Source organism: Ambystoma mexicanum, chromosome 10 (genome assembly GCF_040938575.1).
Source record: "Ambystoma mexicanum isolate Mex_15411 chromosome 10, UKY_AmexF1_1, whole genome shotgun sequence".
Classification (NCBI taxonomy): Eukaryota; Metazoa; Chordata; class Amphibia; order Caudata; family Ambystomatidae; genus Ambystoma; species Ambystoma mexicanum.
Window position 1 is genome coordinate 982,750,838 of NC_090932.1, and position 144,179 is coordinate 982,895,016.

Here is a 144,179-nt window from a genome sequence, read left to right on the forward strand (position 1 = left end):
CCCCTCTCTACTTGTCATTGGCCCATTTCTTCCCTCTCCCATGATTGGGGGAAGGAAATGGATTGTCATCATGATGAGGTCTGTTTATGGGTCAGAGGATCCTCGCCTGGTCAGTTTGCCCACAAATCTATATTTGATTCAAATACATATTTCCCAGATACACAATTTGTTGAAATTACATGTACACATTATATATTCCTTATGGTCCATGCTGGTCCGCCTCTGATCTTCCTGGGGGCTTGCACGAACATTTTGCGCTTTTTTACTGGTTTACCAATATCGGACATTTACCAAGAATTACACACATGTGCGCAAGGAGTATGGACATTAACTGATGAAGTGTCAGATTTTTAACATGCAGACATTTGGAGTAAGACCCTATTTTCTGCTAGCAACCCGCCAGAATACACCACAGGGTCCTAACACCTCTTAAAACGTGCACAGAAAAATCACAAGAATAATGATATTACTTATATAATTCTGACAAGTCCGTACTATGAATTATCCATCTTTTTTAAAATTATGCTCTGGCCCAGATGGGTGTGGTTTAGGTTCCAAAGCACATGGGGGAAGCTTATGTCTGCCCCCACCTCCAGCTCGGGTGGCTCCCAGAAGGACTTCTCCTCCCACTTCTCTCAAGAGGAAGCCACTTTAGGCCCCCCCAATATAACATTTACCTGAGTCCAGGACAAGGCTTTGTTCAACCTCCTGCAAGTGCCCCTCCCCTAATCTAATCAGAGAGGTGTCGACTCCTTTTGGTGGGGAAGCAGGATGCAGCTAGGCCTGGGAAGAGTGGCTGAGCAGGTTTCTCCTGTCGGGGTAGTTGTCAGGCAGAATTCAGCTAAATGTCACTTTAGTTCCCAGTTTAAATCAAACTTACAATTTTTACATATACATTAAATAATTACTTACTTCAAGTCAATTCAGAATATAGTTTTACATTGTGTCCACCTCTTAGCAAGTCTTTCCTTGGCCTGGTTTGGGTTCCTCTGTTCAGTTTTACACAAAAGTCTGGTGTTTTAAAACGCCAGCTTTCTGATAGTGGTGAGTACCGGTATTGCATCCATTTTTGGGATCTGTCTTGAATTACTGCATTTCAATAGAGTGGTCTTTTGCTTGATAGTATAGGACCCTTGCTTAACATTGTTGGGAACATGAGAAAAGGACTCATTTGGTCCCCGAACTGCTGGGTTAGGACTCATAGCACACAGAGTGCCAAGAAAACTGGGATCCTAGTGTTTTATGCCATTGAACTGTTTGGAGCATGTTTCAAGAATCGTTCAGCACATTTGAACCAGCAGGATCCTCTGTTGCTGCTTTATGCTCTCTCCAGATCCTCACACTGCACCAATAAGTGTGGTGTGGAGCTACTGAAACACTAAGAACTGCAAATAAGGTACTATTCTCTGCTAATTGCCTCCTTGTTCCATTTTTTAGTCCAAGAAACTGGTTAGGTGATATGTAACCCTTTTTGCTCGCAAGTACATATCCCTTTTCAAGATCAGTGTTGTTTTTGTTTGCCTTTCACCCCTAATTCATAACCGAGAGTGCTGTATCTACTCACTTTGCTTGTTCTGTTTTCTTTTCTCAGGGGTGGGTTTTGTGTAGTGTTTCTTAGTTAGTTATTATTGTACATGGTGTGTTTATTTAAAGTATATTTACTTTTTATAGCACCTTGTTTGAAAATTCCTTTATTTTGGACTGGTATACTTTGCTGTTTGGTTTGGTACTGACACACATTCACCCGCCTCTTTAGAGTATATCCTTTATTTTTCCCATGTTACCATAAAAGGCATATTCCTTGTTTTACCTTCATGATTGTGCTTGATCTTGGTTTGTAGAAGTGTGAAGGCTGTGAAGAGGGATATATGAGTGTGGCCTTCGGTTCACTGGTCCTGCCCTCAACTCTACAGCACTGAAATGAAGGGTATACATCGTTCCTGACCCCTGCCTCCCCATCGCCAATGTCTCACAGAAAAGCTATTCACTCAGACAGCCATTTAGATCCTATCCTGATGACATTGTTGCAGAAATAGGTTTGCAGCCGATGGAGCAAGTAGACTGACTAAAACTATGCCAGAGCTGATGACATCACGACTGAGACTATGACATAGATATTAGACATGAAGCATCTATGCATTCCTGCCTGAAGCTACGCATACACTTGGATTAAACAATCCTCAGACCCAAAGAACATGCTAATGACCCACTTAGATAGAGGACGGACACACTGTTGCTATGCTCTAACCGCAAGTCACAAAAAAAATATATAAACTGCTTTCTGACACTGAATGCGTAGAGGAGCAGACAAGTATGTCACTGATAGACTGAGCCCCCTCACCTCTGTCATATTTGAACAACAGTAGAAGAGCCCTATGTGTGATACCAGGTATTGTCCCAATGCTGCACCGAGGGTATGAGAGACACTAGGCACTCAGACAACCGTATCAAATGTGCCCTCAGACTGAGATGGTAGGAGGATGTCAGCAAACACCATTGGACATAGAAGAGCTGTAAGTGCAAATTGAGCGTGCAGAGTGATGTCATGAAGGAAAGACACAAGGACGCACTGAAACGATATCCAAATACTTAAAGAATGAAGATGTAACAAGAGAAACATATGAATTGAATGTGAATAAATTATAGACACCAAAGAAATAAAAGAGAAGAGATTAAGTGAATGTACATACGCAGAGACGCAAGGTAATTGAGACATACAGAACATTCCTGCAGAAGAAAGCATAACGTGACTAAAGCAGCCATGTGAAAAAGATGGATGGCCTACTCATGTTGCAAACAATCAAGCTACCTCAGAGACAGACCAGGACTGCAGAGTCAGGATATGCTGGAAAACAGTTTCATGTGAGGAACAAAGAGAAGTTTATTGGCCAGGGATCAAGGATGCCACATGAAGGACTAATTGCAAGTCCAAAGGGACTCAAGAGGATAAACCATGTATATAAGACATGTTTTTCTTAGCTTACGCAGAAGCGAAAACATTTGCAAGTGCCAAGTATTCGAACATCAAGGATGTAAAAAGCATATGCAAGGTGGAGTGATCAAGTCTCCAGAGGTCAAAAGGAGTAATAGCAAGAAGCATAATTAAATCAAATAGCAGTAAATAAAAGGTTGAAATTGATAAAATCATGGTCTCCTCACACGTGACTCAGAAGTTGAAAACAAGGGCCATTCATTAAGCCCCATACGAGGATAATGGTGCACCTATGCTCCCTGAATAGTCGAGAGCAGAAAACAGGCTGCAAGGTAAACTATAAAGAAGAAGCCTTGGATTGGGCATGCCCGATGAGAGATGATGCACTGATTGGGCAAATGGGTAGTAGTCTGCCGTTATTCTCTACACCCGGGTTTTGTTTTAATTACATACTGCTCACGAGCAAACAGTCCAAGGATGGGAGAGCATTCCAACCAATCATAGAGGTCTATGTAGCAACAAGCTATATAGTGATGCATAGGCCAATCTGCTGCTGTTATTCTGCTATAATCTGTATTATACATATGTAAAGGTATTTCAAGACATGCCTACCAGATAAGAAGGCAGCCAATTGTATCACTAACACCTAAATAAAGTATAGGTACATATGTTCCCCTAACCAATACCTCCCTTCAATAGGTTTTTAAGTTTGCCACAAAGGATTATTATTATTATTAGCAAAGCTTTTAAAGCACACTATCAGCCAAGGGTATCCTGGTGCTGGACAACACACATAAGCCATAACCATGCTCATAGATGATGTACATCAAGGTATAAAACCTTTGTGTAATGAAAATTGAAGTGTGAGTGTGTGGACTACAATTAGTTGGTACCAGATTTCCCTAATTTATTGAGCTGATAATAAAGTCGTGATTTGCCATATTCTTTGAATCTGTCTGGTTATTTGGGTCTGAGATCATTATTGGTAATTTCCTCAGTCACGTGAGATGCTTCACAGTGCTATTGAACATTTGGTAACAGTGTGTATGGTTACAGGTCCATTCACCTAGGCCCAGATCTAGACTTTCGGACAATCAATGTCTTCCACCATTAGCCAGAAAATCATGGAGCTTCCTCTGGAGAGTGACGCGCAAAAACACATGTAGAAAGAATTGGTTGACAGGTGCCCCCTTGGAGAAATTCCTGTCCAATCCCTGCAGGTGCCACACGGACTGAAAGCAAACTGGTCAATTGGAGAAGAGTCAATGCCGGACTGGAGCTGGGCGACGGATGTAAGTATAAAGCATTGAAAGTGGTAAATAAAGGGGAGGGGCTATAGTATAAGTATATATATATATATATATATATATATATATATATATATATATATATATATATATATATATATATATATGAAAAAAGTTTGTTAATGGGACATTATGGTTAAGTTGCACTAATAAAAACATTTGAAATTCACTGAAAAAACGTTTAGAACCCGGGGTGCTAAAAAAGAGGAGGGGAGTCCCAGTGTAGGAAGAAAAATCCTTTTCCAAGATGGCCACGATGGAAAAGGAAGGCGAGGGTTCCATACAGGGCCTTCTTCGCTTTCCATGGCAGCCTGCAGAAGGCAAAAAGAGAACCCTATGACCGTATTACCACTAGCACATTTTTCTTCCCTTTCAGATCTATCCTAATTTTGAATAACTTTGCCACAAAGCCAGTCCCAGGTAGACATGGCCACTTTAATCCTATGTTTTGTCCCTTGCGGTCATGGCCAGTAGCCAGATTGGCCAGATCATGACCTTATTCCATGACCCAGACAATCTGGCCACTGCCCATGGCCACAGGCTACCCCTCAGTCACTAAAGGTATACCGCTGTTTTTTGTAGCTACATTATGGCACTTGTCAAATAATAAAACACTGGCACATTTGCAAAACCATGCTTGTAGGTCCTTTCTAATGCTCCTTACGCAAGTTTGCTGGAAATCCACCCATGTTTTATTATTTCAAAGGTGTCAAATATATGCACATACAATCGTCATATAACCTTGCCCCGACTTGACAAAATCCATTTAGACTTTACGAAAACATCTATATCTAAATCTATAATCTTTTTGCAAACCTTTGTGTAGGTTTGTCAAATAGCACCACATTTATAAGCCTTTAAAATATTTTGGGACCCCTCCTCTAATTTTGCTCCTTCTTGACAGAATCTCACCAAACTTTGTAAATACATGTATATCTTGATCTATTATCAGTTTGCCAAATGAAGTGTAGATTCATCAAATGGCACCTCATTTATAAGCCTTTACATTATTTTGGGACCCCCCTCAAATTTTGCCCCCTCATGACAGAATCCCACCAAACTCTGCATACTCACTCAGAATCAGCTCAGAAATATACATGCAAGATATCATGCAGTTACATTAAGTGGTGCCAAAGTTATAAGCCATCCAAGAACTGCATTTCACCAACCCTGTAATGCTGAGGTGTCCGCAAACTTTTCAGGACTGTTCGTGGACTTTTGCGACAATAAACTCAATTTGTTTTGCGTCTTGCAGCCATATCCCATCCCACCCTCATCACCCCTCACCTCCCCAGAGATTATTTGATAAGTTTGACAAATGCAATGTTGTTTTTTTTAATAGGTTTTTACTGTGATGTCCGTGGACAGTGGCGAAATCTGCAAATCCAAGATGGCGGGCGTTTCCAAAAATCGAACGCACTTCACGCTTTTCACCATCCAATCAGCTAACATGTTGTTTGTCCGCGGACATGATACAAGTCGATTAACCAATCGGTGTCCTGTCCGCGGAGTGAACAGGGAAGTGTGTCTGCAGTGTGGATATAGATACTAATTTTTTCTGACCTACTTTTTGGTTGTTTTAAAAAAAAAACTACTGGACGGATGTTCACCAAATTTACAAAAGTACACTTTTGGACCAAGCCGCTGCACCCGCCACAAATTTGGTGATAATCCGTCCAGCGGTTTGGGCTGTAGGCATGAGCAAAGTATTTTCCCTATTCAGTCTATGGGAAAAAAATACATTTTGGGACCCCCCCTATAACTTTTCCCTCCCTGGAACCAAACCTCACCAAACTTTGCTAACAAATTAAGAGTGGGCCATATACTTGTTTTTGCAAAGTTTAGTGTGGATTCGTCCAGGGAGAGCGAAGTTATAAACCGACCAAAAACCGTGGCCGTGTAATATATATATACATATATATATATACAGTGACCAGACCCCCTCCCCATTAGTCCATCCCAGCATCCTTTGCCAGCACTTGTTCCCAGGCTCCCTTTCCGGGACTATCACAACTTTGTCCTTCCTGTCCACTGCAGTCCCCCCTCTTTCCGCTGGCACTTGCCACCTTGACCTGACCAGCACTTGCCCACCCCCACACTTGGAAGTACCCCACTCCTGCACTTCTCCATCTACCACCCACTCTCTTGCACTTATCAACTTGTCATGCACTTGCATGGTAGGATTGTCACAAGGCCAATATAACCGTTTTCCTTTCTTTGTTGCTGTATTCCTATGATTTCCCATGTCCCCCATGTTCCCCCATTTTGTCTTGTGGCGCAAAGAAACATCTGTGTATAGGCGCCATAACAAAGCCCAATAAATATATAAATAAAATATACACGTAACAGGATTTGTGTTCAAAGAGATAGATACCTCGATTTTGGGTTCCAGGGACCAAAGAATATGCATTACATTGTTAAGTAGAGTATATGGTAGGGATCCCTGAGGCAAGGGCCAATAAGAACAATGCGTATTACGCTCTAAAAAAAGGTCAATAGTGAGATGAGATACATTTACTAGATGTACTAAAGTAAGGCATATGCAGAAAATTAAAAGTGCACATGTGCATGGGGTTATAAATATGTCAGTGTGAAACTTTTATTGTGTTTAGATTAAGAAATATAATATGATAGTAAAATATTAAGGTGATCATTAAATTTTTAAATTAAGAGATTGAGGTCAATCAGGAGGATACACATCAAAGGAGAATAATATATACATTGTTTGGAGATTCTTAAAGTGTTGATAATAATATAACGAGAGAGCAAGAATTGATAGAAAGTGTACCTGAAGGAATAAAAGAGTATATTATTGTACATATTTTTAAAAGTGGTTAAAATATTGATCTTTTCTGGTAATGAGCAGTGATTGATGGTGCTTGCTGAAGTCAAATGGTGTGGTGTATGTGATGAACTTAATAAGAGAATAAACAATCTGGTAAGTGCAGGACATTAACAGAATATACACCTAAGATTAGACAGTATCACACGGAGTGGGTGATGGGAATGACTAATAAAACACGTATTTGATGGCCTCAAGAAGGCTCATTGTCAAAACAGTATTGTGACACATGGCAACGTATTTGTGTGCTACACACGCAGGGAAGACGTTACAAAAAAGATTAGTCATTTTAAAATTATGGAAGATGGATTCAAATGAGAAAGAAGACCCCTGAGAAGGAGTGAATGCTTAATCAGTATAAAGAGGAGGACGTAATGCCTTCAACTCCTCTCACTCTTCCTAGAAATGATAGCACAACGGAAGATAACCTTTAAAAGAATTGAAGCCAGTAGCGATGTATGTTCATCCAACATACGCACCTGCCGCTTATAAAAGCGAAGACAGTATGGAACAGAGTAAGATTAAGGATTGGAAAATATATCAGCATGCAATGAATGTAAAGAGTGTGATGAATGAAGATGTAGTCATATAGAAATAGAGGAGGAAGCTAGGAGACAAACAGAAGGAAAGGGCAAAGTCAAGGAAGGAACCATAGTGCAAAACAAGTGGATTGGAGGACAGATATTACTTAAGTTAGACGGAAAGGGCATTGATGGTGTTAGAGAGAGGGAAGAAAGAGAAGAAAAGGAAGAGAAAGAAAAGGCACAGGAAAGAACATGCAAAGAAGAGAAGGAGAAAGAGATGATACAAATGGAAGAACAAAGAAGATATGAGGAACAAAATAAAGAATAGACAATAGGAAACGCAGTGAATTAGAAGTCCAGAGAATGAAACAACGTAGGTTGCAAGGAAGGTGAGAGGAAGTAGAGAATAGGGAGATGAGGAGAAAGGGTGAGGAAATGAGAGGAAGTAGGGAACAAAGGGATGACAAAATAGAGTATTTTGTTACCAGATGGATGGTGCCAGTCGAAGCACAGGAACAATGGTAAGAAGAGAGAGGGTCACAACAGCTCCGAAGGCGAGCTGCAAGGAATACTGACATTACAGACATGGGCTAACGAGCAAGAGGCAGAAAATATGGAGGGAAAGGATCAGGAATATATACAGGAAAATAAGGCTTGATGATGGATAAAAAGTTAGAGGGGATGGTGAAGGCCCTTTACTAGATTGAGCAGGAAGTAGACTGAGTAATGCAATGGCAGACGAGCATAGGGTATTGTTGTTAAATGGGTTGGATCTTGATGATGAGGATAGGGTCGATAGCCAACCAAGCTGGGGTATAATGATGTCAGACGAAGAAAGACAACAAAACAAGAAGGCACCGAGAACAGGGGCATGTGATTTTTCAATAGATCCAAGCATAGAAAAAGGAGTACAATAATCAGATTTAGAAGACACTAAATAAAAAGCACTGGAACCGACACCATATTTTGAACGACTAGCAGCATGATCGTGCAGTAAAGGGGATACCTCCCCGACATATGTGAGCCGATTAAGGTAGCTGCAAGGCCAAAAACAGAGAGGGGAAACTAGCCCCACCTGGAAAACAAGAACTGCAGGTGGGAATGATTATGGGCGAGGGCATACACAATTTCCATTATTCGAGAAAGGGGGAGGAAGACTACAGTATATTCCATTGTCAAAGATGGAAAATGAAAACATAAAGTGTAAATTGCCTAGTTTGACTGCAAGTGCAGGAAAATGGATTTATGAATTAGAATGAATGACAGAAGGAATGACATTAGCATTCGGTGACGTTAAAGGTCTACTAGCGGCCATTCCAGGGGAAAGAGCTGGCAACATTTGGAGATGAGCAGGGTATGGGCCTTTAGCGGCACAAATCACGACAAATGACGGTGCACCATTCAATAACTGTAGAGCAGATGTATGGAGGGGGCTTAGATAACAATACCCAGATACATCAGACATAGGTGCAATTATGACAAAGAAAATGGAGGAGAATGAAGACCCTGTTGCCTTTATTCAAGAGATTCAAGAGTGCTGGAGCCTTGAGATGAGAGAACATTTGGACAAAACAGTGGTATTATTTTACCACATTTTGTGTTAAGGACTGCCCGAGCCAGTGCAGACAGATGAACAAACATGTGGGAATGGAAGTAAAGCCATGGCCATAAATACAGTGGACTATTGTATATCAGTGTTGATTGTTGCAAGAGAAGAACAAGAAAAAGGCTGAGGGTAGAAATCAAAAGGAAGCAAATTGAGATCCAAAATGTTTTCAAAGTTTGCTATAGAAGGAGCAGTATTGACAACTGGTGAAAGTCTGGTAACACAAGGGGTGCAGCAGTGCATTCAGGCAATGTAGGCCATTCTGCAGATCAAGATGGATACAACCTGTGGCCATGAGGCAGAGGGAACACACCTAGAAGAGGACTAGGGAGATTTCAGAACTCCCATGGAGGAGGAGGCTTTAATGGAGTACAGCCACAGCAATGTTGGAATTGTAGGAGAATGGGGCATGTAGCCCAACCATGTAGAAGTAGAGAGGGTGTGCAGCAGAACTGGCAGGCCTCAAGATGGAGGATGGGCAATGTTCCACAGTATAATGCAGAACCACAGGAGTATTATGCCCAAGATCACACACAGAATCAGATGCAGGCGCTGCAAATACAGCAAGCACAGCAAAATCTACCACAAGTGTAGATGCTACAGGGGTATCTGCAGCAAGCACCTATACATGCACAACAAGTACAGACTCAGCAAGCAGCAGCACCACAATCAAATCCAAATGCAGGGGCTCCACAAGCATCCACACCCAGGATAGGGAGTGTTACCGTGGTAGGAAGGAATCCTTTCATGGGTAATGGGATGAATTTATATCCAAATTAGGACAGCCCACAGAATGATCTGATGTTTTCAATACTATTTTTGACACTGGAAGCCCAAGAGGAACCAAGGGTCAGGGTACCGATAGGATGCAGGACATTTTACTTTCTTGTAGACACTGGAGTGACTTGTTCCTGTGTTCGAGCGTATAAATACCCAATGTCTGGCATTGCCATGAATGCGCAGAGATTTTCCGGGGCAATGAGTTTACTTCCTTTTACCACTGAGTTATAGATTTCTATAGGAGAACAGAATGTATCTATGCCATTATTATCCTCTCGACAGACACCGGTTAATATATTGGGACGAGATTTGATGACAAAACTAAACATGACGATGGGCCTCATTACAAGTTTGCAGGTAGCAATGCCGTTAATAAGGGCATGGCTACCCCCAAACCCTGGTCCTGGTCCCGCAAAAGGGGACTTACCGGGCCATTGCGACCTTGGAGGGCCCGGTAAATCCCTTTTGCGGGACCCGGACCCGGTATGTCCCCATTCCCATTTGAGCCCACAAAGGGATCAATGGGAATGGGGAGGATGGTTGCTGCCATCCAGTACTGCTCGCGGGTGCCGCTCTGCACGCCTGGTCTGACAAGGAATTCCAGAGCGGCACCCGCAAGCATACTTGGAATGTTGCAGAGAGGTAACAACGGCACCGGTAGCACTACCGGCTACGTTGATGCCTTTCCGCAACACTTGCAAAGAGGCCCAATTTCTTTTACTGACAAAGGAATTGTGTGCTCCACTCCAGGAATACATTCTGGAGTGTAAGAGAGCTTATATTAGCATTTGCAAAGCATAAAGCATTACAAAGGGTTCCTCTAGATACGGAAGCATTTTTGTAAGGAGTAACTATTTTGTTGTCATGGCTCCCGTGATTAGTAGGCAACTTATCGGGAATACATGATGATTTTTGTTTAAACCAGAAATACCTATGGATAATGAAGACAGACAGATACTTCCTTTGTGATTGGGAACAGCAGTAGTCAGAGAAGAAAGGGTGGTTGTCCACGGGACAGACAATGAGGGAAGAGGATGGAGGACAATGATAGCCTTTGGTGAAGGATATTGACTGACAGATTTGACAGATGAATATTCAGACAATCAATTGGTATTTGTCATTAGTCTCACTTATTGGATCAAAATAGAGAACAGAGACATCCCACAGGAAATGGCATTAGTGAGACAGAAACCGTCATACTTTCAGGAAGACTTTCAAGAAGACTTAGAGCAAGTTTCAAGCATCTTGTGGACTAGTAGTGCTTATGACGTAGGTCTGCTACAAGGAGTAGGGACATTCAAAATTAAGTTCAAACCTTGAGCTATTTTGCAACAAGCAAAATAGTTTCCCATGTCCAGAGAAGCTGATGAGGGTATATTTGAAACCATTTCCACTTTAAAGCAGCAGGGAATATTTGTGCCATCAGACTCTCCATGTAATACTGCTGGGTAACCTGTGAAGAAATCAAAGGAGGTTCATGGAGATTTATTCAGGATATCAACCCTCTTAATAATATTGTCAAAGCAGAATGTCCTCTTGTTCCAAATCTAGGCACAATATTGTGCAGCATTCCATTCACAGCGAAATAATTTACATTAATAGATTTAAAAAAACATTTACTTCTATATTCCTCTTTATGAGGACTTAGAGGATTTTACTACATTTTCATATAGAAATATGTGTCTCGAACACATTTGTTTGCCACAGGGGTACTGTGAGGCCCCTTCAATTTTTAATAGGGTTCTTCAAAAGGACCAAGGCAATGTACAGCTTGAGAGTGCAATAATCAATTACGTGGATGATATATTAGTGCAGCGAGATACAAGAAAGATGCAGAGAAGACTCAGTTCAATTTATGATAATACTAGCAGCGAAAGGATATAAGATAGACAAGGAAAAACTACAATATTGTCAGGTAAAGGGTCTATATATAGGACAGTTCATCTCTTGAGATGGGAGAAAAGTGACACCCGAAAGAGCAGAGGCAATTCAAAAAACTCCTCAAACAGCGACTGTGTGAGGAATGCAACAATTTCTAGGACGATGTAACCACTGCAGGGCCTGGGTCTAAGATTGCAGTGCATATATCAGACCACTTTTAAAGGGACTTAAGGAAGCACAGGTGGTCAAGAAAAATAAAATATTATAGACTGAAGAAATTACTGGGGGATTTTAAGAATTAAAAAGAGCAATTTGCACAGCTCCTTTGTTTGGAATTCTAGATTACATGTTAGAGTGGTATTTTTTTTCACACTAATATGGGGTAGTGTTGTCAGCATTCCTGACACAGAAAATTACTTTAGGACATGGACATAAACCATTAGCATATTACAGTGGGGTTTTAGACCTAGTAATGCAAGGAAATAGCAAATGCAAACAAGATTTAGCTGCTGCAACTTTCCAATTGAAAAAGCTGCAAGTATGACAATGGTGTGCTCAATGATGTTATTTGTCGAGCACTCCTTATTTGCTATTCTAGAGAAGCCTTAACGCACATTGACTACACAAAGAGCATTAGGATATGAGGCATTATTTAAAATCCAGCAATTAAAATTGTTAAATGCAGAGCAGTGAATGCATTGATTTTTCAATCAGAATTGGTAGAGAAGGAGGACTACATGCATGATTGTACAATATATTTAGAATTTAATGATGATATTCCCCATGTTAGAGAAAATGCTCTTGCAGGGGAGAGTTCTATTTATTGATAGTTCTTTGAAAATTGACCAAAGAACTGGTGAAAGGCATACTGGGATAGCAGTAGTGAAATTAAACAGTGAGGGTGAATTTGAGTTAGTGACAAGTGTAAGTTTGCCTTTGCTGTGTATGCCACAAGCTACAGAATTAGTGGTGCTTATCCCCGCACTCCAGAGATATGAAGGATGACGAAGTGACAGTGTACTCTGACTCTGCATATGTGACATCAAACGTACACGCATGATTGTCACTTTGTAAAAGGAGGGGTTTTCTCCACACAGGCTGCCCACCCATGCAACATGCAATGCTATTGGATAATCTTATTAAAGTGCTAAAGCTTCCATTGGCTATCGCCATTGTGAAGTGTGCAGCCATACTAAAAGGGCTGATTTAATTTCTTACAGTAACAAAGCCACAGAAGTAGAAGACAAAAGGGCAGCATATTTCCCAAACATTTCTGATTTTGATGTAGAAACTGTTAAACAATTGTCAGGACTGTGCATGATAATGATGGAAGGGTTTCATATGTTAACCATTGTACAATTAATTGAGCTGCACGGTAGAGCACCACAGGAAGAGCAGGATCTTTGGAAAAATTGCGATGTTCTTTATCCCTCACTGAGGCTTTATGGGGACAAGATAGTACTGGAAACACAGTTGTGCCTCTCGCATTATTGATGGTGGTACTGGAACAGCTTCATTACCCAGTGTACACATCAAGAGAGAGTATTGCTGCTACAATCACAGAAGACTGGTTCCCACCAAATTTAATAGAACACGTGGCACTGTTTACTGTGAACTGCATTCTGTGTCAGAACTTTACGCAGGACACACTTTAAGAACAGTGAGAGGAGCAATCTCATGGTCTAATGGTCCTTTTCAGCATCTACATGTAGATTATGGATGAGGCAGGTCCATGTACACACCCCGATGAAACATGCACTGCCAACATTCTCCTGTGTGAGGTATTTCCAAGATGGGGCATGTGCAAGGTTTTGCGGTCTCACAATGGACCGCATTTTGTGATTGGACTATTGAAGCAGGTCACTCTTTTATTTTGCATAAAGCATAAGTTCTCTTCTGCCTATCAGCCATAGGTGAATGAGATTTGTGAACGTTTAAACGCACTCCTCCAAGAGATGATAGCTAAAATCAAAATTACCGTAAAGAAGGGGTGGTTACATTGCGTACCCCTTGCTTTGTTCGCACTGAGAAACCACCCTGGTTCAGATTACCATCTGATTCCTCATGAGGCAGTGACTTGACGTCACATGCAAATTCCCCTTGCTTCTTCCACTAGAAGAGAAACTGATGCCCATAGTGTAGCGAAGGCTTTGGGTGATGCGATATAAAATATAAATACATATCTTCATAATTTGGCCCATTTAAAGATTAGCATGTGCTATCAGCACATGAAGGAGATGTGAGAGAGAACATCAAATGAAAGCTGTTATGTATGCTTTCTCATCCCCATGCCATGAACGCAGCCAGAACATTAATTGCAATATAAGTACCTGCACATGGTGTGAAGTACATCAGCCATCCAGCAGCATGCAGCACCAGAGGACAATACGAAGAAAGATGGGCAACCCTACGATGGCGATCAAGGAGATAATTTCCATATGAAGATGCATATGTGAAAACACAAAAGATGGAAAAAGAGAAAGGCTGGACGAGCAAGATGATTATAGATTCATTGATGACTGGAGAACAAGTAAAGGTTGTTGAAATTAAGAGGCTGGAATTTTCAAACATACAGGAAACACCAGGAGTACCAAGCTGTGAGAGACTACAGCTATTTGTATATGGACGAGTTGCACCAGTACAGGATGGGAAGATGGAATGTTATCTTGTACCGCACACTTATTGAAGAAGAAATATGTAAGCAAAGTGCAAATAGTAAATTACGTATGCTTAAAGTCATGGGCCAAGTATTCTAAGCAACTAACATGGGTTGACAATGAAGCAGAACCGGTGTCCATAATATCTTTACAGAATGTGACAATGTAATTCAGAAATAAAGCCCTGATCTTAGTTGGAAAGAATAAAGGCTGCAAGCAGATGCTAGAAGTACCAGGAGTGAATGGTGCAACTGCTGGGTTAATGGATAACTATTCAGCCTGTGGATCCAGTGCCTATGTGCAGCTGCCAAAGGATTGGGAAGGAATATGTTCTGTTGCGATCATACATGTTCCTGCATTAGTTATTCCCCAAAGTGACCTCCATATGGAAGACTTTCTGAAGATGCATATACACCAGAGAAAGAAGAGCTTGCTCAACCACCATTGGCTGAAGAGGGAGAACTATTTCTCAGCAAAATCAATAACAGTTTATGATGATAATCCAGCGGAGCCTAAATTGTTCAGCAAGACGGCAGTGATATTGACAGCCATATTCATGCCAGCATTAGAGAATGCAGTAAACATCAAGTGGCTGCAGATCACTAGGTGGGAGTTGTTACAAGTGATCAACATAACAATAAAATGATTTAATGCAATCAAAGAAGAACTAAGGGCCATTAGGCTTATGACCCTCCAGAACAGGTATGTCCTGGACCTAATTACAGCAATGGAATGAGGCATATGTGCCAATATCGGGCCTTCTTGCTGTAAATTGTACCTGCCCATGATATTGAAAATGGAACTCCGACAGAGGCGATAGCTATGCTGCAACCCTACATACAGAAATGGAGGAGGAAGTTGATGAGACAGAGGAGGATGACTGTTTTTCATCTCTGTTTTCCTGGATTCCATCTTGGCTGGTGAATCCCTTTAAAATACTAGTATTGGTATTGCTAGGATTCTGTCTTGTAAGGATTATTATAGGAAACTGTAAGAAGACTGCAAAGAAAGCCATTGGGATGAAGATAATACTTCAAGTGAAGGGTGATCACATACCACAGGCTGAAGACACCACTCGTGAGAATATAAAGATGAGTTTGTTGGCAAACTCACGGATGAAGTTCTACTTCCCAAAATATCATAAGAACTATATTGGGTATTCTGTCAACGAACTGGAGAGTACAGTCAAATGGCTTGGAGTGTGAATGAACATATAAACAATGCAGGTGACCTGAGGGGGGTGACAAAGATATGGACCCTGAATAAATCAAGGTGAGGAGAAAAGGTGAAGAAGATTGAAGAGGAGCGGGTGGTTGAGGGCTGGGCCGGGGGGGGGGGATGCAGAGGAACAGATGAGTAAGTCACTGATAGGCTCCACACCCTCATCTCTGTCATATTGGAATGACTGTGGAAGAGCCCTATGTGTGACACTAGGTAGTGTCCCCATGCTGCACCAAATATATGACAAACGCTATGCACTCAGACAACCGTATCAAATGTACCCTCACACTGAGATGGTAAGAGGATGTCAACATACACCATTGGACATAGAAGAGCTGTTAGTGCAAATTGACAGCTGCATAGTGACATCATGAAGGAAAAACATGAGGAGCACTGAAAATATATGCAAATACTTAAAGAATCAAGATGTAACTGAAGTAACAAAATAAACATGTAAATCAAATACGAAGAAATCATAGACACCAAAGAAATATGTGAGAGTACATACTCAGAAACGCAAGGTAGCTGAGAAATATAGAAGCTTGCTGCAAAAGAAAACATAACATGACTGAAGCTCCTCCAGAAGTTTCAGAAGCTCCTCAAGACTCTCCTATGTTTCTTCCTTCCACAGTCTTCCAGTATTCTGGTCAAGGCATAGGGGCTGGTGCTGCATGCTAAATCCTGCATTGCGGAGCGATTACTGTGGAAGTGCAGCCCTCCTTACTTAAATGAGTTGATGCTATCGGTGGACAAAGGAGACAGGCAGGAGAAGGGGGAGGGAGGGAGGGTGCCATCAGCCACTGCAGGTATGTCCTGGTCTCTATTCATGGGGCTGAAACCTAATGATGATAGGATGAATAATAAAAGTAAAGAGTAAGCCCCAAGGGTAAGCACCACTGGCATTTGGTGGATTAAGCATGCTTGGTGTGATGCTCAGTTGTCTAATGGAAGAGTGATAAGCCCTAGTGTGCAGGCAGTGTGGGAATCGCATGCTACACATCCATTGTGAAGTACAGACTGTGTAGTGTTGTGCATGGAATCTAGTCCCAAATACAGCCAGATGGGGTCAGATGAGGAACTAGGAGAGAGTGATGATGAAGTAGGGACGAGGCTGCATCGCCCCTCCGGGAGGTAGAACCAGAGCAGGTGTAACAGTGGGGCGAAGAGGAGGAAATAGAAAGGGGAAAGCTAGAGCCTGAAGTGCGCATCAAGTGCTCCAAAGGCAGACCGCATAGGGCAGACAGAGTTACTCCAAAGGCGCAGAGCTTGAGAGTGTTGCCTGGATGAAAATGAACTAGCATGATAGGAGCATTTACAGTCACAAAGTATTTAGGTAAGTATGATAATGGTGTAGGACTGACATAAATTTTGTTGGAAAAGGGTGGCAGGTGACCACAATATAAACTGTGGCAAAAGATGTACAGGGAAAATTTGAGATGTAAATTATCATCATTGACTGCAGGAGCGGGGAAATGGATTCATGAATTGGAAAGGTTGACAGCAGGAACAACACTAGCAGTGGGCGACGTGAAGACCTACTTTCAGCTATTCTTGGGGAGATAGCTCATGATGTTTGGAAACAGAACACAGCACATGACGGAACACCATTTAATAACTGTAGGGCGGCGTATGGCAGGCCTTGAGAGGACAGTACCCAGACACATCTGATATAAGTAGAATTATGGCACGCAAAATGCATGAGGACGAAGACCCACTTCAATACATTCAGGAGATACAAGAATGTTGATGACTTTAGACCCCGTGAACTGGGGGACAAAACTGTGGAATTTTTTTATCACATATTAAGGCAAGGGCTACCAAAGCAAGTGCAGAAGCAATAGAAAACATTGGTGGGCATGGAGGAGAAGCCATGGTCACAAATTGATTTGACTACAGTACACTATTGCCAACTCATGCAAGAGAATGCAAGAAAGAAGCTCAAGGAGAGGAAACAAGAAGAAACACAATTAGTTCCAAAAATGTTGTCCTAGTATTCAATTGAAGGGGAGATGTTGACAAGCGGAGAGGGAGTGGTTACTCAGAACACACAATAATAGCAGCAGATGGCAGGGGGAAGTTTTTCAGGAAAGGAGACAACACATATTGGCTGTGGTGAAGAGGAGGTGTGATCAGGGGAAGTGGAGTGGGACACCCAACATAGCAGGGAGGATAGGGGTTTAACAGAGGGGAGAACAGACCTATGAGACTCCCACCACAATGTTGGACATGCGGAAAGATGGACTCATATCCTGAGCATGCAGGAGTAGAGGGGGAATGCCACAGAATGGCGGAGCGACACCACTGCTTCCTTACAATACTGAGCAACCTGCCTAATATGCCCAGGATCATATGCAAATGCAGACATATGAGCCAAAAAATGGAGCCAGCACAACCCACCTCAGCCCAGTCACAACAGCCCACAACATATACACTGCAGGCACGGGTGTACACACAGCCAACGCAAGCAGAGTCACAAGCACCTGCACAGCAGAATATTGTGGCCACAAGACACACAGACTCTATAATACAGACTCTGACACCGAGACTAGGGGGAGCAACTGTAGTGAGAAGGAACCCTTTCACAGGCATGGGGAGGAGTTTAAAGACACAATTGGACAGCCCACTGAGTGACTTGATGTGTTCAATTCTATCTGTTACACCCGACCCGAATGAGGAACCACATGTAGGGGTGACAATAGATGACAAAAAGTTCTCTTTTCTCAAAAATACAGGGGTGACTTGGTCTTGTATTGGGGCGGGGGAGTTATCCCATGTCTGGCCCTGCCATGAATGGTCAAGGTTTTTATAGGGCTACAGATTTGGTTCCCTTTAATGGCAAATTGCCAATTTCCATTGGAAAAAATGACCTTAGTGTGTCACTGTTACACTCCCGCCAGATGCAAATTAACATAAGGGGAAGGGACATGGTGAGTAAACTTAACATGACCATTTCATTTAGTGAATAAGGAATAGTATGTTCTACCCCAGGAATTCATCATATGAATGCGCAAGAATGTGTTCATGTATTCTGCGGCAAGTCTGTACAGAGGGTGAGGGGTGGGTGCCCCTTGATCCCAGGTTATTACAGTATGGGGTGGAAGTGCTGCTAGCATGGCTTCCCAGGATACAGGGCAAGCTACTCTGCATGCCAAACAAGGTCTTAGTCAGACTGGATATCCCTATAGACAAGGAAGAGGGACATGTGTTACCACTAGAATTGGAAACAGTTATAGTGAGGGATGAGAGAATAGTGGTCCACAGGACTGATGATACAGGAAGTGTGTGAACAGCAGTGGTAGCAGTAGGAGAAGGACTCAGACTGACTGACTTGACAGATGAAGTATTGTTTTGCGATGAATATTTAGAGACCGAAACCGTGATTTTTATGAGCATTGCTAACTGGGTGAGGATTCATTACAGGGAAGTCCCACAGAGTATTGCCCTGATGAAAAAGGTGCCACCACCATTTCAAAGGAAGACCTAGCACAGGTCCTAAATATGTTATGGCCAACAGCTCATATGATGTTGTCCTACTGATAGGAGTAGGAGCAGTCAAAATAAAATTGAAGCCAGGGGCAGTTCTACCGAGGGTGAAGCAATACTCTCTTTCTAGGGAGGCAGCCAATGGCATTATTGAGACAATTTCTGTGTTAGTGCAGAAGAGAACCTTAGTGCCATCCAAATCTCATTGCAACACAGCTGTGTACCCATTCTAGAAGGTGCCAGGTGAATCATGGCATTTTATTCAGAATTTTCATCCCTTAAATAATATTGTAGAAGCAGAGTTTCCTTTAGTTTGCAACCCAGCGACAATATCATGCAGCGTTCTACCAGAAGCCATGCATTTCACAGTGATAGATTTGAAGAATGCTTTCTTTTCTATCCCCCTTCACAAACAATAATACAATTTGACCTCATTTCAATATAGAAATCAGAACATACAAGGAAGCGACAGGGGTACTGCAAATCACTTTCCATATTCAATTTGGTCCTGCAAATTGACCTGGGGTATATACATTTAGATAGCAGAGTGATTCAATACGTGGACAACATCTTAATATGTAGCATGTCAGAGGAGCAGTGCTGAAAGGACTCAGTACAGTTGACAGTTTTGGCAGAAATGGGTTACAAAGTGGACAGAGCAAAACTGCAGGACTGCCAGAGAGAATACTCATACAATGGACAGCTAATATCCCAAGAGGGTAGGAATGTGACTCCTGACAGAGCAGAGGCGATTATCAGAACACCACCAATGACGGTGAGGGAGTTGCAGCAATTTTTAGGTCTTTGTAATTATTGTAGGGCCCTGGTGTGTGACTACAGTACATACACAAGACCTCTTCTAAATGGGCTTAACGAAGGAAACTCAGAGGTAAACTAACACGGACAGGTGAAATGACCAAAGCCTTTGGTAAAACAAAAGGGATAATATGCACAGCCCCAGTTGTGGGAATTCCAGATTATAGTGCAGAGTTTATTTGTTTTCACACATGAATGGTTTAGTGGTGACAGCAGTGCTAACACAGAAGACTACCTTAGGACACACACCCATAGCTTACTACAGTGGGCATATAGACCCATTGATGTTGAGCCATTATCCTTGTGAACAAGCATTGGCTGCTGCTGTCTGTTCAATTGAGAAAGGGGCAAGTATCGCAATGGGCTGCAGTACCAGTCTTTATGTGGAGCATGCCCTTTTAGCCATTCCAGAAAAGTCCAAGCGTACACTGACCACACAGAGAACATCTGGATACAAAGTAATTATCTTCAACCCAGGAGTAAAGGTAGTGAGGTGTAAAATTGTAAACCCAGCAACATTTATAGGAGAATCAGTAGAAGAAGGAGACTGTACCCAACACACAGAACATTATGCCAACATTCCAAAAGCAAGAGAAACACCATTGGGGTTGGGAAGGTACCTTTCCTTGACGGGTCCCCAACAATTGACCAGATGCCAGGAGAAAGACATACTAGGATGGCAGTCCTGAAATTAGCACAGAATGGGACTTTTGAAGAAGTGGCAAGTGCAAGGCTACCCACTCATTTCTCAGCTCAAGCAGCAGAATTGGTGGCACTTATAATATCGCTAGAATCACTTGAGGACAAGCTGATTACTCTGCATACGTGATGTCAATAGAACATGCAGGATTGTAACGTTGGAAGAGGAGGGTCTTTCGACGTGCTGACAGAACACACCCCTATTAGATAGACTCATAGACTCAGTTTCCATCAACTGTTCCAAAGCAATCAGTTTATTTTTTAGAGATACATGAGTTTGATACTCCACCCAACAGGTGCACCGGAGCGCTCTGCATGATATTTCAAGAAGGATATAGTTCACTGCCCATTACCCAGATAAAAGAGCTTCAGGGGTGAGCACCAGCAGATGAAAAGGAATTATGGTTGAGAAGGGGGTATTGAATACCCCCAACAGATGCAATGTGTTGACAAGAAAGCACAGGCAAGCTGGTTATTCCCCTTACATTATTGAAAATCACCCTTACACAGCTTCACTACCTGACACACCTTAACAAGGATGTCCTTGCAGCACATATTGTGAAAGAATGGCTTTGTCCCAATTTGGCAGAGCATATTGCTGCCTTTATGAGTATTTGCATTACATGCCAGAAATTCACTGCAGGATACAGGTTGCGTGTAGGGAGAGGAGCAATACCGTGCCCTAATGGGCCCTTAGAACAGCTCCATATAGATTATGTGGATATGATTCAAAATTGTAATTGCTACAGGTATATGCATGTAGTGGTATGCCCATATTCTCGGCTGATCGAAGCTGGCCCATGTTCACACCCCATGCCCTCTATGTGGCAAAAGTCCTCATCTGAGAGGTGTTCCCATAGTGAGGGGTGTTTGAGGTCATGCAGTCTGACAATGGACCTCATTTTGTAAACAAAGTATTTGAGCACACCACAGCTCTGCTGTGGATAAAGCTTACATTTTCCTTCGCCAATCTCCCGCAAGTGAATTGGATTTGTGAATGCATCAATGGTTTGCTCAATGAGAAAATTGCAAAAGTGAAAATGACACTGAAAAATGGATAGCTCTATTGCCTACCAATAGATTTGTTCACATTGCACAATCAGCCTGCTTCCTACCACCATTTAACCCCTCATGAGGTGGTGACAGGACGACACATGCCCCTTTAACTTACTCCTCCCACTTGAGCACTGATGGATACCCATAATTCTGCTACTGTTCTTGGTAATGAAATGTACCCATATCTCACTTCAAGGATGGCTGGTGCTTATTTTATGACTCAACAGCTAAAAGTGCGGCAAGGGATGTCGAAGAAGGATGATGAAGATAATGCATACATAGAGCCACATGAACTGCTTAAACATCCCCTCCTTTACCCGGGGGACTGAGTTTTATTGAAGAACTTTACTAGAGTGTGGCAAAAGCCACGTTTTCAGGGACCCGTTATGGTATAACAAGAAACAGATAGAGCTGGGAGAATTAAAGCCCTGCCGTGGTGAGACCTCCTTGACCCAGCACGTAGACAATGTACCGCAAGAAGAAAAAGAGCCATCATTCTACACTTCCATGACCAAAACTAGGACTGTATGAACTCCTAGTGATCCAAGACAGATGATACCAGAACATTTTGTTTATGCTTTCCTCCTTTACGTTGCATCCAGTTACCCAGTTCTGACAAAGAGTAACATGCCTATTATTGCCTTGGTTACTAATCCCTAGACTCGGTTCATTTTCAAAAAGCTTTTTATTGCAGCATTAGCACAATATTAGCACAGCAGGAAATCACTGCCCTATGATGGTAAATTCAAAGGTTATGAGTTTTGGTCAGGGTCTATGTTGAGTTTGTGGACAACGCCAAGAGTGTGCGCACATACAGAATATTGCAACAAGAGTAATTGTGTTGACATTTGTTGCATTCTGTTGTCTTTACCTCTTTACCCTCCTTGCCTTACAAAGGCTATATTGTATTATGCACACAGTGTACCATATGATAACACAACCCCTATTCCCAGAGTAACTGAAGCTATACCCGAGCGAATGGCCAGCACTGCCCGAGAAGTCAAGAGGTTTAAGCGAAGTGTGTACACAGATTTTGAACATGTAAATGCATACTTAGCATATTGGCCTTTGTCACCATTAAAATCTGGTACCAGTCCATGACCAAGGTGGGGAGAGAGACATCAAAGGAGAACTCTTTTGTGTGCTCTTTCATCCCCTGTGCCATGAGTGCTTCCAGGACATTCATAGTAACAGAAGCTCCAGCAGCCAGGGTACAGTGCCTTGTGCAGTTAGCACTCTGTACCACCAGGGCAATTTCAAGGAAGATGAACCACAGCGTGATGGATGTCACAGAAGACGTTCCCGTATATGGACAGTTACATCAAAGCTCAAGCAATGATGGACGATTATTGAAGCACAGATAAATTGATTCAGTATATATTGGATGGCCCATCAAAGGGGAAGCTAGGATAGTAACACAAAAGGACCTGTTGGTGTATGGACAAGTGTTCACAGAGGAAGAATGGCTGGAAGGGAAGATGGTGTGCAAAGAACAGGAACTCTTGATGGTTGTTTCAATAGAAGTGGTACAGAAGGGGAATGACGACTGCTTCAAGGAATGGGAAGCAAGTGCCAAGCTGCTCACATGGATAGAGAATAAAACAGGTCCATGTTAAAAATACCACTTGAGAAAGCTTCCATGTGTTTCCAGAATTATGTTTTGATGAAGGTTGGGGCGAACAAAGGATGCAAACGAATATCGAAGATTCAGGGTATGAAAGCAAGAACTGCAGTAATAATGGACCAATGTTCGGCCTGTAGTTTGGCCTGTAGTTCTAGAGCTATTTGACCTACGGTGTTGACTAACAAGTGAAGTACGAAGATCACCTGGGCAGAGTGTCGATAGTGTGGATTTCAAAGCCGTACATCAACAGGGAAAATGTCCAAGAAATGATGGTTGATTTCTCAACCAGAGGGGGGATTGAAGAGGGAGATATGAACGTGGCCCTCATTGCACTGGAACTGCCCTCATCTCGATGTCACAGAAATGAAAGGTGTACATCGCTCCTGGCCCCTTCCTCCCCATCTCCAATGTATCACAAATGTGAAAAACACTATTCACTCAGACAGCCATTTAGATACTATCCTGATGGCCCTGTTGCAGGAATAATTTTCCATCCAATGGCGTAAGTAGTCTGATTGAAACCATGCCAGAGCTGATGACTTCATGACTGAGACCATGACGTAAGCTGACACTTAGATTAAACTATCCTTAGACATTAAGAACATACTTATGACCCACTTAGATAGAGGATGGATACATTTTTGTTATGCAGTGACTGCAAGTCAAACAAGAATACATATAAACTGCTTGCCAATGCTGAATGCAACTAACACGAGTAGCCATGTAAATCAAGATGTAGGCCACAGCTGCATTGAAATGAGTGGAAGCCATTAAGAAAGGCTTGAGGATACAGAGATAGAAGCCTGGTATGCTAATTTTGCAGAGAAGCGCAAACCAGCTCTCTGTGCAGCCAGTGTGCACATTCTTGTCAAAGACACCAGGGGAGATAAGACACCTGTGGGTGAGGAGGCTAAAAATCCCCATAAACGGGAGAAGGAAAATTAAGTCTATGGTCCTCAGCACACATGATCTGAAGCTGGGAGACACAGCCTATTCATTTGAGCCATGCAGAGACCACTGTTCCTATCCAACTGAAAACAGGCGATACAAAGTAATACCAGGATGAAAGACAAATGTTCTGTGTCAAGGCCAAGAGGATTGGAGATGGTAACTTTGTTGGGTACAGAAATCACCTTCGGGGCCATTCTCACCACCATGAATCATTACTCATGGCTTATACATTTCCAAAGCACCAAGGCTGAGAAGCCCCTCACTGACCAATCCCCACCCACCTTTCATGCTAGTCCACACTTTGTTGCAAGACCCAATAGTGTTGCGCAGACCTGACATGCCTGCAGTTGCAACATTTAGGAGGTGGTTGCAGGAGGAGTCACCAGATACTGTTAGCCAATGAGAGTTTTAACCCTATATGTAAGCCATATGTAGCCTACCATACTAACCAATGCCATCCCATTTTAGGTTTTACAATGCATCATCTGTTTGTGATGACACTTCACATCAAAACTCCATGACAAGCATGTAATCAGCGAGAGAGTATTATAAATCATGCAATGCCCATATCCTGATCCCTCTGTCAAATACTTTCAATAAAACACTGAGTTTTTGTCACATTATTTGACTCTTCCATTTGTGGGTGCAGGGACATTCCCCTGAACCTATTTCACTTGCTTTTATTTTGGGAAATTAACAGACCCTGCCATACTTCAGAAGAGTGGGCGTTTTAGACTCTACTCATCCTTGTACTCCTGTAGGGCAGAAGCCAGTTTGTAATACCAACATCCATTTGAAAAAGCACAATCAAACTGTTGTGAATAGGCTGTACTTTTAGGGACCATTTTAGGATAGAGAAGGGTAAGCCAAGTGAGGCCTGGACCTGGCATGGCCAAGTGGATGGCTTAACGCTGTCTTAAGTTTCAACTCACTGCCTACGCAAGACACGAGCTGAGCCCACCTGTTAGGAAAACCAGTATTTTTGTTCTGTTAAACCTTGGCATGGGCTGTCCCAATCACGCCACTACATCATGACCACTGATAGAATGCAAGAAAATCCTGTATGAACACTGTCAATGAAATCACTATCCTGAACCAGGGGAGTGATGTAGCACCCCAATTGGGCAATTTCCAGGCTATATGAGCGGGTATGTCTCAGAAATCTCATAAAGAGACTGGAAATTAGCCAATAAAGTGGGGTGTGTGGGACTACATGTGCCGACTATAGACAAGAGCACTCAGCCCGATGCTCCCTCTCATTATGGGAGCACCATAGTAAGCCCTGCTGGCAGCACCCTTGGAAGCCCCACCACCAGCACTCCTCCCCTCCTTGCCCTGGCCGTATCTGACAGTTGCTTCGTAGGTACTCCTAATTTTCATTCTGCCCCCTTCTTTACCTCAAACATGGGTGGCTCCTGGTACACATGACCCAGGTGCATGACTCCACTCCCAGCCACTGCACTCAGTCTTCACCGGGCCGCCACAGCTATGGCTTTGGCTCTGAATACTGTTATTCCATTTCTGTTCCATTTTGAACTCGGAAGACGTGACCAAGTCCAGTTTACCTAGCCCAGTCCCTCCATCATTCTGAGGAACGTTTTTACATGGTCACTGGGGAACCAGTCAGCTCCCAGGAAGCACAACAGGCAGATTGCCTTCCTCTCATTTAGATAACCTCCAAAACACAGACTCTATTAGCTTGAAAGATGTCTCTCCTTCCCGCAAGTCATATTGGGACTTATGGATCCTTAAACCTTGATAAACAACCTTGCTGAACAGGGCCTCCATCTGCTTCTTCGGTTCCAATAACTCCTCATATGTATCTTGGGCAGGGTCTATAAAGCTTAATTAAGCCCTCCCTTCTTAAAACAAAGCAGAGGCAGCCAGGGTCCTCCTCCATCCTTGTGCTACCTCACATATACATCATGGGTCAGACTCATAGGCCTTTGACACTGTTTTTGGGAGAAGAGCTGATCACTTTACTCAACCCTTCCTTTCACTGTCTGGAACTTGAAACCTTTCTGAACTATTTTCCCCTTCTGAAATGTCCCCCCTCTGGAACTTCTCCCTCCCCGTATCGTCAATCCCCTTCCCATTCCAGCGACCTCTTTTCCCCCGCAACCTACATGTAAGGCCCTGAATGTGTCCCCTATCAACAGATCTCTGCTGATTGCCAACTAGGATTTTGCTTTAGAAATACCAGCATTGATGTGCCCGCTACAGACATGGATCCTAGACACCGTAAGGAATCATTTGAGTGCCCATTCTCCAGTTGCAACGCCCCTAGTATAATAATAGTTAAGATAAGATGCATGCTTAGTGGTAAGAACCATGACAGGAAAATGTTGGGCGCATTTGTTTGGAAAAGCCTCAGACAACTCGCGGTAGCGACCACATTTGTTCCAATGGAATCACACAAACACCCATTTTTTTTTATTGTCAAGTTCATTTTGATATCTTTAACTTTGTCAGACATATTCTTTTTGTTGTAATTCACATTTTCTTAACATCATGCATAATAGCAATCTGAAGACCTATGTCAAACACTGACTGTAAGCAGGTGACCGTATAGCACAGTTTAATTTCATATCTCTCAACTCAACTGTGTTTGGCAGTTGTCACCTGCCTTCGTCTCAGTTCAAACTCGTGGCAAGCCCCATATAAACCATAGTCTTTAGTAATCTTCAATGGGCTCTTACCCACCAAAAGCATCTGATGTGTCCTGCTTGGTAGTGTCAATAGGGCGAGGTGTGCTAATTTTTTGTGGGAAAGGGAAAGGCTTCAGCATGCAAATATAGCAGCTCTGCTTTTGCGTGCTGCTCGGGCATTTCTATCCCGATTCCCTTGAGTGGGGGCTCGTTAGAAAGGGGAAACTCTCCCCTTTCCACTGTGCACTGACTCAAGGAGATTGGATCATTCATTCCTCGACCTGCAGTCACCACTGGATCACAGGGGAATTGATTTTGCGGGTGTGGATGGCCCCCCCAAGCTAAACAGACCCCCACCCCCACCAAAAAAAAAAAAACATGGCACAATATTTTGACTTCTTTGGGGGCAGATGGGTGCTGTGCTGTGCCTGTGGCCAACCCCCCCCCCCAGAAATCTCCACAGGGAGGGGCATATTCTTGCTGCTTCCCTGGGGGAAATTGAGGGTCTGGCCCCATTTTGCCAGCCCAGCAAAGCAGCAAGTACCACTAGGCCAACAGGGATATGATCTTGGAAGAGAGCCCCCCCACCAGGCCAATCCGCTCCCCCCCTTCACCTACAAAACATTCCAACAAGATGGCATAATGTTGTTTTACCTTCTTTGTGGGCAAATTAGTGCTGTTTTGCACCCATATGCCCCCAAGGAAGGCAAAGCATCATAAGGACATTTTGCCAGAGGCACACATGGGGGCATCAGTGGCCTGGTCCTATGACTGTTGGGGCAGCCCCCTCAGGAATCCTCCCATCGAGGGCAAGATCCTTTCTATTTCCCATGGCGGGGTAATTGAGGGTCTGGTTCCATGTTGCAAACCCAGGGTAGCAGTAATGAGCACTAAGCCACCAGGGAAAAGATGCTGAGGCTCCCTGGGACCACTGCTGGGCTTGGGAACAATCAACCCACATGGGAGACAAGCACCCAAGGCTAGGAGACTAGGGGCAGCTCCCCAAGCTGTCTTGGAGCTCTGGCCGTGCTGTTTTACAGTTTTTCCCTTCAAGGGGGTGTGGGGAACCCACCAGGTCATCCATGACCGCCGCTGGGCTGGGGGCAGTCGACCCAGGTGTGAGGCAGAAGCACATGGCTGGGGCCAGCACCCCTGGCCGTCATAGAGCACTGGCAGGGCTGCATTACAGCTTTTCCCTCTGGGGAGGGATAGCAAACATGAAAGGGCTCATTGGGACCGCTGCTGTCCTTTGAGATGTTAGACCCACATGGGAGATAGGTGCCCAAGCCCGGCTGCAGCACCTACGGCTGTCCTGGAGCTCTGACTATGACACGTTACATCTTTCCCCTCGCTGCAGGGATTGGAACCCTGCCAGGTTGTCCCATGACCGCTGCTCGGCTTTGGGCCAGTCGATCCATGCGCACGCAGATGCCCTTTCCAGGGGCAGTGCTCCCTGCCGTCCTAGAGCTCTGGCCAGGCTGCATTACAGCTTTTACCTCTGGGGATTGATGTGGACCCTGCCAGGGCTCCCTGTGACTGCCACAGAGATGGAGGGTGGTCAACCCATGTGCAAGGCAGATACCCAAGGCCAGGGCAGCACCCCAGTCATCTTAGAGCTCTGGCTGTGCTGCATTACAGCTTTTCCCTCAGGGAAGAGATGGGGGCCCTTGATTGGACTGCTGCTGGGCATGGGAACATGCAACCCACATGGGAGACAGGTGCCCAAGTCCAGGGGCAGTACCCGCAGCTATCCTGGAGCTCTTACAATGCTGTGTTATAGCTTTTTATCCAGGGACTGACAGAGACCTTGCTGGGTCATCTGATAACAGCTGCTGGGGTCGGGGGCAGTCTACCCAAAGGCGAGGCAGATGCCCAAGGCTAGTGGCCGCACTGCCATCCGTCCAAGAGCTCTGGCTGGCCTGTGTTACAGCTTTTTCCTCTGGTGAGGAATGGGGATGCTGTCAGGGCTCCCTGGGACTGTTGCTGGCCTTGGGGAGGGTTGACCCACATGAGAGTTAGACATCCAAGGCCAGCGGCAGCACCCCTGGTTGTCCTAGAGCTCTGTGGCTGGGTTACATTACACTTTACCCCTATGGGGAGGGATGGGGACCATCGCAGGGCTCCCTGGGACCACCGTTAGGCAGTGAGAAGCGTGATCCACATGGGAGACAGGCACACAAGGTTGGAGGCAGTACCCTCAGCTGTCCTGGAGCTCTGGTCATGCTGTGTTACAGCTTTTCTCTCCAGGGAGGGACGGGGACCCTGCCGGGTCATCCAATGACCATGTCTGTGGTTGGGGGCAATCTACCCATGTGCGAGGCAGACGCCCAAGGCCAGGGCCAGCACACACGAGCATCCTAGACCATTACAGCTTTTCCCTCCAGGGAAAAATGGTGACCCCTACCGGTTCTCCCTGGGACTGCCGCTGGACTTGTAGTTGGTCGACCCACATGGGTGAGAGGCAACCAAGGTCAGAGACATCACACCCGACCATATTGGAGATCTGGCCTGGCTGCGTTACAGGTTTTCTATTCAGGAAGGGAGGGGCACCCTGCCTGGGCTACCTGGGACTGTCACTGAAATTGGTGATGGTCAACCCACATGGGAAACAGGCACCCAATGCCAGGGATATCACCCCTAGCTATCCTAGAGTTGTGGCTGGGCTGCGCACCAGATCTTCCTTTTGGGGAGGGATGGGGCCCCTGCCGGGACTCCTTGGGATGCGATGGCCACTGTACTTGTGGATGGTCGACCCACATTGGAGACAGGCACCCAAGGCCAGGGCAGCTCCCATCGCCGTCCTGGAGCTCTGGCTGGGCTGTGTTACAGCTTTTCCCTCTGGGGTGGGATGGGGACCCTGCCGGGGCTCCCTGGAACCGCTGCTGTACTTGTGAATGGTCAACCCACATTGGAAACAGGTGCCCAAGGACAGGGGCAGCACACTCAGCCACCCTGGAGCTCTGGCTGGGCTGCATCACAGCTTTTCCCTCCGGGGAGGGATGGTGACCCTGCCAGTGATCCCTTGGACTGCCGCTGGACCTGCGGTTGGTCGACCCACATGGGAGACATGTGCCCAAGGTCAGGGATATCACCCCTGACCATCCTGGAGATCTGGTCTGGCTGCATTAAAGGTTTTCAATTCAGGGAGGGAGGGGCACCATGACTGGGCTCCCTGGGACTGTCGCTGAACTTGGTCATGGTCAACCCACAGGGGAAACAGGCACCCAATGCCAGGGACATCCCAGCTAGCTGTCCTAGATTTGTGACTGGGCTGCATTACAACTGTTCCCTTCGGGGAGTGATGGGGACCCTGCCTGGATTCCTTGGGACAGCCACTTTAATTGTGGATGGTTGACCCACATTGGAGACAGGCACCCCCGGCCATCCAGGAAATCTGGCTGGGCTGCGTTACAGCTTATCCCTCTGTGGTGGGATGGGGACCCTTCAAGCTTGCTGGGACCACTGCTGTGCTTGTGGATGGTCAACCCACATGGGAGACAGGTACCCAAGGCTGGGGATAGCACACCTAGCCACCCTGGAGCTCTGGCTGGGCTGCATTACAGCTTTTCCTTCTGGGGAGGGTTGAGGACCCTGCCAGGTGCTCCCTGGGAACATTTCTGCATTTTTTATGGTCAACCCACATTGGAGACAGACGCCCAAGGCCGGGGACATTACCCCTGACTATCCTTGAGCTCTAGCTGTGCTGTGTTACAGTTTTTCCCTCCAGGGAGGAATGGTGACGCTGCCCTGGATCCCTTGGACAGCTGCTGGACTTGGATTCAGTCGACCTACATGGGAGACAGGCACTCAAGGCTGGGGGCAGCACACACGGCATTCCTCGATCTCTTGCCATGCCGTGTTACAGCTTGTCCCTCAAGGGAGGGATGGGGATCCTTCCATGGATCCCTGAGACTGCCGTTGGACTTGGAGACGGTTGACCCACATTGGAGAAAGGCAGTCAAGGTGGGGGGCAGCACCCCAGACGTTCTGGAGCTCTGGCTGGGTTGCATTAATGCTTTTCCCTCCAGGGTGGGATGGGGACTCTGCCGGGGCACCCAGGGATCCCTGTTTTTCTTGGTGGCTGTGACACCCCAGACCCAAATGTGTGTGTTGTCCTCAAGGCCAAATCCAGTCTTCCCTAGGGCGTGCAGTATACCAATGAGTTAGTCTTTTCTGTTTGTACCCAGGTCAGTGCACCCACACATGAGGGGGCATTTTCATCAGTACACCTGTTGCAACATGGGAAGGAAGGGCATGTGTTGTAGCAAGCATAATTCAGTGTTTTCCTGGTGGCAAATATCTCACAATTTAGTTTTGTCCCTCAACATTTTTGACTTTTCTGGGGATTCTGAGTAATAAATTGTAGCGCGACACACGCACGTGATGCTTCTTTGAATTCCCACATGTGTCTTCTTTTCAGAAATGCATGGCGTTCAATGTTTTCCCTTGTGGCTGTGACAACCCTACCCCAAATCTGTGGTTTGTGCAGAAGGCCAAAAACACTATAAATATCATCTCCCCTGGGTGTTTGTTACACCAGGTGCTTAGCCTCTACCTTTGCGTCCTGGTCAGAGCACCAACACATGTGAGGTACCAGTTTTATTGGGGCACCAGTAGGAAAGTGGGACGGTAAGACATGTGCTGTAACACACATGTTTCTGTGGTTTCCTGGTGGCAGATTACTCCAAATTGTGTTTTTTATCCTATATTTTGGACTTTTCTGGGCTTTATGGGTAATAAATTGTGGCGCAGCACATGCAAGTAAGACCTCTTAGGATTTCCACGGGGTCTTCTTTTCCGAAATGCATGGAGTTCATTGTTTTCCTTGGTGACTGCAACACCGCAGGCCCAAATCTGTGGCATGTGCAGAAGTCCAAAAACACTTTAGATATCGTTTCTCCAGGGCGTTCAGTGTACAAGTGGTTTCGCCTTTTCCTGTTGCGACAAGGTTAATGCACCCAAACATTTGAGGTACCGTTTTCATCCGGACATCTGTGGGAACGTAGGAAGGTAGGACATTTGTTGTTGCATGCGTGCTTTGGTGGTTTCCTGGTCGCAAATGTCTCAAAATTGAGCTTTTTTCCCTACATTTTGGAATTTGCAAGTCAATTTGGATAATAAATGTTAGCGTGACAGATTCAAGTGAGACCTCTTTTGATTCCCACAGGTGTCTTCTTTTCAGAAATGCAGGGGGCTCCCGTTTTCCCTGGTGGCTGCAACACGCCAGCCCCATATCTGTTGGTTGTCCAGAAGGCCACAAACTCTATAAATATCATCTCCCCAGGACGTTCGGTATACCAGTGGTTTAGCCTTTTCCCTTTTGCGCCTAGGTCAGTGCACTCACACTTGTGAGGTACCATTTGAATTAGGACACCTGTTGGGAACATGGGAAGGTAGGACATGTTTTGTTGCACGCGTGTTTCAGTGGTTTCCTGGTAGTGAATGTCCAAATTGGTGCTTTTGTTCCCTACATTTTGGATTTTGCATGGCATTCTGGGTGATAAATTGGAGTGTGACTCACACTATTGAGACCTCTTTGAATTCCCACGGATGTCTTCTTTTCAGAAATGCATGGGGTTCCTGGTTTTCCTTCGTGGCTGCAAAATGCCTGCCCTAAATCTGTGAGTTGTCCAGAAGGCCAAAAACACTATAAAAAATCGTGTCCCCAGGGCGTTCGGTCTACAAGCGGTTTAGCCTTTTCCCTTTGCGCCTAGTTTAGTGCACCTACACCTGTGAGGTACCATTTAAATTGGGATAGCTGTGGAAATGTGGGAAGGTAGGACATGTGTTGTTCCACGTCTGTTTCAGTGCGTTCCTGATGGCTCATCTCAAAATTGTGGTTTTTTCCCCTACATTTTGGAGTTTGCTGGGCATTCTGGGTAATAAATTGTGGCGCGACACATGCAAGTGAGACCTTGTTGGATTCCTCCGAGTGTCTTCTTTTCGGAAATGCATGGGTTTCCCTGTTTTCCTTTGTGGCTGTGATACACGAGGCCCAAAACTGTTGGTTGTCCAGAAGGCCAAATACAGTTTTCCCCAGGGTGTTTGTTGTATCAGTTGTTTAGCCTTTTCCCTTTGTCCCCAGGTCAGTGCATCCACTCATGTGAGATACCGTTTTCATCGGAAAACTTGTGGGAAGGTAGGACACGTGTTGCACGTGTGTCTCTGTGTTTTCCTGGTTGCAAATGTCTCAAAATTGTGTTTTTTCCCCTACATTTTGGACTTTGCTGGGCATTCTGGATGATAAATTGTAGCACGACACAGGCACATGAGACCTTTTTGGATTCCTGCAGGTATCTTCTTTTCAGAAATGTGTGAGGTTCCCTGTTTTCCTTGGTGGCAGCAACGCTGCAGGCCCAAATCTATGGCTTGTCCAGAAGGCCAAAAACATAATAAATATCATCTCTCCACGGCGTTTGGTATACCAGTGGTTTAGCCTTTTCCCTTTGTGTCCTGGTCAGGGCACCCACACATGTGAGTTACTGTTTTTATTGGTACACCTGTGGCAAAACGGGATGGTAGGACATGTGTTGTTGCACACATGTTTCTGTGGTTTCATTGTGGCAAGTGACACTTATTTGGATTCCTATGAGTGTCTTCTGTACAGAAATGCATGGGTTTCCCTGTTTTCCCTGGTGGCTGTGAAACGTCAGGCCCAAATCTGTGGGTTGTCCAGAAGGCCAAATACAGTGTTTGGGATACTTGTGGGCATGTGGGAAGGTAGAACATGTGTTGTTACATGTGTGTTTCGGTGTTATCCTGGCAGCAAATGTCTCAATTTTCGTTTTTCACTACAATTTGTAATTTGCTGGGCATTCTGGGTAATACATTGTAGCACAAAATACGCAAGTGAGACCTCTTTGGATTCCCACATGTGTCTTCTTTTCAGAAATGCATGGGTTTGCCTGTTTTTCTTGGTGGCTCTGACACACCAGGCCCAAATCTGTGAGTTGTCCAGACGGCCAACTCTAGTCTTTCCCAGGGCGTTCAGTGTATCAGAGGTTTAGCCTTTTCCCATTGCACCCAGGTCAGTGCACCAACAGATGTGAAATACCAAACTATGGGCCTCATTACGACCCAGGCGGTAAGGGGTTTACGGCAGCGTAAACAGCGCCGACCCTTACCGCCTGAGTACGAGGTCCCTTAGCGCCATGGAGCTTTTAACACCTGCTTTTAGCAGGTGTTAAAATCCATGGCGCTAAGGGACCATGGAGTTAATTACGCCACCGTAATTTACGGTGGCGTAATTAACGCCTTCCCCACTCCCATTATGCCCTATGGGGCAAAAATGGGAATGGGGAAGGGTAAATGGGGATTGGGGACTTACCGCCCCGCCAAGGTCGGAATGGGGCGGTAAGTCCGCCAACCACCATGGCGTAAACGTAGTTTACGCCATGGTGGTAAAGTCACGGCCCAGGCGGTAACTTACCGCCTGGGTCGTAATGAGGCCCTATGTGTGTAAAAAGGCCTAAGATTCCTGGTTGCTTGACCTGTTATGGGTGGAATGTTTGGTCTGACAACTTCGCCTAGACTAGATAACCATCATCTATGGAAGCCAAAGACTTGGTTTAAGCAAAACAGGACAGAATAAGTTGAAAGAGTTATTAAGTTGACCCAGAGGAAAGATAACTTTGTTTTAAACATTGAAAGATAGAAGCCAAGCAGTGGCGGCAAGTTGAAATCTTGGGGAAGAGAATCCTGAGACTTGCTGAATGTTGATATTCTCTTGAGGATGTAATCCTCAAGCCCCTTTTCTGAGAAACTGTGCTGCTTTGAGTTTGGGGAATGAAACCCTTAGTATATGTGGAACTGTCCTGTTTTAAACTTGGAGAAGGGAACCCCAAGGTTTTGTGGAACTGTTTTTGAACTTGACAATGGTAATCCAGAGACTTTTGTGGAACTTCTTGAACTTTGAAAGGAAAGCTGAAATGGAAGCTAAGAGCAGGCAGAGGCTCAGCACTCGTGTTTTATTACCATAACTTTTGTTATTGACATCCCAACACATTGTTGGTTAGCTTTAGTTGTGAGAGCAAGGATAGGCTTTGGACACAGACAGACTTTTAATTTAAACTTTCAGACTCAAACATTCCTTAGTTTTGTTCAGGTAGGGAAATCCCACCTTAGTGTAGGGCAATTTAGGAAGTCAACCATCTTGACATTTGAGTTAATAAATTCTTTTAATGTTAGCTTTGAATGTGCTCTTTGTGTGTCTTACTTGATATAGAAAAACACACACACTCGCTGTGGACTTTCCTATGGGGGGGGGCTCCATTCGATGGAATAGGAAATGTTTCCCCCCCAGATTGCTGTCCCCGGTGTAGTGGGGCACCACATTCTGCCCTAGTACCATCGCATTCTCCTGTGTCTGGGGTGGTGCCGATGGCAACCCTTGGTAAAGTTCTATTCTCTCTGCTTGCCCCGCTGATGCGTGTGACTGCACCTGTGGGAGCTGTTTTTGTCCCGGTTGCATTTGACCTTGCGTGGGCACTGCCTGCTGGGGCTGAAACTTCTGCGTATAGCGACCTTGCTGCGGAACCATTTGGTATGCATGTGCCTGTGTTTGCTGACAAAGGGGCACATGGGTGTGAAGTGGCCCATGTTCATGCATATTAAACACAGGCCAATGAACATGTATCCTAATCCCCCTTACCCTTCTCCTCCACCTTGTTTCGGGTCTCCTCTTCTCATTTGGAAATATCCCCTCCTGGGTACATCCCATCATGTGGCCTGCCCCCCTGTTGCTGCACCCCCCATTGTGGGGCATACAGCAGCAGCACCCGTTCTCCTTGTTGGTGCATGTTTCCCACTGGGAACCCTCCCTGTTGAGAGGCAGCCACTGCGGCAGTGTCAGGCTCGATCAGCTCCTAAGTCTTAGCTGTCTGGATACATGTTCCTCAACACCTACCACAGGTGAGCCCGGCAGTTATTGAACAGCGCCCCGTTGTGTGTGCTCATACTCAACCACATCCCTTTACATCCCACCTGTTCCCATATCATGCCCCTTGTTAACCTATTAATGCTGAGAATATACTTTTCATATCCCCTATGGCTAGCGTTACTCCTGCAGTCTCTTTTTTGTGTGCGTATATCCATTTACTAGCTGTTGCCTAAGATAGGGCAAACTACATGTTAGGTTATCTCTGTCCATTGTGTGCCATGGAATGTTGTGTGCATCCCCAGCCCCCTTATGTAGCAATGAAATCTGTGTCACCCATGGCCTGAGTCCAGCCCCCCTTGTCGCCTGCACCACTAATATTTGGCCTACTCCTTATGATTGCGGACGACACTTGACCATTCCTTTCTCGGTTCTTCCTCTCCTCCTATGCTTTGGCCTCTTTCCCCTCTCTGGTTCAGGTGTCCATTGCTATCCTCCCAGTCGCTCACTTTCTACTTCTCTTCTTGCTCCTCTGACAAGATACTGTCCTTGTCCGATATTCCTGTATCACTGCCTTCTCCGTCCTGTGCTGATTTGTCCATTTTAAATTGTATCCTCCCCAAAGTCTACCCTTTTTCGTCCCCCATTGCTCCCCCCTTTATATTCCTCCAGACCTCCTTCTTGATCAATGTCTCTGCTTCATTAAACAGTGCATCCACCTGTTGTTGGGTGCTTTTTTGCTATATCCACTAGATACTTCCTCTTCTCCCTGTCCTGTAGCTCCCTCCTTTGCGCCTCACTTTTTTTCTTCTTCACATGCCCATCCTCCTCTTTGTCTGCAGACTCATGCTGTGGGTTAGTATATCCTGCCAAAGGTCTCAACACTGGGTATAGGCCATATAGTGGGGGTGGGAACTGGGTTTGTCCCTCACTTCTTCTTTTTTAACCTCTCCCCCTGCCTGTTCCTCCTGTTTCTCCTCATATAACTTCCAGTGTCCCATAATACCAGGCTACTTTTCAACTTTGAGCCTTTGTATGAAGTTAATAAAAAGAAAATATGTTGTATTATTCTGCTATCAAATGGCCCCTCACCTTGCAATGCATAAAACACTGTCCTGCAGTTTCCTGAACTGAATTAAAACTATATTTTAATATGTTATCACAATATTAAGTTAGTTTTTCACACATGTAGCCAAGAGGGCTGCCGGGGGAAGGCATTGTACACCCTCTCCCCTGCCCACTTATGTTGTTTCCTAATAAACCCCTCCCTTTTTTTGCTCCCCCCTATATTCCCCCTTTATCTTCTTTATTCCTTAAGGTTGCACCCAACCCCCTCATTCACTTCTCAAATTCACATGCCCACCATTTTTCTACTTATATGCTCTCTCGTTTTGGCCCTCTCCACAGGCCCACCCACTGACTCTGGGTTAGTACACCACCAGCCCTCTCCAGGGCTCACCTTTACCTATATTAGTATAGGCAGATGTCAGACCTCTCTCCCTCTTCTCTATGTCGACGTCCACGTTTAGAAATGCCAAGCGTGGAATCATACAGCAGGTGCCAAGCCACAAGATGAACAAACAAAGCAATCACTCCTTACTCCTGAAACGTGAAACACTACTTCAACAAGTTCAAGAATCACGCAATGCCCTACCCTTCCCACTGATGCAACTATACAATCGCCTGCACTACACACAACTCCCGCCTAACGTGGTGCGTCCCTTGCTATGCATCCTCCCCGCTCTAATGCAGGTGCGCCCACTCATGCACTTTCACCCCCTATGGGGCAGAGTGCACTAAAGTTACAATGGCCGATCATCCTCCCAACTTAAGGATACATCCTAAACACCATAAAATGATCCCTCCTCCCTCGTGGGCATGCAACCATGGTATAGCGCGTTCGTGCACGGGTACACTCACGTATTCTAGGGATCCTCGAGCCCTCTCGGCCCCAAGCCATCCTCATGGGCTCGCTCCTCCTCCTGAGCACGGGCGACACTTGGGACCAGGCACACCTTTGCAAACTAGGCACCTGCAGGGCCTCCTCGGTGCTTGACGTAGAACTCATCTGTGGTTGCCAGACTCGCACCTCCCAGGAGGGTGGCCGGAATACCTGCTGTTGGCCTAGGGAACTGAAGATCTCACTGGGGCTTCCAAAATGTTTTGTCGTCCTCTGTAAGCTCAAAACCAGCAATATACCAAAAGTAGTTCAAAAGGAGCGTACACCAGGCATGAAATATTGTTGTTTATTACAGCTGGAAAAGCACAAATGAAACAGCACAGTAGTACAGAACTAGATGATGAGAGCCAACAACAACACCCACTGCAGCTGGAAATTTTTTGTACAGCAAATAATATGTTAGCATTGTAAGAAACAGTTAAACTTCAAGTTCCAAGTTGTTGTGTGTCAGACAAAGCTGATGGATGGGGTTACGTCAATCCCCAATAGCCAGACATAGGATAGTAAGCAAAGATTGGAGCAAACATTCCCCCTGTGTACTGGGACCGTCACCTCCCCTTTGGCACAACATTTCTTCCCCCTCCACCCCAATCGTCAGTTGTTACTACAGACTACATAATCGTGCTGACCTCCGGGAATTTACTCAATTACCATTGGTCTGCATGCATTTAGAAAAACCACGAGACATCCAGAGCTTGTGGGAAAGGAGGCATTCACATAGCATCTGACCAGTAAGGTGCTTCCCGGACATCAACAAAAACACAAAATACTTTTGCTATTCAGGGACACCAAAACGCACCTTCCCATTGCCCCATTTGCATATCATCCCTTGCCCCACATATTTTTTGCGAGGACCATCTGTCAAGGGTCAGTTTGAAACCACTGTTCTTGCCTAGACGGCACTTTCCCAGACATGTTTCTGTGTGCCTAATTTCTCCTCGGTCCTGTCAAGCGCCTGAAGGCCTGGCATGCCAACCTTGTGTGTGTCAACTGGTTCTGTTCCACTCACTGCCCGTCTCTTGGGAACAGTCTGTTGGTGTGTCTCTTCCCCAACCCCTCTGTCATGAAAGATCTTCACCCTTTTCTTGGTGACCTGCCATGCAAGGTCTGTCTGGCCCCTCCCCAAGCAGTCTACTCACCTGTTGTTTTCACCTGTTTCGGTAAATGCAGTGAAACCCTATTCAATTCTCGTGAGCACATGTCTTGTGTGTGCTCCCCAGGTCCCCGCTTGAGCACCTCCACCCCTCTATAGTCCCCTAGCGACACAGTGAACTGGGTCTACCAGCTATTTAAGATGAGTAGCAATACCCTGAAGATGATGGGGATGCAGATTTTATTCATAAATCAATAATCAAAATGACTTGGGTAGTTTGGCAAAAGGGGAATCAGTTTTATTAACAAGTATATAAAATGGGGAGTACAACGAACATCAGCAGTTGTACGATCCTCTTACTCTAAACATCTTAGTAGAAACTGAGGTTATATTGCATAAAATCGTCATCATTGACGTTGACCTATGTCACTACCTACGTGGCAAACTACAAAAACCTATCAATGGGATTGATTGGTTCTACGTGAATGTCTAAGCATGAGTTCCATATCAGTATAGAACCATGAAGGAAAGTGATAGGGTACTTAACATCAGGTGGGGTAACTAAGCCCTCCCTAAACATGGATATTATGAACGTCACTAAATACACAACGTTCAATTGGTTATACAAATTATAGGACCCTTGGTTACATGGTCCTCTACAATTGGTTGGCTTCTAACCTTCATCAGTACTTTCCCATCCATGTTTAGCAGCACGCAGACTTAAAATTCGGGTGCTAGTGGGCTCATTACGAAACTAGCTTCTCACCAATTATTATATCAATCCATCATCACCACAACAGTCCAGTGTCAATTAGTGCTTTGAAGTTTGGCCTTGGGTTTGTTCTTTTCTCTGAGAATTTTAAGGGAGTGTGGACACAGCCGGCCTTCGTGCGTAGGTGTGACCACTTCAGTCGTCCATTTTCTTCTTACCATGCGACTGGACATCATGAAATCAATTTGTTTGTGTATTTAATATTCTTTTTTAATAGTCCTCTGACTTATTTTGTTTTGCTCAAGCTTCCTGGACAGGAGCCTCTTGTTCCTTCACACACTTTGTATCCAATGTCAGCCAAGTCCTCTTTAATAAGACTTTTGGCATCCTAGCTCATCCACCTCCTTCTTCTGGGATTCATTTGTAATTAAAATTGCTTTTGCCTGTAACACACTGGAGTGAGGCCTTGTTTGCCCATGTTCATGTTCAGTACTGCTTTATAATGTAAAAGTGGAAACATCCATCTTTTCTTTGTCCATATGCATCTATAGAGGTATATATGTATATATATTTTGCCGCTCCCACGGTCTATCTATTATAGGCTTAGAGGTAGCTTCACGATCACTTTGCTGCTTGTGTTTCAATTGCATCTGTACACGTGTACAATGTCTTAATATCTTCATCTCTTTTAATGATATAAGTTCTTCACCTTGAACCCAATATGTCACTTATCCTTGTACCCCTCTTGATGCCTTATAGAATATCTGCATTCTCTAATCCCTGCATCTCTTCTGTTTGTGTCATCTCTTTCTCCGTGCCGTCACCATTCATCCTTGCCTTTCAGTTTCTCTGCTTCTTCAGTAATCTCATTCAGATGACCATCATATTGTCTTGCATGCAGGTATGGTTTCCTCAATGGGTATTTTACCTCCCAAACTCTCTTAGGTATTGGTACTCTCATGGGTACTGCGCAGAGTCCACGCTCTGCTCTTTGTTGGTTCAGCTGTTCCGCATACGTCACATACTTTGGTTCCCATTCTGTAGGTAATATGGGTGGGGCAGTTGGAGGGGGAGTACTTGGCTCCTCCTCTACAACACGCTGTGTGTGTGCCCAAGGCACTTAGTGCACAGTCATCAATGATGCCCAATCCCCTACCTGGGGTGCCATCTCCCTCTCCCATTATTCCCGCAACTGGCGATGTGCCCGCCTGGGCAGCGCTGCATCAGAACTTTCATTGAAGTTGTATAGTTGTAAGAGCTATCAGTTAGATATAGAAACTGGGAGCTCTCTGGGGTTATGTGATTGAGCTGCTTAAGTCCCCATTTCACCTCTGATTACCAAGACATTCCACAGACACCTTGCCTGCACTTAGGTAATTACTGGGTGCTGAACACAAAGACACAGCAAGGCTTCCAGTCCAGCCCTGGCTGTGCATGCAGACCTACTCCCTATTCAGCGTCCAAATGCATTTCAGGGGACTTGACAACCTCATCCACCAGCCTGCTTTGCTGTGCCACTTGCAGGGCTCATTTGTAAAGAAGTTCCGAGGCAGGAAGTCAGCTTTGCCATCATGGTCTCAAAGAGTGATGGTATGAGCTCAGAAGTGCCCTGTGGCGGAGGTTCCCACATAATCCCTGAATTCACCAGTGGGCTCAAATAACTATTACTCACTAGAACCCATAACAGGGGGCAGGTATTTGTTTTTTTGCTTGCTTTCACAATTTCACACATGTTGGGATTAATATATCAAGTACGGAGTTTTCTCACTGGTACAAGTAAACATGACTTTAGACCGGGTATGACACTGATAACATGATTATTGTGTTATGTACAGTGGTTTGTCTCTCTCCTCGTCACATGTTCAATGGTAACATGGGTCCTTTTTCTGTCCTCATTCCTTAACCGATCCTTGGCACGGCTGGCAGAGGCAGCAGTGAGTGTGCAATGCATCACGCAAAGGATAGGAGTAACAATTCGGTGATGCAGTGGTATACACTGGGCAAAGCATCACAAGGTGCAACACATCTTCCAGAATATTTTAATCATGTTTGCCCCCAGCAGTGATATTTTCACCATTATCTTGGCTATGAATTACACCTTTGCAAAGCAACAGGTGGAACCTACGTTTCGTTATGAAGTCATGAGAATACATTCTCGTTACCTACGATGAATAAACTTCCAAACATAAAGGTATTTTGAGCAATTCATGTTGCTTCTCTAAAGGCTTCTGGATCTTCTCTAAGGGAACTATATTAATTAAAATAATGAGTATTGAGTATGTGTTTTGACCTCAGATAGATTTTTCCAGGATTCAGACTCCAACCCCAACACCTGATGTGGGGTTTGGAATACTTTAACCACTCCATTCGATGTGCTTCTTCATCACTCTTGACCACATTCTCTTTCCGACTTTTTGTCAACGGGTTTGCCTAACTGAGCTCCACAATCGAAGTGGCTTCAGTTTAATATAATCTATTATGTACATTAATCCTAATGTAGCCTCAGCAGAACCTATTGTTGCCGCTTGGGGAACCCATTGTCATCTCTTTAGAAAGCCATTTTAATTATGCCCAAAAGATTCCACTTTGCCACTACCCCATACACCAGCTCTGTATGCTACTGTTTCCCCAGTTTTTGCATTAATTAATTTATTTATTTATTTATGTATGTGATCATTTATATAGTGCACAAAACCCAGAGGCATCTAGGCGCTTTATTGTGCATTGATACCCCTTTAGCATAGCTTTCACAGGGAAACTGTCAGCCCTGGTTGTGAAATGAACATAAGAAACATTAATTTGTTTCATCTGACTAGATACTTTGGTGATCTGATTAGCCCAGCAAAACATGCTTGGAAAGCTAATGCTAAGAAAGACACGAGAATCAACCCATTCCAACTTTTATTTTTTACATAGCAGCTTCCAAGCGGAGTGTTTTCTTATCTTATGTTTAAATGATGTACACTGCATCAAATCACCACCACAGCAGTATTGTGGCATACCTGGTCCTAATGAAAGGGAGGATTGATTTAGATACAAATTGCGAAGAGAGACGGGATAGAAAGAGGAGCTAAGAGGGGGGGGCAGCATTGGGAGAATGTCGAAAGGGGAGACTGGGCAAGCGAACCAAGCAATTCAAGGGTGGTGGGTGAGAGAAAAGCAGAATGCAAGCAACTATGGCAGGAAGTGAGATGCCGTGTGGGAGAAAGGGAAGGGGGGGTGTAAAGAATAGGAAGACAAGCGAGCTCAGAGAGAAAGAAAGCGGCCAGTCTCCCCAGTCTCCCTTGATGTTTCCCTGGATAAAGAGACGCTCCTGTGCCCGAGCTCTGAAGAGTAAATGTTTGCATACGGGCCTCGTCCTCCTCCCTTAAACCAACTGGCCTCCTTTCTTTGCAGCGGTAATTGCCTTCTATTATAGACAATTACTTCTTCAGTAATTAATGGCCCTCCCCGGCTACTAGAGGAGAAATCCGCCCTTTGCGGCTCACGGCACAATAATGACTTGAGAAGAACAGGGCTTCCATTCAGCCTGCTGGTGAGAGGGTTGGAGGAGGAGGGGTCCTCGAGTGCTTGTGGAGCGCATAGGGGAGGTCCTTAAGAACAAAGTGTGAGGTCAGAGGTGAAGAGTCAGTAAGCGCACGAAAACAAACCCACAGAAACTCCATAGTGCGCGGTGACCAGCTGTGTGTGTCCAGGAGATGGAGCCAGCTACCTTGACCACGGCTGTGTGAACCCTTTGCGGTCTCATAACTCGGACTCTTTTTATCACATATCCCGACTGGTTCAGTCTCACCTAGAATTATCTCTGTTTTAGCCCCCATCCTTCCTACGTGTCCCCTTCGTGGCTGTATAGATATCACCTCCTAACTAACTGTCTAATCTTTTTGGGTGTCTAGCTCTATTCCATCCAGTGTGGGAAGTGAAAAAAAAGGAACTAGTGGTACTTGTTATGGGCTCCAGCAGTGGCAGGGCCCGGAGACAATCAGGAGGCTTAAAACACACGGAGTCCATCGGTGGTGACCAACTGGTGCACGGGAAGCCACGCACCCTTTAAATTAGAGGCATCACTTGGTGTGCCATGTGTGCCGAACACGGAACACTGCAAGAGCCCAGGAGGGGCTTAATTTACAACACTACTCTGGCTGCATCCAAAAGGCAGAGAGTGGGATTGCAAGACAGATCTGGGAGCATGGCGGAGTGAGGGGGTTGGGTGGGGGTTGGGATACAGGGTGGGGCAGGTCGTGTCTTGACTATTGTTTTGCAATGTCCAATGGATAATGTATATTTTTAGGAGCATTTTCATTAAAGTTACGAAATTCATATATTCCTATACAGCATCACTGTTTGTAACATTTTTGTAAAACAAGGAAAAAACATATCCAAAATATGTGTACGACATGTTTAAGTGCCACTTAGTGTATGGAAGTTTAATATCTTGACAGTACATGCATGCTTGCTAACGAGACTCATTACAATCTGTAGGTGCTTATCCAGTCTTAATTTCTTCAACGCATTATGGGACTTGCAGTCCAAGTTTTATAATGGAAAAAGTGCAACTACAAATCCCAGAATGCAAAGGAGAAAAACAAGACTTAAGCACCTACATATTGCAATGGATCATGTTGGCAGGTATGCATGTGCTGCCAAAATATTAAACTTCCACACACCAACTGCCACTTGCTAATGTCCTACAAATCCTTTCCATCTGCTTTTCTTTTACAAAAAAATTGCACTCGGTGCTGCTATAAATTCACACCTGTATTTTTTTACTTTCATGAAAATGCTCCTAAAAAAACATTTGTAAAGGGTCAGCATTTTCCATTTTTCATTCCATATAAATGTCGCATTTTCCAACCTCACTCATTACATCCCTTACACTGTCACCATTCTCCACCTGCTCACACATATATGTATTACACAAAAGTATCTAAATATCACACTTCACCTTACATATAAAGTACTCTTCTTTGACATCCTCTTCTATAAGACACCAAACACTGCTGCAATAACAATCCACAATTGCATTACCACTAGGCCACAGTTTCATATTCTTTAAAAACACTGCAACACATTACAAATACACTGCACCACAAATAAAACACTTCCTCTATTAAAATCAGCAGCACAAAAATAACCTAGATATGCACCTTTTTCTCACACCCTTCTTTGCCCTGTTCCTTCTAATGTTCCTTCTAATATGTCAAACAGCACTACTTTTACTAACATTGTTTTTAACAACATAGTTAACACACTTTCGCACACCACACATAACACAACTTTATTAACTCTTATTCCCAACAACTCCTCCTACCTTTATAAATAACAACCTTGCTTACTAAAAGTACTTTGCCATTACCACACATACCCACTAACTTTCTTTTATGATTACAGGAAAGAAGAAGTTTGCCAAAGACAGCTAGCGAAAAAATAACTTGTCGACTTAAACAAAGTTAGACACGCCTTACAATATCTGAAAGAAAACAATGAACACTACAAAGATATAAACATAGAGGAAAACATTAGAAAAAACACCCATATAATTCAGGATTCATCAGCAACTGGCCAATTTGAACGTGTAGATCCTGTTACTGCAGCCAATATTTTAGATCAGTAGATAATCTACCCACTACAGTCCAAAGACACCATTGAAGATGCATTAGAAATGTATCAAATGCGTCAAGCCAAACGATCCCCAAAGAGCATATGGGAAGAAAATGTAGAAGCACGTTCTTTCCCTCTACTCTTTTCTATAGGAAAAGCAGGAAGATATGATGAAACATCCACACAAGTAAGTGCATCAGAATAACCCTCATTACGAATGTATTCTGATGACCCCAGATTCAGACAAAATCTAGAATACATTTTCCACCTCCTGTTCGAAATCAAACTAGCAACTCTATGTTATGGAGTTGTACACACATTGAACGCATTTCCGCTACTCAACTGCTTCAAAAGATAAAAGACAAAGATGAAGTTTGGCAGTCAAGTATCACAAATCTCTTGGCAAACATGCGTGGTACAAAAGAATACTGGTTCTGACATCACGCTGATTTACATTGTATGCTATGGAACTTAGGCCCACCCACTTTTTTGTTACTTTAAGTTGTGCAGAGTACAGCATGGGATGATGTACACAACTTATTATGCACTGCAAACCAAAATAAAGATGGAATAGATATAAAACACCAGGAGAACTATGTTCTCTTGACCCTGTCATTGTATCAAGGTGCTTTCACCATCACTTCATTTCCATGCTGCACTTGATCTGTAATAAAACTACCCCTCCACTCGGAGAAGTGCAACTTATTTTGGGGAGAAAAGAATATCAATCTAGAGGATCACCACACATCCGAATGCTTTTGTGGATAAAGGATGCTCCCAATTTTGGCCATGACAGTGAATCCACTGTTTTACAGTTTATTGAAAAGAACATTACCTGTGTCATCCCTTCAGAAAGCCACACATAGTGACCTACCTACCCAAATCATATGCTTCCAAAAACATAAGTGTGGCAAATACTGCTAACATAAATATAAAATACAAAGGTAAATATAATACCCAATGTCACTTTGGCTTCCCTAGACCAGTTTACAAGAAGGGACAAGTAAATAGCTTGATGTCTTCTGTTACACACAGTGTGAAAGGCAAATCCCCTTAAAACACATACACCATTAACAACACCCAAGTACATCAATTATTACAGTGCAATCATTGCCCTCTTGTGGAATGCAAATATAGACATACAATACATTGCAGACAATTCCACTGCAGTTGCAAGATATGTCAGAGCTTATCTCATCAAAGCTGAGAAAACAGAGCTTAAAGACCTCTGGGATGACATATCATCTGCCAAAACACTGCCACAAAAACTATACAGTTTTGGTACAAACATGCTCTCCCATAGAGAATGTTGGTGCAATTAAGCTTCAGATTATTTAACAGGTACAGCCTTCTGTGTCAAATCTGAACACATTGTCTGGCTAAACCTTGGTCCCACTTCATCCAGAAAAAGAGTACTAAAATCCTACGAAGAGATAGAAACAATAGCCACAAATGATCCCAACACCTAGGGCATTATAAAACACAATGTAATTGACACATACCACCCAAACAGAAGTACTGTTTTGGAAAACATATTCTGTTTGACACAGCCCAAAACCACTCCTAGAAAAACAATGTCACACCAGATGAGACAAGTGGCAAATATTCAGTATCAACTTGTGAATGAAGCCTAGTGAAACCTACCAAACCCAGCCTAATAGTTCATATAACATTACCATTTAAATCTCTGAAACATAGAGAAGTTTATTACATGGCCCTACTGCAACTTTTTAAACCTTCGAGACAAGAAGAAGAATGATTAGGTAACTATGACTCATTTGAATTTGCATTCAAAGCAATTGAAAGCAATATAACAAATGTCAATTTCAAACATTACAAAGAAATGTTAGCCAATGAACACCAACAAGGGGAAGAAATTGAAGGTCAACTAGATAACGACACTCAACCTTCCCTTACAGGAAGCCAAGAACCACTCGAAGAACCACTCATTCTAAATGAAGCAGAAATATCCATGACTGAGGTAGAAAACACTATGTATCAATCTAAACAATCTGAAGAAGACTTGTCAGTGCTGAAATCACAGCTAAATGACGAACAGCTCACCGTTTTCTGGAAGTAACTGAAGAAATTGAACATGGTTTTAAAAAATTAAAATTAAAAAAAATAATAAACCTCCTCTGTATGTAAGTGGTGAAGCTGGTTATGGGAAACATTTCTTAATGAAAATAATCAGAACATTTCTGCAAAACTTAACAAACAACAACATTTCGGCTGTTGTAATAGTCCCCACAGGTTTAGCTATTAGCAGGTGTAACAGTAGAATGCCAAAACAAATTAAAATACTACAACTTATTAGCAGAAAGCTGCTAGTGAAGTACGCAGACATCTGAAACAAATGAAAGTGCTCCTGATAGATGAAGTAAGCATGGTGCCCAACATCATGTTGGCTTTAATTCACTTCAGAATACAAGAAGTCCTAAAAACCAATGACAAAGAACTGTTTGGATAAAAACATGTTATTGTTTTCTGAGACCCCCTACAGTTAACACCAGTAAAAGCTCAACCTATTTTCAAAACATAAGCACACAAACAATACAATAACACACTTGGCTGCATTGGAAATGTTAATCCCTGACAACATTTTCACTACAGAGAACTAGCTCAAAACATGCTTCAGTCTGCAGACCTCACCTATGCTAACATTTTGAAAAGCATTAGAACTGGTCTGCGTAACAAAGATGCAAAATCCATCTTAAATAGTAGAACATTCCATTAACTTTATAGGAGAAATACATGTGCTCTTGATGTCTTGGAACAATGAACTCAACAAAATATAAAACACATGTCTTTAATGCCAACCCTTGCAAGCTGTAGTCAATTCAATGAGACAATGTTAAAAAAAGAAATGCAACTCATACTGCATATCAGCTCCACAGACAAACTAGAAGTACACAGCGTGACACTCCCTATGTGTCAACAAGCAACAGCACACGTAAAAAGCTTAGAAACATGTATCTCAAACACAGTAGGATTAGAAAAAGTATTAACTCTGTGTCTAAACTGCAGAGTAATTCTAAACAATAACCCTCACATAGAACAAGGTTTAGTCAATGCAGCAATTGGTACAGTTATTGGCTTCCAAACATATCCACATGACAACAACATTCAGTTTGTCAACATCCACTTTGACAAACTTGCAGAAGTTAAAATAATTGGCCACACAGTAACACATTTCCTTCTTTTCAAAGACAAGTACGTACGCAGAGAACAATTCTCTCTATCTCTTGCATATGCTGTCACTATTCACAAATCGCAAGGTCCAACCCTAGATCACACATTGATTGACATTGGCAGCAGAGTCTTTAAATAAGGTATGAGTTATGTAGCACTTTCACATCTGGGTGTACGCAATGGTCTATTCCTAGCTAACTTTGATGCAAACAAAGTCAATGCTGACATTCCTTGCATCCTAGAATACAACAGGCTACATGCACTGTACACGCCATCTAGATATGTACCCTGTACCTCAAAAGAGAAAACCGTTAAAAAGAAAAGTAATAGAAAGAGGACCTATAACAGATACCCCAACAATACCACTAAAGAAACAAAGACCAACTGCTTCTCCATCAAATAATACAACTACAAAATTGTCTATTCCAAACTCAACTGCACGTGCATCAGAAGACAAACAGACGACTATCTCCTCTAAAATGAGGATGCAGAGGCACAACTCTCTAGTCCTTTCAAATTCAGCAACACAACTGGGGTAACTTGCTATGCAAATGGAACAACCTCCTCTTCCAATTGTCACCAATTGTTCACGCCATTTACTTAATAAGCTCAAAGCAGTTGTGTTTGCAAATGTTCATCCTTCATATAAATGCCACAAATAATCCTGAGAGCACTTATAGTTTCTCAGGTATAAAGCAAGAATTGGACTGCTGTACAGGAATGGTACAATTTACCATAAACACACAATAATATTTCCTAATGTACTTACTACAAACCAAAAACATCCCTATAAATGCAATCTTCCAGATTTCATACACGTGGAAACATACATGCACTCTCTGCAACCATGTTTCAGAAGAGCACATTCCTAATGAACAATTTATATTTGTATCTGTACCAAATTGTTAATTCATTCCATTTCACCAGCTTCTGCAGAATGCAAATCCTGGCATATTATGCCCTTTTTGCAATTCAGACAATCACTCCAGCATACAAATAAACTCACACAGCCAATATGTCATACTAATTCTTGTAAGGTACAATTCAGATAATACCAAAAATAACTGTAAGCTCACTAGTTTAACACACAACCAAGTATCTCTTGGCAAGCAAACCTTCACAACAGTAGGCATACTATACCAAACTTGTGCCTCAGCCACTTCAGGCCACTATACTGCACATGACAAAAAATAAGTAGTTTGTTTGAATGTAACAACACCTCTGTTACTCCAAAACATAGGTTACCAGCAAATCTAACACTGCATATTCCTTCAACCCAAATGTACTCACTAAATTGTAGCACAGTAAACAGTACGGCAACAGGTATCTAACTACATCCATATTACTACAGTAGAACATTTAAAAGTCAATACAATTAGAATATACCAACCTTGTATCTAACTGCTTTAAACATTCCCTTAATTGCAACACATTTCAAACAAACATACCATCACACTCACACTCACATAATTATAATACGTTTTTTAAAAAATTCTTTATGGATTTTTTTCCCCCAATGACCCAATGATTATTTCATGTCAATACGACAACAGTGTAGCACACACTATTGTTGTCCCAAACATAGTACTTAGAATGCACTGTTTATGAGGGTCCAGAAAGTAAATATATATATATAAAAGTGTATGCAATTAAAGCTTTTAAACTATCCTGCTTAACAAATTATACTGTTTTTCCACAGAAAAAGAACCAGAGGTTCCAGCTTTATTACTGTATGCAACTAAGTAAACATACCAAGTTGAAATACATACATATTCCATAAGCACTATCCTCAATTGTACTACACTCATAAATCCCATATACACTTCATTTATATCATTCCACCATATTACAAATACTGTCAGCTCCCACTACAATACATATAATTGCTACACACGTATTACTAAAGTGTGTGTGGCCAGTGGGCCAAGAATCTGGCCACTGGACACAAATACCACAATACAATTAAACTTATAACAAGTATGTACAATACCGCTTCATATAACAAAACACGCCCTGTACCCTCTGCAATTGGAATGATGTCCGCGGACACAAAAATTGACAGCAGAATCGGTGGCACCTCCATGCCCTTTTTTCACCATTAAAAACAGCTCCATATCCTCTTTTTCCACTACCCCACCCTTTTTAGGGACTCTTCCGACCACCCAAAAATCTCAAATGTGTTTTCCAAACTATTTGTTCACAGCGTTGTCTGTGGACCACTACAGTCTCTGCGGACTCGGCGGCACCTGCACTCCCTTTTTCAACTATAAAAACAGCTTCATATCATCTTTATTGTACTCCCAAACTCTTTCCAGTCCCTCTTTCAGCCACCCAAGAACCCCAAATGTGTTTTCCAGACTCTTTCCCCACCACGCTGCCCGCGGACACCAATTGCTGTCTGAAGATTCGACATGGCGGCAGTTTAAATAACTATGATGCACCTCATGCTTTTGAGCATCCAATCAGTGGGCATATAGTATGTCCGTGTACATGGGCCCGAATCAGGAAGTGAGTCTGCAGACCGGACCCATATATCACCAATTTTTTAACCTACTTTTTGGCCATTTAAAAAAAGCTAATGGGCAGATTTAAACCAAATTTACAAAAGCATGCTTTTGAGAACAAGTTTCCACTCCTAGCACACATTTAGTGAAAATCTGTCCAGTGGTTTGGGCTGCAGGCATGAGCAAAAATGTGTTTCCATTGTATCTAAGAGCATTTCCACACATTTTGTAACACCCTATAACTTTGTCCCTCCTGGGCAAAACCACACCAAACCTCAAAGAATAATTATGTAGGGGCCATCTACTTGTTTTTACAAAGTTTGGTGGGGATTCGTCCATTAGGGACAAAGTTACAAAGTTATAAGCCGCCCACAACATGCTCTTTCTATGAGTTGAGTAACTTATCCATAACTACAGGGTCGATACTGCAGTACCTGTAATATATATATATATATATATATATATATATATATATATATGCATCAACTTGAAAATGAACATGCTCTCATCAACTGAACTTTGTACTTTAAGGTAAATACTTACAGTGAGAAAGAAAGCTCAAGTAGTCGATCTGGAAAGTGCTAAGTGCAATATTTATTTCAACAAAGGTTCCATATGAAAAGGCATTCAACAAGGGCAGAGCAGAGCCGCAGTTCTTGCAGACACCATAGTGCCACGCGTTCCACCTTGGCTGAGGCTTCATCCGGCAAACATCAAAGAGAAGGGCTCTGAATATAAACAAGCCTTTGACCTTTAGCGTGCAGTTTCAGCGGTTCCTTCCTTCTCTCAGCCTTGGCACTTGCAGTCACTTATTCTATATGTTGGCTATTGCTTGGGAACAGGCAGCAGCATGGCCTTGCGTCTCACTAGTCTTATCTCCACTATAACATGTGCTAGGCACTACGGTCTCTGCAGCAAAAGGTGAGAGTGGTCTGTGCATAGAATAAGGCCTTGGAATCCAGGTACAGGCACACCAACATTTTGGTAGTTGGTATACCGGAGTAGATCCTGCTGCAGAATATGGAAGAATACATTTAGGATATTATTAAGAATGTGTTGTCTCATCCACTATTTTCTTCACAGTTTTAAGGTGGAAAGGGCACAGCAGGTGTTGCCACATGTCCCTAAACCTGGACAGAGTCCCCGTCAGTGATTGCCCGTCTATTAAACTATAGAGACAGGAACACTATACTTCGAAGGGCACAAGAACTGGGCAATCTTTCATATCAAGACTCTGAAATCTCCCTTTACCCAGACTTCATCTACTCCATCCAGAAAGTCTGCATATCCATGGTTGTTGTAAAGCACCAACTGAGGGAGAGAGTTCTTCAATATGCTACACAAATCCCTGAGTAATGCATAATAATGTGATAAAAAATGCAATTTCAGGGCAGCAAAGATGCACAAACCTACCAGCTGCAGGAATAGTGATCCGATGTGGAGGGGGACTTCTGTAATAATTACACTGCAAATTCAATGTAGGATGGACAATAAACAAAATAATAATGTCTCACAATTAAAGAAATAACAATAATAAAGATCACTGACAGGTAAGTATAACAAATATTAGTATTAAGCTGAGGCACAGTAAAATAGTCTCCAAATCCTGCTTTTGCAAAAATGTGTGTTTGTTTCATTAATTCTCTTAGAAGTCACAGCTGTCGGTAGCTTATCACGATTATCACAATCCCAGGATGACAAGGTTGGAAACAAATAATGTTTGTTACTTTCGAGGTCACAAGACAGAGCTAACGAGTCCTGCCGAAAGGCAATGAATACACATTTATTTTATAATTTAACATATTTAATTTATTGAGATTGATTTACTAAGCGATTTCAAAAAGCTTGTAGCAGTTTCAAATTGCCCCTGAACTCATTTTAGCCTGGGAAGGTCAAAGAATTGTTAACGTGATACATTTGTATGTTGACTTGTCTTTGGTACAAGGCTCTAGCAGTGTCATTGTGGAAGGTTCTTTCTAATGAGAATGAAGATGACCAGGACAGATGGATAAAGATCTGCTGGTCATTTCAAATGTTTCAATGAATTGGCATTACAATGTGGGGACAGGGGGATGGTCTGTGATGTCAAAATGAGATCCAGGGATGTTGTAGCCATTTCTGCAGGACCCAATTGCTGAAAGTAATGTATGTCCACCCATCAGGGTCTAATATGCAATAACCAATCAGCTATGTGTGGGGAGACTTTTAATGTTGCCAAATGCACAGTGTTAATTACTTTAGATGGCTAAAAACGCTTCCAATTTAGAGGCATTTCTATGGCAGCACCTTTTCATGCAGTTCTGTTCAGCGTTCAGTTTGAGTGTAGTTGTACCAGCTGTGTCTGGGAACCTGAAATAATGTATTTATTTATTCATTTATTTATTTGAACATTTGTAGAGCACATACTAAGTCTGAAAGAGGCATCTAGATGCTTTAGGGGAGGGCAGTGAATATAATAAAAAAAAGTCCTCTATACTTAAGAAATTAACACAGTAGAGGGTTCAGAACAGATACGTTTTTAATTCCATGTGAAAAGGAAAGTGCTCCTCAATGGCACATAATGAGAGGGGGAGAGAATTCCAGAGTCTGGGCACCAAAACTGAGAACGACCAGCCCCCAAGCCAGGCCTGTTGAAACCTAGGGACTTTCAAAAGCTGCTGGTCTGCAGATCGCAGGTGTCTAGTAGGGTCGTAAAGTTGAATCTTCTTTTTGAGATATTCTGGACCAGAGTTGTTCATAGCATGTTAAGTGACGCAGAGCAAAAATCTATCCTTGATGCTACAGGTAGCCATTGAAGACGAAGCAAGAGCTCTGAGGACAGAGTCGTCCAATGTGCCTTTAGTGCTAGTCTGGCTGCCGAGTTCGGAAGCACCTGCATTCACTGGATTTGGTATTTGGGTTGCCTCAGATAAATGCCATTACATTAATCCAGTGGATGCAGGAACTTCAGTACTCGGCAACCAGGCAGCGTTACTTGTTGCCTGGTGTACACTCCATTTTGACTACTATTGTAATTTTTTACTGGTGCATTCTGAAGTGACTCCGGCACATTTTAGGAGGCCCCAGCGAGATAAATTAGCATTCCCAACAAGACGTGAGGACTCCCGCCATACTGCTTTAGTAGTGTGGATAGCTCCTGCTGACCAGCCCCAAGAGCTCAAATATCAAGGATGTTCGCAGATGCCGAGTTCATGATGGTCTGCATGGTCAGGGCACTGGTCACGCTCCAAACGGTTGCAGACTTTTAAAGGGAAAATTTGAGGTTGAGAGGAGCAGAGAATCTCCTAAAAGGATACATGAGTGTGACCTTGCATAAACGTGCAAGGGTGGGGGAGGGACAATAGATAGGGATAATTTGGTTTACAGTTTACCTCCACTAATGGTGGGTGAGACTCCATTGATTTATGTTTGAGAAGGATGCATCACAGATCTGGCTGGCCATGGGAGACATTAAGAGTTTGTTGGCAGTATTAGTGGGGGAGCAAAGTGACAAAACTTGGCAGCAAGCAGGACATTCTGGGGTAAAATTAAGCTCTAACAGACATGACACGTTTGCAAAGCACTAAGAGAACTGTATCCCTATACGACTTATATGGGATGAATATTAGCACGAAAAATGAAGTGAGATGAGGACCATGCAGAATATATACAATCTATACAAGAGCTGTGGACACAGTAAAATAAACAGTTCTGGGACTACAAAATACCATTGTTCCATCACATCTTGGTGAGGGCGCTCCCCGTGGGCATGCAGGTTTCCTTTTAGAAAATAGTGGGGATTGAAGCAAAAGGACCACCTGGGATACAAGCAAAAATGGTGCTCTACTGTAAAAGGAAGCAGGAACAACACAAAGAAATATCAGACAATAGGCCTCATTACACAGACGGTGGTAACCATGACGCTATTAGCGCCATGGTTGCCGGCAGTATTTTACCGAGTCCGCCATGGTGAATGGTGGAATTGCCGCCCTATTCCAAGGTGTGTGGGGGCGGTAATTCCCCATTCACCATGGCACTTCCCCATTCCCATTTTTGACCCCATAGGGCTCAATGGGAATGGTGAAGGCGGTAATTACGGTACTGCAAATTGCGCTACCGTAATCACCTCCAAGGTCCCTTTGTGGGTCCCGTCCTTAACGGCTGGTAAAACCAGCCGTTAAGGTAGGGTCCCACAAAGGGACCTCGTAGTAAGGCGGGAAGGGTTTACCGGCACTGGTACCCTTACCGGTACCGGTAAACCCTTACCGCCGTCCGTGTAATGAGGCCCAATGTGTTAAAAGCAGAAAATAAATGAGTGCAGAAAAAAACTGGCTAAAATAAGAATGGAAGGAGCAGTGCTCACAGGACGAGTTCTGTTCCCCCTGCTCAGTAAGGTGGACTGCAAGTAGCAGTAGTAATGCAACAAGTAGGGTATATGCAAGCACCATACAATCAGCAGTGCGGGACAGTGCAGATGCCACAACAACCAGATCAACAGTAGGGGGTTGTTCTGTCATGTAACATTTTTGGGAGGCCTATTATATGACTTAAATAGGCCTGGGTTATTTTTTTATTATGTCAGAAAAAGTACACAAACACTGTAAATGTGAGAATGTACCAGAGGAAGTTTCAGACACAAATCAATAGTAATTTTACAGCTTTTATAATTTATTTTGCTGCTGGATGCAATTGGACATACTGCATCAATAAAAAAGAAAGAAAAAGAAGGGAAAAAATAACATTTGTTGAAAGAATACATTCACAGGATGCACAAAAGTTTCATTTAAAAAAATACAGAGTTTTTTCAAAACAAAGGAAAATAACTATTAATCTTAATTTTTTCCTTAAGCATCTGTTTATGACAAACTGGATTTTCAAGACATGCCAAAGTAGTGTTTAAGAAGAAACACTGTGAAACCACCACCTTAGTGACAAGTGATTAACATGTAATTTATACATGACATCCAAGACACAAGCACTTAGTAAGAGAGTTCTTGGGTAGGTGTAGCCAGGCTGGAGGGTGATCTAACAAGTGGTCGACGTCTAGATATTGATCTACAAATAAGTAGGGACCAGGAGGAATTTAGTGGTGCTGGTCGATGAGACGTTTTGGCTAGATGCCTTCATCTTGGGCCTGGGGTAGGTCTCCCTAAAAGGAGAAACAGGGGATCTCTGTTAGTGTCTGAATAGCGAGGTGTGAAGGTGTGTGTATTAAAATAAGACATAATAATTCCCTGATTGTGGTACACCACTGAGAAGTAAGAGACAAGAGGTACACGGGTCTGACCTTGGGGGTTGCTGGATTCCCTTGATCTGGGACAGTTGTGGCTTGCTATGATGCAAAATGGTTTATTTTTCTTTTTTTCTGTAGTTGACTGCAAAGATTAGGGAACATAATGTTCTCAGTTAAAAAGCTATTAATACCAATTAAAAAATATAATTAAGAACAGCATAGTAGTAGGCTAAAAATAGGCAAAAAACTTTTTAGGCGCTCACCTTTATGTGTTGTAGCTGAGCGGTAGAGCACCGGAAGAGACGTGGTTCCAGTGAGATGGCTGCTCACTGACACATGGAACTGCACATAATGTAGGCTTAATGGGTCTTATTTTCCATAATTGCCTGAGGGGAACGAGATGCAAACCCTTCGTTGACACTAGTAGTAGTAATAAAATCATCTGAACATACTGGTCCAAGGCGAATGTTTACCTTGAAAGTGACGAAAACGGGGCTCACTGCATGCTGGCGAGTATCTGTGTTCGAGGCTGCGGCTGAAGCACTCTGTCGAGGCTTGGAAATAATGATGCCGCGATATACTCAGATGCCCAGACTGCGCATGCGTGCCGGGAGTAGTGTTCGGATTGTTATTTTTATTTTTGACGGGTGCGAAAATAATGATGCCGCGATATACTCGGATGCCCAGACTGCGCATGCGTGCCGGGAGTAGTGTTCGGATTGTTATTTTTATTTTTGACGGGTGCGCATGCGTGTGCCCGGTTGACTGTAGTGTTAATGTGTGAAAGTATTACCGAAAGGCACTATTCTCGTGTTCATAGCCGTGCTCTATGACCAGTAAGGTATCTCACGATTCATTTTTAGTATTTTTAGTATTTATAATAAGCCTCAAGCCTATGTGGGCTGGGTGTCGGTCTGATGTGAATGAATAGTTGCAGTTGGGCGCAATCTATATAAAGAAAGAAAGATAAGTAGTGACTGATTAAAAATGTAAACAAACTACAGGGTGGCCCAATATTGTGGATTGGGGGATTTCATGGAAGAAATAGGGCGCCTAAGAGAAACTGTGTGGGTCGCAACTATTGTTATCCGTTGGGTGAGGCCTTGAATTGTGGGGTCTCAAGAGGGCATGAGAGTCCTGAATAGGGAGAAAATAATAACTTGGCAGGAGAAAGCAACTAGAGTAAAGGATTTTTTATCTGCTGAACTGCGAGGGGTCTATCTCGTTAAGCCCAGTAGTTGTGCTTTTCAGCTTAAAAATCCACCATGCTTCTTTATAGTTAAGTGAGTTGGTGGTATTGCTCGTATTGGGTACTGCATCTGCTATCCACCATAGGATATCGTCAGGACCGTGATGGTTTTCAATGAAATGTTGAACCATTGGTGCAGCGGCAGATTTGCATCGGATCCGGGATCTATGTTCTCCTATCCTTTTGTTGATCTGTCTGGTTGTTTTTCCAACATACCGCAAGCCGCAAGGACATTCAATGATGTAGATTACATTAGCCGTTTTGCAGTTGGTGAATTGCCTAAGTTCCCAGTCATTTTCACCAATTTTAAAAGACGGCATTTTTCTGGTAAAGCGACAGATTGTGCAGTTGCCACAGGGGTGGTGTCCTCTTATTTCCCGCATGTTCCAAAGTGAAGATCTTTGTGTTTTCTTCTCCAATCTTGCATGTGTTAGTATGTCTTTCAGGTTTTTAGAGCGTTTTAGCGCCATTCTAGGTGTTTTCTCTTCTGGCAAGCTTAGTTGAACCAGGGGCCAGAATTTCTTCAGAAGTCCTTTAAGTTTGGTTGTGTCAGGGCCAAAGGTGGAGACAAAAGTGATGATATCCTCTTGGTCCGGGTTTCTTGTTTTGGGTGTTAGTAAACTTTCCCTGGGAGTATATTTGGCTCTTTTTGTCGACCGGCTGACAAGTTTTTTGGGATATCCTCTGTCTAGTAGTTTGCTTTTTAGTTGTTTTGCATGTTCTTGAAATGAATTCATTTCAGTGCAATTACGTCTTAGTCTTAATAATTGGCCATATTGGAGATTATCCCTTAGGTTTTTAGGATGATGACTTTTGTAATGGAGTAAAGTATTCCTCTCAGTTTACTTTTTGAAGAGGTCACATTGCAGTACACCATTCTTAACTAAGATAGTTAAGTCCAAGAAGTTAATGGCACTTCTACTTTTTTGCATAGTGAATGAGATCTCCTGTGTCTGAATATTAATCCACTCAAAGAATGAGGCAAGGCTGTTTTCATCCCCTTTCCATACAAAAATGACATCGTCAATGTACCTAAACCAAGAGGAGATTTTGTCTTGGAACGGGTTGGATGTATTTATGACATGTAGCCTCTCAAAATCTGCCATGAAAATTATGGCCAGGCTCGGAGCAAACGCAGCTCCCATTGCCGTGCCACTTATTTGGAGATAGTATTCATCATCAAAAGTGAAAAAGTTGTTAGTGAGGGCGATTTCAAGTAGTTCCACTATGAAATTCGTTGGAACTCTTGTTTGGGTCAAGTGAGTAAGATGTTGTCGGATACACTCCACCGCTGCTTCTTGGGGAATGTTTGTATACAGACTAACTACATACATAGTTACCAGAAGGTCCTGCTCATTATTGAATTGTCGTCCTTCAAACTTAGAGATAGTGGACATCGTATCTCTAAGATACGTAGGTGTTTTTTGGCTCATGGGTTTCAGAAAGTAATCTATAAATTTGCAGATGGGCTCAAGGATTGAGCCACAGCCCGACACAATAGGTCTACCTGGAGGGTTTTGGCTGTTTTTATGAAGTTTAGGAAGCGCATAGAAGGCTGGTATCCTATTCTCCGAAGTATTCAGGAAAGTTTCCTCACGTTCTGTAATCCACTCATGCTCTAATGCAAATCTAGTTGTTTCCTGGATTTTTTGTTTAATGGTAGCTGAAGGGTCCCTTCTTAGTTTTTTGTAGTTGCTTTCATCATTTAATAAAAGCATCACCATTTCTTTGTATTGTGATATATTCTGAATCACAATGCCGCCTCCTTTATCGGCAGATTTTATAATCAGGTCTTTCTTTTTGGCTAAGGTGGTTAAAGCCTTGCGTTCACCTATGGTCAAGTTTTGTCTCAGTTGCTGTTGATTAGTTTGGAGTTTCCTTATTTCCTTAGTAATGCATTTTTCAAAGGTAAGCAAAGAGCCTGGTACTTCATTATCCGTGGGATTAAATGTGGATTTTGTTCTTAGTCCAGTGTCATTTAGTTCTGGGTAAAGATCTTTATCCTTGAAGTACACTTTCCTTCTGATACTTCTGAACAGATTAGATAGTTCAGAGTCCAATTTGAACCAATCAGTGTGTTCTGTTGGAACAAAAGATAAACCTTTTGTGAGGATGGAGATTTCGTTTTTAGAAAGCACATAGCCAGACAAATTGAATATTGGTATATCATTTAGAACCTGCGATTGGTTCTCCTCCTCGAATTGCGTGGTCCCCACTGTGGGTAGTTGTAAAATGGCATTGTCTGTGGGTGCTGCATTGGCCCCCAGTACAACAACCAACATTCATGAAAACATTCATGAAAACACAACAACAGCCAGGGATTTTATACACAGGACAATACCAGTCATGGAGGGGGTATTATACAAGGGGAATGGAGTATGTGGGTTTGGGGCCATGTTTTGGAGGACATTGTTTTGCATGCAGTTACTTTAGTCATTTTGCCCTAGCATGCCCATTAATTCCACAAGCAGGGCAGCAACTATACAGGAGCAGGCACCTCAACAAATGCAAATGATACCACAGCGGCAACACATGCAAATGCTGCCTGCACAGACAGAGAGTGTACCAGCACAGGGACAAGTACAAATGCATGGTGGGAAAATGGCATGGACACAATGTACTGTGAGCATACTCCAGCCACCAATGCGGACACAAATACAAGACAAGGTAATGAAACTGGGACAGAACGCAGTGTCCCAATACACAGTAGTGACAGTGGTGGGTGTCATCAATTCATGTCTTCCACAAACCCATTTTTCCAATAAGGGTCCCCACAGAAGGTGCAAATGTGTCTTGTCCTAGCAGTAACCCAAGACCCAGAGGAGGAGCCTGAGGTAGCAGTTGAAATAGGACAAAGGGGATTTTCCTTTCAGTTAGATGTTGGGGTGACCAGATCCTGCACAAAAGAAGAGGGATTTCCATTATCCATCAAGTGCTTGGACACACAAGGCTTTTTGGGGATGATTTTGAAGGTTTCACTGACTAAAGATTTTCCCTTAACAATAGGGACACAGCATATTGTAGCACCATTCTTGTACTCAAAAGACACACCCATCAACATTTTAGGAAGAAACTTACTTTGCAAACTGAATGCCACAATTCAATTTTCAGAGAAAGGGATGGTGTGCACAAAATCTGGAATGTACCTAGCTAGAGTGGCACTTCTGATACAGGCCTACTATGCCCCCAGCACGATGAGAGGGATGCCCACACACATGGAGTTGTTTGATTATGGGGTACATGTGCTGTTGGGTCGGATACCAGTAATTGAAGGAAAGGTGTTTCGATTGGCCAATTGATATTTGCTCAGAACATGGTGCCCCCACACTGTAGCTTCCGGCACACACACACTACTGTACCTTGAGGAAGTAGTGGTAAAGAAAGACATGATCATATTGATTGCCACTGATGACGACAATACGGAGTGGTGATCAATATTATGCATCGATTCCAAACTGACAAGAGTAACCAACGCAGAACTGTTTGGTACCAAAGACAATTAAGAGTGAGAGGTAGTTTTCGAATTATGCACATCATGTCCTGTACACATAAAAGAAAGAGCAGTACCTCAGATGACACAATTACTGAAAAACGGAAACACCATATTTGTAGGATGAGTATGAGAAGGTTCCAACAAACTTATGGACAAAAGGACCCCATGATGCAGGAATACTAAAAGAGATGGTAAATATAAAATTGAAAGAAGGAGTGCTGCTGCCACGAGTGAAGCAATACCCCCTTTTCCCGAAAAGCAGATGAGGACAGATATGAGACATTGCATTCTCTTTAGCAGCAAGGCATTATACAGGAAAACACTTCACCTTGCAACAAAGCTATCTCTCTGATCAATAAATCAAAGGGAAGGGTGTGGCATTACATACAGGATTTGTGCCCCATTAACAATAATATTGAGGCAGAATATCCATTGGTTTCAAACCCTGCAATATTTTTTGTAGCATTCCAGTAGGGTGTGAGAAACCTGAAGGTGTCTCCCTAACTAGTCCCCGGGGATCTGTCATCCAGGTGGCCAGGACACGACCATCGCCATTGGATCCAGGTCCTGGGGTGGACCAGTGAGGGAGGATCACCTGGATGGGAGGCCCTCAGGGAGTGGAAGTGGGACACAGATGTGTGAGACACAGTATCCTCCTTCTTTCAACAGATTATCCCCCTCCTACCACAGAGGATATTCCAAAACACTGCCCCCACCCTTTTCCACCTCTAACACTTTTGCACATTGTGAAAGACAACGGACAGACACCAGAGCCATTTTACCTGATGTGCCCCAATGCAAATTTCAGTCAAAGTCATGCAATCGACCTGAATCGCACACACCTGACAGCCCTTTCCTATCCCCACAGGGATCAAAGGTGGAGCACCAGAGCACATTATGAGCAAGGCAGACCACACAACAAGACAGCTATCCAGGCACAGAAGTTCAAGAGGCGTAGAAAGATGGCACATACCGAGAGGGTGTCAAGGAGAGAAGCAATCTTGCCCTTTCCAAACAAGGACAGTGAAACCTCAGCAGAAGGAATCGTAAGACCGCAAACAATTGCCAGCATGAGTTGCAGCAAATGTCAACGGTACACAAGACCCTCCTTTGCTGATAACCAAGCCAGGGAGAGCTGCTTGTCTCTGTGCTACCAACCTTGACTCCAAAGAGGAAAAAAGCCAAGTGGTTCATCAGAGTTGTTGAGTCGAGAAGAGAGTCGATAAAAAACCAAACTTTGTTGAGTGATAAGTAGCGAATGGCTATATGAACTTTGAAAGCATAAAGTGAAATTGATGAGAAAAGGGGAAAGCCAGTTGCAGATGCGCGAGGCACCCCGTGGGTGCTCACTCGAGAATCTCTGGGCGATTACCCGACTGTTGAAATTACTATTCCATCAAGGCCTTGTTAAAGTCGAGAAGAGGTTCAAAGTGGTCATATGGGGGTCAAGTAAAATCCTCTATACGGTCGAAAGTCTTTGACCTGCAGATGATCGTGAATAAGGGAAGTAAAAGGAACAGTGTGAAACCGGCAGAGTGTGGTGCAAATTGAATTGTTTGAAAAGACATTAATCGTCACCCAAGTGCGATCGGAAAAAACTTTTTGTTTGATTATTTGAACTATCAGATCTTCAGAAGCAGGAGAGACAACCTCAGAAGATTGTAATATTGGTAAGAACATCACCTGATGTATCTGTGAAAAGGAATTCTTTGTTTATTATTTGGATATTTCAGTCCCTCTGCGGCAAGAGACTTTTTGACAGAAAAGAGACTTAACCACTGTCTGCTCTGATTGCTGAAAGCGGAACGGTTAGCTTGTGCTGGGAAAGCTCGAGCGTGTGCTGTGCTCCAAAGTCCCACCTTGTCCAGTGCTGAAAACTTGGGGAAGGGAGACCTCAAGTACTGCATCCTAACTTATCATTTGTGAACACTTTCTTCTTTCTTAAAAACATTATCCCACACTTATTTTTGCATTTAGTGGAAGGATTGGCAATAGGTTTTTCTTGTATGGTTTTTCCCATCCATATTTCCCCTCCCTTGCCTCGTCGCGCCTTGAAACACTTGTGTATAGGTGCGTTATAAATACCATATCATATCATATCATATCGTATAGGCCCTTTTATTTGAAACAACACAACTAGGACTGCCTTATTATTGTTTAATGATCAAAGATTGCGCCCATCTTAGATTCAGGTTTTGATTAGGTGTTTTTTCAACCTACTTTACAGTTTAATAAACAGCCTTGAACTTTGATCACTTGTGCATGTCTATTCTTTATACCATGCCTTCCTTACAAGAGGTACACTTCTTCACAATGGTAGATTTTAAAAATCACCTTTTTTTCCATCGCTTTACACCTAGACTCTGTCTATTCCATCATGTGTAATTATCGTGGGACCAGATTAGTACACAAGAGAATGCCCCAAGCATATTTTGAGGGACGTAGCATATTCAACAGAGCAATACAAATGAATATGTGCAATTTACAAGTTACAAGCACAGTGATTCAAAACATTGATGACCTTTGTAGCATGACAGAACAGGAGTTAAGAAAGTACTCAGTGACACTACCAACATTACTGACTGACAAAGGGTAAACGTGGACAAAGCAAAATTGCAGTTTTGTAAAAAAAAAAGTGTATTTATGTTAGATTGTGTCAGCAGATGGGAGAAAGATAACCCCAGAAAAAGTTGAGGCAATATATAAAACCCCAGGCCACAGACAGCAGTTCCTAGGATTGTGCAACTATTGCAGGGCATGGGTTTACCATTACTCTACTTACACCAGGCCATTACTGCAAGCTCTAAAAGAGGCACAGACAACAAAGAAAACATAAATGGACAGCTAAAATGAATGAGAATTTTGATGAGCTCAAACACGAGTTTGCACATGGACCAGTAATGCTACGCCCAACTACAAAGAGAAGTTTCACTTGTTTCCCCATTCTGACAGCAATGTAATGACTGCTGTGCTGACACAAAAGAAGGGGCAGGCACACAAACCCCTAGCATACTACAGTGGATCTCTAGATTCAGTGATGCAAGGATTTTTCCCTTGTGAACAGGTTCTTGCTGCTGCTGCATTCGCAATTGATTGAAAAGGCTGCACAATTACAACGGTTAGCCCTGTAATTTTATACGTTCAGCAAGCACTGTTTGCCATATTAGAAAGGACACAATCAAAATTGACAACTCAGAGGTTTTCAGGGTATGAAATAATATTGACAAACCCTGCAATAGAAGTGGTGAGGTGAACAACAGTAAACCCAGCCAAGTTCATAACAGACATAATTGAAGATGTAGATTATGTGCATGATTGTATTACATGTATAGACACAAATGAAGGTAGCCCCTGGTGAAAGAGGATGTGATTGAAGGGGGGGCATGATTTTCGTTGATGGGAGCTCAAGTATGAATCAAGATATGGGGTAGAGACATTCTGGTTCAGCAGTAGTGGGCCACAAACATGGCATACACAAAGAAGAAGAGCTGATAGTGTATTCACAAACAAGATTGCAAATATATTCTCTGACTCGGCATATGTAACATCCACAGTGCATTCAGGACTGGCAATGTGAGAAAGGAGAGGGTTCAAAAGAAGTGATGGTACACCAGTACAGCATGCAGCATTATTGAGTAAACTGCTAGAAGTGTTACCACTCCCCATAGAATTGGCCTTAATATAGTGTAAAGCACACACAGGAGGGAATGATTATATGTCATTGGGTAATGAAAGAGCAGACAGAGCAGCAAAAGAAGCAGCAAAACTGACAGAAAGGACACATGTAATGTTGCCTGGCAAATAAGAATGCATTAATATGGTCTAAATTAGGGGTGTGATTTGATACAAGAAAACCCCAGTTATTGAAAGGTACTCCACTAATTCAGCACACTAGGCTAGGTGTTGAGTGCATTTTCCCATTTTGCAGCATTACCTTGTTATGTTATTTGGCAAAGAAGAAAAAACACCTCTTAATGCATTATTAAAAACAAGCAAGGGAAAAGATGCATTGCCTGACAACTTTGATGCAACCCCAATTTTACAGATAATAGAGTTGCAGGGAGAAGCACAGGATGATGAAAAATAACTATGGAAAAGGAGATGGTGTTCTTTGTTGCCAAGAGACTAATTTGGTGTTGTAATAGCACAGGAAAAGTGTTAATGCTGAAGAAATTATTGAAAGCAGCATTTGAACAGCTCTACGTATAGAAAGAACATCTGGCTGCAGGGCTTAGTGAAGACTGTTTGTGGCAAATTTGTATGAAATTGTTTCAGAATTTGTAAATAATTGCATGATATGTCAGACATTTTTGCCAGGTCACACGTTGAGAGTTGTGCGAGGATCTTTGCTGTGACTGTAGGGGCCCTTCCGACACTTGCATTTTGACTATTTAGATATGCAAGAGAGACATACTTTTTACAGGTACATGCTAGTAGTGGTGTGTACATTTTCACGTTGTCTTAAGCCTGGTCTCTGCGCCCATAATCATGCCCATTGAGCTGCCAAATTTGTGGTGAGGGAGGTGTTTCGAAGATGGGGGATCCCAAATGAAATTTGTTCAGACAATGGCCAGCATTTTTCAAAAGATTTGCGCCCACAAGGCAATGGTTTGGTAGAAAAGATGAATGGCCTGCTTAAAATGTGCTTGGCTAAGCTTACGCAAATGCTTGGAAAATCCTGGTTACACTGCTTGCCACTTGTACTTTTTGCATTGCGCAACTTACTTTTTGCATTGCGCAACTCGCCTTGAGGAGACCATCACTTTACTCCTCACAAGGTTGTTACAGGGCAGAGGATGCATGCGCCCATACCTCCATCACATACAATCTCTGATGCTCAATTTTCTTACAGCATTCTGGTGCGTCAATTTGATACGTATCTCACAGAACTAAAAAAAAATCCCTTCGCTATATATCCCTGCAGAAAAGGCCAAGAGCTCACGTAGATCAAACAAGTGAACAAGGAGGTCAATTTCTACAAGCAGCACTTCTCTATCCTGGTGAGAAAGTGTATGTCAGCAACCACATAAGAGTGTGGAATGAGGAACGTTTTACAGAACCCCACACTGTCATCTACTCAACACCAAATGTAGGGTCAGTGAGGATGGATGCATATTATCTACATGCACAAAGACAAGAGCACTGCCTCCCATTGCCATGAGGAACAAAGACCAAAATAATGGTAAGTATTTGTGAAGTTTCACTAACTTTCGTTTCCGCACTTAGGGGCCGATTCATGGAACAAACGTGCGCCGAAAATCTACGCGCAAGCAGGCGCAAGCAGGCGCAAGCAGGCGCAAGCGGAAAAAAACAGGCGCACGCGCACGCGTGCGATTCATGGAAGTCCCTGCGCGTGTTCACCGCGGGATGTGCGCCAAACCCGTGCATGGCGCACAAGTCACTGCAACATCGCGAAAGGCGTGCGCGACGTGCACAGTGAAAGCGCACAACCTCAGCGCACACACCAGAAAGTGGGCGGGACATGGGGCGTAACGCGCAGAATGGGGAACAACACGCGAAAATAAGGGCGTAACTGGGGATGTACTGCAGGGAAGCAGACGGAACGCCCACACGCACTCGAACCACACGTATTCATGGAATCGAATAGGGCAAAGCCACGCACAGCCAAAGACACGCACAAGCTGAAACACGGCCGCCACACGAAGGCAGGCGGTAGAGTCCCAGCGCATCAAAAAAGTGGCGCGCAGGAAGTTAAATACGCGATTGAGCGGGGTACGTGGATTTCAGGGGTGCGCGAGAAATTCTACACGTGATTGGCCTGGGTACGTGTATTACAGGGGTGCGCGAGAAAATCTACACGCGATTGGCCTGGGTACGTGGATTCCAGGGGTGCGCGAGAAATTCTACACGTGATTGGCCTGGGTACGTGTATTACAGGGGTGCGCGAGAAAATCTACACGCGATTGGCCTGGGTACGTGGATTTCAGGGGTGCGCGAGAAATGCTACACGCGATTGGCCTGGGTACATGTATTACAGGGGTGCGCGAGAAAATCTACACGCGATTGGCCTGGGTACGTGGATTTCAGGGGTGCGCGAGAAAATCTACACGCGATTGGCCTGGGTACGTGTATTACAGGGGTGCGCGAGAAATCCTACACGCGATTGGGCCTGTGCGAGTGGGGCAGTGTATTACGTGGGTGTGCAGGAAGTTGAAGAGGTGAATTGCCAGTGTGGGTCCTCCCAGGTCTCCCCTCTACCCCCTCCATGACCTCTGCAGGCAGCCCACACCACAGGGGACTACCCTGCACCCCTGTCATGTCCCGCAGGCAGCCCATCCACCATGGGCATGCCCCCCAGCAAAGCCACATGTCCCCTTGCACCCCCACCCCCCAGCACTGTGGGGCACCTGCCAGCAGGCCCCCAACCATGTCCCACTCATGTCCCCTTGCACCCCCACCCCCCAGCAGGCCCCCACTCATGTCCCCTTGCACCCCCACCCCCCAGCACTGTGGGGCACCTGCCAGCAGGCCCCCAACCATGTCCCCTTGCACCCCCACCCCCCAGCAGGCCCCCACTCATGTCCCCTTGCACCCCCACCCCCCAGCACTGTGGGGCACCTGCCAGCAGGCCCCCAACCATGTCCCACTCATGTCCCCTTGCACCCCCACCCCCCAGCAGGCCCCCACTCATGTCCCCTTGCACCCCCACCCCCCTGCAGGCCCCCACTCATGTCCCCCTGCACCCCCACCCCCCAGCACTGTGGGGCACCTGCCAGCAGGCCCCCAACCATGTCCCACTCATGTCCCCTTGCACCCCCACCCCCCAGCAGGCCCCCACTCATGTCCCCTTGCACCCCCACCCCCCAGCACTGTGGGGCACCTGCCAGCAGGCCCCCAACCATGTCCCACTCATGTCCCCTTGCACCCCCACCCCCCAGCAGGCCCCCACTCATGTCCCCTTGCACCCCCACCCCCCTGCAGGCCCCCACTCATGTCCCCCTGCACCCCCACCCCCCAGCACTGTGGGGCACCTGCCAGCAGGCCCCCAACCATGTCCCACTCATGTCCCCTTGCACCCCCACCCCCCAGCAGGCCCCCACTCATGTCCCCTTGCACCCCCACCCCCCAGCACTGTGGGGCACCTGCCAGCAGGCCCCCAACCATGTCCCACTCATGTCCCCTTGCACCCCCACCCCCCAGCAGGCCCCCACTCATGTCCCCTTGCACCCCCACCCCCCTGCAGGCCCCCACTCATGTCCCCCTGCACCCCCACCCCCCAGCACTGTGGGGCACCTGCCAGCAGGCCCCCAACCATGTCCCACTCATGTCCCCTTGCACCCCCACCCCCCAGCAGGCCCCCACTCATGTCCCCTTGCACCCCCACCCCCCAGCACTGTGGGGCACCTGCCAGCAGGCCCCCAACCATGTCCCACTCATGTCCCCTTGCACCCCCACCCCCCAGCAGGCCCCCACTCATGTCCCCCTGCACCCCCACCCCCCAGCACTGTGGGGCACCTGCCAGCAGGCCCCCAAACATGTCCCCTTGCACCCCCACCCCCCAGCAGGCCCCCACTCATGTCCCCCTGCACCCCCACCCCCCAGCACTGTGGGGCACCTGCCAGCAGGCCCCCAACCATGTCCCACTCATGTCCCCTTGCACCCCCACCCCCCTGCAGGCCCCGACTCATGTCCCCCTGCACCCCCACCCTCCAGCACTGTGGGGCACCTGCCAGCAGGCCCCCAACCATGTCCCACTCATGTACCCTTGCACCCCCAGCAGGCCCCCACTCATGTCCCCTTGCACCCCCACCCCCCAGCACTGTGGGGCACCTGCCAGCAGGCCCCCAACCATGTCCCCTTGCACCCCCACCCCCCAGCAGGCCCCCACTCATGTCCCCCTGCACCCCCACCCCCCAGCACTGTGGGGCACCTGCCAGCAGGCCCCGAACCATGTCCCCTTGCACCCCCACCCCCCAGCAGGCCCCCACTCATGTCCCCCTGCACCCCCACCCCCCAGCACTGTGGGGCACCTGCCAGCAGGCCCCCAACCATGTCCCACTCATGTCCCCTTGCACCCCCACCCCCCAGCACTGTGGGGCACCTGCCAGCAGGCCCCCAACCATGTCCCCTTGCACCCCCAGCAGGCCCCCACTCATGTCCCCCTGCCCCCAGGTCCTGACGAAACGCAATCATGGCAGTAATGGGCAGCATACCCAGCACAAACACCCAGCCAAGGATTGCATCCACCCACATAGTAGATGCAATTACATGATACAACCCCAATGGCAAGTATGTAAATGAACACATGTCCCTCACACACACATACACAATGGGTGCAAGTGAATGTCAAAACCCATATCATGACATGCATGAAACCAATGAGAAAATACCACAAATGTAAGTAATAAATATATGTATTAAAGATGAAAATGAAGTAAAGAAATAAAACACACAACAATGGGGATGACAAAACAAATGGTCCATGTCCGAGAACTAATAGAAAAAATCAAAAAACAAAGGAATCCAAAAACTAATGTAGTCCAAAGCAAAATAATGGGGGGAAAAATAAGGAAAAACCATTGCCTCATGGTGAACACAAATATAAATCCAACAAATGTTTTCCAAACATCAAACTATGTACAAGAATATCCCAGGGTCCATGAGCCCAACACCATAAATTAAACCTACTACTACTAACTAATAATAAAAATATATACAGAAAAGTGGCCATTGTCCGAGCGGTCCAAAAAAAACTTAAAAAATAAAGGAAACCTAACACTAACTAACTAAAGAACTATATACAATGGCAGCGGGCAAGTCCTGCGGCTCACTCTGTGATGTTGCCGGCCAGGGCATCCTCGAACTCCATGTCGATGTCCCGGAGGCGGGACTCTGTCCTGGCCCCGAGGTCTCGCAGGGACAACCCCGTGTCCACCTCAAACTCCCTGCGAGCTTCCTCGAGGCACTCAGCCCGCCTCAACGCCCGACGCATGGAGAACTCCGCCCTGACCATGGTGAGCCGCTCCTCATCCGCCCGCTGCCGCTCCGCACCTATCCGCTGGACCAACTGCTCCCACACGGAAGACACTGCCATCCCAGGGTTCTCCTGCCCTCCGGCGGATGCCTGCCCCTCTGATCTTGATGGCCCCGAGCCATGATGCCTCCCACGTCGAGCCTGCTGCTGCCTCCGACGCCACTGCCTCTGCCAGCACGACGGCATCCAGGCTGATGGAATCCACTGATGCCGTCGTGCACGTGCCCTGCCAGATGATGCCGGCACATCCTCCATCTGCAGGGGGACAGTTGCTGGTGTGTCCACCCCTGCTGGACTTTCGACTCCCGACTGTGGCAGGGATGGGGTCCCCACCGAGCTGGCTGCGTTGGTCGGGGCAGGTCCACAGGGGGCCCTGGTGGCATCTGGGCCGGAAGACGGCATGGAGCACGACTGGCGCATAGCCCCCACAGAGGAGGAGAGGGTCGCCAGAAGGCCACACACATGTAGGAAACCCCCGACCATGGCGGCTCCCAAATGGTTCACGTACGCACGGTGCTCTTCGTGATGATGTGCATGCTCCTCCCGGGAAGCATGCACCTCATCACGAATGCCAGCCGTGCGCAACGCGACACCAATCAGGACCCTCTCCACACGGCCAGGGGTCCCCTCGTCCGCAGGTAGAGGAGTGTCAGATGACATGGACATCTCCCCTACCTGCGGACGGGCCTGGGATGGGGCATCCCTGCTGGTGCATGGTGGTGCAGTCACAGTGTCAGGGACAGTGACATGCACAGGCACCTCCACGGCGACCTGTGCTGCCTCCTGCCCCTGGCCCTGGACTGCACCACTTGCACCAGCGGGGATGCCCCCACCAGGCCCCATGTGTGGCTCAGTAGCGGCCTCCTCCCCCTCTGTGGAAACCACCAACCTGGATGTCTCCACGCTGTCTTCCGCCGGTGCAAGCCCCTGTGGGGGCTCACCCACCCCTTCCGCTGCAGCCGTGGTGGCATCCCCGCCGCTCTGATCCACAGCGCCTTCTCCGCCGTCTTCTTCACTTGCCACTGTGTAGAGGGAGACATAGAACACAAGCATCAGGGTACTGTACAATGGTCCCCTAGACAGGAAGCAACAGCAGATGAGTGGCACTGTCATACATCACTTTCATCATGTCCCTCCACAACACATGGGTCAGTGCAGGCAAAACACATACAGTAACAGGCATGGCGCATGCCATGGACATTGGCATACATGACCAAGGGACTCATGATTCATACAATGTTGGTTTTAAACTCACATGCATCATGGGTCTTGCCATCACATGCACACACCTCACCGTAGTTCCATCCATCTGGCCTCGTACACCACAGACGCAGTGGATACAAGGATGACTAGGCTGCATCAGTGAATCTGAACATTGTCACAGACATGTGTCATGCATCCATGGCAGTTACAAGTCACAGACACGCAGTTCAGACACACACACATGGGCACCATACGTGTACATGGGACCAGCACCCATCCCTCACCCCCACCCATGTCCAGGAACAGAGACTGCCATGCTTCCATGTGTCCATTCCGCACAGAGCCCCCCATGTTGCAATAGAACACATGCACCAACCATGTGGTTCACACATCACTGTACTCACATGCCTGACCATGATGTCCCTGCACACACACATACGTACATGGCCTATGTCACACATACAGGCAGGTATCAGACAACCAGCACACTGCAACATGCCCTGTCTCACACAGTAATGCTTGGCCACTTACCGGCCAACTCCAGATGGGTCTGCCTCCGAAGGATCTGGGCGTGGAGCGCTGGGTCTACGCGTTCCAGGACCCTCATCTGGATGTCACTCAGGCGTGCCCGGCCCCCCTCCGCGAGGCGCCGGGCCTTATTGAGGGTCCTGGACCTCAAGTCCTCCCAGCGCTTCTTGATGTGCTTGATGTCGCGGGTTGCCACCCCCTCCGCGTTGATGGCAACCACTACATCGTCCCAGATCCTCTCCCGTCCTTCCTTGTTGGCGCGTGGTCTTCCGAAGAGGGCATCATAATGCCCCAGGACATGCTCCACCAGGACACCAACTTCCTTCTCACTGAAGCTGGTGGCCCTCTGCCTCTCTGGCTGGGGGTCGCCACTGGTCTCAGATGGTGCTTGCCCCGACATGGCGACCCCCGAGGCAGGCGTGGGTGGGCAACTGGGTCCTGGGGCTGGGCTGTGGAGCGATGGTATCCCAGTCGGGAGTCTACTGTTCCAGCAGGGGTCGACACAGCAACTGGACCCCTGCAGATGGCTGATGTGCAGGCACCAAATGGCAGGGCACGGTGGCAGCAGGCAGGCAGGCAGGCAGGCAGGCAGGCAGGCAGCAGCAGATGGCACGTGGGAGGCTGCTCGGGGCACTGGGGGGCAGTGATTCGGCCTTCTGGGCAGGAGCGTGGTCTTCCGTGTGTATTCGCGTGGCCAGCTTGATACGGAGTGATTTGGCACGTGAAAAATCTGCACGTCAGCGTGTAATTCGTGGAAAGGCCCGTAGCGCGTAAGCGCGTCTGCACGCATACGCATTTTCATTGGACCAAAGGCCCTCAGCACGTGAGCGCGTCTGTGACGTGTCGTGCGAGGGTGTATCACTCATTGCACGTGATGACAGAACACACGTGGATTTCAACCAATCGCGTGTGAAAGTTCACGCCACCCCGGAACACACGTACCCAGGCTAATCGCGTGTGGAACTACCCGCACACCCGGAAAAACACGTACCCAGGCTAATCGCGTGTGGAAAACTGCACGTCCGCGTGTAATGCGCGTAATCGCCCGTGAAAAACTGCACGTCCGCGTGTAATGCGCGTAATCGCGCATGAAAAACTGCACGTCCGCATGTGACGTGACGCGCGCGTGCGTTTCCCTCAGCACGGGTTAAAGGTGAGCGGGCCCAGCAGTTCGCTGTACGTGCCTTCCGTGGAGACCGACGTGTGTTGCTGCTTCCAGTTGTTTCGCGCGCCATCTACTTCACAGCTCTCAAGGACGTATCTCTTCTTTTGGCGGGGGTATTGGCTACGCGTCTTTTTCTGCATCGCGCTAGTCAGACGGTGAGTCGCAAACGCTCCTTTTCCCACTGCGTGTGCCCCTGTGTATTGCACCCATTTTCGATGTCATCGTAGCCTGCGTGTCCCACGCGTACGCGTTATTCGTGTTACTGGGTGCCACCGCGTACTGCGGGAGGTCAAATCCACGAAAGTAGGCTGCAGGGTTACGTGCACGGTTTTACTGCAGTTTTGGGGTGCCTGAGCATTGCGTGACCCGTCACCACATCACCGGGGTCACATACAGCCTTGCAGGTGCAGGGGGGCTGTTAACATCTTGCTTCCCACCCCCTTCACCCCAATTGCCTAGGACAATTGTGGTGTACACCTCCCATTGGCACCACTCCATCTGTGCCAGCACTATTACATCTGTGCCATGGTTGGGAGGCCACCAAAGGTGAGGGGCGCCTCAGCTGGGCGTACTCCTCGTGGCGGGCGTGGTCGGGGACGTGGCCGTGGTGACCAGGGAGTAGGGGGACTCCAGGGTGTCCAGGGCAGCCACAGAGGGGGAAGAGGCAGGGGTGCGCCACTTGAGCACAATGTTGTGCCATGTGTTGGTGCAGCCATGCCACCACCCCCTGTGGTTCCGGGGGATGCAGCTCCTGCATCTGGCACTGGCACCCGTATGACCCAGCAGTCCGTTCCATCGACTGCCACGGGCCCAAGGGTAGCGGTAGCTGCAGGTGCAGCTGTGGACACCGCCACCCATGCTCAGGGTCTGCCAGCGCAGGCTGCATTGGCACTTGAAGAGCCCTTGGTAGATCTCCAACAGGCCAGGGGGGAAACCATAGGGGCACGCCGGGCTGCTCAGACCAAGACACGTGTCCCTGGGGCAGTCATGTCATCTGCTGCCCCGAACAGCCGGGTGTTGGCAAGTGCAGGGGCAGATGCACCCAACAGCACCCCGATTGTGAGTCTGCCAACCAGGACCGTTGCGGTCAATGATCCTGCCACAGCTGATGTTGCTGCGCAGGGTCCATTAGTGGCCACCCAGCTGCCACTGACACAAGTCAGGCCTTTGGTCATCCCTCCACCTGCCACTCCCTCGGCTCAATCCACCGAACCCACTGGCCATACTGGTCAGGGCGGCATTAGCCAGCCAGGGTCTGCGCCACAGTCCAAGAGGAGGAAGGTTGCACCTGCAGCAGAGGCTGGGACCCCACACACAGCCACGACCTCCTGCACGTCGAGGAAGAAGCCTTTCTGTAAGCAGGAACTGGACTTCCTCGTGGACTACGTGCGGGGACACAGCCGTGACATGCTAGTGGGTGCCAATAGTCAGACTACGGCTGCCCAACGTGACACCCACTGGAAGCATGTTGCGGAACATGTCAGTTCATTCGGCCATGAGGTGCGCACGGCGCAGGAGTGCAAAAAGCGCTGGAATGACATCAAGCGCAGCACTAAGGCTAAGCGTGCCTCTAATTACAACTTGACTCTGGTGACTGGCGGTGGGCCTGCACCAGAGGAGGAAGAACTCACTCCGCATGAGGCTCTCGTTGCGGAGTTCATACCACCAGAATTGGTCGAAGGTGTGGGAGAGATGCTGGACTTTGATGCCCAGTCCAGTGAGTGTTGATGCGTAGTTGTTGAGGACGTGTGTGTTTCACTTGTGGGATGTGTTGTGCATGATTGCTGCTACATGTGACGTGTACATGGTTCTGATGTGTAAGTAATGCAATGCTACCGTCATGCATGTCTCCTCTGCCTGCATGCAGGACTCCATGTGGGCATGCTCCCTTGCCCCTCCTCCGCCACTCTGCACCCCAGTTCCACCTTTGCACTGGTCTGCTACATTCTTGACAATGTGTAGTTTCTTGTTCATGTGTCCTGTGTAGATGCTAACTTCCAGCTTAGAAACTGCCAGACATATGCCATGTGGTACAGCCTTAGTACTCGATGCAGGGTATCCCACTTGTACTGTGCATGGGTCAGATGTCCCGCAGGGACATGAGTGCCCATTCATGCTCCATGTGCATTGCACGCATGCCCCTATGTGTCCTTGACTGGATGATCACTGTAATATGAGTCCTTGGTTACATACATTGCCTGCCATATTATCGGCCTCCCCATGTCAACTGTGGCTCAGTCCTGCGTTGCACACATGTTTAGGCAATGACAATCTGTGTGGCTCACAGGCCTCAGCCTGTTCAATGGCCAATGACTCTGTCCAACTCTTGTCGTGTCTTCTTCACACGTGGCTGGCCTCCGGATCTTCCATCATGTGCCCTGCCCACTGTCCCAGCATCATTAGCAGTGTTGTAATTTGATTCACATTAAGCTGTTGATGCCAGTCAACACTGCTTGTCAATACACAGGTGTATGGGCAGCCTTTTGATACCATGCTAGGCATCCCTGCTTTGGTACTGGGGTGGAGGGGTGCTTGGCTGCTAGACATGGTACACATTGAATACACAATGCACGTGATGTCTGAATTTGACATTGCACTGCCTTCACATTTCCTGGCACACACCATGGAGTGCTTGTACATGTAGGTAGTGAGTGGCGTACACATTTTCAGCACTGCATAGACCCACTTCCATGCAAACTGCCACCTTTCAACAGGTCTGATCACAGTGGCTATTCAAAGTAGACCCAGCATGCATGCCAGGTCATATGTTGTGTGTCACATGTCTGCCGGATGCCTTTGCTGTCGGTGTGTGTGTGTGTTGTGTGCTTCTGACATGTGTAGTGACCTTTTCCTCTCTATTTTTCAGGTGATGACGCAATGGATGCAGAGGATGGTGTTGTCATGCCAGACACAGGGTTGGTAAGACCACATCAACCCGGCACTAGTGGGGGTCGTGGGGTGGTAGGCCACGAAAACCCCCAAGTGCTGCAGTCCATCCTGTCTCTGGCTGCCTATGAGTCCAGCCTTGTTGACGACTCTGACGTCCATGTTGAGTTGGATGAGCATCAAGTCCATGTGTCAGGGGTGAGTGATTCTGATGTGGACACTCCTCTGTCTGCGACACCTGCACTGAGGGATCAGACAGTCTTGGTTCCTCCGCCCGTGGTGGATCGGGACGCAGGGTCACCCTCCACACCAGTCACTGATGTGCCTGGGACATCACGTCGACGGGGGCATGTAGTCGTGCAGCCGCAGGCGGTGCCAACACAGCGAGGACCTCCGGTCCTTGGGTCCCGCAGGGGTCAAGCCCGGCAACGCGGTCGCCGCGCGCAACCGCTGTATACTGAGTGGGAGCAAGACATGACTGCCAATTCCGAACGGCAGGGGGCAGCAATGGAGAACATCGCTGACAGCATGGAGCGTGTGGCCCGATCTGTGCTCCCCCCTGCTAGGCAGGTGCTTCTCCAGCAGCAGGCGGCACGGTCCACGGCCCGCTCGCTCAGGCTGGGCATGGCGGCCTCAGACAGGGCACGCCAGGCTGAAATGTCGTCTCTGCGTCAAGCAATTGCTGCTCACGCAGAGGCGCACATGGATGCCCTGAGGGAGGAGTATGCCTCCCTCAGATCCACTCTTGGTGTCCTTATGATGTCCCAGAGGCAGCAGGCAGAGGAGAGGTTTGCACAGCTTGAGCGCACCATCTCGGCTGAGCTACAGGCTTGCCGGGAGGTGCAGCGGTTGTCCAGCCAGGCCTTGCAGGAGGAACTCCGTGTTACACGTGCTACCTTGCAAGAGGAAGCACGTGTATCACGTGAGGTTCTGCATGCAGACCTATGTAACATCGCCACACAGAACCAGGCTCACCTGTCCGGCAGACTTGCTGCCGACGAGGGGCAAGCTGCGGCTAGGCGTGGCCAGGCTACTGTGCCACGTCCTCCTTTCCAGGATGAGCCAGACTCGGACGACCATCTATCTCCCACATAGGTCGTGCTGTGCAGGCGTTGAGCCCATGGAGGTATTTTTCTTTGGCTCAGCATCATCGCATGTGGATGTTGAGCAGCACCCTGTACCTCCCCCCTCCTGGGTGCCTCCCCTCCCCCCCGGGTCGTATGTGGCCATTTTTGATTTTTCTTTTAGTTTAGTTAGTTAAGTTTCTGTTTGATAGTTAGTTTAAATAGGTAATGTAGGTTTTCCATAGTTAGTGTAATTAGTTAATAGTTGAGTTAGTTTAAAATTTGTAGTCTATTGTGCTTTCATATGACAGTGCGGTGCCTTGTGGTTTTTGAAGGCATCCACTGTCTGTTCCAGCTGGGCCCTTCATGGTTGTCTTGTGTATGTGTTTGCTGCTTGGGTTCCTTGACTCACATATGCCACTCCTGCCTCCCTTATCCATGGGCTCGCAAGGATGGTTCGGTGTTACAGAATTTTACACAAGGGCTTTGGACTGTCATATCTGTGGCATGTCTGGTGCTTTGTGACTTGTGTTGACACCCCTAGTGGGGATGATTTAGGTGTAATTGTCCACTGTTCAGCTTTTGCTAGATGGGTTGTGTCATGATTAATGTGGACATTGATTGCCATGCATTGTGTATTATGTCTCATATCTTTCCTGTACACGTGCCTGTTGCAATTCATGCTGTAGATAGTGTTCCACACTTTGGAAGTCAAAGACGGACTGATGGTGTGATTTGTGATGTGACTCTCTGACATGGTCAAGTAATGAGATGCCTGATGAGACACACACAGATCACTTTGATGCATTAATCATTTGTTTCATGCACTTTCTGCAGGGGGATGAGGCACCAGAGCACCTTTGCCAGCAGACATGGCCCATTGGACGACGGAATTCCTGACCCGTTTGTTGGTGCCCACATGCACATGTGTGCACGAGCAGAGCCACAGTGATTGCAGACCCACATCCTAGAACTGCTGACATGTTCCAAGGAACTCCAGGCAAGGTGAGCATCACAGGGGGGCCACGACACAGCAAAGCTTGCACCAGGCGAGTTGCACATGCAGGCTTAGTCACAGCACTGAGGGTGAGCTTAGACGAATATTGGTGTTGAAGCACACAATGCAGCTCAGATGTGTTTGTGGACTGATGGCTGTTGATAGTAGGGTTGTCTGGGACACATGCACGGGCAGTGGCACATACACTGCGGTACACCAAGGTTCATTGAGGCACTTGTATCAACCATGTAGCCTTCCGAGACATGGAAAGGGGCAGCTCACAGGGACATACAGCAAGGGACATACTTGGGTGCAGTGCATGTCTATTCCACGTACTTCATGATAAATGCACTGCCAACTTTGTTTTGGTCATGGTGGTACGCAACTTGCTCTGTAGTCATGGCTTGCCATATGGGTCTGTCTGCTTACCCAGGGAACATTGCATGTTGTGTGAATTGTGACACATTGGTGTTCCATTTGCCACGCACCCACCAGCGCCTGACTTACTGCATTGACTGTGTATGACCTGTCACAGGGGTGATGTTATATATGGGTACGAAGCATCGAGCACTGATTGTCTGTTTGTAGAGTAGTTTGTTGCTATGGGGCATGTTTTGTGTTGTGTTTTCGTGTAATTGGCACATACAAGTTGTTGACTGTGTCTCTCTTTGCAGCATTGCAGTGCTCCTGTAACCGGCCCTGAGAGTGCGCAGGCAGGAGGCCAGCACTCAAAACCAGAGCTAAGTGTCTTGTTGTTTTCCTTACAAACTGCCCTGCATAGGCTTGCTGGGGAGTGTACTGATGCACGGATGTATGTGTGGTCCTATTTGGTATGTTTTTTTCCCTAATCACCCGTGATCCTATGCAATTATGAAACCTGTACCCTCTACCCGGTGTTCCTGCTTCCCGTGCCTATCCAAGCAACGTTCCCTGACCCTCTTTCCCCACTGGGGTTGCGGATGCCTGTGTAAGCCCCGAACTTGCAGGTGCCAAAACCCTAGAGGGGGTGGTTGGTTCGTACCACTCCTGAGCCTGGACTACAGAAGGCCATGACAATGATGTCCAAGTTTGTTTGGATTGTGTATGTGTTCATGCAGGTTGTACATTTTCGTGCATTCCCTAGTTTCATGTGTCATTCCTCCTCCCCTCACCTGCCACTCATTCCAGTCATCCAGTGTGTCTACACCTGTCCCGACTGCATATCCCTGAACCTCATTCCCCACCATGATCTCAGGGGCCTGTGTGAGTTTGACCTTGCAGGCACCCGGGACATGGTGTGGGTGGTTGTTTCATGAGACTCCCGCGCCTGTACAGGGGACCTGTGACAGTACACATCCATTCAGGGTGCATCATCCTATGTCATGTACCACACATGTCTCACATCCTGTCGTGACATTGTTCTGCTGTGCTACCTTGGTTGTTGCATCATTGTGGTAGTACTTGGCGTTTGTGAGGTACTGCTACGTCAAGTCATCTACTGGAGGGTGTTTGGGTTCGTTTTCATGCCTTGGATTTTGTGATTTTGGAAATGAGTGTGGATTCTGAGGGTTCAGGCATCTTTTTACACACAAGGTGGGAGATGGACACGAAGGGTAAAGGTGATCCTGTGGCCAGGTGGAAATGAGGGTTGGAGGCTCCATGACCCAGGTGCAGTTGTTCAGCGGGTCATGGTCATTTGCGCGGGAGGGGGGGTTGTTGTTGATAGTTGCATTGCCCTGCAGTGTGATGGGAACTCTGACATTGTATTGTTGTTGTCCTATGTACATGTTGTGTTCTGCTGATCAATGCCTGTTCATGTGTTGTGTTTTCCTTTCAGGTGCGAGGGGATAGTTGTGGTTTGACATGCTGGGGTGTACACATGGTGGATGTTCACATGTGATGTGTAGGGAACACTGATGGTCACTTGAGTGCACATGCATATGTGGAGTGCATGTCCCTGCAGAACCACACACTTGCACTCGGATGCACTCCATGTACTCCCACCCTTGCATATCCACGTGTACACTGTTTGCCTTCTGGTGCCCACTGTGTCCCGGCAGCACATGTTCTGTGACCGATTATGGTTCCAGTACATGCCAAATTTGATGTTTGATGTAGTCTGTAACTTAGATGTGATGCTCAGGGTGTGCATCACACGCAATGGCTGTTCACTGTGCTGTGCGCTGAGCAGTGTGATGCAGGAGTGGGACACTGCACACATGAGCTGCAGTGTTGATTTTGCAATGCATAATGTGCATATAGACAGGCATTCATTGTGATGTTACGTCTACGACTGTTGCAATGCATTTGGAAACGACTTATTTTGGGTGGGACATTTTGTTGGTTTGTCATTTCATCTGATTCCGGGTCAGGCATCATTGTCCGATGCCACTGTACATTTAGGACATGGCAATGTGTACCTTATTGTTACTGCGTCAGTGTATGGGTATTGCTTGCCATGTCATGTTGATGTTTGGGAGGGTTTGAGTGACATGACAGTGATGGCCATGGCCTGTTTTGCAGGTGTGTGTGATGCACACCTTGCATGTCCAGGTCATCCGCTTCTCAGAGCAACTAGCTGGGGGTAGGTTTCTCTCCGCAGCAGGGCCCTCCCCCTGGAACAGACTTCCTGCCTGACTTGAACTTGAGGGGAACCATCTCCAGTTCTGGAAGCACCTCAAGACCTTCCTCTTTGCTTCTGCTTACTCTCTGCCTCTCCCTTGCAGAATTCTTCACTAGAACTGCACAGGAGCTGCTACTGGGACACTCTCACCAACCTCGGTCCCTGGCCCAGCCACTGTCCACTTGCACTGCCACCCTGGCAACCCCTGCACTGCAGTACTGTCTCTCTATCCCTACAGCCCTCCCTTCCCAGCACTTGTCTGCACTTATCTTTGCAGTTGCCACCAGGTGACCTATGTATTATTCTTTTGGCCTACTTCCCCTGTACTGGACTCCCCCCCACCCTTCCCCTTGCACTTTTCCCTTCCCCCTACCCCTGCACTTGCACAATCTCAATGACACCTGGCCTAGTAGTACCGTTCTCTGTGTTCCCTTGTTCCCCCCCCTGCCTCATTGCACCTTGGAATACTTGTGTATGGCCCATGTCATGTCACATGTCATATGTGTGCATTTTGGTTGCACAGGATAGCTTGTGTTTAAGTAGCTAGGGATGCAGACGATGTGGCACTTCCATGGCAACTATCTCAGGGTGGTAGGGTTGTGACAGTTGACTGTCACTTTGTCATCATCGATTGTCACCTGGTATGTGCCAGGCCTGTGTGCACTCCGCAGGGGTGGGAGTTTAGGTGAAAAATGTGGCCACAAGCTGGGTCCGGGCTTCCTCGCCACGTGCCCTGTCCCCTCCCATGGGCAGCGCCTGTGCCTGTGGTTGGGGATGTGGGGGCACCACCATGTCCACCGGGACGCCCTGCCGTGTTGCAACATTGTGCAGGACACATGCTGCCACAATGATCCTGCACACTACTGGTGGTGCATAGAGTAGTTGCCCACCAGAGCGGTCAAGGGAGCGGAAACGTGACTTGAGCACTCCGAATGTGCGCTCCACTATGCCCCTGGTTGCAATATGGGCGGCGTTGTATCTTACCTGGGGTGGTGTGGTGGGGTTCCGGATTGGCGTCATCATGTGGTTGCTCAGAGGGTAGGCACTGTCCCCTGGGGAGGTGATAATAATTGAGATTATTAGGGTTGGGATATTTGTCTGTGTGTGACTTGCATGCATGTGCAAGGGCATTTGTACTGACCTAGGAGCCATGTGTCGCCATGCTGCCCAGCTTCCAGGGCCCGGCTCAGGGCGGACATTCTGTATATGAAACTGTCATGGGTGGAGCCAGGGTAGTTTGCATAGACAGAGGTGATGATTCCCTTTGCATCGCATACCACCTGTACATTGATGGAATGCCAGTGCTTGCGGTTTCGGTAGATGTGCTCAGTGGCCCTAGGTGGACGTAGGGCCACATGGGTGCAAACTATGGCACCGAGCACTTTGGGGAAGTGTGCCACCCTGAAAAAATCCAGGACAACGGCCTGCCTTTCTGCGGGTGTTCTGGGCATGTATATGTGCCTGCGGACTGAGGGGCGCGCTGTCATGATTGCCAGTACCTGGTGTAGGCAGCGTGACTGCGTGGCCTGTGAGACCCCCCCCACTATGGCAGTGGTCCGCTGAAACGACCCAGTGGCCAAAAAATGCAAGACATTGAGCAGCTTCTCCAAGGGGCTCAATGCTTGGGAGCAAAGGGTGGGGGATGTGAGGTCATCTTCCCACTCCCTGACCAGGTCTAGGATGATATGGGGTGGAAACCTATACCTGCCGTAGACCTGGTCGTCAGGCATCCCAAAAAGGCTTGTCCGTGGTGCAAAAATGCGTGCCCTGGCTATTCTCCTCCTCCTGCGGTGTCCCACAATCAGTGCAGCAACAAATGGGGCATTCATCGTCGCTGTATATACGCGTTTGTTGTTTGCGCGCACTTTTATGCTGTGCGTGGGCGCGGGACGCCTCCGTGTGGGCGGACTCGTTGGTTTCCCGTATTCGGGTGTCATCGCGTGTGATCGGAGGGGAGCGAGCGTACACGCGATTGGCCTGGGTACGTGTGTTTCGGGGTGCGCGGGTAGTTCCACACGCCATTGGCCTGGGTACGTGTGTTTCGGGGTGCGCGGGTAGTTCCACACGCCATTGGCCTGGGTACGTGTGTTTCGGGGTGCGCGGGTAGTTCCACACGCCATTGGCCTGGGTACGTGTGTTTCGGGGTGCGCGGGTAGTTCCACACGCCATTGGCCTGGGTACGTGACGCCATTGGCCTGGGTACGTGTGTTCCGGGGTGCCGTGAACTGTCACACGTGATTGGTTGAAATCCACGTGTGTTCTGTCATCACGTGCAATGAGGGATACTCCCTGGCACGTCACGTCACAGACGCGCTCACGCGCTGAGGGCCTTTGGTCCAATGAAAATGCGTATGCGTGCAGACGCGCTTACGCGCTAAGGGCCTTTCCTCGAATTACACGCTGACGTGCAGAATTTTCACGTGCCAAATCACTCCGTATCAAGCTGGCCACGCGTAAGCACACGGAAGACCACGCTCCTGCCCAGAAGGCCGAACTACTGCCCCCCAGAGCCCCGAGCACGCTCCCACCTGCCATCTGCTGCTGCCTGACTGCCTGCTGCCCACGTGCCCTGCCATTTGCTGCCTGCACATCAGCCAGGGGTGCTGTTGGTGTGACCACCCCTGCTGGAACCAAAGACTCCCGACTGGGATTCCATCGCTCCACAGCCCAGCCCCAGGACCCAGTTGCCCACCCACTCCTGCCTCTGGGGTTGTCATGTCGGGGCAAACTCCATCTGTGACCACTGACAACCCCCGGCCAGAGAGGCAGAGGGGCACCAGCTTCAGTGCCACCGAAGTTGGTGTCCTGGTGGAGCAAGTCCTGGGGCAGTATGATGCCCTCTTCGGAAGTTCCCGCGCCGACAAGGAAGGACGGACTCGGATCTAGACTGACATCGTGACTGCCATCAACGCGGAGGGGGTGGCAGTCCGCGACTTCCAACATGTCAAGAAGCGCTGGGAGGACTTCAGGTCCAGGACCCTGAACAAGGCCCGGCGCCTCTTGAAGGCAGCGGATGCCAAGGGGCGCCGGGGCCACTTGTCGGAGGAACAGATGAGGGTCCTGGAACACATATCCCCAGCGCTCCACGTCCAGGTCCTTGAGAGGCAGACCCGTCTGGAGTCGAGCGGTGAGTGTACATGCATCCTGATTGTGAGCAGTGCGTGTGGTGATTGTTCAGTAGTGTGCAGGTTGCACATCTGTTTGTATGGGGTCGAGTATGGGTGCGGGTGTACAGGTCCGTGGGGCTGACACATGCGAGGGCTGTAATGTGTGAGACATGGATGGTGCCTGTGTGTGTGGGCTTGCATGCCAAATGCAGTTGTGTGGGCACACAAGTTTGTATGAATGTGTATGTGAGTAGACATGTCCGTGATGTCACGCATGTATGTTGTTTTCAGCTGCATGTATCAGCGCTGTGTACATGTGCATGTGTGTGTATTTGACAAGGGTGCAACAGTGATCCAACATGGATGCATGTGACAGCGGTATGTGGAAGCCTGATGGGCAGATGTGACATGGATGCCCGTCTGAACACTGCGACACTTGCCAGAGGTGTACACATGCATGCAAGTGTGGTGGTGTGTGTACATGTGTGGTGCACTTCCTGTGTTGCATGTGATGTCTGGCTCACCTTTGGCTGCTCATGCTGTTGTATGTGTATGGATGGTGTTGGCAGTTGCGATATGGCTGTGGTATGGCTCGTGTGTGCGAGTTGTAATGACATGTGTGTTGGGGATCGTGATGACATGTCTGAGGTTTGCCAATGCCACTCATGTACAACTGTCATGTGTGTATGTGTCCATTGTACATTGCCCTGATGCGTGTGTTTTGTTTCTTCCTGTCTGCAGCGTCAACTGATGAAGAGGGCGTAGAAGGTGCTGTGGAGCACAGCAGCGGGGATCCCACCCCCAGCCGGAGACGCAAGGCCCGGCTCCCCTCCCATGTTGTCATCTCGTCGGGGAGTGAGGAGTCCGGTGCCGCGTCCCAGGCCGCAGCTGCCGGGGGGAGGTCCAAGAGGCGGAGGTTGCAGTTGGACTCCTCGGCAGCAGAAGGGGCAGCTGGGACCCCACAGGGCCCAACGGGGGAAGATGGCACAGAGTCATCCAGGTTGGTGGGGGGTTTGGTGGAGGAGGAGGCCGTGCAAGCACCAGAGACGGGGTCTGGGGGTGGGGATCCCACTGGTGCTAGTGGTGCAGTGCAGGACCAGGGACAGGAGGCAGCACAGGCCGCCGCGGAGGTGCCTGTGTGCAATCCTGTCCCTGATCCTGTCCCTGCATCATCTTGCACCAGCAGGGATGCCTATGTCCAGACCAGTTTTCAGGCAGGGGATGAGCTGACGTCAACTGGCCTTCCTCTGCCTGCGGACGTGGCTATCCAGGCCCGGGTTGAGCCTGTCCTGGCTGGTGTGGCGTTGCGTCAACGGGCCATGCGAGGTGACCTGCAGTCTTTTCATGAAGAGACTGCACGTCATCTCGAATGGCTTGTTGACCACGTCAGCCTGCTGGGACAGGTCACCCAGGCCGGATTCCTCCGTCTGATGGGGCTTGCCACGACCCCCTCCTCAGCTGGACCCCCTACGCGCCAGTCGTACTCTGTGCCATCTTCCCACCCATCAGTCACCTGGGTGCCCTGTGGAGCTGCCTCTGACGGTGCGGCCAGGCTGGTGGAGGAGGCATCCCTGCCACAGTCGGGAGTCGGACGTCCAGCAGGGGTGGCCATGTCAACGACTGCACCCCAGCCGGCGGAGGATGTGCAGGCAGCAGGAGGCAGTGCAGGGGCAGAGGCACAGCAGCAGCAGCACCATGGTGGGAGCCATGAAGGCTCGGGGCCTTCGACATCGGAGGGGCAGGCATCGGCCGGAGGGCAGGAGGACCCAGGACAAAAAGTGTCTTCCGTGTGGCAGCGGTTGGGCCACGCCATAGATGCGGAGCGGCAGCGGGCGGAAGAGGCACGGCTCTCAATGGTCAGGGCGGAGAACTCCATGCAGAGGGCCCTGAGGCGGGCCGAGTGCCTCGAGGCAATCCGCAGGGGTTTGGAGGTGGACACGTCGACGGCCCTGCGGACCCTCGGGGCCATGGAGGAGGATCGCCTCCGGGACATTGAGGAGGAGTTCGATGATGCCCTGGCCCGGCACATCCAGAAGTGAGCCGTGGAACTAGCCCGCTGCCCTTGTACATAGTTATGTAGGTAGTGTTAGGTTTCATTTTTGTTTTTGTTTCATTTGGACCTTTTGGACATTGGCCACATTTTTGTATATATTTTTTTTATTAGTTAGTGTAGTTAGATAGGTTTCCTTTATTTTGTTGGGATAATGGACCCTGGCTTCTTGCATTGTACATAGTTGTAGACTTGTACATACTTTCTTTTTTAACATTCTCCATGGATCAATTGCTTTTATTTTTATTTCCCATTGGATTTTGTTTTGTGGACATTGACTTTGTACAACATTACTTTGGATTTCAATATTTTTTTTTTTTTTAAATTTTGAACGGACATGCTTCATTTCATTTTTTTACATTCACATTTCTGTTTCTTCATTTTTGATTCTATTCATGTTTCCTTTAATACATTATTTTTTTGTTGAACTTCAATGTGTGGTATCTCATTGTTTTCATGCATTTCATGTTATGTGTTTTGAGATTCACTGACACCCATTGGGTGTATGTGAGGGACATGTGTTTGTTTCGGAACTTGCAATTGGTGTTCTGTGATGTGATTGCAAATTATGAGTGGGTGGATGCAATACTCGGGTGGGTGTTTTGCATTTGGGGGCTGACCATAGAGACCAGGGTTCTGGATTGTGATGACATGTTGGGTGGGGAACATGAGTTGGACATGGGTGGGGGCCTGGTGGAGGCTGCCCATGGTGACTGGAGGGGTGGGGGTGCTGGGATACATGGTTGGGGGCCTGGTGGAGGCTGCCCCTGGTGACTGGGTGGTGGGGGTGGTGGGAGACATGGGTGGGGGCCTTGTGGAGGCTGCCCCTGGTGACTGGAGGGGTGGGGGTGGTGGGAGACATGGGTGGGGGCCTGGTGGAGGCTGCCCCTGGTGACTGGAGGGGTGGGGGTGGTGGGAGACATGGTTGGGGGCCTGCTGGGGGGTGGGGGTGCAAGGGGACATGGTTGGGGGCCTGCTGGCAGGTGCCCCACAGTGCTGGGGGGTGGGGGTGCAGGGGGACATGAGTGGGGGCCTGCTGGGGGGTGGGGGTGCAAGGGGACATGGTCGGGGGCCTGCTGGCAGGTGCCCCACAGTGCTGGGGGGTGGGGGTGCAAGGGGACATGAGTGGGACATGGTTGGGGGCCTGCTGGCAGGTGCCCCACAGTGCTGGGGGGTGGGGGTGCAAGGGGGACATGAGTGGGGGCCTGCTGGGGGGTGGGGGTGCAAGGGGACATGGTTGGGGGCCTGCTGGCAGCTGCCCCACAGTGCTGGGGGGTGGGGGTGCAAGGGGACATGAGTGGGACATGGTTGGGGGCCTGCTGGCAGGTGCCCCACAGTGCTGGGGGGTGGGGGTGCAGGGGGACATGAGTGGGGGCCTGCTGGGGGGTGGGGGTGCAAGGGGACATGGTTGGGGGCCTGCTGGCAGGTGCCCCACAGTGCTGGGGGGTGGGGGTGCAAGGGGACATGAGTGGGACATGGTTGGGGGCCTGCTGGCAGGTGCCCCACAGTGCTGGGGGGTGGGGGTGCAAGGGGACATGGTTGGGGGCCTGCTGGCAGGTGCCCCACAGTGGTGGGGGGTGGGGGTGCAAGGGGACATGAGTGGGACATGGTTGGGGGCCTGCTGGCAGGTGCCCCACAGTGCTGGGGGGTGGGGGTGCAAGGGGACATGAGTGGGGGCCTGCTGGGGGGTGGGGGTGCAAGGGGACATGAGTGGGACATGGGTGGGGGCCTTGTGGAGGCTGCCCCTGGTGACTGGAGGGGTGGGGGTGGAGTGAGACATGGGTGGGGGCCTTGTGGAGGCTGCCCCTGGTGACTGGGGGGTGGGGGTGGTGTGAGACATGGGTGGGGGCCTGGTGGAGGCTGCCCCTGGTGACTGGGTGGTGGGGGTGGTGGGAGACATGGGTGGGGGCCTGGTGGGGGGTGGGGGTGGTGGGAAACAGGGGTGGGGGCCTGGTGGAGGCTGCCCCTGCACTGCTGGGGGGTGGGGGTGCTGGGAGACATGGGTTGGACATGGGTGGGGGCCTGGTGGAGGCTGCCCCTGCACTGCTGGGGGGTGGGGGTGGTGGGAGACATGGGTGGGGGCCTGGTGGAGGCTGCCCCTGGTGACTGGGGGGGTGGGGGTGGTGGGAGACATGGGTGGGGGCCTGGTGGAGGCTGCCCCTGCACTGCTGGGGGGTGGGGGTGCTGGGAGACATGGGTTGGACATGGGTGGGGGCCTGGTGGAGGCTGCCCCTGCACTGCTGGGGGGTGGGGGTGCTGGGAGACATGGGTGGGGGCCTGGTGGAGGCTGCCCCTGGTGACTGGGGGGGTGGGGGTGCTGGGAGACATGGGTGGGGGCCTGGTGGAGGCTGCCCCTGCACTGCTGGGGGGTGGGGGTGCTGGGAGACATGGGTTGGACATGGGTGGGGGCCTGGTGGAGGCTGCCCCTGCACTGCTGGGGGGTGGGGGTGGTGGGAGACATGGGTGGGGGCCTGGTGGAGGCTGCCCCTGCACTGCTGGGAGGTGGGGGTGGTGGGAGACATGGGTGGGGGCCTGGTGGAGGCTGCCCCTGGTGACTGGGGGGTGGGGGTGGTGGGAGACATGGGTGGGGGCCTGGTGGAGGCTGCCCCTGCACTGCTGGGGGGTGGGGGTGCTGGGAGACATGGGTTGGACATGGGTGGGGGCCTGCTGGCAGGTGCCCCACAGTGCTGGGGGGTGGGGGTGGTGGGAGACATGGGTGGGGGCCTGGTGGAGGCTGCCCCTGCACTGCTCGGGGGTGGGGGTGCTGGGAGACATGGGTGGGGGCCTGTTGGAGGCTGCCCCTGGTGACTAGGGGGGAGGGGGTGCTGGGAGACATGGGTGGGGGCCTGGTGGAGGCTGCCCCTGCACTGCTGGGGGGTGGGGGTGGTGGGAGACATGGGTGGGGGCCTGGTGGAGGCTGCCCCTGCACTGCTGGGGGGTGGGGGTGGTGGGAGACATGGGTGGGGGCCTGGTGGAGGCTGCCCTTGGTGACTGGGGGGTGGGGGTGGTGGGAGACATGGGTGGGGGCCTGGTGGAGGCTGCCCCTGCACTGCTGTGGGGTGGGGGTGCAGGGGGACATGAGTGGGGGCCTGCTGGGGGGTGGGGGTGCAAGGGGACATGTGGCTTGGCTGGGGGGCATGCCCATGGTGGATGGGCTGCCTGCGGGACATGACCAGGGGTGCAGGGTAGTCCCCTGTGGTGTGGGCTGCCTGCAGAGGTCGTGGAGGGGGTAGAGGGGAGACCTGGGAGGACCCACACTGGCAATTCACCTCTTCAACTTCCCGCACACCTACGTAATACACTGCCCCACTCGCACAGGCCCAATCGCGTGTAGGATTTCTCGCGCACCCCTGAAATCCACGTACCCAGCCCAATCGCGTGTAGATTTTCTCGCGCACCCCTGAAATCCACGTACCCAGGCCAATCGCGTGTAGATTTTCTCGCGCACCCCTGAAATCAACGTACCCAGGCCAATCGCGTGTAGAATTTCTCGCGCACCCCTGAAATCCACGTACCCAGGCCAATCGCGTGTAGAATTTCTCGCGCACCCCTGAAATCCACGTACCCAGCCCAATCGCGTGTAGATTTTCTCACGCACCCCTATAATCCACGTACCCAGGCCAATCGCGTGTAGAATTTCTCGCGCACCCCTGAAATCCACGTACCCAGGCCAATCGCGTGTAGAATTTCTCGCGCACCCCTGAAATCCACGTACCCAGGCCAATCGCGTGTAGAATTTCTCGCGCACCCCTGAAATCCACGTACCCAGCCCAATCGCGTGTAGATTTTCTCGCGCACCCCTGAAATCCACGTACCCAGGCCAATCGCGTGTAGAATTTCTCGCGCACCCCTGAAATCCACGTACCCAGCCCAATCGCGTGTAGATTTTCTCGCGCACCCCTGAAATCCACGTACCCAGCCCAATCGCGTGTAGATTTTCTCGCGCACCCCTGAAATCCACGTACCCAGGCCAATCGCGTGTAGAATTTCTCGCGCACCCCTGAAATCCACGTACCCAGCCCAATCGCGTGTAGATTTTCTCGCGCACCCCTGAAATCCACGTACCCAGGCCAATCGCGTGTAGAATTTCTCGCGCACCCCTGAAATCCACGTACCCAGCACAATCGCGTGTAAAATTTCTCGCGCACCCCTGAAATCCACGTACCCAGGCCAATCGCGTGTAGAATTTCTCGCGCACCCCTGAAATCCACGTACCCAGCCCAATCGCGTGTAGATTTTCTCGCGCACCCCTGAAATCCACGTACCCAGGCCAATCGCGTGTAGATTTTCTCGCGCACCCCTGAAATCCACGTACCCCGGCCAATCGCGTGTAGAATTTCTCGCGCACCCCTGAAATCCACGTACCCAGCCCAATCGCGTGTAGATTTTCTCGCGCACCCCTGAAATCCACGTACCCAGGCCAATCGCGTGTAGAATTTCTCGCGCACCACTGAAATCCACGTACCCAGCCCAATCGCGTGTAGATTTTCTCGCGCACCCCTGAAATCCACGTACCCAGGCCAATCGCGTGTAGAATTTCTCGCGCACCCCTGAAATCCACGTACCCAGGCCAATCGCGTGTAGAATTTCTCGCGCACCCCTGAAATCCACGTACCCAGCCCAATCGCGTGTAGAATTTCTCGCGCACCCCTGAAATCCACGTACCCAGGCCAATCGCGTGTAGAATTTCTCGCGCACCCCTGAAATCCACGTACCCAGCCCAATCGCGTGTAGATTTTCTCGCGCACCCCTGTAATACACGTACCCAGGCCAATCGCGTGTAGAATTTCTCGCGCACCCCTGAAATCCACGTACCCAGGCCAATCGCGTGTAGATTTTCTCGCGCACCCCTGTAATACACGTACCCAGGCCTATCGCGTGTGGGGACACCCGCACACCCCTGAAATACACGCTCCCCGCTCTGCGTTTGCTGCTGCCCTTTGCGCTGGATTGGGGATTTTGATGGCTTTTCCCTGCGCAAGGGGCGTTCTTGGGGGCGTAACTGACGCTGCTGCAGGGTCGCTGCGCCACTCTGCGCCACGGCTGGTTGTGGATGTTGGAATCCATGAATACGCTGTGCGCCTGAATGTGTTTCGGCGCACGCGGCTGGCGCAGACTACCGCACGCGCACACTGTGCGCCAGCCGCATGCGCCACTTGTGCGCCGAATTCTATGAATTGGCCCCTTAGACTTTACAGAAAGCCAGCAAAGGAGGAAGGAGAGAATATTTTTAGAGACAATGGGCCTCATTACGTGGTAGGAGGTAGCCATGGTGCTATTAGCACCATGGATAACCCCTTACTGCATTCTGGGTCCGGGTTCCCAAAATAGGGACTTACCGGGTCATTCCAACCTTGGAGGACCCGGTAAGTCCCCATTCCGGGAACCATTCCCCATTCCCATTCGAGCCCCCGTAGGGCTCAATGGGAATGGGGATGGAGCTAATAACGGTACCGCAATTTGTGGTACCATTATTAGCTGTGAAGTCCCTTAACGGCTCTCGTCCTTAACACCTGGTAAAACCAGGCGTTATGGAAGGGACCCACTAAGGGACCTCGGAATAGGGTGGTAACAGATTACTGGCACCGGTGCCCGTAATCCCTTACCACCTACTGTGTAATGAGGCCCAATGTTACAATAAGGAAAGGCAAAAATTGTAATTTTCTTGGAGTGTGATAAAATGAACATGTCTTAGTATAGGAGTAATGTTTCTGCTTTATTTGGTTTTAAAAGAAAAAAAATGATACACAATTAAATGACAATATGCGGAAAAAGGAGTTTAATGAATGAGGAGGGTCTTCACCATGACACTGAAAATGGGCAAAGTACATCATCTGGAAACATTTGGTATGATGACGACTTAGTATAGGAGTACTGTTTCTGCTTTATTTTGTTTTAAAAGGTAAACAAAATGATACACAATTAAATGACAATCTGAGCAAAGAGGAGTTTAATGAATGAGGAGGGGTTTCACCATGACACTGACAATGGGAAAAGAACATCATCCGGAAAAATTTGTTATGATGACATGTTGAGTGTGGGAAGAGAGCGGGCAAACGGCACATGCTATGTCTGTTCACTCAAGCCACACGTAACTGGAATGACCAAGCTCTTCCTACCCCAGGGTATGTTGTATGAGGAAGCAGGATGCCTGGTGCACCTGTTCTTCTGCCAGACAAGGGGTTTATTCGAAGGGGCAAATATGGCCATACAGTGGGTGGATGAAGCTAACAAGAATGGCTGAAAATAAGGAAACACAGAACATGGTTGTGGCTTTTATAACAGAATGGTCTAAAAAAGCAGAGCTGAAAATAAGCAAACACAAACAAGTAAAGTGCATAAATGAAGAGGGACAAAGCATTCCCTGGTGTCACACAAGACCATTAATGAGAATAAAAGGGGCAGTGTGGTATGGTGGCCAATGGGAGAGGGGAACAATGCAATGTCATGCTGAAGGGATGGTGGGACATGAGCGAAGAGTAGCAGCCCACGTGAATGACAGCTGCATGGTACACTGGGGAAATATGCACATGCTTTAACTTGGCAACATGAAAAACATCAACCAGTTGACTTAAATAGTTTTACACTGTTTCCTCTGTGTTTCTGGTCGAGTAGGTATATTGATCTGGGGACTAACACAGGATGTGCCAAGGTGATGAGAAGTAGGGCGCTGACGTAGGGGACGGCTGTCATCACGGACGTGTGGTGGGCCTGTGGGTCAAAGGCCCATGCCCAGCTTCCGCTTGGTTGGGGTGAACTTTGTGCAATTGTCACCCTTAGTGGTGCCTCGAAAGAGCAATTCCATGAAAATCGTGCTACAGGAGAGAGTGGTGCAGCAAACTGGAAAACAGAAATCAATGAGGAGAAGAAAACGGGGGAATAATTACTTTTCCAAAAATAGTGCTGAGAACTTGGCCACCATCCCTGATGAGTTCTGCTTGTTCTCCAAAGTTGCACATTTTTTTACACCTTTGTTGAGTCCAGGTGTGCAGGCTGTAGCCAATGCAAAGTGGGTTCATCTCACATGGTACGTGGTGTTGCAGCTGGCTAATTCAACAACAAAAGGGTTAAATGCAATAAAGGAAGACATGAGGGCACACAAAAAACTTTGCTATAGAATCTTTATGGTTAAAATTCACTAATAAAAACCTATGAAATCTAGTGAACAACTTTTTTAAAGGTGCGTTATAGTTACAAGCTAAAATTGAAATAAATGCCAGTTAGAGTCAGCTGTACACAAATAACTGACATCATCAATGACATGACATATAAAACCACTACTCTCTAACAACCCTGATGGAATGTCCCTACAAAGGTTTCGGTTTAGAGAGTGGATAGCATCTTATGCACTACTCCATGTATCATACAATTTACTAATTGACACAGACGTGTTCTACTAAAGTTTTGTTGTTAATACAGCAATCTAATATTACATAAACATGGTCAATGGCTGCCACATGGAACATAGAAGTAAAGTATTCTTTATGTGGTATCTTTGGACAGTAGAATCATAAACGCAAACCTAACAACATTTTGACTAAGGTTAAAATTGCAATTAACAGCTAACAAAACAGACTATATGTAGAGCATTAATGCGTACAAATCGGAGGCACATACAGGGGAACTCAAGAAAGGATGAAACAAACACTATGGCCCTCATTCTAAGTTTGCCGATATACTGCTGGTGATTCAGTGGAGCCACTGTCGTTGCACACTTTTACTGGTGTTCCCGTCAGTAAAAATGCCGGTGGCACCATTACCGGTGTGTATACATCAGAAACACTGGCAACAGAAACACTGTGACCGGAAACAACGTCATCACAGGAACTGGAAGCTTGCCGGAGGCCATTTGAAAAACACAATCCATATAAAATCACCCACTTCCTGTTGCCATCTGGTCACTGTAACACCGGCACCATGTCTGCATTATCACAGTCACATGTACCAGATGTCAGCCAGAGAAAACCGCACTTCAAAGAGCATGATTTATCAGTGCTAAGAGACACAATTGTGGCAAATGCTGGGGATCTATTTGCACCAGACCACAGGTAGACAAGCCAAATGCAGAAGACTGCAATATGGGAGCAGGTGTTACAGTCGGAGCTGGCTGTGGGCCTCGTCCCCCTCACCTCAAAAGATTGCCTCAAGCTGTGGGACAAACTCCGTTTGAGAGTCTGCAACCTGCTCTTAGCCCACAGGAGGGAAATCATGACAACTGGAGGTGGGACGGCCTCCCCAATCAAGTTGATGGCCTGGGAGGAGACATGCAGAACTGTGCTGCATCTCAAAGGCCTCAAGGGAGTTAGAGCAGAAGAGGCCATCACAGAGACACAAGCAGAAGGCTGTGAGTACAATGTGCAACACCAACATAATGACTGCGGGCATGCAAATGTAGCACACAACACATGGATACATGTTGAACTGCATGACAACAGACCACATCCAACCCATACATTGGCCAACAAACCATGGCTGTTTGCCAAGGGTGCACAAACATCCCCCATTCCAAACACACAGATGCCCACATGATTATGGGTCATGCGCAGACAGACATTGACAACATGAGAAGCAACACATATACAAGACACACACCCTCCAAGGCAGCATGCATGCACCACAAACAATCTGCCCCAGTGACACTCTCATGCATGCACACATCCAAAGCACCCTGACGTACCTGGCACTGGCATGGTTTACCAGCAACCTGTCTGACCATCACCCCCAAGTGCAACAGTGCTGTTCCCACCCCTCCGCCTCACTCCCCCTCCTGTGGCGTCCCTCAGGGCACCATCCAAACCCCATTGCTCTCCAACACCTACCTTGCATTGCACCCCACTTGATCAACACCATTGCACCCACTCCCAGTGTTTTGCCAATGACACACTGCCCACCTACAGACTCCCACCCTAGACTGCCTCTCCATCCCCTCAAACATTTGTTCCTGACAGCAAATCATGTAACTTGCCCTGGCGATAATCCCCGCTTCAATCCCAGCCAGACAGTAAATCTCCTCATCGTGACGGATGCGCCCTGACACACATCCACTCCCTTGCCACCCTCCATGGGCCACCTCTGCACATCACTGGAGAGGCCACAGACCCTGTTGACACCTTTGACCCATCCCACATCTCGCATTCGCACATCACAAACCATGGCATGAGGGGCGACTCACAGCACTGCCACCTCGCAGGCACCCTCTCCTACCTCACCTACCCCCAGAAGCCAAATGTCTCGGGAGCACTGGTTCCCACTGGGCATGACAACAGCAACATCCCTCCAACATTTGCCCCCTCATAACAATCAGAATAGTGCCACCTGAATCAACCTAGGCCTCAAGCCCTGGGAATGCTTCCTTCCAGCCCGGTATCCCTCCACTGGCTCCCAATGACCGTAAGCCACAATACGAAGACCCCCTTCCCCATAGACAAGGCTGTTTGGGGACTGATCCCCCATGAGTCACACTTCTGCCAGCCCATCCACAACCAGTCACACCCAACATCCCTCACAGGCTCTAGCCTATGGCTACCCTTCCCATGGCCAGCCAAAATATGGGCCAGCCCATCCTTTGTACAGTACTCCCCCACCCTTTCACCTGTGGCTGCCACCCTCTGCACTACACCCCCTCCCATCCCGGTACCCTCACCCATCCCTCCCCTGCATGACATTGTGTCCTGCACTTGCACAGTAACAATGACACTAGGCCCAGTACAGCCGTATCTCCTGATGTGTCCTCCCATGTCCACCTACATCTTTCTATTGGCGTCTGGTAACACTTGTTTAAATGTGCCAGGCCATTTGGTAATGCTTGAACTGTAGATACCATGCACAGGCATCCTGTCACATGCTGATTGAACAGCTTGTAGCAAGGTCATAGGATGGCACAGAGGTGACTAACAGCATGCCCATCTTGCACCCACAGGCACATTATCTGACAGTGATCAGTGTGGCCAAGCACCTCATTGACAGCCACACAGAGGAGGAGAGTGAAGCCATGCCACATCGCTGACAAGCAAACAGCTGCACAGGCCACACAAAGCACAGGTCCAGTGAGTGTGCCACCTGCCACTACAGCTACTCCTGCTGCCGCTACAGACTCACTGCCTACAGGTCCTGCAGCAGTTCCAGCTGCCCTTACAGAGGCAGCACCAGGACGTCCATCCCCCCACGGGACCCCCATGTACATGGGCGAATCTACAGATGACAATGCCAGGCAGGAGGCCAGGGGAATGACCAAGGGGAAATCTGAGCACACCCCTACCACCTTCCCTCATTCAGCGCCTCCGGCATCCTCAGCCCACCTCCACCACTAATCCCAAGCATCAGGGTCATGGATGCACCGCTACGACTCATCGACAAACAGCATCTTTAGATGGTGGGCTCATGCGCCAGCACCTGGAGGACGCCAGGTTGATGCTGGAGGAGACAGGGTTGATCTGGGAGAGTGTGCAGGCCACCGGCTGGCACTGTGCACGTGCCCTGAGCTGGTCATCCTGTGCAACGGTCCTACTTGCACAGAGGGAATTTAGGCCATCTTGGCACTGGCTGAGACATTCACACTTTCCCTACAGGAGGCACTAGAGCACAGGGACATCGCAGGTTCAGACCCACCCTCATCAATTACCACACCTGGCAGTTCACAACAGAGCAGCCCGAGGCACTTATCTAATGCGCCTGTCAGGCTCTCCACAAAAGGACAGGTCAGGTGCTAAAAAGCCACAGAAGTGGACAGGCACAGACATGAAGTGACTCTGATGCTTAATAGAGGGTGTTGTTGGGATGGTGTGTATGGGAGAGAAAATTGGGGAGGATCAGTTGTGGAGGGTCAGTTTGGGGGGATAGTGCCAGGGAGATAGTTGGGGGGTGATGGGCCACACGTTCGTTTCTTGTTGTTTGTCAATGCACAAATACACGTTTCTGCATATGAATTCACGTCCAGACATTCAATTTGTGTGGGTGAGTGCTTTATTTGTGCACAGATACACATGCAGATACCCATACTCATGGTTCATGTGCAGGTGCTCTGTCTGCTCTGTGCTCAGAAGTAGTTCTGTATGAGTGCCTCGCGGGTTGCACGGCCAACTATGTCATCCCTGTTGTGGCGTTGTCCCATGTCTGCAGCTGCATCCACTTTGCTGTCATCTTCATCGTCTGCTGGAGGCCAGGACTATCTTACCCAGTTTCACTGTCTTTGTACATCAGTGCCCCACCAGAGTGGTGAAGGCAACAAAACCGTGCCCTCAACAGTCTAAAGGTCTGCTCAATTGTCCCCCTTGTTCTGATGTGTGCACGGTTGTACGCTGTTTCCTGGTTGCTCTGTGGGTCATCAACCATGGAAGTAATGGCTAGCCGGAATCACCTGTATGGAAAGGGACACAGAGAGAGCCATGTCATTGAGGTGACTGGGCAGTCCATGCATGTTGGGATGTAGATGTGTGACACAAGCATCTGGGTCTGTGCGTTTGTGTCCCTTCAATCACCTTGTTGCACCCTGTGACAGGTAATGCTGGTCAGGACATGTGTAGGACCAGACTCACAAGGATGGGTTGGTGGTGGTGGGTGGGGCATAGAGAGGAAATGCTGTGCTTTGTGAAATGGGAGTGATGCACTTTGGTACCTGTGGTGCTTTACATGTGCCTGTCCATCTGTGGCCAGAATGTGCTGGTGTGTCCTTCTGTGTACTTATGTGGTACATGCCAGTCGAGGGCACCCACTCATGCATGCAGATTGTGTGCCTCTAGATGCATGGTGCCTGTGGGCCATTCACTGTTGACAGTGGTCATCCCTCCTCCCCATGGCCCAGTACACATGCAATGTGGTGTGTGTGTAGATCTTTTGACTCACCCAATAGCCCGGTCTGCTGTCCACCATAGCACAGCATGTACCAAGGCAGCATGCTATTGCGCAGGACCATTGAGTCATGGGTTGATCCCGGGAAGCATGCTCAGCAGTCTGTGATTGTCATGTCTGCATCACAGACAACCTGCACATTTATTGAGTGGTACAGCTTTCTGTTCTGATACACCTCCTCTGCGGGGTGGCCGGCCTCTAGCACAATGTCTGTGCAGTCCAGTGGTCCCAATAAATTAGGCATGCCGCATGGAAGCGGACCTTGGTCTCATTCACCTGTGTCTGAGTCATAGGTAGGGAGATGTGTTGTGACACATGACGCAGGAGGGCATCCAGGACCTGCACAAGCTCTTTTTAAAATCCTGGCTGCGAGTTGCCATGTATCTTCGCAACTGTGTGCTGAAATGTGACCATGGCAAGGAAATTCAGTACAGACACCACCTTCAACAGGGAGGGGTCTGGATGCCAATGACGCTCTGGATGTCATCCTGGATGAGGTCCACTATTCCGAGGATGGTCTCCCTGTTCAAGTGGTAAAGTGTGTGGATCTGCCAAATAGACAGTGAACAGGGTGTGTCCATTGGCGGGGTATGGGTGCATGCCTCTGGGGCACTACTTGCTGCCCATTGTTCCACTGCATCTTCCTCCATCTCCTCGTCCACCTCCTCCTCCTCCTCCTCTTCCTCCTCCTCCTCTTCCTCTGCCTGTTATCCTGTTGCCACGGTTGCACCTCCTGCTCATAGAGCTGCACTCCTGCATGCAGCACCTTCATGTCCATGACTGCTGCTACAAGTGGCAGCATGGTTGTGTTGGAAGGTGTGTGTGGTCCTTTTCAGCTGTCCCTGGAGTCATTGCGTGCAGCTGAGTCAATTGGGTTCACCTGTGGCCTTTTCCTGCACACCTGGGCCTGGTTACCGCCTGCTCCGCAGTGCCGGTGTTTCGTGCACGGTTTTACAAGTGGTACCAGCTTTTTTATGCCACTGTTGTAAAGACACTGTATTTCCGTGGTGCTGTTTGTTTTCGGGTCTGGTTCATGGTGATCCTGCAGTTTACGTTACCTGTAATACCGGCAATGGTAGCACAGTGTGCGCTGTTCCCACCAACTCTGCTGGCGCCATCCCTTCTCATTGTTATGTTATGTTATGTTATTTTGCATTTATATAGCGCCTTATATACCATTGGTATGGTCTGAAGGTGCTGGTAGGTTGAACGCCCTTGGGAACCGAAGTTCGGGTCAGTAGAGAGAGTAGAGAGAGTCCAAAAAGTGCGTGTGCACACTAGCTATGTTTGCAGCTGGTGCGGAATTCAAGTGGTAGCTGCTTCTTAGCGGAAGGTGTGGTGGTTGAGAAATCAGGAGTATGTGTTCGCTCTGGCCGGCTTCATCCAGATCGAGTGTGGCTGCGTTAGGCCTGAGGAGAACGCCTGACTGGGAGGTGCGAAACCAGCAATGTTTACTTAGAGTGATGGGGAGTGAGCGGGAGATGTTGATATGAGAACAGTTATACCGAATGGTGTCATAGTACATCTGTGTACTAGTTGAGTGGTGGTGTAAGGGAAAGAGTAAGCGTGGGGTGTGGTATGATGTATTCCCTGCATTCCAAAGCATATTATATACGTCACGCAATTCCGTGCAGACAGGTCCGTTCTATGCATTTTTGTTCATTTCAGGCGTTCAAGATTGTCCTACACATTCATGTCTGCTCGACATATTCACGCACTCTGGTTCACCTTGCGTGTTCTAGTCTATTCTTCATTCTCCAGTATGCCTCACGCATGCTCTCATGTGTTCCATACGTATGTACTCCTGTCCTTCTTGCGCATGCACTCCAGTCTACCCCACGCACGTACTTCTGTCTGCCTACGCACTCATCCACTCTGTATACTCAACAGTTCTGTATACCCATCCGTTCAGTACGCTCATTTGATCTACACACTCATCTGGTCTACATACTCATCCGGTCTACACACTGATCCGCTCAACATACTATTCATCAGCTCTACGGACTCATCCATTCAGCATACTGCTCCGTTCAGCATACTCATCTGCTCTACAAATCCATCTGCTCCATGCGTTTATCCGCTCCACACCTTCATCTGCTCCATACACTCATCCGCTCCACACACTCATCAACACCACAATACATTAATCCGCTCCATATACACTCATTCGCTCCACATACACTCATTCGTTCCATACACACTCATCCGTTCCACATACTCCACATACACTTGTCCGCTTCATACAATCTTCCGCTTCACACATTTGTCCGCTCCGCATACTCGTCCAGTCTACACACTCGTCCAGTCTACACACTCATCCAGTCTACACACTCGTCCGGTCTACACACTCGTCCAGTCCACAACACTCATCATGTCCACCCACTCATCGGCACAACATACTACTCGTCCGCTTGACAATACTACTCGTCTGCTCAGCGTGTCCATCCGTGTCCATCCATCTGTTCCACACTCTCATCCGCTCTATGTATTTATCCGCTCCACACACTCATCTGTTCCTTACACTCATCCGCATCACACATTCATCCACTTCACACACTCGTCCGCTCCACATATTTATCTGCACCAGACATTAATCTGCACCAGACATTCATCTGTTCCACACACTCATCCGCTCCACACACTCATCTGCACTACAGACTCACCTTTTCCGCACAATCATCAGCTCCACCAACTCATCCGCACCACACATACGGCCGTTCCACTTACTTGTCCGCTCTACGTACTTGACCGTTCCACAATACTCAACCGCTCTCCACACTCATCCGCTCTCCACACTCATCCGTTCTCCACACTCATCCGCTCTCCACACTCGTCCGAACTCCACACTCATCCGCTCTCCACACTCATCTGCTCTCCACACTCATCGCTCTCCACACTGAGTCGCTCTCCACACTGAGTCGCTCTCCACACTCAGCTGCTCCCTACACTTCTGCGCTCTCCACACTCAGTCGCACTCCACACTTGCTTCCGTGCTCTCCACACTCAGTCGCTCTCCACCCTCAACTGCTCTCCACGCTCCTCCGCTCTCCACGCTCCTCCGCTCACCACGCTCCTCCACTCTCCAACACTCCTTCGCTCTCCACACTCATCCGCTCTCCTCACTCGTCTGCTCTTCATGCTCGTCTGTGCTCTACACTCGTCCGCCCTCCACACTCATCCGCTCTTCCACACTCACCTGCTCTCCACACTCATCTGCTCTCCACACTCATCCGCTCTCCACACTCATCCGCTCTCCACACTCATCCGCTCTCCATACTCATCCGCTCTCCACACTCATCCGCCCTCCACACTCATCCGCTCTCCACACTCATCCGCTCTCCACGCTCATCCGCTCACCACGCTCATCCGATCTACACGCTCATCCGATCTTCACGCTCATCCGATCTCCATGCTCATCCGCTCTTCATGCTCATCTGCTCTCTACACTCATCCGCTCACCACGCTGATCCACTCTCCACGCTCACCCGCTCTCCACGCTCATCCGATCCCCATGCTCATCCTCTCTACATGCTCGTTCACTCTCACAAGTTCGTCTGGCCAAGCGATCATCTAGTCTATACGTTCAGTATAATCATCAGTTCTACGCCCTCCTGCGTTCTGTTCGCTTCTCTGTATTTGCGTACTCGTTAACTCTACTCTTACACATCAACTCTATACACTCGACCGCTCTACACACCCAACCATTCTACATACTCATTGGCTTTAGTTTGTTCATCTATTTCATCCGGTCTCCATACTCATTTGATCTTTCTAGTCATCTGTTCTTCCACTCATGCACGCTTCCACTTAGTGTATTCATCTGTTCTATATGCTTCATCCATTCTAACTATTTCATTTATCTCATTCACTATGTTCCCTCCTCATTCATTATGTCCATTTCATCGGTTCAGATCTCCTTAGTTTCTCAATGATTTATTCCTATTATCCGCTTCACTGTTTCAATCTACTTTACACGTTTAGCTCTGTTTGTCTTTCTAGTTTACATTCGAGTTTATTTAGCTGTCATTTCTCGCCTCAGGTTGATTGAACGGTCGGTATTATTGTGATGATGCTAGTTTGGAAACCGGTTGGTTTTAGGGGAAGAGCCAGGTTTTCAGTAGTTTGCGGAAGGACGTTAAGTCCTCAGTTAGGCGGATATGGGGTGGGAGCGAGTTCCACAGGGTTGGAGCTAGGGCTGAGAATGATGATCCACCTAACCTGACTGAGTTTGTCTTAGGAATTGCTAGGAGGCCGACTGAGCTTGATCTTAGGGTGCGAGTGGGTTGATAAGGTATTAGTTTGTTTTGAAGATATTGAGGTCCAGTTTTATGCAGTGCTCGATGGGAGAGGCATAAGGTTTTGAAAGCCACCCTATGGGCTACTGGAAGCCAGTGCAGTGTCTTAAGGGCTGGGCATACGTGGTCTCTTGGACCGAGGGCAAGTAGCATTTTGGCCGCCGCATTTTGCGCTCTTTGGAATTTATTCAATTGGTAGGCATGGATTCTGAGGTATAGGGGGTTTCCGTAGTCCAGTCTGGATATAACGATTGATTGGGCCGCGAAGACTCTGTTGGGAAATGATAGGTATAGAAAGATGCGCCTTAGGGTTTTAAGGTGATAGTGGTAGGACTTTGAGACATTGTTGACTTGGCGCAAGAGTGCTAGGTCGGAGTCCAGGGTGCATCCAAGATTTTTCACTGTGTTGGAGGATGTCGGTGAGTTGCCTATGGCGGGAGGCCAGGGTAGTGGGTGGGGAAGAAGATCGGAGTTGCCACAAACCATGATTTCTGTTTTGGAGGGGTTTAACAAGAGGTGGCTTTGGGTCATCCAGCGATCAATGTTAAGAAGGCAGGATGCCAGGTCAGGTCGGGAGTTGGGTTTCGAGTTCAGGAATTTTAGGATTAGTTGAGTGTCGTCGGCATAGTTGTAACATAGGATGTTGTGTTGACAAATTATTGTTGGGAGGGTGGTCAGGTAGCGATTGAACAGGAGGGCGAATAGACATGCTCCTTAGGGGACTCCCGTGTCGACTGGTCGAGCTTGGGAGGTAAAGCTGGAGAGTGTCGTTATTTGGTGCCTGTCTTTGAGGAAAGAGGCTATCCATTTAAGAGCGGTTCCACGAATTCCTAGGGAGTGGAGGTGGTCTAGGAGGATTGAGTGATTGATTGTGTCAAAGGCAGCGGATAGGTCGAGAAGGATTAGTGCGGCGCATCCCGCGGAGTCTGCTGTCATTTTAAGGTCATCCCAGATCAAGGTTAGGGTGGTTTCGGTTCCGTGACGTGTTCTGAAACCTGATTGGGCGGGGTGTAGGAGATTGTTGGCTTCGAAAAAGGCATTTAGTTGGGAGTAGACGGTTCGGTCAATGAGTTTGGCAAGGAACCTGGTGTTTGAGATTGGGTGGTAGTTTTTGGGCTCGAGAGGGTCAAGCAAAGGTTTTTTTTATTAGAGGTTTGACGTGTACCATTTTGAATGCTTCGGGAAAGATACCGGAAGAAAGGGAGGCATTTATGATAGATCTTGCGTGTTCTCCTGTGCAGGTGGAGGCAAACATTTCTTTAAGGGTTGTGGCTGGGCAAGGGTCCAGTGGTGATCCAGATGGTTTGCGGGCAGATAGAAGTTTGAGAAATTGTTCTGGTGATATTGGACTAAAGGATTCGAACGTTGGTTGCGTAGAGGTCGCAGCTGAAGGGCTGGCCGCTACGGGCGGCGGATTGTCATGTGGCTGTAAGAGAGCCAGTTTGGTATTTAGAGTTTTTGTCCTTTCAATAGCTGTGGTGTAAAAGTGGAGGGAGAGTGAGTCACACAGTGATTGTGACGGTGTCGGGACGGTTGTATTACAAGCTGGATTGATGAATTCGGAGATCATTTTGTGGAGTTCTTTGCTTGGGTTTTTGCAGTTTAGGATTCGGGTGTTGTAGTGGGCTTTTTTTGCTTTCCAGATTTCGCCTTGTACCGATACAAGTGTCAGGCCAAGGTGGTCCTGCTCTCTTGGGTTTTCTCTTTCTGCCAATTGTTTTCTAGGTATTTGTAATGTCGTTTGGTGGTCTTCAACTCAGGAGTGAACCATCTGGGGAAAGGGCCACAGCGGGATGATGGTTTGCACGGGGGGGGGGGTTGAGTCGCGTCAGAGATGCGTTGAGCCATGAGTCAAAGGCCTCAGGTGTTAGTTGGTTGTTGGGACGGCAGGTAGGTGGTGGAGACTGGAGGAGTGCATTGGCTAGGTCCGGGGTGATTATTAGTTTTTTCCAGCACTTGCGTAGGTTCGGAGGTTCAGCTGCGAGTACGGGGAGGGGGCTGGGTGAGTGGATGGCGAACGAGAGAATGAAGTGATCGGACCAGATGATAGGGGTGGGGGGCTTTAAATGAATCAGGGTGTTGGAGCTAAAGATGGCATCAAGAGTGTGTCCTTTAAAATGAGTTGGGCCGTTTATGTGGGGTTGGAAGTTAATTGCATCTAGACCGTCAACCAGGGCGTGTGTCATAGGGTTGGTGGGGATGTCGAGCCATATATTGAAGTCTCCAAGAAGGGTGAGGTTCGGATGGTTTAGTTGGAGGGAGGTGATAGAGTCGCAAAGGTTGTTCGCGAAATGTCTATCGTAGCCAGGGGGCCTGTATATTATTAGGAAGCTGTGTGAGAGCGACGGGGAGAGGGATAGTTTAACGAGGAGGGATTTGCAGGATGGAATGGAGGGTTGGTTGTCCCTGATTGAGGCGTGGAAGAGAGATTTGAAGACAAATGCTACCCCCCCTCCTCTGGACTGACGGTTGAGTGGGATGAGGCAGTAGTCAGGGGGAAAGGCTTCATTAGCGATTGGGCCGAAGTCATCAGAGAACCAGGTTTCAATGATGAAAACTAGGTCTGGTTTGACAGAGGCGAGGAGGTCAAAGATGCAATGTCTGTTTTTAGCTACAGATCGGGCATTAAATAGGATACAGTTCACATCTGCAGGCAGGGTTGGTTTTGATGCTGGAGCGGGATGGGGCGGTGGGGGAGAGAGTGGAGGGAGAGGGGTAAGGTTGGTGATGCTAGGGAAAAGTGGGCGAGCAGAAAAATTTGCAGGCTTCGGGCGGGGTAGGGTGGCTGCGTGTGATAGGATGATCGGGTTTGGGGTGGGGGATTTGAGGAAGGGGAGTGGGCGGTTGGGAGTTTCAGTTGCAGTCGAGGAGAAATCGAAGGAGAGGGGTTTCAGGAAGGGAGAGGCCATGGGGGAAGGAGGAGATTGTGGGAGAGAGGTGTTGGGTCGAGACAGGGGAGGCGAGGAGAGCTGAGAGGTTGAGGGGGACCAGGAATGTTTCCTCTTTAGTTTCTTTGCTGCGACTGGTGTGTGAGAGAGGGTAAGGAGGTCAGAGGGGGAGAGAGAAGCGGCTTCGGTTCTTGCTAGGGCTAGGCGCACAGTTTCTAGGGAGGGGAAAGGGTGCGGTCAGGGGGAAGGTGGCAGGGGTATGAGGGCAAGGCGGGGGGTGGGTGATTGCAGGGTGGGCTGTGCCAGGTATGATAGCGAGGGGAGCGGGTATGGGCAATGCTGGCGGGTCGGTGGTGGGGTTCAGGGGATGAGTGGTCTTAGGGTGAGTGGCTCGCCATCGTGCCCCCCCGGCCTGGTGTTTGGAGAGGGTAATGGCAGGGATTGCGGAGGAGGGTGGGGTGATATGGGAGGGGGGGCGGGAGGCAAGGCAGATCGGAGAGTGGAGGTAGTCCACGGGAGTCGTTTCTGACAGACTCTGGTGGAGTGGGTGCGCTCATGATTGGTTCGAGCTTTGGGTTGATTTAGGAGGGTTTTCTGATTGTAGTTCTAAGATCGGTGACTCACGCTTTTAGGCAAACTTCCAGGTTCAACTGGTCAACGACTATTTGGTGCTTTCTTGATACAATTGTAGACAGAGATGATATTAGTTTATTCGGTACACTTCTAAGTTCAGCCTCTAGATTTAATTTGCTTAGAGGGGGTTTTCGATTATTAGTTACCGTTTTAGATTCTACACAGCTATATTGTTAGTTATACTAGTAGGATTGAGTAGGGCACGTTATTGGGTGGACTTCTTTCAATTCCCTTTTATAGAGGGAGGGTATTAGGCATGAATCAACTTTGTATTAGATTATTAGTCGCCGTTTTAGCTTCTGCATTAGCCTCTAGATTCAATTTATTTATACAGGGAGGGTATTAGGCATGAATCTAAATTCAGCTTTCCTCAGGGAGGCTATTGGTCACAACTTCTATATGCAATTGGGGACACGTCTAAATGCAACTTTCTCAGAGGGACTTCAGGGTGCAACTTGATTGAGTAGGGCACGCTAGTGGGTACACTTCTAAATGCAATTGGGTGAACTTCTAAATTCAGCTTTTCTCAGAGAGGCTATTGGTCACAGCTTCTAAATGCAATCGGGTACACTTCTAAATTCAACTTTTGTCAAAGAGGCGATTGGGCGCAACTTCCAAATGCAATTGGGTACACTTCTAAATTCAACTTTCTCAGAGAGGCTATTGGGCGCAACTTCTAAATGCAATTGGGTACACTTCTAAATGCAGCTTTCTCAGAGAGGCTATTTCTGAATGTAATTGGGTACACTTCTAAATTCAGCTTTCTCAGAGAGGCTATTTCTAAATGTAATTAGGTACACTTCTAAATTCAGCTTTTCTCAGAGAGGCTATTGGTCACAGCTTATAAATGCAATTGGGTACACTTCTAAATTCAACTTTTGTCAAAGAGGCGATTGGGCGCAACTTCCAAATGCAATTGGGTACACTTCTAAATTCAACTTTCTCAGAGAGGCTATTGGGCGCAACTTCTAAATGCAATTGGGTACACTTCTAAATTCAGCTTTCTCAGAGAGGCTATTTCTAAATGTAATTGGGTACACTTCTAAATTCAGCTTTCTCAGAGAGGCTATTTCTAAATGTAATTAGGTACACTTCTAAATTCAGCTTTTCTCAGAGAGGCTATTGGTCACAGCTTCTAAACGCAATTGGGTACACTTCTAAATTCAGCTTTTTCATAGGCAATTGGGCGTAACTTCTAAATGCAAATGGGTACAGTTCTAAATGCAATTGGGTACACTTCTAAATTCAACTTTCTCAAAAGAGGTTATTGGTCATAACTTCTAAATGCAATTGGGTACACTTCTAAATTCAACTTTCTCAGAGAGGCTATTGGGCGCAACTTCTAAATGCAATTGTGTACACTTCTAGATTCAGCTTTTCTCAAAGGGGTTATTGGGCGCAACTTCTAAATGCAATTGGGTACACTTCTAAATTCAGCTTTCTCAGAGAGGCTATTTCTAAATGTGATTGGGTACACTTCTAGATTCAGCTTTTCTCAAAGAGGCGTAAAGAGGCAAAGAGGCGAAACTTCTAAATGCAATTGGGTACACTTCTAAATGCAATTCGGCACAACTTCTAAATGTAATTGGGTACACTTCTAAATTCAACTTTCTCAGAGAGGCTAATGGGTGCAACTTCTAAATTGAATTCGGTACACTTCTAAATTCAACTTTCTCAAAGAGGCTATTGGGTGCAACTTCTAAATGCAATTGGGTACACTTCTAAATGCAGTTGGGTGCACTTCTAAATTCAACTTTCTCAAAGAGGCTATTGATCACAACTTCTAAATGCAATTGGGTACACTTCTAAATTCAGCTTTCTCAAAGGTAAGTGGGCATAAATTCTAAATGCAATTGGGTACAGTTCTAAATGCAATTGGGTACACTTCTAAATTCAACTTTCTCAAAGAGTCTATTGGGCGCAACATCTAAATGCAATTGGGTACACTTCTAAATTCAACTTTCTCAGAGAGGCTATTTCTAAATGTAATTGGGTACACTTCTAAATTCAGCTTTTCTCAAAGAGGCTATTGGCGTAACTTTTAAATGCAATTGGGTACACTTCTAAATGCAGTTCGGCGCATCTTCTAAATGTAATTGGGTACACTTCTAAATTCAACTTTCTCAGAGAGGCTATTGGGTGCAACTTATAAATGCAATTGGGTACATTTCTAAATGCAATTGGATACACTTCTAAATTCAACTTTCTCAAAGAGGCTATTGATCACAACTTCTAAATGCAATTGGGTACACTTCTAAATTCAGCTTTCTCAAAGGCAAGTGGGCGTAACTTCTAAATGCAATTGGGTACACTTCTAAATGCAATTGGGTACACTTTTAAATTCAACTTTCTCAAAGAGGCTATTGGGCGCAACTTCTAAATGCAATTGGGTACACTTCTAAATTCAACTTTCTCAGAGAGGCTATTTCTAAATGTAATTGGGTACACTTCTAAATTCAGCTTTTCTCAAAGAGGCTATTGGGCGTAACTTCTAAATGCAATTGGGTACACTTCTAAATGCAATTTGGCACAACTTCTAAATGCAATTGGGTACACTTCTAAATTCAACTTTCTCAGAGAGGCTATTTCTAAATGTAATTGGGTACACTTCTAAATTCAGCTTTTCTCAGAGAGGCTATTGGGTGCAACTTCTAAATGTAATTGGGTACACTTCTAAATTCAACTTTCTCAGAGAGGCTATTGGGTGCAACTTCTAAATGCAATTGGGTACACTTCTAAATGCAATTGGGTACACTTCTAAATTCAACTTTCTCAAAGAGGCTATTGATCACAACTTCTAAATGCAATTGGGTACACTTCTAAATTCAACTTTCTCAGAGAAGCTATTGGGTGCAACTTCTAAATGCAATTGGGTATACTTCTAAATGCAATTGGGTACACTTCTAAATTCAACTTTCTCAAAGAGGCTATTGATCACAACTTCTAAATGCAATTGGGTACACTTCTAAATTCAGCTTTCTCAAAGGCAAGTGTGCGTAACTTCTAAATGCAATTGGGTACAGTTCTAAATGCAATTGGGTACACTTCTAAATTCAACTTTTGTCAAAGAGGCGATTGGGCGCAACTTCTAAATGCAATTGGGTACACTTCTAAATGCAATTGGGAACAGTTCTAGATTCAGCTTTTCTCAAAGAGGCTATTGGGCGCAACTTCTAAATGCAATTGGGTACACTTCTAAATTCAGCTTTCTTAGAGAGGCTATTTCTAAATGTAATTGGGTACACTTCTAGATTCAGCTTTTCTCAAAGAGGCTATTGGGCGCAACTTCTAAATGCAATTGGGTACACTACTAAATGCAATTGGGTACACTTTTAAATGCAATTCGGCGCACCTTCTAAATTCAACTTACATAGAGAGGCTATTAGAGATTCCATCTAAGTGTGGCATATGCTAACAATCACTGGTTAACATTAGGCTGCAGGCCATTGAAAGGTAGGTTAGAGTGGCTGGAGCTTTCTGGAGTAGAGTAATTGCTCTACCCCTCACCCAAGCCAACACTTACGGTTTTGTCGGTGTATGGTGGCTTCCTTGGTGTCCCCTGCGGACACCTGCTGACACTTCCTGGAGCCGCCTCTGTTGGAGCAGCCCTTGGCCTTGGGGCCCTTAGCCGCTGCGGGCTGCCAGGCAGGGGGCTGCCCTGGAAGGACCAGTGATAAAGGTCGAGGGGCCTTTCATAAGGGATGGGATGCGGAAGGGGTTTTAGAGGAGGGGAAGTGGGGACCGACTCACTGCAGGAAGCGGGTCGAGAATGTGTGCCGATAATTGGAATTAATGGCAAGTTTTTTCCGGTACACCACACTTGTAATGAGGTCCCATAACCAGAAAATGAACCTCAGATTAGAGTTGATCATCATGTGCAAAGATGGTATTGTCTGTCTGGGGCCTACTTATTGTTTCATGTAAGTGCACCATGCACTTTGGTCGAACCCTAAGGAAAATACCTTAAGAACATAGCACAAGGTTAAGGTCTACATATATAGTACTTTTAGAGAATGTGTACAGTATGTATATTATGTTTTCAATACAGTATGACCAGATCAATTCCTATGTTTAACATTCTTAACGTCACAGAACAAAAATAATCTCCTTCGGTATGTGAGCTCATCAGTGATGTCATTGATGATGCCATTTGTGATATCATATTTGATGTTCTGGGTGTTAGTGTGAGTGGTGTTTGGCACTTGTGCGAGTTATGGTTGCACATTTTACCATAACTGGTGAATTTCTTTGGTTTTTCGATTATACCTTGCAACAATAACGTCTATTTAACAAAGGTTTTTCAATTAATTTCATAGGATTTTATTAGTGCAACTTAACCATCCCATTGACAATGTTTTTTTTTCACTAATGTCAAGATTTCCCAAAACTAGCATAAAAATGTGGACTTTATTTTCATTAGTTTGAGAAATGTGCAAGTCAGCTTATTCTGAAATGCATAAAATGCTTGGGCCAGCCCAGTTGCATACATTAGTGTCAGGAGAATGCTTCCGATGCTAATGTGGGTCAGGGTCCCAGCACCCATTTTGGTGTTGGGAGAACATTTCACAGTAAAAGTTCATTAAAGGGCCTGCCATTGTAAAAATATACTGTAAACAACAAAAACATTTCTATCCCTGTTTGAAGGCTAGAAATTCAAATGGGTGAGTAGAGGTCCACAACCCTCCTTCCCCTCTTCAAAGAAACTGCATGAACATTTCAGACCTGAACCTGTCATGTGTTCTCCCTCCACTGTGCAAACAAGTGCAGAGGAACATTTGATTCATGTGCATGTAAACGTGCATCCTGTTTGTGAACTTAGGATGCATATTCAAATGCACCGAAACACCACATTATTTGTGCAAATTCACATAGCGGGTTAAGGGGGGCATAACTAAGCTCATGTAGATGTTTTTTGGCAAATGGGATGCTACATTACTTTTGTGCAAATGAAGACATGTGCAAGCACATCTCATCACTTGTGCTACAGGAAGATTTGGGAATCTAGCCCTATTTGTTCTACAGGAGAATGCATATGCTGTGTTTTATAATCAATATTTGGTTTTGAGATGTTTAGAGGTCAGCAGAACATGAAACACATGTGATTTGAATCCATTGATAGTAAAATTCATAGTTATGATGTGAGACATGCAAATTGTAACCTATTCCAGGCACAGGTGCAGCTTTCATGAGCCTACCTAAGTTAGCGCTGACTCTGAGACTCAAAGGGCTTCTCTGGAGAGAGAAGAACTGCTGTTTGTGAAAGCATCAATGGGTCTTAAAGGAATAGCGAAGACAATGGCACTTTGATATATTCTTCTTCATTTAATGTTCACAACAGTTGTGGATGTGGCTGGAAAAAATGATGAGTGCATTCATTGTGGCTTTTATTCTCGTGAACTTGGCTAAAGGTAGAAGTCTGAACATGTGTCACAAGAACTTAGTGATTCTGGAACATCTCTGGAACGTGTTATCAGTTTACTAGGTTTAAACTATATTTCAATGATTGATACAAAAAGATCTGGAAGCACCTCCACCGAGAATGAGCACAGCCAAATAACCTGTTCTCAGGGTAGGTTCCCACTCTGGAGGGTTTACAACCACGTTTTAGCTCACTGTACCTTTCACAGAGGTGAAATATACATTTGCGTATCAGTCTAGTCCTGCCCACTTGGACAGTCCAGCTATTAAATTCTAGGCAATTCTCCTCTGGGCAAGAGTATCAACAGCAACCCCAACACGTGTTTCAGCCTTGTTGTGTTTCGTCAGTGATAGGGAAGCTGTGCCTTTCTAAGAAAAGTGAGCATGGGGTCCACATCTAAATTACCCTGGGTAACTTAGGGTGAAACCCCAAGTTCCTAAACATTTGTACAAAAAGGTCTGGGAGCCCCTCTACCAAATATATTTCAATGATGGCAATACATTTTCAAGGTGTGGATTACATGGCCCAATTCATATTCAACTCCAGCTATGTAGCTCCAGTTTCTGGTTCACTGGCTCTGGTTAAAGCTGAAGATATCTAAGGTGGTGGGTGTCCTTGCTGCTCCTGGGGTCTACGATTATATCTTTGATCCTCAGTATTCCTATATACAGAAAATCCTATGAGAATTCCATAATTTATCTGACACCAACGTCACAGGTTTTGCAGTCCTATCACTAAGTCACTACTTACGCGCAGCTTCTGTAATATGTTTATGGCTGCCTCTTCTGTTTTGCATCGCCTCCATCACACTCATTCTCACATCACTCTACTGTGGAATGAAAAAAAATGTATCCATGTTCTGCAAACCCCGGCTGGAGTCTCATTTTGGGGCAGCCAGATTTTTGGCATCCCTTCTTCTTCTCATCTGTGTTATATTTTTCGTAGCAAATGTTACAATATGTATCCCTAATCATTGGTGCACATTTATATTCTGTTTAATCATTGACTCGTGTACAATTGCTCAATCCATTGGTTTTAGTAAACATGAAACTGAAGAAGGCGCTTTATAAAATCTATATACCTTCGGAGGAAGTCCAATGAAGCCATCTGATAGTCCATGAAGATTTGATGCTCAACAGTTCGGTCTCCTCCAAACTTCACATTCTTCTACAAAATACATGTTTTATTCACTTTCATTTTTACATGCATAATTTTACAAATGTGTTTTGTTAAAATGGAATCAACAATTTTAATTTTAATTCCATGTTTAAGGCAAAGGGATATTTTAAAGAATTTAAAATTCAAAATTTGAAGCAGAATCTGCTGATCAGAAAGGAATTGTTAAAATCTCTAAGGTTCTACAGCTCGGTCAATTTCCTACTTTCCTTTTTCTTATTTAAAATTGTTAAGCTAGCAAAGTAGGTCAAACATATGCCATTGAGATGGTTGCTGCTTGCAAATCAGTACTCGACCTGTCTTGTACTGTGGTCAGTGACATTCTCACTCTTTTGTTATGTCACTTCCCACCTTTGCTCACATCACAGTCCTTTTTTGATGCAAGTCTGCTACACTAGCCCTATAAGTGAAAACGGTGCATTTATTAAATGCTCATTACATGGAGGGGTGATCCAACATGGTTGGATCCGCTCTGTGCAATTCTAATCATTTGCAAAATGGAGTGCAAGTAAACTGTATGGAAACAGGCAAAATCATCCTTAATTCTTGTTTTGCACATCGATTTCCTGAAAGTGTAAAATGTGACCTGCATTTCTTTTTATGGCAGGCAGCATTTGAAATAGATTCCTATGGCCTTTTGAAGGTGTAAAATCATAGGGGGAGTCAATTGGCTTAGCCAGCATTACATATGCTGCTGGCATAAAACTATTTCTTATTTTAAGGCTAAGCAGTATTGTACTGTTGATGCATATACCGCTATCCATACACCTACTTCGCTTCTAACTGGAATGAAAATCCCATGGAGTGTAAAAGTAAGGTATAAACTGATTATGCAATGGTTTTACACTTTACACACTCAACTCTAAGATTGTGAAAATTATTATCTATGTGATATTATTATTAGTAATATTATAATTATTTTATTATTATCATCATTTTTAGTATTATTATTATTATTATTAGCAATAATAGCAGTAGCGGTAGTAGTAGTAGGAAAAGTAGTGGTAGCAGTGATAATAATAGGAGTAGAACAGTAGTTTTGGTAGCAGTGTGAGTAATATGAGTATAATAGTAGAAGGGCTCTTTGCCAATATGTTGGCTGGGCATGAGGGAACATTGTTGGAATTTACCAGTGACCACCCCTGTTCTCACTAACACTTGCAATCATTCCCTGGGTGTTGCCTTATTAGGCTCCCTCTACATCCCACAATCAACACCACAACAACATCCCACTCACCTGATCACACCCATCCACACACTTACTTACCTTCTTGCCTGGGGCTTCCTCCTCTGGCTTCCACACTCTCTTGCTGCCCATGCCACTGCACCAGACGAATCATGTTTGCTATGGTGGCAGGCATTTTTTTTGGAAAGTGTTTGGGGCACACACAAGGCATGTGAAGCTCACCTCCTGTCCAAAACTGACATTGCTACATATAGTTTGAGGATCATTTTAAAATAGTTTACAGTGCTTTAAGTATCAGTTTTCTTTGATAATTTTGAAGTGAGGAATGTGACTTTTCAGATCTTTTAATTGATTAAGAACTATGCCTTGGAGATCCTTTTGTAAAATGTATTGTTGTAATGCTTTACTCTAACAACATGTACATGGCTAAATACAGTTTGAGGTTAATTTCCAGTAGTAATTTTCTTACTACATATCTAGTTCTTTGCTTCCACATTGTCTATAAATTGTTTTAGTGGAGGGTAAGAATTTGACTTTTCCTTCTTTTCAACTGCTCAATCTTTTATTTGTTTTCTACAAAGATGAGTTTTAGTAGGCATTGTTGTGTAACTGTTGGGGAAATGAAACGGTATGCTTTAATGACGTGGAAGGGTTATATGGGTGTTATTGTACTGGGACGTGGAAGAGGGCTGCTGGAGTAATAATATATATTATAATTACGAAGTGGGGTGTGGAAGAGGAATGTATAGATAACGGGAACCTTGGAGTACAATATTTGTAGAATAGGAGCTTGTAGTCCTTTGGTGTAGAGGTAAGAGAAGGGATGTTGGGGTAATGCAAAATATTGTGATATCAATAATGGTATGAGGAAAGGGGAAATGCAGCAATGAATACATTGTTTTTAGTAGTCACATGCGGTGAGTGGTGTAAGCTTAACAATATAGATTAATTTGTGCACTCAATGAGGAAGAGGGGTGTTGGAGCACTAATATACAGTAGAATTGTGACGTTGGATTTTGAAGAGGATTGTATAGATAATGGGAGTTTTGGGCTAACATATTTGTAGAACAGAGCTTCTAGACGAGCTATGAGATGGGATGTTGGGATAATGCAAAATATTGTGATATCAGAAATGGTATGAGGAAAGGGGAAAGTAAGCAATGAATGCATTGTTGTTAGTGAAGTCACATGAGGGTGAGTGGTGTACACGTAACGATATGGACCAACCCCACCTATTTGTCCTGCACAGGGCGGGGTCCGTCCCTGTGCTATCAGTATACACAGTTTCAGGGGATTGCTGATTTTGCGATTGTTGGCTCCAGTCCCACAACTGATGGTGGGCTTAAGGTTTGACAGAAGGTCAGCATATCAGTCTGGGGTGTACTGGCGATAATGAAATCTGACCAACCCCACCCATTCACCCTGCGCAGGGTGGGGTCTGGCCCTGTGCTATCAGTATAGGTGATTTTGGGAGATTTCTGATTTTGCGACTATTCCATAAAAGTAAGTTAGGACACAAAGTCGGCATACAGGTCTAGGGTGTACTGGCAATAGTGAAATTTGACCAACCCCACCCATTCACTGGACTGGGGTCTGACCCTGTGCTATCAGTAATGTTGCTTTTGGGAGATTGCAGATTTTGCGATATTTGAAAAATTAGGAACTAATGACACAATAAGACATACACAAGGCTATAGCCCACGTGCATACCTGAGCAACCGCGGGTGGTTCCGCTAGTGTATAGATAATGAGAGCTCTGAACTAAAATAGTTGTAGAAGAAGTGGTTGTAGTCCCCTGGTGCAGTGGTTTGAGGAAGAGGAAATTGGAGGTAATGCAAAATAATGTGATTTCAGCAATGGCATGAGGAAGCTTGGAATACAGCAATGAATGCATTGTTCCTAGTGAAGTCACACGAGGGAGAGTGGTGTAAGCATAAAGATGTAAGGGGGATAATTATAAGTATGGTGATGCGGTAAAAATCAGCAGCAGGGAAGTTGTAACCATGTTGCCACTGCATTGCTGCACCGCCATAATACAAGTGTTTTATTTGTTTTTATTTTTGCATTTATAGTAGCGTACAAAGCCCTGAGGCACCTAGGTTCTAGTTACAGTAGATATGATGTTACTAGATGTCAGGTGTTGCAGGCAAGTTGCATATACAGAAAAATGCTGATAAGTCATGGCAGGAAGGTTGCAGGTAAGTTGCATTTAAAGGTAAGTTAGGCATGGAAGTGGAGTATTTACTGCCAGCGAAAAAGCTGATGGTGAATACGCCACTTTCCAGCCAAAAAAACGGTGGAATTAGAGCAGTAATTCTGCCGAAATCCCCATGGAGTCCATCCGAACTCCGACAAATGGTGACTAAAACTGCCTGCCAGCACTTACAGTCCAGCAATATATTCACTGGACGAAGTAGCAGTGACAGCAATTCCATTGGCGGTATTCCTGCAGATTTGCAGCTAGGAATACTTGCAATGAAGCCCATAGATTAATGTTGGGTGCTGTAATGAGGAAGAAGGCTTTTGTGGAAATTATATATATTCAATTATAGAACATGAAGCAGAGAGATGGATGTGTGATGTATAGGTGATAGGAGATGTAGTTGAAAAGATATGTAGAGTGAAAGATTGTTGAACTGTGTTGTGTTGAGTAAATTATATGATTCTAAGTGTAGCTTGGTTTGTGGAAGAAGTGTGTAGAGATGGTTGTGTGATTAAATGTAGTGTTATGGGTTACAGAGTGTTGGTATTTTTGGATGAGGAGGAGTGGTGTGATGTAATGTAAAAGTGTGTGATTGCAGCAATGAAATGAGGAAGTTAGAAGTATAGAGTATAGTAGGAGTGGATAGTTTTGGATAATAAACACTATAGTTATATTATTAAAATGGTTACGACATACATGCCACATTAATATAGTTAATTTGTAAATATGGAAACACGTTTTCTTTTTTGAGTAGGTAATCTTTTTTCTGTAAATGTGAAAGAAATATTGTTGGCAACTCATAATGTGGTGCACTGCTATATGTTGTAGGACATGGCATTCACTATGGAAGCAGAAGTAATTTTAAAAGCACAATTAAACTATGGTAATAGCTACTGCAGTGAAACGTGATTTGCAGCATAGATAATCACTTAGATTTGAACTGAAGTTAAAGGGAAGGTTTTATAATACAATGTAATAATGTGTGCTGATGTTTTGAAAGAAGGTAGGTGATTTAAAGAAAAAATAGATTATATTTTGTACTGCTGCGGGGTATTTGAGGTATGTTTATTTATGAAATGATTAACTGCTATAATTTGTAGAACATGTAGCAGTGAGTAGGGAAGCAGAAGTGATTTTAAAATCAATATAGAAACATTGGGATACGTGCTGCAAGAAGCATGATTTGCAGCACAGACACATTGTTGTACTTGAAGTTAAGTTAAAGGCAAGGTTGAATAATGCAGTTTGATTTGAAGATCTGCTATAGTTTTGAGAGAAGGCAGAACACTTTTAAAAAGACACCATTTCATTAATTGTTGTACTCTAAGTTGATTGAGGCATTGTTTTAATTATGGAATTGTGTAGTTCTATATGTAGCAGCACAAGTAAGTCACTATGCAAACAGAAGTACTTTTAAAAGCACTAATGAACTATTGGAATAGGTGCTGCAATGAAGCATGTTTGCAGTACAGAAAACCAGTTGTAGTTGAAGTGAAGTCAAAGGCAAGGTTGTATAATACAGTATATTATGAAGATCTGACAAAAGGTGATACTTTAAAAAACAAACGATTGTAATTGTGTGTTGTGCTTCAGTTTGATATTTTAGGATTTTTTAATTATGAAACTGTGCCGTGCTATAGGTAGTAACACATATAGCAGTTACTATATAAGCCGAAATACTTTTAAAACACTAAATAACTAGTGGGATGTGGCACAGTGAAGTATGTTTTGCAGCACAGAAAACCAGTAATTCTTAATGTCATATTACAAAAAAGGTGGTGTAGAATATTACCCTTGAACATTAAAACATTCTTAACTATGCCTTCTTAGATTTTAAATCTGGAATGTAGATGCTGTAGATTATGGAACTAGAAATCTGTAAATGTTTGTACAGTAGGTTGTGAAAGAGCAGATTCTGAATCACAGCATTTTGCACTCTCAGAGTTGCAAGATACATCAGAACTGTTGAACTAATGTAAGAGGGTTAGATGTAGGGTTTTTGGATGTGTTTGGTGGATGGGTCTGTGACTGAATGTAGCCAATCAGGGAGTGTTAAAAGGATTTGGGTAATAAGGGAAGAAGGACTGCCCTGCACCCTATTTTCCACAGAAATATGTGTCTGCGCCCAAATTGAAAGAGTGCCGTCCAGGCTCTTTTACCATGCTCTGCAGGGAAACAGGACAGCAGAGACTGCACTCAGCAGGGATGTCCATGGACATCAGGAGGGTCAAACAATCTGTTCTCTTTGTGGAGAAGGAAGTAAACTGCAAAGAATGACAGGGCAGCACGTGTTTAATTTTCTGTTTGACTTGCTGAAAGCTTGGAGCTTAACAAGAAGACTCTTTGGATTATAGGAGATGCATGGGTTAATTGTCAGCATATATATGCAGTACAGATTGGTATCCCACATAATCTTGGCTTTGAAAAGTGGTATGGTATGGAATTTGTGACATGACATGGAATCAACTACCACTCATGGTTGGAGATATGGTGAATTTGAAATATCCCAAAATTATTATAGCAAATTGTGAAGGTAATAGTTTAGGGTATGTAACTGGTGCATCTTTGCAGTTTGCTATAAAAGATATTTTCAAAAGTCTGATGAAACATTTTCCACAAACAATGTTGATTTCTTTCATGAATTACACAGAGACAAGAGTGGAAAAGATCTGAGCTGTTTTGTTCACAAATAGGAAAAGCAAGCCGAAATGTGAATAAAGCTGTAACATCATTTCTACATTATTTTAGAATGTCATCTTTTGAAAATCATGATACACGACATGATGGAGTGAGCATTTTTAGAAAAGGTGGAGTACATCTTACTAATGTTGGAAAAGAACATTTTCTTTGCAATATTCGGAGTGCAGTGAACATTATTTTGTGAAAAAAATGACATTGCAATAACAGTATGTAATGACTTGGCCCTCATTACGACCCAGGCGGTAAGTAATCGAAATTACCGCCATGGCGTAATGAGCGTTAACGCCATGTTCCGATGGCGATAAGAGCGCCATATTACGACCCATCGCGCACGAGCATTACGCCATGGCGGAAACGTAAACTACGCCATGCCGTAAATAGCCCTTACCGGCCTCGTTAACAGCGCAGGGTGACCTACCGCCACCCATCATTGCGCCGACCGTAGTCAGCGGTCACCGTAATTAGCGGTGACCGCAATTAGGCGGAACCGGAAATAGCGTAATCGCGGCGGAACGGGAAACAGCACAGCGGCCATCTTAAAAAACACAATCCATTGCCATCCTACCCAACCACACCACAACCAACCCTCAAACCCTGTCATTCCCATAACCCACCCATTTCCACACCCAACCATGCTGAAAGTTGTGAAGAAGGCATGTGACAGGCAGCGGCAGGAGCGCTACAGTCGTGAGGAACTGCAAATGCTTGCAGACACGCTCCAGGAGAAGGCCGATGTTGTCTTCTCCACTGAGATGACCCGGCCAGCCATAGGCCGCAAAAAGGAGGTGTGGGAACTTGTGGCACAACGTGTCAGTGCTGTTGGAACCACCCCACGCACCTCCAAACAGTGCCGCAAGAGGTGGGACGACCTGCGGATCAGGGTCCGGGGCATTATGTCTGCCAACCGTAACCTGGCCCTGGGAACTGGCGGGGGAGCACACTCCCCACTGAAGATGCAGCCATGGGAGGAGACATGTGCCTCTCTGATTGGCATTGAGTGCATCGAAGGTGTCGGCGAGATGGAGAGAGGGGCCCCGACATCTGGAGAGACAGGTAGGTGCCTCATATACAGCCTTGCAAGACACCCTGATACACTTGCACGTGACAATCACAATGTGGCAGACGCAACACATCAGCAGATGAGCCACACCCTGCGCACATGCAGCATGTACACTGTACAGTAGGCAGACACACACCTGCATGCAAAACCGAACCTAAAGGGAGGCAACCTGTATGTCACGGGCTACTAACTCCACCATCTATCCATAACACTCTTCACAATGCCTGCTCAATGTCCGCTGAACCATCAATAACAGTCACCCTCCTCTGCTCCACCACAGGCTCGCAATCGGACACTGGCAGGGACGACAGCACCAGCACCCCAGCCAAGAAGGCCAGGAAAGTGGGAGAAGGGAACCATGCATCCACCTCTGCTGGACCCAGGCCGAAACCACGCCAGGCTGAAGAGGCCAGGGCAGCAAAGTCCCCCGAGGAAGGGGTCGTGACAGCGCCTGCAGCCCAACAACACCCACTGTTGCCCACTGAGGGCAATGTGTCAGCAGGGAGCAGTACTGTTGGGGAGACTGCAGCCATCGCTGCCTGCTCTGATAGTGATGTGGAGGATGACACTGAACTTGCCCACAACACGCAACTTCACTCACCACACCTATCCCCAATCAGTCATCATGGAGATGACACCCAGGGCCAATCGCCTGCTAATTCATGGCCAGCAACTCCAAGCCCAGTGGGAGTTGGGGAAGATGGGAGTAGTCCCATTGGTCCCCCGTTGGCACCCTCCATTGGGCCAGATTTCCAGCTGTCGCTGGAGCAGATTGCCAACAGGCAGGAAGTACTGGGCACACTCCTCACGCAGCATGTTGCAGAATGTGGAAGTGCCAGTGCAGCCATGGAGAGGAGTGCTGATGGCATCAGGTCTGCCATCCAAACTGCCAGCAGGGACATATGCACCGAACTTGCTGCAGTGCGGCAGATGATGGGCCAGCTCATCCAGACAATTGTGGACACATGCCGTACTGAGCAGCCCGGTACATCCTCAGCTGCAAGTTCAGCACAAGCCTCTCCCATCCGCAGGTCATCCAGGACCCTGAGGAGCACAGGCAGGGGGGCCCCAGGTTCCGGGAGAGGGGGCAGTCAATAGTGTGCAAAACTATACACACTTCACCACGGGCACTGTCACATGTTTGCAGGGTGTTCAGGGGGGAGGGGGGAATTGGGTGTGTTGGAGTGTTCAGGGGGGAGGGGGAGGGGGGAATTGGGTGTGTTGGAGTGTTCAGGGGGGAGGGGGAGGGGAGAATTGGGTGTGTTGGAGTGTTCAGGGGGGAGGGGGAGGGGGGAATTGGGTGTGTTGGAGTGTTCAGGGGGGAGGGGGAGGGGGGAATTGGGTGTGTTGGAGTGTTCAGGGGGGAGGGGGAGAGGTTCTGTTATACCTATTCAGAAGAACAATACACTTTTTCATTTCTCACAAACGAAATGTGTGGACATTGCTCATTGCGTATGTGTGCTTTATTGTTTTACAGTCCACAGTGTTGACATACCAGACACACACAGTGCCCCAAGTGCCATCCATATGTTACACACACGCTGTGTGTGCTAGAAGTATCGGTCAATGACATTCTGACGCATTATATGCCCCTCCTGTGCATCGTTGCCTCCCTGAGGTGCTGCCCCATCCCCATCATCATCATCCCCATCATCAGGTGGTTGTGGTTCTGCGTCAGGGGGCAGAGGCACGTTTCGTCTGATGCACATATTGTGTAGCATGACACATGCCATGACGATCTTTGCAACCTTCTCATGGCGGTACAGGAGTGCCCCGCCAGACCTGCTGAGGCAGCGGAAACGTGCCTTCAGTAGGCCAAAAGCCTGCTCTATCACCACACGGGTACGTGCATGGGCACGGTTGTAGTCCTCCTCATGCAGGTTCGATGGGTTCCGCACTGGTGTGAGGAGCCACCTCTTCAGGGGATAGCCCGCATCACCTGTAAAATGTGAGAAATGAATGTGTCAGGAACGAGATTGATTTGTGAACATGACGCACAACCATGCCTTGATTCCGACTGTTACTGTGCACCAATTAGACTTGTGCTAATGGATTTACACTGTGCAACCAGTATGTGTTCATGGCTCTCATGTACTGTTTTGCATGCAAAAACACAATGCAGGGGGGACGATTGCCTTGTGAATGGCCATCCACGGTGTCTGTTCAGGCCGTCATTCATGTGACCTTGCACGTGTCCTGTGAGCTTGAAGCTCACATGATAGCAACATTGATGTCTGGCTCATTATGACCCCAGTGAGCATTACTGGTGTCAATGGGGACAGTTTGTGGGTCTTGTAGTGGTGCATTGATGTTCCTGTCTGTCATGTGCCTCCTTTGTGCGCAGTTGTGGGGGACAGGCCTTTCAGTAGTTGGTGCATGGTGACGTGCATGTTGGTGTTTTTCTTTAGGGTCAATGCGGTCACAATTTGCACAATGCACTTGCAGATGGTTGTGTCGTTTTTGGGATACACTTTCATTCACATGTTGGGATGATTAGGTCAGGCATAATGTGTACACTACTCTGTTGACGTCAGTGCTGCCACAGGGAATGATCTGGCTACTGCTAGTTGCACCCATGTGACGTATGCATCACCCCCCTGTATCTGCCAGATGAAATATGCATTGGTACGTCATTCAACACCCACTTTGCATTTCCATGCTCATGACATTAGACTCACCGAGTAGGTAGGATCTTGGGCCTGCATGTCGCTCCATGTAGCGTGGTATTGTGGAGTTCCGAAGGACCATTGAATCATGGGTTTATCCGGGGTATCTGGCAGAACAATGTGTGATGATCCTGTTGGAGTCACAGACCATTTGCACGTTGATTGAGTGGAAATGTTTACGGTTGCGGTACAGTACCTCCATGGCATATGGGACCACCAATTCAACGTGGGTGCAGTCAATGGCACCAATGCAACCAGGTATGCCGGCCAGTGCATGGAAACCCACTTTGGTGTTGGCAATCTCCTGGGCAGACCGTGGTAATGAGATGTGGTCATCTGTGTGCTTGAGGAGGGCATCGAGCACTTGCATCAGTGTACGCGAGAATAATGGTTGTGATATGCCATGCAAGTGCCCCACTGTGTGCTGGTAGGTGCCTGTGGCCAGGAAGTGGAGCACGGACACTACCTTCAGTAGGAGGGGGGTGGCAGTGGGTGTTTCAATCATGCTGACGATGTCGTTGTGTATCATGTCCACAATGGTGGTGATGGTGTCCCGGTCCAGTCGGTACAGGGTGTGGATCTGCTCAGCGATGAGGTTGAATGGGCTGGCTCTGATGCGTGGGATTGGGGGCTGCCTGCGTGGTGGCACTGGCTGTGTTGGTGGGGCTTGCTGGGCCTGCCTTGCCCTCCTTCTCCTCCTGCGTCTCCTCTGTGCAGCCTGTTGTTGTTGTTGTTGTTGTTGTAGTTGCTGTTGTAGCACTCGCATTGCTATCAGGTCCTCCAGCCCCAACATTGCTAGTCATATTGGTATCATTGTGGAGTGTGACTGGGTGTGGGAAGGGGTGGGGTGTGCTCTTTTTGTACTTCCTGAGTCTGTATTGCCTTCACCTGTGCTGTTTCTGTGCACCTCTGGCAGCTGCATTCACTTTACATGGCCCTTTACGGTTGGTTCGCGATGGCGTAATTAGCACCATGGCAGTAAGGTACTTAACGGGCTGGGTGATGGCGTTAGGGGCATGTCCGCTTGGGTCGGCATTCGCGTACCTTTCCGCCATGGCGCTAAGTACGGTGTGGATGTTCGCGTGCGCGCGCCCTTGGCGCAGTCAGCGGCAGCGTTAGCTACGATGCCGCTAATGACATCGTAGTTTACGGTCACGGGTCGTAATCGGCCCTAGCAGAAGACGATGGCGGTAATCGTTTACCGCCATCGTTTTTCGCTTTGCGCCAGGGTCGTAATGAGGGCCAAGGTGTATGAGTATATATTACATGTTTACATTTTTCGATCACTCTCTTACAATAACAAAAAAACTCATTTAAGAGCCAACATAAAAGACTACCAAACAAAGGAGTCAAGTTGATACAGCTTCCATTCCATGTTTTTTGATTATATAGTCCGCTGACATTTTCACATGTCCGCGGAAATCAAGTGTGGAAATGCACGGAAAGGGAGCTCATGTTATTCAGCAGTGAAAAGATTATCGAAGGAGCAAAAGCTTTGAGTAAGACTTTAACGCCTTCTTCTCATTCCACACTGTACATTTCAATTGTTTGTATTGCTGAGAAGAGTGTTGGAACAGAACTTTACTTCAGTCAATTATTTTCCTCTGTGTTATAGAAATGCTCAAGTATTTTCACTGGCATGGAATGTAATGCCGATGGAAATGCTGGAGATTCTTATGGAGTCCACCTTCTTAATGCATCAACATAAAGATTGCAGACTCCATAAGGATATACTGTTCATATTTTATAGTATTCTATTTTTTGACTTTGAAGGTGGTTCCCCACGGAAACTGCTATTTTTTGTTGTTTTCAAAAATATATATTTTTCTTTACGATAAGGAGGCAAGGAGGAAGGGAGGATGGGGGAGTGGAGGGGCTCCAACCAGTATGAAGGAGGGAAAGGTAGAGAATAGAAGATGTCGAGTACTGCTGATGTAACTAAGGTTTCTTGTAACTAAGGTGCTGCAGAATTGCTTCCCCCTTCAAATAAGTGCACCTAAAAGAATTATGACGATTAATACTACAGACTTGTTAGTATACAGAGTATATATAGAGCAATAATGCATATAAATCTGATGCACTTACATGGACCCTCTAGTAAGGAGTTAAGCAATACTATAACCAGAAAATGAATCTAAGATTAGATTTAATCATCATATATACAAATTGCATTGTCTGTCTGGGACCTGCTTATTGTTTCATATATGTGCACCATGAGTGCAGGCCAAACCCTAAGGAAAGCACCTTAAGAACATAGCACAATGTTAAGGTCTACATATTCACTACATATACAGTGTCAGGAGAATGCTTCTGACGCTAATGTGGGTCAGGGTCCCAGCACCAATTTGGGTGTTGGGAGAACGTTTCACTGTGACAGTTCCTTAAAGGGTCTGCTACTGTTAACATATATTGTAAGCAAGAAAAACATATTTCTATCCCTGTTTGAAGGATAGAAATTCAGGTTGGATAGCAGTGGTCCACGCCCCTCATTTACCACTTCAAAAAACTGCATGAACATTTCAGATATGAACCTGTCATGTTTTGCGCCTTCCACTTTGCTAGTTTCAAACAAGTGCTCGGGAATATGATTTAATAATATGCATTTAAAAGTGCATCATGTTTGTGAACTCAGGATGGACATTGAAATACACTGAAACACCACCTTATTTGTGCACATTCACAAAGGGGGCATAAATAAGCTCATTTACATTCCTTTTGGCAATTGGGATGTTACATTAGTTTGGTGCAAATGAAGAGATGTGCAAGCACATCGCATCTCTTGCTCCACAAGATTTCGGAATCTAGCCGTATTTGTGCTACAGCAGAAGAAATATACTGTGTTTTATAGTGGCGGTTTGTGCCAATAAGTGTCAATTAATTTGGTCTTGAGGATTTTAGAGGCCAGCAGAACATGACACCCATGTGTTTTGAATCCATTCATAGTCAAATCTATAGTCATGATGTGAGAGATGCAAATGGTAACCTATTCTAGGCAAAGGTGCAGCTTTCAGGAGCCTACCGAAGAGACCTCTGAGTCTGAGACTCAAATGGCATCTCTGGAGAGAGACGCACTGCTGTGTGAATGCATCAAGGAGTATTAAAGGAGTAGTGAAGAAAATAGTGCATACATATATTCTTTCTGATTTGATTAGCCACAACAGTTGTGGATGTGATTCTAATAATGACCAGTTATTTCATAGTGGCTTATATTCTCTTGGATTTAGCTAAAAGCAGGTGTCTGAACATGTATGACAAGAACTTAGTGACACAATTTATACATAAATGTCTGGGAGCACCTCCACCAAGAACAAGCATTGCCAAATAACCTGGTCTCTGGGTAGGTTCCCACTCTGCAGGGTGTACAGCCATGTTTTACCTCACTGTACCTTTCACAGAGGAGAAATTTCAATGTGCATATCAGACTAGTCCAGCCCACCTGGACAGTCGAGCATAATAATTCTAGGCAATTCTCCTCTGAACAAGAGTACTAACACTAACTCCAAACACATATTTTGGCCTTGTTGGGCCTCCTCCTCCTCAGTGAGGCAAAGCTTTGCCTCTCTAAGCAGAGTGAGCAAGTGGTCCATTCCTGGATTACCCTGGTTAACTTAGGGTGAAACCAGTTGTCCCTAAACATTTAAACAAAAAGTTTTGTGAGCCCCTCCACCGTGATCGAATGCGGCCAAATAACCTGTTCTCTGGTAGGTTCTCACTCGAGAGGGTCTACAACCACATAGACCCTCCTGAGTGCATCCCTTCCAATCAAAACTGGTCATTTGGCCATGTTCGTTCTTGGTAGAGGGGCTTCTGTGATAGGTTTATGGCTGCCTCTTCTCTTTTGTGTCGCTTCCTTCTCACTCATTCTCACATTCCTCTACAGATTATCTGCCAGATGAAAGAACATTTATCCACGTTCTGCAAACCAGGGCTGGATTCTCATTTTGGGGCAGCCTGATCTTTGTCATCCCTTCTTCTCATCTATATTATATTTTTCTCAGCAAATTTTGTTACAATATGTATCCCTACTCATTGGTGCACATTTATTTTCTGTATAATCATTGACTCCTCTACACTTGCTCAGTCCATGTTTGTAATTTTAGTAAACACGAAACTGAAGAAGGCACTTTATAAAAATCTATGCACCTTTGGAGGAAGTCCAATGATGCCATCTGATGGTATGGTAGTTATATGGTAATGTTTATTTGTAAAGCACCTATACACAAAGCAAGTGTTTCAAAGCGCTCAAGGAGGGAATTAACAAGGGGAAAAACAACAATCATTAAGAACCCTTGAATTTCTGAATGATACAATTCTGCATGGGCAGAGTGGGTGCATGGAACAAGTTCACATAATACTATTAACAGTGTAGATAACACAAATAGGTCTGACAAAGATTCTGCAGTTTTTCCAAGAGCATTGAGGCGCCACCATGCAAGGAGGGGCGACAAGGGTAAAACAAACTGACGATCTTCAATGCATGTGCATTCAGATTCTGCAAGTGCGCAGACAGGTGCAAGAGAGGGGAGGGGGGCAAGTGCAGGGGGCGGGAGGTGGGTGGTGGAGGCGACCAAGTGTACCCAGTCAGTCAGAAGCTGGGTTAAGTGCTGAGAGATGCCACTCTCACGGGTCATTGACCAAGTGCAGTAATGATGAGGCAAGTGCAAAGCCCGCAGGAAGGTGCAAGAGGACTGGTGAGGGTGCCAGGGACCTGTGAGACTCTGAGGTACACCAGGCGGTCAGTCAGCAGGATGCACGGAAAAGGAAGAAGAGAGGGATAGAGTGAAGAGAAAGGTCAGCAGGGTAGAGCGAGAGAGAAGGAAGAGGAGAAGGGGAATGTCGTAAGGAGTTTCCGGAACTTAAGGAGATCAGGCTCAAGACAGAGTGCAGCAGAGAGGCTATTCCAGAGGGAGGCCCCTGCAGAGGATAAAGATCTCCCTCCAAATCTCCGCTTGGAGAACCTTCCCACTCGCAGAAGGTTGGAGGTAGATGAGCCGAGGGCTCGGGAAGGACAGTATTTAGGTAGGCAACATTGCAGATAGGTAGATCCCAGGCCCCAGAAAGCCTTGTGGACAATGCAGATGGTCTTGAACCAGATCCTTGCAGCCACAGGAGCCAGTAGAGGGATTTTAGCACTGAAGAGATGCGGTCCCTGGCTTGAGGCCAAGGATAAGTCTTGCGGGTCTGTTCTGAATGAGTTGCAGAGGGCGCAGAGCAGAGGCAGGGAGATTGAGAGGCTGTTGCAGTAGTCCAGCCTTGAAAGAACCAGGGCTCTGGAGACAGTGAGCCACTGTGGGAAGGTGAGAAAAGGAAGAGTACCACTGAGGAGGTGTAGCTGGTAGTTGGACTTTTTAGAGATGTCCGAAATGTGAGTGGAGAAGTAGAGAGTGGAGTCGAAGGGTGCAAGTGAGGCTGGCCAGAGTGAGAGTGGGAAAGCGGGAGCAGGAGTCTCAATGCAAATCATCTCAGTCTTACTTGCATTGAGGCAGAGGTTGTTTGCAGCACACCATGACTGATTTTCAGACAGACAGTCAGATATGAGCGAGGTGGAGGTGGTGGCTGAGGGTAGCCTGCAGGAGAGTTGCATGTCATCCGCATAACACTGGAACCTAGAGATGAAAGGGGCAATCACATGCAAGGACAGCCATATAGACATTGAAGAACGAGGGGGGAAAGGTTAGAACCCTGGGGAACGCCACAGGTTGAAAGAGTGATAATAGAGAGAAAGGACCCAAGTTCCACCTGGGGTGGGCGGTCTGAAAGGAAGGAGGTTAACCACGCCAGAGCCTGACCTGTGATTCCCAGAAGTGTGATCAGGATGTTCTGGTTTTCCATGTTAAAGGCAGAGGAGAGGTCAAGAAGCATGAGCACAGAGGGAGTGATTGTGTCGAGATTTGACAGCAGCTCTTCACAGGTATTCAGAAGAGCAGTTTCCGTGCCTCTGGATACTCATAAGCCAGATTGATGGTCGTGGAAGCAACCAGCAGTTTCAGTGTGAAGGGTGAGCTGAGAGATAGCCAGCTTCTCCAGGAGTTTTCCCAGGAAAGAGGTGGTAGAGATAGGGCAGTAGTTTGACAGAATGGAGGGGTCAGCAGAGGGTTTCCTAAGTAGAGGGTGCACAAGGGAGTGATTAAGAGAAGTTGGGAAAACTCCAGTGGCAAAAGGAGATTGCAGAGATCAGTCAAGGCTGGAGCTAGAGAGTTAATGTTGTCCTTAATGGTTTTGGAGGGGGATGGGTCCACTTGTTTGGATGAAGCCTTCATAGACTGGACTTGTCAAGCGACCTCATCAGGTGTGATGGGATTGAGAGAAGAGAGGAGACATGGTGGAGGGGCCAAGGGAGGCTCCAAGGTGTTGGTGAATGAGGTGGTGTGGAGGAGAGAGAGGAAAGGATGTCTTGAGTTTTTGCGGTGACGTGTGCAGCCAGGGCTGAGCAAAGGTCCTTGGTGGGTGTGACAGAAGAGGAGGATGCTGCATGATTGGCCAGTTCCTTACAGACTTTGAAAAGTTTGGTTGTGTTCTTAATGCCACGAAGATGCAGGCTTGAATAAAGACTCTTTTCTTGGTGTGGATGCAGAGTCGATATTGCCTTTGAAGAAGGCGGCAGGCCAGTTTGTCAGAGGGCCCAACCGACAAATTCCATTTCCCCTCAGCTGCAATACACTTGCTTAAGGGCAGCCAGATCAGAGTCGTACCAAGAATTGCACTTTTTGTATGGCTTCAGTCAGACCCTCATGACAGGGGCAGGAGTTTCAAGGGTGTGAGAGATAGCGATATTGAAATTAGCGGTGGCTGTGCCAGATGGGAGTCAGCCACAGGAGTAGGAGGCAGAGAGTAATTGGAGGCAAAGGCAGCCACAGTCACTCTTTTCATGGGTCTAGTGACTTTGAGAACGAGTGACTGCACCGGGTGTTCCGATACAAGAGGAGAGCTTCAAGTATGATGAGAGAAGAGAGTGGTACGTCCAAAAAAGACAGGTAGTGAGAGGGATAGAAATAGGGATGTCGGTACAGATGAAAGTCAGGAGAGTCCAGACGGATTTTGTGATCACCAAGCAGGAGGAGTTGAGAAGAGGAGGAAAGTCGAGGGGAGGCCAGGTCAGCCCATTTTGATAGGAAGAGAGTGGACTGTCCTGGTGGGCGATAGAAGGTGGCCATAAGTAGAGAAGATTCAGGAGAGAGTGAGAGCCTGCAGACTATGCACTCGAAGGAGGAATAGGCCTGGGTAGGGATGATGGACACAGGTATCCATTCTGGGAAGATCAGGGCCACTCTCCCTCCTGTCCCCTCGGGCCTGGCAACAGAGATGATCTTGTATCCTTCAGGGATGAGTGTGTCAAATATTGTGACAGAGCTGTCCTTGAAACATGTATCCATGATGGTGAGAACATCAAGAGCCATGAGTTTAAGGATGTTGCAGATGTCAGATGAGGGTTTGACAGCAGATCGAGAGTTAAGCTTTGCAATATGGAGCAGCTCGCCATTTTGAAGGTCTTCCGCGGGGGGCGCAGGGGACGTTGTTCCCCCTGAAGGTGGCAGAAGAGCCAGAGGGGTAGTGGAGGGTGGCAGAGGAGCCAAGGCTGACAAAGGAGCAGGGACAGTGAGAAAAGGCGAGGAAGCCTGTGCAGAGGAGGAGGAGGGCAAAGTAGGCAAGTGAGCCTGTGCAGAGGAGGGCGAAGGCACAAAAGTCAAGGGAGCCTGTGTGGAGGAGGTGGAAGGCACTGTAGGAAAGGGAGCCTTTGCAGAAGAGGAGGAAGCACAGCAGGCAAGGGAGCCTGTGTGGAGGAGGAGGAAGGCACAGCAGGTGAGGGAGCCTGTGCGTAGAAGAAGGAAGGCCCAGTACTCAGTGAGCCTGTCCAAGGGGAGAGGGTAGGTTTCAGAGGCAAAGTAGGAGCCTGTCAAAGAGGAGAAGGTTAAGTTGAGGAGCCTGAACCATGATGGTACCATTCTGATAGACATTAATGATGACCCTGAAAATGGCAAAGAGATCAAGGAGGACCTCCCAGTGGGTGCCACTGTTAATGGGAGAAGAGGCGATAGGTGAGAGAAAGGAGACCATGTGGAGAGTCCACAAGTCGGGTGAGGGAATTACAAAGAGGATGTCTGTGAGATTTCTCTGGCAGAAGCCGTGACATAGGTGTCTGCAATAGGAAGGCCTGGGTTGGATCCCAGTATGTCCTTCTTAGGTTTCTTCCATACAGATTTAGTGATAGGAGAGGGATAGGAAATAGAGAAGCAGTTAGAGAAGATAAGAGAGATAGATAGCAACATGGTAACTGCAGTGGTGAGGAGGACACTTACCAGGCTGATGTACTGAGCCACAAGGAGGGGGGGCAGTTAAAACACAGGGGGTGGCAGACAGTGGGGAGGGGGAGGCACAGAGGAGAAGGTAGGAGGTGTAGGAAGTTAATACAGGATGTACTCACAGAAAACACTATTTTTAAAGGTAGTAAAGTAACAGTTATGCACCCAGCAAAAATAGATTTTTTTGTAAAATGGTAATAGCAAGCACACAGCCATGTTCGATTTTAGCTAAAGCAGAATGAAACACAATGCAGCATGTGCACACAGCCAAGTTCGATATTAGGTGCAGCAGAATGAAACACAGTGCAGCATGGTGTAGGGGTAACAGAAGCACCTAAATTTGAATTAAGCAACACACCCCAACAACGTTTTGAAATGCAGCAACACTGAATGCAGATGGAGCACAGGGAAACTGAAGTACTGATATACGTGTATGAAAGAAGTAGATGTAGTAAAAAGGAATGAGGTTAGCTAAGAAAATGGATGGATAGTACAGCATTGGCAATGCCTCAGGAGAGTTAGTAATGGTAGAACAGCCAAACTCACAGTCATTACTGCAGGGATCGTGGGACTCTTTGATCCAGAGACAGAGGACCAGTCCAGGAATTAGTCCGCTGTACGGAACACAGTTAGAACTGAGTTTTATATGGCACTTCAGGCCCTCCCTGGCCCGGACAGGCACAGACAGGCTCCTTAGAAAGTGGTCATTTGAACCAGGGCCGGCTATTTGCGTTCCGGCTCCTGATTGGCTTGAAATGGTGAAGGAAGGCCAATCAGAGTGAGGCAGAGGCATGAAGATTTGAAGCTCTACCCTTTCGGTCACCTACAAGCTTCACATTAATTTACAAAATAAACATTGTATTCACTTTCATTGTTGCATGCATCATATTTAAAATTGTGTTGTGTTAAAATGGAACCAAATAACATATTTTTTTTAGTTATGGCAAAAAACGGTATCCCAGTTATGTTGCTTTTCTTTTAATTAAATTAAATAAACATATAACCTTGAACCCTACCCTGCCAGAGTTCAAGGCCCAGCATTTAACCACTAGGCCACAATGGCTTTGTGTTTCATAGAACATACATTTCATACTTAGCCTATCATTTATTATGTTCAATGATAAAAGGCTAGGCATGAAACTTGTGACAATACAAACAATAATATAACTGTACTATAATGGTTAAGTGCTGCATCAGGTCAGGGTTCTCCAATGGCAGCGTTCAGCATAAATGTGATTTTTTTTTTTTTACTTTCGGTGCAGGATTGTTCTTTTTGGATGCAGTAGAATAATAGGCAAATGTCATTTCTGCACTGTGAAAGGTACAATGAGAAAGCATGTGGTTGTAAATCCTGAGAGCTATTTGTCTGTGTTCATTCTCGGTAGAGATGCTGACAATTTAAAAACAGATGTATTCTCAAGGCGTACGGTTTTACTAGGGGCAGAAACATATAAAGTTTAGATTTGAATATTGAAGACTAGGGGTGATACAGTACAATTTGATGTGCCATATTCCCATTGTTGAAGGTACCAGCAGTACTGCACTTGTGTGGTCCAGACACTTTCCAAGGTACAGTATAACTGTCATCTGGGAAGTTGAAATCCGATTGTTCTAGTGTATTTCAGCAGATGCACAGGTGCAATGGTGCAATTTTGAAAGATTGAAAATATAGATTCTTTTCCCTAAATCCCTTGTGGAGCTTCTCAATGTGTAAAGTGATCTCTATGCTATTGCCTCATTATCTGCTTTTGTGGGAGTGGTAGGCAGAGCACAAGCAAAAAAAAAAAAAAAAAAACATGACTTAATCAATGTGCAAATGATGTGCCTAGCACAATAAATGTTTCCAGCATCACCCAAACTACCTTAATAAAACAATCTCTCCTAGAGATCATGGGCCATCAGCCTCAAAAAAGGGAGTTGTTGCTTTGTTAGTGGACATTTAAAATGTATGGCTCTTGCTACTGCCATAAGAAATAATGTGAATGACCTTAATTCCAACATGTAACAACTAAACATCTAGTATATGTACTTTGTTGCTCTCTTCTTTAGTTAGAAGTGCTAGCTCTTCTGCCATAATTGTGACATGTTTCAGACATGTAACCAATACAGTACTATTGTTTTATCAATAGTGACTCTCTTCCCCAAATGGGCCTAGTAGATGCCATATCACCCTTATATCCTGTAAAACCTAGAGGATGAATATGAACCTGCATGTTTCTTGTCAATTTTCACCAATTAAATTGGGCATGAACGTGTATGATTGGCATAATTAGCAGACTATGTAGTGAGCAAAATCTGAATACTAATTTTCAATGGAATGTATTTATTGGAATGTTTAGTGCTAACATATGACGTACAAGTTCCTCTTCTAATAGCCAGATACATGCCAATGTATTTGCTGTCAAATGTGTCTATAGACAGTGCATACTCTCTCAATGTATATCTCGTGAGCCCAATATTTAAAATTGAGAATTCTGTAGTAGCTAGATAAAGAACGGCACTCATTAGGACCAGGAACACCAGTTAAAGAACATCTGGGGCTAGATTACAATAACGTTGCCCCGGTGCAAGTGCAAAGTTTGCACAGGTATTACCACTAGGGCAAGGTTTGACCTATTTTTAAAAACACTGTGACGCCTTAAAAAAACTTTGCACCTCGACTAGTGCAGTTTGGCATATCAAAAGCACCAGGGCAAAAATTGACCTAGTGCAAAAAAGATGCATTTTCACTACATTTTTTCAACATGGCAAAATTTGCCCTAGTGCTAATACGGAATGGGTCTAGCACTAGGTCAAATTTTGCCCTAGTGCAAAAATGTATCTTTTTAGCACTAGGGCAATTTTACCCCGCGTGCTTTTAATATGCCAAACTGCACTTGTCGAGGTGCAATGGTTTTTTAATGTGTCCAGTGTTTTTACAAATAGGGCAAACTTTGCCCTAGCGCTAATACCTTGCAAACTTTGCACTTGCACCAGTGCAAGGTTTCTGTAATCTGGCCCCTGTACTGCTGTAAAGAAGTTTCAGATAGTGGCATGGATCTGGAGAGGACCTTCTGTATAATCCATAAAAAGCGTGTTACATTGTTGCATCATACATCATGCTACATAATGTGGCACCTTCACAAACTGATAAAGACGAAGACAGGGCAAGAGCTGGTGTTGGGGGAACAGCTGAAAGTGAATACATGTATCAAGACATTGTTAATGTATGACATTATTGATTAAAATGACACTCTTTGTGAATCACTCTCTTTATTAGTTCAGTTATGTTTTTGTCATGTTAAAGGCCTTCGAGGAGAAATACAAATTCGAAACTGTGTCATATGTTCTTCACATTGTTTTTTGCAATGACATTAATTGGTAAAGTGAGATGTGCATAATTACATTTAAAAATAAAATAAATGTCCACAATTTTGGGACTGTATTTTGATTCACCAGAAGACATGTATGCTAACAGTTGACACTTATTAAGGAAAATGTTTCACCTTCATTGATTAATGAGTATGATAGGTAAAGCCACCATATACACCTCATGCCCTTGGACAAAGAAATCACACATTTCTTTATTTAGCACCTTTCAATTTGCTGCAGATAACCCCAAGTGTCATATTGCAAAGTGACAAGCTTGACAGAGCCTCACAATTATTAATTACATCATCTTCCACCTAAATTGAAAACACAGGGGAGACATTTTGTTTAGAAGACCTGGCATTTATGTATGTATGTATGTATGTATGTATGTATGTATGTATGTATGTATTTATTTATTGCACATTGTTGAACACCCAAACCCAGGGGTATCACAGCGTTTGTTAAATAAATTCAGTTGTGAGTACACAGTTGCAAGTTACAAGAACACTGCCATAGGACAAAAGATTGGTTGCATTAATTATATTTGTCAAAAAGCCGTGTTTTGACCAGTTTTCGGAATAGGTGATAAGATTGTTCATTTCTGATATGTGAAGGCAGAGTGTTCCAGAGAGTAGGGGCAGCAACTGGGAAGCTATCACCGACTGCCCTTTTGCTCTTGTACCAAGGAATGTTCAGCAAGATGATGGTACTAGATCTTAAAGGCTGTGGTGATGTTTTTGTGTTGATACTTTCATTGATGTGCATCATTGTGAATGCACTTGTGGGCAAGGGTCTTCAAGAGAATCCTTGCTTGTATGGGGTGCTGATGCACCTGTTGTCTGGTTGAGGAAATGTGATTGCTGTGTTTTAATCCAAAAGCTTCACGTAGAGCTTTGTTCTGAAGGAGTTGTCATTTGCATAGGTTTGTATCTGAAGTACCCAGGAGGAGAATATGCAATGAACCAATTAGGACAGTATCAGGGCTAGCACTAGGATCAAGCAGTTGTGTGGTGACACGAATTGTCTGCTAAGTGATGTGAGTTTGCCACTGTTTGCTATGGAGGATGATAAGGCAGTGATGTGCCTGCCCATTGAGAAATCAGCTTCTAGGTAGACTCCCCGTGTTTTACCTGTTTCAGAACAGGGATGGATGTGCCATCAATGGTTATGGAAGAGTAGTTGTCTAAGGATTTAAGATGGACGGGGGAGCCCACAATGAGGAGCTCTCTTTTCTCATCATTTAGGCACAAGCTTTGAGTGGCCATCCAGTTTTGAATTGTGATGTAGACCTTGATAATTTCAGTGGTGTCATGCTTTTAGTCACCTGTGATATGTTACGCTCACCTGGTATCCACAGGGATGCCACCCAGCCAGGTTACTCGCTGGTATGCTTCTCAGCTTTGCCCTGATGTGGTCTGCAGGGAGGGTTCTACCTTGTGGTAGAATTAGGCGTGCTCTCCGTCCTGCCTTCTTTGCAGGGGTGCGTTGTCTTTCATGGGTGAGTGGGGTCCAGTTACTTCACTGACGCTGACCCATTTGATATTGTTCAGGTAGGTCTTATTGCTGTTCTTTAGTTTTGTTGCTATCTTGCATGACTTTCTTTAATTAAAATGTCTCTTTTTACTGCCTTAGGTATGCAGAGCTTCAGCGCGGCGAACTGGTTTGGTTGAGCCTTGCTGGTAAATGATGGCGCATTAAGAGCGCTATGATGCGGTAAACGCTATGCGCAGCACTGCAAATTCTTGCCTTTGCTAACCTGTGTTTTCCTTCCTTGTAGGTCGCGGTGTTCTTCAGCGCGAGTGGAATGTCCGAAGTTGTGCCAGCCAAGAGGTGACCTACCAGCTAAGCCTTTTGAGCAGTTTGTAATTTGTAAATGTCTCTACTGCTTTCTTTAATGTTGCCTCTATCTTCCTCTTTCAGGTCGTTCTGTCCGGGAGGCGTGCAGATTCGAGGAAGCTGTTCTCAGTAGCTGCGAGTGTTTAAAGATGAAGACTGCAGGTAAGATGCTGCTGCTAGTGATGTTCCTTTTGTCTCCTTGCAGGTTCTGCTTCTCCGAGGTTCGGTGGGATAGCTGGACACTGTGAGCGTCACGTTGCAAGCTGCAAAATAATGTGAAGCATGTTGTCTCGCTCGGGTGTGGTTAAATAGCCCCAACAAAATAGTCCAGGTAAAGTAATCCCTAGCCTGCCACACCCAAAACACTAGACAGCATAGCTTGGTTCTTAGGAACCAAGCTATGTGAATGCCTCCATGTTGGCTGACAATACAATAAAGTAGTTCCCAAGCACATTTTTTTTCATGGTTTATGAGCCTGGCCCCATGAGGGCATTTGAAGAGGCCCGAGTCCTGACTCCACCTGACCAATGAGTTTGCCAGAGGGGGTTTTGGGCGAGGGTCGTGACATGATAGGGATCAGAATTTGAGTGTCAGCAGAAAGGTTTGTATAAATGGTGCCCAGGGAGTCCAATGCAGCAAAGAGTGGTGTTGTCTAAATGTTATAAAGTGTTGGTGAGAGGCAGGAGCTTGGAAAACTCTGAGTGGAGCAGAGATGGGATCCTCTGCCTCTTCACCGATGTAGACTCTGGTGGTGCATTTGGATAAGAACAATTTGACACAAAGTGTGGCTTCTGGGGAGACGTGAACGTTTTGCCTAAGGGATTGGCACAATTTTTCATGGTCCATGGTCGACTAAATTTAAAGCGGCTGACAGGTCAAGTAGTAAAAGGATGCTTAGATTTATGGCATCACAGATGCTGCACATCTGGATTTTTAGGTCCAGTGGGGCAGTTTCTGTGCTATGCTTAGTGCAGAAGTCTGATTGCCTAGAGCCAAGGAGGTGGTTGCTTTCCAGGAACAGTTGGATTTGGGTGTATGCTAGTCAATCTATTATCTTCAGTAGAAAGGGAGTAATGGAGATGGGCTGGTACTTGGTTGGAATGGTGGGGTTGAGGCTAGTTTTTTTTGAGTAGAGAGGTTATGCAAGCTGCTTTGATGTTGGTGGTGACTGAGTTGGAGGAGAAGGCATTGATAAAGTCAGTGATAATGGGAGCTAAGGTGGGTGTGCAGAGTTTCATCAGGCGAGCAGGGCAAGTGTCTCCCTTGCAGTTTGATGGTTTAAGGTCAGTGATCGTGGTCAGTAGCTGTTCTTGAGTGACTTTGTTCAAATTGAACTGGGGAGTGCTGACAGAAGGGTTGGGGTTGGCATGGTTGGTAGTGTTCGGTAAAATAGGTTTGGTCACCAGGGCACCCCTTTTGGTGTTTATTTTATCATGAAGGGAGATCATTTTTAGTGCCAGATCATTCTGAATGGTCATGCCCCAGGATTTGTCAACTCAAGTAGGGGCTGCGGTTGGGCTGGGTGATTCCAATTCTCTAAGTATGCAGAACAACTTTTTGTTGTTGGACCCAGCTTTAGCAATGCAAGAATTGTAGGAGTTGGCTTTGTGTGCTACAGCTGCCGATTTGTAGATTTTTTTGGCTAAAGCTAGAGCGCTGATAATAGTATTGGAAGGATATTTTTTGTGTAAGTGTTCTAGGGCTATTTTCTTGTGACTAAGGGTCATGAGTTCTTCTTCAAACCAAGGGTTGGAGGTTTTGTAATTTTTGGGGATTTTAGAGACAAGTGGAGCAAGGGTGTCTAGCGTGGTTTGTAGACAAGAATGATAGAGATTGATTGATTGATTGATTGTTTAGTTATTATGCACTTATACACAATTGTTTCAAAGTGCAACCATGCAGGGGAGGGGAAGACATAGGGAAAAATAAGACAAACAATCTTACTAGGCATGGTACATTCAGATTACACAGGTGAGCAGGAAATGAGTGTGCCCAGTCTCGTCAGAACATGGGTTAAGTACAGAGAGATACCACTCTCATGGGTCGTAGCCAAATTGCAGTAGTGGTGTGGCAAGTGCAAGGCCTAGGGGCGAGTGCAGGAGACAGGCGTGGAAAGCTTGGGACCTGTGAGGCTCTGAGGTACACCAGGCAGCCAGTCAGCGTAACTGAGCAGACTTAGAGGAGAGAGAGCGAGAGGGCAGAAAGAGGTGGTTAGCAGGGGAGAGGGAGAGAGAAGGAGGAGGCAAAGACGAAAGTCTTGAGAACTTTCAAGAATCTAAGGAGATCCGGCTGAAGACAGGGAGAGGAAGGGAGGCTGTTCCAGAGGGAGGCACATGCAGAGGATAAATATCTCCCCCCATTTCTCTGATTGGAGAAGCGGCTCACCTGCAATGAGTTGGAGAAGATGAGCAGAGGGCTCAGGAAGGCAAGTATTTATGAAGAGAGCTTTGCAGATAGAGTGGGGCAAGGCCTGAGAAAGCCTGGTGGACAATGCAAAGGGTCTTGAACTTAAACCTTGCAGCCAGGGGGAGCCAGTGAAGGGATTTCAGCGTGGAGAGATGGGGTCTCTGGGCTTGAGTCCAAGGATAAGTCTTGTGGTTCTGTTCTTGAGGATGAAGGGTAGAAGAAGCAGGTTGAGAAAGAGGCTGTTGCAGTAGTACAGCCTAGAGAGGACCAGGGCTCTGGAGATGGTAAGCCTCTCGGGGAAGGTGAGAAAGGGTAGAATACCTATGAAGAGGTGCAGTTGGTAGTGGGACTATTTAGAGATGTCTGTGATATGAGACGAGAATAAGAGAGTGAAGCCGAAGATGACCCCCATATTTATTGCCTCATTGGTAGGTGGAGGAACAGGGCCAATGGAGGCTGGCCAGAGATAAAAAGGGAAGACAGGAGCAGGGCTCCTGATGAGGACAATCTCTGTCTTACTGGCATTGAGGCAGAGGTTGTTTGCAGCACACCATGACTGAATTCTGGACAGAAAGTCCTGTATGAGTGAGGAAGAGGCCGAGGGTAGCCTGAAGGAGAGCTGCGTGTCATCCAAGTAAGACTGAAAGTTTGAGGCGAAGGTGGCTATCATACGGGCTGTGGGGCTATGTCGCTATTGACAAACCAGGGGGATAGGTTAGTTCTGTGGGGGACACTGCAAGTAAAGAGAGTGATAAGGGAGAGGAAAAACCCCAATTCCACATGGGATGGGTAGTTGGAGAGAAAGGAGGATAGCCACACCAGGGCCTGATCAGTGATGCCCAGGGTATCACAAAGACATGCGATCAGGATGTTGTGGTTCCCTGTATCAAAGGCAGAGGAGCGGTCGAGTAGAATGAGGACAGAGGGAGAGTTAGAATCAAGATTTGAGAGCAGATTTTCATGGGTGTTCAGAAGAACAGTTTCCATGCCTCTGGATACTCTAAAGCCAGACTGGTGGTCATGGAAGCAGCCACCAGATTCAGTGTGGAGGGTAAGCTGGGAAATAACCAACTTCTCTAGGAGTTTGCACAGGAAAGGAGTGATAGTTTGCTGGATTGGAAGGGTCAGCAGAAGATTTTTTTAGGAGAGGGTGCACAAGGCAGTGCTTAAGAGCAGAGAGGAAAACTCCAGTGGTGAAGGAGAGTTTGCAGAGGTTGGCCAAGGCTCGGGCGAGATTGTCAATGTTGTCGTTGATGGTTTTGGAGGTACAGGAGTCCACCTGTTTGGAGGAGGCTTTCATAGACCGGACTTGTCTAGTGACCTCCTTGGGTGTGACAGGGGAGAGAGAAGAGAGAATAAGGGGAGGGTTGAAGGTGGCCAAGGTTGGTACAAGAGATGTTGGTGCATGAGGTGTAAGGAAGAGAGAGAGAGAGAGATAACAAGATATCCTGTGTTTTGAGGTGAAGTGTGCAGCATGGGACGAGCAGTGGGCCTGGGTGGGTGCAATGGTGGAGGAGGCTGCTAGTTCCTTGCAGACTTTGAAACGTGTGACCGTGTTATTGGATGCTGTGAAGATGCAGACTTGAATACTCTTTTCTTTGATTTTCTTTGAGCACATGCAGAGTCTATACTGACTTTGGAGGAGGCAGCAGGCCAGTTTTTCAGAGGATGCACCAGAGGAATCCCATTTCAGTTTGGCTGTCCTACACATGCGTTTAAGGTTATCCAGTTCGGAATTGTACCAAGAGTTGCACTTTTCGGTAGGCTTCAGTCGTACCCTCATGACAGGGACAAGAATATCAAGAGTATTGTTGTCACGGTTCATACCCCCAAAATCAGGAACAGACCACCCTGCCCAAGGCGTTGGGTCCCATGGGGGCCTTGAAGGCCCCAAGGAATCTTGCAGGAGCTTCCTGGACTCGGTCCTGGCGCCATTGGCGCCAGTCTCATACTGCTATCACCAACATGGCACGTTTCAGACCCAGAGAGGGACTTGCAAACCAATATGAGGCAGGGTGAAAGGATTATTTGCTGTGGGACTATTTGCTTGGGTGTGGTTGCTGAAACTACTTTCAGAAAACTATATAAGCCACACCTTTCATACAGAACACGCTTCGCGTTATTCTGCACTCCTGCACCATAACGCTCACCGTGTCTGCAGCTCCAGGCCAGCCATCAGCCACGCCCGTCCAGTGGTCTCGAGCTACCTGCAAAGAAGAGTGAGAAAGAAGAACAGAACAAGATACTTACCAGTCCCTTCATCGGGCCACTGGGGAGTCCACGCTTTCAAAATAACCAAGGTGGGTTTCAAGGTATGCAGAATGGGAACCAGAGTACTCAAGGAGGGTTTGTCAGGTGGGCACCCCCCGTATGTTGGACTTGTGGGATGACAGGGCACATTGCACGCGTATGTGGGAGCCAAGTAAATGTACAGAATGGCCAATTTGCAAGAGGGGGGACAGCTTAACCTCTACCATATAGCACACAGACTAGCAAAGGGTTCACCCAAGATCAGACAGTGTATCAGACACAAGCACTGTGAGTGCAGTAGGTGCAACAACAAGAATGAGTACAAATGAATCCACTGCAAGGGCAATCGCAACAAGCCCCTATTCAGACACAGCAGTATACGAACACAGGACAAGGACTGACAGCCAGAATAGGAGGTTTCACTGTGGTAGGTGAAAGTGAGCAGTCCCCCAAAACACAATCAAAACCCCCCAATGAGAGTCAATAATGGACACACCCGAGGAGGGCATGAGACCAAGACAAGTGTGGGTGAAGTTAATAGGTAAAGTTTATCCAAACCAAAATAGGGAAAACAGAGGACTCTGCATATTCTGAGAGCGCTCTGCCCAACATTACACTCCCATTGCATTAAAAAGGGTTACATCATCATCAGTGATGACATTGTATAAGATACAAAAGTTACATTTCATTGGAGGAGCCACAGATACAGTATAGCTTCATAGGCGCCTCCTCCAGATGATTGGATAGTTGCTTGGTGGGAAGGCAGGCATCACATGCATCAGCTGGGCTGGTCAGCGCAAGGTGAAAGTCATGTGGTTCTGGATAAGGTGATTGATACTAGCTCACTAATCTAAACACCACTTCAAACTATATAATAAAAGACACCCATACAAGACAACCATTGGCATCATGACAGGTGGGGGGAGAAGCATATATTTCACTTGTAGTATATACATACATTTGTCTTGCATCACTGATCGGGAGAAAGGTATGGGGGTCATCTGTGTCAGGGGGCATGGGAGTGAACACTCTGTGCAGGCCCAGTGGAAGGATGCAAGGATACATTTGTTGCATTAAGGCATCAGTGAGAAATGGGCCTTTGGTGGCAGCACTATCATGAGTAGGAAAAAAGGTGTGGGACTGTGCGCTTGCCGGGCGCGGCGCTGCTGGAGAGTTGATGACTATTCTAGCTGACAAGGGATATAAGGTTGACAATGAGAAATTACAATACTGTCAAGAAGAGGTGTTATACATTGGTCAATTGATTTCACATGAAAGAAAGAAAGTAATAGCTGAAAGAGCTGACACAATTATGAAAACATCAAAACCAACACACAGAGAAACAGATGGAATAGTTTTTGGGATTGTGCAACTATATCAGAGCCTGGGTGTTTGATTATAGTATGTACACAAGACCACTTCTCCAAGCTTTAAAGAAGGCACTGATGGAAAATGTACAAATAGAATGGACTGAAGAAATAGAGGAAGGGTTTGCAGAGCGGAAAAAAGTGAATTGTACAGTCCCCTTTGTAGGAATTCCCAATTATAATGAGGAATGTATGTGTTTTCACACACAAATGGGACAGTCATGACAGCAGTGCTTACACAGAGAACTATATTGGGATAGAAACCTATGATTAAGATTGTGAGATGTAAAATAGTGAATCCTGCCACACGTATAGCTGAGCCAATGAAAGAAGGTGATTGTGTGCTAATTATGTTGAATTTTATGATGATATACCCCGTGTGAAGGAAAATGCTTTAGCAAGAGCGGAAATTATCTTTATTGATTGTTCTTCAAAAATGTATCAGACCAGTCAGTGGGGAAATGCATTCAGATGCTGCAGTAGAGTACCATAGATTAAATGGAGAATTTGAAGTTTTCTGCAGTGCAGAGCTGTGGCTGAGGTGTTGCAGTCAGTGCAGTCTGAAAGGCTCTGGAACTGAACACGTGCAACCTGAGAGGTGATATCCGATTGACCGTTATGATTCTTACATTGGAATAGCAAGAAGATAAAACTATAAACCTTCTGACAGATCGATTAATTAATACATCTCAACCTCTTTGATACTATTGCCTCCCCTCACCCCTCAACTACCTCACCATCTTTGACCTTGACTTTGAGACCCTACATGCTTAGATGCTTAGATGTCGGATCACATTTAATCAAAATGGCCAATAATCCCTGTACTCATCAGCAATTGAAAATATGAGATGAGGAAGCGTCGGGCCTAAATGTATCAATCCAACAATCAGGGACCTGACCATATATGGAAGCTCTCATTACAGGAACCTTACTGAGTGATTCAGGGGAAAAGGAGCTGTGCCAAACGGGGTGCGGGGAGGCCGGGGCAATGATATTGAAACTAAAAGCATAGGCCTGGAGTCACACCCGCAGGAACAGAGTCTCTTGCAGGGGGACCTAAGGGAGCAGGAGAGGCTTGCGTCCCATCATATTGAACCCCCATCTAAACAAGCTCAGGAGAAGTAAAAATGTCATCAGCTGACATGCAGGTAAATGTTCCAATTTAGGGAGGCCCATTATATGGTCAGCCTGCTAATAGCAGGATCACTAAGGAGAAGATCCGGTACTCAGAGTACCTTGATGGATTTCAAAAAGCTTGGGAAGAGTCTGAGGATACAGAAGGTGTGGAAAGTGTGCCAACTGATTGGGAAGAAGACATTGCATTTATGGTAGAGGAATGTTCTAGACTGGAAACACATGACTATGCATCCCTACAGGACATTGATCCGTTAAAGGGACAAAGGGAGATGGTAGCACAGATAGTCACAGGCCAAATTAGCATCCTATAAACTCAACACTCAGCCCTAGCCGCTCGCCTACAGAAGGATATACTGGACATCAAAACCAACTTGGCCTGGCAAAGAAGATTCAGAGGCCGATTCATGGAATAATTAGCGCGGCGCAAGTGGGCAAAAACGTGCGAATCGCAGTGGAATAGCGAAAATCGCAGTGAACGTGCGAAAATCGCACGAAAAGCAGCGCACGTCGATTCATGGAAGGCCGTGCGCGAGAAAACCAGCGGATGTGCGATAAAAAGTGCGCGGCGCACGTTAGCGCACAGGCCATCTAACAGCGTGCGCCAGGTCACAGCGAAAATCGCACAGGCCACAGCGAAATTCGCACATAGCGCGGCGCACGCAATAAAAGTAGGCGGAACACGGGCGTAACACTCGGAATGGGGAACAACTTGCCAAAACGTGGGCGTCACGGGGGAAGTACAGGGCACAAGTGCGCGGAACGCCCACACGCTCGCCTACAACACCTATTCATGGAATAGAATAGGGGAAAAAAGCGCACGCTCAAACCAGCGCACAGGCACAAACACGACCGCCACAAGAAAGGAGGCGGTAGCGTCTCTGCGGCTGTAAGAAATGTGCGCCAAAAGGTGCGCCAACAAATAGCACCTATATACTGCCATGATGAATGTCCCATACTGTGGCCCTCCAGGAAAAATGACGTGCAAAGGGGTACCCACAAACACGGACACCCGCTGACAAAAAATACGTGTGCATGTATACCGGGGTGCGCGGGAAGTGTCACACGCGATTTGCAGGGTACGTGCATCACAGGGGTTCGCGTGAAGTTATTCACGCGATCGGGCCTGGGGGAGCGGGCTACGTGTATTACAGGGGTTCGCGTGAAGTTCCTCACGCGATCGGGCCTGGGGGAGCGGGCTTCGTGTATTACAGGGGTTCGCGTGAAGTTCCTCACGCGATCGGGCCTGGGGGAGCGGGCTACGTGTATAACAGGGGTTCGCGTGAAGTTCCTCACGCGATCGGGCCTGGGGGAGCGGGCTACGTGTATTACAGGGGTTCGCGTGAAGTTCCTCACGCGATCGGGCCTGGGGGAGCGGGCTACGTGTATTACAGGGGTTCGCGTGAAGTTCCACACGCGATCGGGCCTGGGGGAGCGTGCTACGTATATTTCAGGGGTTCGCGTGAAGTTTCACACGCGAATAGCCTGGGCGCGTGAATTTGAGGGGTGCGCGGGAAGTTCCTCACGCGATCGGGCCTGGGGGAGCGGGCTACGTGTATTACAGGGGTTCGCGGGAAGTTCCACACGCGAATAGTCTGGGCGCGTGTATTTCAGGGGTGCGCGGGAAGTTCCACACGCGAATAGCCTGGGCGCGTGTATTTCAGGGGTGCGCGGGAAGTTCCACACGCGAATAGCCTGGGCGCGTGTATTACAGGGGTTCGCGGGAAGTTCCACACGCGAATAGCCTGGGCGCGTGAATTTGAGGGGTGCGCGGGAAGTTCCTCACGCGATCGGGCCTGGGGGAGCGGGCTACGTGTATTACAGGGGTTCGCGGGAAGTTCCACACGCGAATAGCCTGGGCGCGTGTATTTCAGGGGTGCGCGGGAAGTTCCACACGCGAATAGCCTGGGCGCGTGTATTTCAGGGGTGCGCGGGAAGTTCCACACG